Genomic DNA, 144,179 nt, shown 5'->3' on the forward strand with positions numbered 1-144,179 from the left:
GTACGTTGCTTATGTATGCTGAAAACAATTACTGAATACTCGCTTTCTCCCAATGTTTATGCGTTATACACGGCATTTAGTTGTTATCCCCCGGCATCCTCGGTAAAATGTGCGGGGCACGGTGTTTAGATTTATTCGAAGGACGAAGCATCGTTCTGAGTGATGAGAGGTAAATTTTATTCTGTGTAGGTTCATTACAGTTTTTGTAAAAAGTTACTCATTGAAGCGGTTTATAGGGTGTCATACTACCGCTAATCAAAATGTTTTCCAGACTCCTAAAGGAATAGCATGAGATACGGACTTGAAATTCCGTTAAAATAGGGAGATTGTAAAGCGCAATGCGTTGCAAAACTTTAACTTTTCTGCTTTAAATGCAAGTGTTGCAAAGAATTACTAAACCCTCGTTTTTCCATCTGTTTTGTGCATCATAAGAGATTCGTAGTTTGTTTTTCCGGTGTCCTCGGCGAACTAAACAAGGCATCTTGTTTATATCTGGGGAAAACTAGAGGCGTGGTATGGGTATTGTGTAGGTAATGTTCCACATGGTTGGGTTAAATCCACCTTTTCTTGTAGAATACGTATGCCAGTGGTCCATAGCGTTATTAGTCTGTCTTACGAGCGGTGTAAAGCTTAGACGGCAGCGCTGGCATGATACAACTACAATTGAAATCCAATTTTGCCAACATAGGGGGAACAATACGCCAAGTTTGTGTGCGATGGGAAATGCGTGTTGATCAAATACAGCTTAAAAAAAAAAAACTGTAAGCAGGTATTTGAAAGTATCACTCTGCTGTTAATAGCTAGGTTTCCGAATGTCCCAAGAGAACTCTGCGTATCAGATATTATATATTTTGAAGGAATAGGCACCATTTTGAGTGTCATGTGCCGCGTAGTTTTAACGTTTCAGGCATATTTACAAGCGGTGCAAATATTTATTGAACCCCCATCTTTTTTCATTTTTACTTTTTCATGCGTGATGTGTTAGGTTCGCCTGGTGTCCTCACTGAACTAAAGGAGAAACCTTCGTTATGCTTGGTGACTGTAAGGAAAAGATAATTGGTAATGTGTGATGCGATGGTGAAGTTCAAAATAGATGGGTAATTGGGGCTTTCGCAATAAATTACGGATGCAAGCACTCTAGAATGTTATGAGCGTGTCTAACGAGCGGGGCAGAATTGAGTTCGCCGCCCTGGCAGAACTATAAAAGCCACCGAGACCAAATTTAGCGAAAATTGGTGGTACGCTATGGAAACTCTCTGTGCGAAGTGAAATGCGTTTGGATCAAACACAGCCTTTGTAAAAAAATGGCTGCTATCAGCTATGCTTCGCAGTGTCTCGACATAGCTGCAGGTTACAACAGGTTCATATTTCGTGGAAAAGTAAGGGCTGGTCATAATAGATGTCATGTCTGGCAATATATTTACGTTCCTGGTCTAGTTAAAAGCGCTGCAAATAATTACTGAACCCTCGTTTTAAGCGAAGCTGTCTACCTGTCGTTGGTCGGAAAATTTCTTGGCGTAACCACAAAGCTCCATACCCCATACCAGCTTCGCCAAGCTGGGGAGAGAGAGAGCTGAGGGAGAGCGAAAGCAGAGTATAAAAATAGCATCGCGCAGCATAGCGGATGCGAGGTGGAGAGGAGGAGTGAAGGCATGTGGTAGAGGGACGCGTAGAGCTGCTGCCGACGCCGGTCGCGTTTCCCCGCGTTCGCGCCGAAGGCGCCTGGTGTCTGTGACTGCAGCCGGTGCCTCTGGCGGCGGCTCCGCAGGCTTCAACCAGAGAACTGGACACTAGTTGCTTCCAAAAAGACTGAAGCGAGAGCTAGGAAAGCTGAAACCAAGCGTCGCAGAAGAGAACATCCCGATTTTAGATTTAGGGAAGCCGAGAGTTTGCGTAGGCGAAGAAATCAAGATCCGGAGGCTCGTGAACGTGGCCGGTTGAATTCATCGCCATGCTAGGCAGAACATCGCGAAGAAATACTGAGCGCCAGGAAACTAAGTGTGTGGTTTGCCACTACTTTACTATGCTTTCCCCAGCTCTCTGGTGTTTGCGGTAGCAGAGCCACGCATAATATTTACAGCGAAGCTGTATACTTCTCGCTGGTCGGAAAATTTCGTGGCATGAACACAAAATGCCAGGTGAACAATTGAAGGCAAACGGCAAATAGTTCTTGCAATCAGGCATACAGCATATATATATATATATATATATATATATATATATATATATATAGGGTGTCCCAGCTATCACGCAGCACGATTTAAAGAAAAGAGGAACGGCGTTACGCGAGGCAAACCTATAGTGCGTATTGCTTCCAGTGCCGCCACTAATTTTTTCGTTGCTGAGATTTCATTAGCTAATTGTAATTAATTATCTAACTCGAGAAGTACTGCCCGAATTATCAAAGTGTCAATGAGAAAATTGTAGAGCAACATGAAAAACTCCCGATACAGCTTTCTGTTGCTCAATACGTGCCACATAAATGTGTTTTTCCGAGCGTGAAAGGAGCCCGCGAATACACGCATAATTGCCGCGCGACTGGTCACTCGAGGCACTTTGAGTGTATTCGCGGGCTTTCACGCTCGGAAAAACACTTTTATGTAGCACGCACGAAGCAACAGAAAGCTGTATCGGGAGTTTTTCGTGTCGCTCTACAATTTTCTCATTGACACTTTGATAATTAGGACAGTACTTCTCGACTTAATTAGATAATTAATTACAATTAGCTAATGAAATCTCAGCAACGAAAAAATTACTGGCGGCACTGGAAGCAATACGCACTAGGTTTGCCTCGCGTAACGCCGTTCCGCTTTTTGGACACTTCAACCGGATTTCTGCCGTTGGCGTCGCCGTTGCCGTCGCCGTGAGGTTCCGTATAGATAAAATCTTCGCCGCGCGCCGTATGCCCGAGCGGAAGCGTGCGGGGACGCGCGCTATCACGGAGAGCGAACGCACTCAATCTCCCACGCGCAAGCAAGGAAGCGGAAAGCCAGCGCCGGAGGGAGTGGGGGGGGCACTTCTCTGCCAAAAACCGCGCTCGTCGCTCGCCCGCACAGTCTCTTATCTCCACACGGCTCTGACCTTTATGCACTGTGCATTCGCCGCTCAGTTTCCGTTGAAGCGATAGACCACACGTACCTTCGCCCGCTGCAGCGTATGGGCTTGCTGCCAGCGTTTTGACAGTCATTGTCTGCAGTCATTCAGTGTGATCTATTCATGTTTGTTTGTGCGCGCTCACACCACGCTTGTTCATTCAGTTAGTAATAGTCGGGCCACATTTTCCAACGCACGCTACACATGTAATGCTGCCCGGATCGGCAGTGCAGCGCTACAGGTGTGTCCCTTCGCACGCGCTGCCCACGGGAAGCGCTTCTCATCAACACCACCGTTTCACACGCGCCTTCTCGTGGTCATCGAGTCTCTCTTCATGTCGGTCTACTTACGCCGCAGCACACCTGCTTACTTAATCAGCTCATGTTTACTACAATTCATATTGCTACCAAAGCCGCTCACCTTACTTCGTATGACATTGCTGTGTTGCTATCGCATTCATTGCTTCGCCCTTAGGGCGAAACTGTGACATTTTTAATCGTGCTGCGTGATAGCTGGGACATCATATATATATATATATATATATATATATATATATATATATATACCACGCTTGCATATCTAAAAGGGAGACTCATCTCGCAACTCATTCAGTTCATTACAAGACTGCCATGGGTAGACCACGGAAATTAAACACACCAGAAGAACAGCGTGAATCAATGCTCGACACCATGTGTGGTGGTTGATGCTGTAGCTTCGCTGGACATTCACGTTCGCAGGGCAGGATGGCGGGCCATCCCCCCCCCCCCCCCCCCCCCTTATTTTCATGCGTCATAAGACGTTCGTAGTTGGTTTTTGTGAGGTCCTCGGTGAACTAATCAAGGGTCCTTGGTTATATTTGGGGAAAATACGGGCGTTATGGGCAATGTCTAGGCTAAGTTCAAAGTGAGGGGACAAATTACAACATTTGCAGTATGTTAGGCATGCAACTGGTCCGGAGCTTTATCAATGTGTTTTACAAACAAAGGAGAATTTATTCCAAAGCTCATCTTCTTTGGTCGAGGCATGTTTGCAGCCCGAGAGCAGAAACAGCTGTGGAGAATTGCGAGCGGCGCCCGGTGTCAAATCGTTTCAATAATGAGCGCGCGCCTCCTCGCCAGGTGCGCTGCGCCTCTAGCGCGTGGAGGAATTTTGCTGCGGGTGATGTGTGGGTGTGGGGGGGGGGGGGGGGGCTTCGTGCCCCTGATGACCCAGGGCCCCAATATTATTGTATGATCACATGAATCACCTTGAATGAACCCTCACTACATAGATAATACAGATTGGCTATTTTAAAACTCACAAGTTCGCATAACACTTCCCACCGCTCAAAAAAAAAAAAAGTCTTATTTTAAACTTTTATAGTTAACTACTGCGTATATCCTCGTGATTTTGGATATTATAGACATTATTAGGTATAGTTTAAGACCGGTAGCATTATTTTGCCGGATTTGTAAGCGGAAAATAGATGTTTTAAGCTGAACCAAAAAATTGAAAATGATGATGATGATGATGATTAAATTTTATTGGCGCAAGGGCTTCTAAGGCCAAAGAGCGACCTTGCGTCTTTGGAATGCTATTCTGGACATGCATGGACCATACTATATACATGCACGGCGACTGCACGCCGCTTTTATCCCTCACCTTCTTGACTATAAATAGGTCGCTTTTATATTCATCCCGGAAGGGAATGTTTGCAAAAATCGTTTTCCTGCTTTTGTCAACATGACAAAACATGACGCATGATGTTTTTTTTTTTTGAAGAAACAATTTTCTGGTTCTTGATATATGTCACGGTTACCGGTGCACGAGACATGAATCCGGACAAAGACACACAAAACACATTTATAATGTACCACACCGATAAGTCCACGTCAAATCTGTATACAACCGCAAAAGTCGTTACACTGAGTTTGATCTCTGCCCTTCCCATAAATATCTTTCCCGAGTTCTTAAATCATTTCACAAGTTCTTAAAACGCCCTAATAAGTCACGTGCGATGTGGCACTTACATGTCTGAGTTGGTGTAGGTCTTTCGCATTGCCCGGTGGAATACTGGCATCTCTGCTGAGGGTTGTCTCCGTAGAATAGGCCTGGCTTGTCGAGCGTTGCCGTCGGTGAGGGCGAGGTTGTCCCGGTAGCATAGGACGGGGCCGTTGTCCTCGGACCAAGCCTTTGCTGGTGACCATGGTGCACTGCCACGGGGCGTGGAGGATCAAGCCCGACTGGTGCAGGGCCACTGGTGTCCTCGTCCTGCTCAACTCTTCAATCTCAACTTCATTGGTTGTTGTTGTTGTTGTTGTTGTTGTTGTTGCCTCAAAACATGGCTCCAACAACAACAACCAATGACGTTGAGATTCACCGCCTTCTTCAGCCAGTGTTCTAGCGGACTTCTTCCTTCTTCTCTTCTAGCGGTGTTCTGCCATTTCCCACCTCGCTCCTTCCAGGCCACGTCAGCCTTCCTCTTCCTCCTTTTCTTTCTTCTTTTTCTTCTTCTACTTCAGCTCGTGACAATATAGCAATGTTGGCGCTGTAAAAAGGCAGTGAAGGATCGCACGCTGGAGCCCGTATAACGGTAGACTTGCAATTGGAAAACTTTGTAACGTTCGAGCGCTTTCTGAGATAGTCACCTTGTTGTCAACTGAGATGTCAACTTGTTGATTGAGTGAGAAATGTCACGTGAGTGACGTCACAGATAAGGCGCGTTTTTCAACCTCATTTTGACGAGGGACCGTACGTTTGGGAGTGGTGAACTTGCCAAGGTATGCCAATGACCGCCGATGTGCAATGGGGGCTGTGTATCGGCGCTTTCTCGTTTTTTTTTCTTCTTCAGAACGACCGTATCGAACGACCGTAGAACAATCGTGTAGGTATTTGTATCAGTAGTACCTTTTTGGGGGGCGGCGAGAGTGCTGGTGAGCAACTTGTGTTATGAGTTAACGTACAAAATTATGTACCTTAACATCCCAAAGCTATACGAGGCGCAGATATATTCGCGCTACAAAGTAGCATATACGTTACAACAGAACTGCTATATTCTTACAATGGAAGAACGTACATTTTATCACATAACACAATTCGCCGCGAGATCGAGCCACAGGTGGCAGCACCGTCGCCGTGTTAGTGTGGATAGGCGGTCGGAGGCACGCATTGAAACATATACACGGCGGCGCGGCGCTGTGAACGAGTTGCCTTGATTTTGCGGCAATGAAACGGTGCTGGCTGCCGTGAAATGATAATACATTACCCTCCAATGCAACATGTGTGCACGAAATGCGCAGAACATCTATTTTACAGCGAATCTGTTAGCCTCTAGTTGGTCGGTATTTTTCGCCACCGCGTGCGCGGTGCTCACACAAAAAATTGGACCAATCCCGCAGACAGTGAAATAAAGTGGGAAGCGCACAGTGTGCTGCTTCACCAAGAGGAATCACGTGACGTCATCAGGTGACATCATCACTTGACGAAGACGTCATCGCCTGACGTCACGTGTTTGACGTGACGACGTTATCAGATTACGTCATCAGGTGAGATCGTCATGTGACGATGCCGTTATTCTCGTATATTCGAATTACAATCCGAAGCTATAATGTCTGCAGCTTGCGTGTAAGTCGTACCTTACGAATTTTCTGACGCAATTTACTTTGGGAAATTCAATTAGTTCAATAACGCACTTGCGCTTGGCGGAGGGCCTAGGAGAATGAGGATGTATAGGCTGCACTTCCGCACACGCGCGTGCGCGCGTGACGTTCGTGTGCACACAATGTATCTGTCCTTGATGCGTGGGTGCTCTGCCCGTTGCATCTGTCGCACTACGTGTGCTGCAACCGTAATCGACATTATGGAAAACACTGTCCAAAAACCATACCTCCACCTAGCAGCCGCGGCCATTTGGACAGACCTCAAACGGCAGCTGGAAAAGGGCGTTGTCTTTGAGTTTCCGCGTAACAAAAATATGTTTTCTCGTATATTCGAATTACAATGCGAAGATATCATGTCTGCAGATTGTGTGTGAGTCGTAATTTACGAATTCTCTGACGCAATTTACTTTGGGAAATTGAATTAGTTCAATAAGGCACTTGCGCTTGGCGGAGGGCCTGTAGGAATGAGCATGTATGCTGCACTTCCGCACACGTGCGTGCGTTCGTGACATACGTCGCTTGTAGTGGTGGTGCTTGTGTGGTGGCAACAGCTTCGCTGTACATCCCCTTTCACAGGGTGGAATGGAGGCGGATTTTTATTTGAAAGAAGCTTCGGCACACCGTCATTCAACGGGGGCCGCCACTCAGCAAAACAATCAATGTTGCGGCACTTCCTCGTGGCTTTTTGTGCATGTTTTGCTGGCCTTCCGCCTACTGTGGTAAAATTGCGCGACATAATTAATAGCGTATTCGCAACGAACCTTGCACTGGTTATAAAAAAATTCTGCATACCTGTAGGACGAAGTTAAAAGAGGAAGTTAATGCGCACTCCACATCAATTGTAAGCATATATCTCCGTTCCTTTTCTTTTACAGCGTAAGCTGTTATGGGCTCATTCCAATAGCCGTTTTGGGTCGCGATGATGCCGCCGCCGGCGGCTGCGTAACCGCTATCGCCGGAAACGCGAAAAAAGCACCCGATTCCTGCCGGGATCGAACCAGCGCCCGCTGCGTGGGAGCCGGATACTCTACCACTGAGCCACGCAAGCGCTTGCTATCGTGGCGCGGAAAATACCCATATATAACGCAAGCACGCAGGGGGAAACGCCTCGAGCCTCCCCCAGTATGGTGGCGCCATCTAGGTAAGATGCCTGCAAACGCAGCGTCCGCCGGCGCAGACGACGATATGCGATTCAGACGAGGCGCGCAATCAACGCGCTCCCGAGCTGCCGAGCCTCCGCCAACATGGTGGCGCCATCTAGTTAAAGTGCCTGCAAAGGCGGCGCGCCCGACATGTAAGTTGTAGTTCTAAGTCAGAGAGCATTACAAGCCGCAGCTCGCCGTCGACGCCGGGCGGACAGTTCAGATCATTCTCGTCAAAACGAGGCGAACAGACTGCCGCGAAGACCCTGTTGTGCGTGGTGCCCAAACTGGAGCTACTCTTGAGCCGCTCCACCAGCTTACGCTGTGACTGTGCTGCGTGTGCTGCGCAGGCCTGTGACTTTTTTTTTATTCGCTGCAAAATGCAAACTTGAGTTCAACTTAACAAGCTAGGCCTATATTAGTGACAGCGCAGTTTGATCCCCAGATTGCTTCAGACGAGATTATTTTTATCACAGTACCACTAAAAAAAGCTGTCCTTGCGTGGTTACGCGAAAGGGTACAATTATTTGAGACGCTAAAATCATTAGGTAGGTTTACTTCAGCAAAAATGACCGCTGTTTTTCGTCAAGGTAACAATTCCACACTGAAGAGCGAAAGGAAATTATAGTAACCGCCTTCGAACTCAGTGCTATCACGTCCTGTGGTATCACGTCCGCCACCCAACTTGTGCTCCTCTTTCTCATCCTTTGAATTTCGGCGAGCTCAACAACGAGGCGACTGAGCTTTACAGAAAAGACAACCTGTCGTTGATCGAAGGCGAATACTGTCGAGTACGCGGAAAACGGGCGAGGATCGGCGAGGTGTGAGAGCGCAACTCAACATAGCGATATGACAACGAAGTGGAAAGTGGGACGGCAGCGCAAGGCGGTCAGCCTAGTCCCCCTATCAAGAATATTTACCCGAGGACTTAGGTCCAGCGACCTGATTCGCTGCGCCGATGGGCGTCCGCGCGGACGTACCGGCGCAAGCTGCCACGGCGCAAGCTGCTACAGCGCGCGTCCGGCCCATCTGGGCAGTAGTGTAGTGGCCATGTTAGCATAGCATAGCGGGATGGCCGGGTGATCCGTTGCCATGGAGTGCCCACGTGGGTTCCGACGACCTCGACGTTTGTGCAGTATGGTCCCGCACAAACTGACATTGCCGCAGTGGATAGCGCCCTTTTCGAAAACCGCCGCTACGGTTTTGTTGCGCATCGAGTCGCGTTGTAATTGTAATATCTTATCATGACCCTGGTGCTCTTGGGTCATATCTGGTTCTTGTGCGCATAAAATTCACAAATCAATCAATCAGTCAATCAATTACTTGTAACAACATTTCTCTTCTCTGACGCCGAGGAAATCTCCACCGTGTTATATTTGTAGTCGCGTTAAACTATAAGAGCAAAAACAGATTAGGGCCCGTATTCACAAAAGTTTTATCTTACCCAAGTGCTGTCCGCGACTGGCCATTGCCACGCAGCGGTTGTCTCGTTATTATGACGATCGCTTTCATGAGTGGAAGACGAATGAACGCCGGCTGATGAGGAACCGTTCTACGTAAGGGAGGCTTTTGTGAATGCAGGCCCAGATTATACAAAACAGAGACCTTTCAGACGCTGCGTGGTGTCGATCGTGATAGAATACATTTATCTGTGCTACGCATTCCGCTTATAAAGTATATGTCATTTTTTCCCCTTTCATAAACCTTGCGGGCTTCCGCAGACTTTATTTGCCATATTCAGGGCCCCTGTGCTTAGAATTGCCGATTAATTCGCCCTCGCGACGCAATCTGTTAGCCTCCCAGTTAGCTCAGATGGTAGAGCGACCGCCCCGGAGAGGCACTGATCCGGGTTTAATCCCCACGGACCAGGACGAATATTTCTTCAACTGTGAAGTTTTCCTTCTGACAAACCCGTATTGGTTGCCTTTGTGCTCCTGCCAGGCAAATGACAACTTTTCTCTTTAATGAAACTGCCTCACCTTTCAGATTTCCGCAGAACTGAATTGTCAAGTTTGGAGGTAACCTTTATACGGTAAGGATTGTGTGGGGTTCTCCCAATGTGAGGCAGTGACTGCGTCAAGTAACGAGACCGTGCTTACGGTGTTGGTGCCCGTGATGACACTACCTGTGTGCTTGTGACTTCTGTATACAGTGTGCAGTGTTTGCTGTTATTTCCATCCCATTTTCGCCTTTTTTTCCCTCTGTTTGAGACTGTGTGATAACTGGCCCCAAAGAGCTAGGTGGTCGCATATTTCTTCACCTAATAAAAAAAAGTATTGATAAAATTGTTTGCATGACGTTAACGAGAAAAAAGTCTTAATTTTTGCCACGTATAACATCGATAAAGTGTTAGGAAAGACACTTGATCATAAGTACTTGGGCGTAATTGTTACTGCAGACCAAAAAAAAAAAAAAAAAAAAAGAATTGATAAACGTGTGACACGCGTCGCATCTAAAGCATTTTTCGCACTCTGTTCATAAACATTTTTCGTTGGGAGACTTTCACCTGTTACAAGATTAGTGCCACTACATGTTTAGTGCGTTCAGTTCTTGAATAATACTATGTTTAATATGTTGTTAACCAAATGAAAAAAAAAAAAAAAACTGCGTCGTTAGAGTCAGAGCTATCCCAGTAAATCGGGCTGCGACTTGTAGCGATGTCTTCCGCTCGATTCTATGCCACTCTTATCATTCACCGTTCATGGTTGGCTGATGGTAAAATTATAATCATTAACTCCTTCTACATGGTAAAATTATGACCAGAAATTAGGGTCATCAGAGTGGAGCTCGGCCGCTTGACCACAACGCGGTGCCCTGTGAGCTTTAATATTCGAAGTTCCCGCGATGAAGCAGGCAGTGACGTATAGAGCACCACGCGCAGCCAGTAACTAAGCTAGGCCGAATCAGGTAAAAAAAAAATAATAATAAAAGGCACCGCGCGCGTGGCCGAATAGAACCAACGAATGCGTTTTCATCTTAACAGCGAGTTAGTTCTCCCTACGTCGAATGCGCTTGCCAGCGGCCCAACCGAATACGCCATCACCAGCAGGCTTATATCTATCCTTTTGTGTTTGATTTTCTGACTGTGTTATGCAGATAGCAATATCGGAAGTTTATGACTGTGTTAGACAAAAGCTGTTTCTGAGTGCCCGACACCTTCGCTATCGACTCATTCATTATTATGCTTGGACCCGCAAATACTTACAATGCATTCTTATGAAACGTCTGGGCGACCGAAAGCTTCGTGAATCCGTGCAGGTGCCTGTCCTTTTAGCATGAGCTCTCGAAAACATTGAATCGTCAAAGAATAGAAACCAAATGCAGAACTGGCAGTCACTCGCGCGCTCTTGAAAATTAAAGGCAGTCTGCCGCGCGCACTTTCGCAAGTCTTGGCAGCATGAAAGGTCACCAGTGCGCATGCTCACAGTGAGATGTGGTAATCGCATGTGCTCATGTCGCCGATAGTTTGCATCTTGCAGACTCACTTTAAACCAACAAGGACTGCCTTTTATGTGTAGCAGAGCTACACGCGACATTACATCCCATCTTTGACTGTTACAAGTGTTTGATTTTTAACGGAAATTTCCGCGCTTACATGAGTACAACTCAGTACACGACTTCGAAGTAGATTTCTTTCAAGGGACGACTCATTTTGTCAGTTGTGTGCTCCGAAAGAAGTGTTTTATTAGACGTATTACCGCTCACCTTTTTTAGACATATTTAACTACTTAGACACTGGGATTGCATGTGCCGTTTAGTCGCGTGATTTTAGTATTAAGACAAAGCCCTGATTCAGCATCAGTTTGAAAGAAGAGCCCTTTAATCTAGATGGACTTTCCAACTTTCGCACTTGCTTGAGTGATTTTATCCTCCGCCGAAAACTTTTTTATTTGGTGAGATTTCCATACGGACCTTAGGCTACACAGAAGTCGGTGAGTGCAGTAACTTTTCAGATTTCGGCTTTATATGCACAATCGTTACCAAAAACTGACGGCAAAAACGAAGTGATAAAAACCAATTGTAGTAACACGCTCGGTAAGTGACGCACACTTGGGTGCTTAACAATCACGCTAATCTCCTCGTGGCGGCTATCGACGCTAATGCACAGTCTTTAGATTTTCCTTCGCCAGTTAACGCGGCCTAAGCACAGAGCAGAATCACAAGCACTGTTTTTCAGCTGAACATCTAAACCGCTCCCATGCGTAGCCGACACCGGGCTTCACTGCAGAGCAGGGTTGCCGCACAGAGTAAACAGCATTTGCACACTGGATCCCGCGTCTCGGGAAGCGGCGTTGGCGGCGCGCGCCGAGCGGCGGCGCTGGGCCCTCGGCGTCGTCGTCGTTGGCCGCACGAGGGCGTGTTCCGAGAGAGGCGCTGGCGCCTCGCGCGGCGGAGCGGGGATCGGCGCGCGTCTCGCAGGGGGGGGCGGCCGCGAAGACTGCGAAGCCGCCCGATCTGTCCTTCGAACGACCCCGAACCAGTGGGAGCACGACGGCGACCGGGGAGATGTCGCCGGTGGCGACGGCCGTGCCCTGCTAGAGCGAGGAGGATGAGCGGCGGCCGCTTCGACTTCGACGATGGCGGCACCTACTGCGGCGGCTGGGAGGACGGCAAGGCGCACGGCCACGGCGTCTGCACGGGCCCCAAGGGCCAGGGCGAGTACTGCGGCTCGTGGCACTACGGCTTCGAGGTGTCCGGCGTCTACACGTGGCCCTCAGGCAGTGGCTACGAGGGTCAGTGGCAAAACGGGAAGCGCCACGGCTTGGGCGTCGAGACGCGCGGCCGCTGGCGCTACCGCGGCGAGTGGACGCAGGGCTTCAAGGGCCGCTACGGCGTGCGCCAGTCGCTCATCTCCGGCGCCAAGTACGAGGGCACCTGGGCCAACGGCCTCCAGGACGGCTACGGCTCCGAGACGTACGCCGACGGAGGTCAGTCCGCCCCGACCTTGGGCGCCGCCGCCAACTATTTTCGCGCTAACTCCGGTGGCCGTACCTGGCGTCGCGGCCTGTAACCATGGCGACCGAGACGCCCTGCTGGCCACATCCCTGGCCTCTCGGTCTCCCTGGCTTTAGGGCCACCCAGCACACCGCGTGCCGTGTGGGCAGGGCCCGCAAGTCAGCGTCAGGCTATATATAATACAGACACACACACACCCACCCACCAAATAGCAGCCGTGCTCTTTGGCAATGTGTTCCTTCGGCCACTCCCCACGCCCCATCGAAACGGGAATCTGTTCTGCCGTGACCACGAGCAAGGTTCACAATCTACGTTAGTGCTTGGCCGACGTTCCTTGAATGGCAACGGCACAGAATGCGAGTGGCCCATTTCAGTGAACAGATACCGCCAGAGACACTTCAATGGCCATGACTAGTTTGTGTGCTTGGCTGTGCTTCCATGCATGGGTATTTCTCAGCATCAGGAAGTAAATGGTCCATCGCATGCGTGAAATCGCAAAGTGAAGGAGAGACTTGAGCGCTCCGATCCCAAATATCGAGAACGAAAACGCAACGTTCATCTGTTTCGAACCACATGCAATGTAAAGGTAACGACCTGTTTAGACATTCGTTAACTTGTGAACACCTTGAAGCAGACCAGCAAGAATGAAATTGTAAAGCACTTTTTTAACGCAATAACGGTGCGTACGCCTGTACATATTTCTCGAGCTCGGAAAGCGAACGTATAGTTGACAAAAAGTAGAAAGTTATCGCCTTTTGTATGCGAATTGCGTATAAGTGCATCACAGAGCGCGCCAATCTTGTTATACTTGCAAAGGGCCAAGTACGTGATAGCTACGAGACTTCTTTTATGCTCATTTCATTCAAAACGTTTTATGCTCACAAACATGTCTTCGACTCATGAACATATCACAGAGTGACTTCTATTGAACGACTTTCTTTCCTTGCACCCTAGGTACATTTTTTCTTTCTTTAGAAGTGCGTCACCGTATAACAAAAGAAAAGGGACGTGCGTAGCGTGACAGAACGAAATTACTGGCAGTACACGACAGAAACGCATACTGCGCCTTGTTGCGGCTGCCCTGTGACTCTGTCAGCGGAAACTCGCTCGAGTCTCGTATACTCTCGCTTCTTGCACATTACTGCTCAGAGAAGCAAGGATGAGACAAGAAATCTTCGTCGCAACATTGCGCGCGCCGAAGTGAAACACGGTATAAGCGCACTCTTGCCATTCTAACATCGCACCCCCGACGAGTGACGTCTTTCAAATGCACAGTCATTTCAAATGCATATGTTTTTTGATAAGAAAAGGCAAGCGTGCAAAACACGGACGCAACAAAAGCCAAAAGGACTATACAAACGCAGTAAGTCACGGGGTGAAAGCAACGGTCGCCTAAAGCTTTTCCTTTGTAACAGATATAAGGTCGCACAAAACTGTAACACGAGCGCTTCATGCCAGGTATCCTGAACAAGGCGAGCTTTTCTTTCTCCGTCGCTAGCGTGCGGGGAAGATCGGTTAACCTGCACTTGGGAAACCGAGCGTCGGCGACGAGTGTCGGCCGGAGAGAACGGGTCGAACCGCGCCCTCTGACACGAAGCGGCGCTCACCTGGCGCGCCCCGGGTCGGCTCGAACAATCAAGTAGAAAGCTTCGCTCCGCTTCCTTTGCCGTCGCGTGTATACCGAGCCGCGCTATTTACAGTGCCGGGCAGCCGGCACAAAGAAAGTCGGCGCGTTCGAAGCGGGGAAAGGAAACCTCTGCTTGCCCTGCAAGACGTGCGGCGCGTATACGAGCTAGTGCTCTCACTATCACTCGGAGTTCACGTAAAGTTTGTCGGGTACGCGTTCGTATTACCTGAGCGGGATGTCGGGCTTCAAACGCAGGATTCAGCTGCAGCATAGTGACGCTCCTGTGTGCTGGAGCTGCTCGGAGAACCTCTAGGGTGCGCTCGAGGGGGTTTTGTATCGTGCGAGAATGTTTCGGACGGAGGCTGTGTTTATCTAAGTGACAGCTGCGCAGTTGGTTGTGACTTTATTAGCTCGGAGAGAAGTAAAGTGTGTCGCATTCATCTTACTGGGAAGATGACATGATCGCTGTAAAAACGTATAATGAAACAGCGAATAATGAGCCACAAGGAAGAGGGAGCCAGCTTTTGCCTCTGTCTTTTCGGCTTGTTGTTCACTGTTATTTTCCCGAGTACTTGGCGAAATTATATTACGCGCCATAATGGTTCCTGATGCTGCTGTTTGTTTATTGATGATTCCTGAAAGATTTCCTGCTCTGTAGAGGCTACCCGGGTACGTGTTAGACTAATGTTGAACGACAACATTAAATCGTGAGGTTTTCACTGTCCGAGTTGAGGCTAAACGCGTAGCGAAATTCATGTGCAGTGCTTGAATCTTGAGTGTATGGATATGCAGATTTTTCTCTGTGAAGCAATATGTTGCGTTATGCTAAACTGCGGATTTCTTTAGACATGTTAGACGTGTAAGACGTGTATTTCGCGTCAGGGAGAATGTTACATGAACCTACTTACCTGGTTAGATTTCTTACTTCTGATTCGTAGCAGTAAGAGCAATAATTATGCGTACCTTGAGCTGTATTGATTTGTAATACTGGAAACCAACGCACTTCCGTTGTTGCTTGCGGATGAGATAAGGAAGTATCAATGACTCGTGTGCTTTGTATTTTTTTTATCTCGTTTCAAGTCTTTCATTCCTCACCATCTCAACTGGAGTAGTATGCAAGGCCTGTCGCTAGGCTAACCTCTCCAGGCACCATTAAACTTTCTCTCCTGAGATGTTACCTCCAGGTTGCTTTACTGCACCGAAGTTACGTGTGATGGCTAGAGAAATCGCCGTCGATTGACGAACGAAGACAAACAAGGCCATTCCTGCTTTTGATGGCACAACAATGATTTGTCACTCATGTCAGCAGTGCGTAAATGCAGAAAGGCACATGCATATCTCATAACTTTAACGTGCTACCACCGCCTCTTCGCCTCTTTATGCCAACTGACGCAACTGGCATTCATGCTGGACGCAGTTATTTTAAAGATAAATATTTCCCATCAGATGCTTACATCACGTAGCCAGACGGAAAGAAACACTACGTGGTAGTTTAGGGCACTGACATTCAAGTATTACGTTCTTCTTAAACCAAATGGCTGAACGAAGCGGTCTTAAAAACGAGCACGCACGCGGAAGACGTATGATAGTTTTGAGAGCCGAAAGACACGGAGAAAAATAATTGGTAACTGCATAGCTGAAAACAAACGAGGTCAACGTCCTATGGCTTTTTATTCGACAAACAAGCTGCCGTAGAACTACGGCAGTTTAGAAGTAAGAACGACCCTTACCACATCGCGCTTTCCGCCTATCTAGAGGTTACAAAATTTCGTTCGTCCAGGTGAGGCTACAAGAAAGTTTTATTTCGGGTCAAAGCCTTATGTAGATTATGTTTATCTTGCCACAGTTTTTATACGTAGTAATACGTTTTGGTAAACGAAAATTTAACTCAAACGTCAAATCCCACCGTTTTATGTGTCGCAGTTTAAAATTGTTCGGCATATTTTCATTTCAGAATATGAGTGCCAGCCTAAAGGATATGTAATAAATAAAAATAAATAAATAAAAGTAAGTGCGATCGTCTAAATATATTAAGATTTATTATATATATTTTGGGGTTTTACGTGCCAAAACCATGATCTGATTATGAAGCACGCGGTAGTGGGGGACTCCGGAATAATTTGGACCACCTGGGGTTCTTTAATGGGCACCTAAATCTAAGTACACGGGTGTTTTCGCATTTCACCCCCATCGAAATGCGGCCGCCGTGGCCGGGATTTGATCCCGCGACCTCGTGCTTAGCAGCGAATTAAACGCCATAGCCACTAAGCAACCACGGCAGGTTAAGATTTATTGTGAATTCGGGCTCGAGATATCTGACTATTCACCACGCAGCTCCAACTTACGTTGCTAAATCTTAAGTGAAAAAGAAGATCGAGGTTGGCAATGAAAGCGCTGTTAAAAACTAACAGTTTTTGCTCTTTTTAATCAGCGTTCGATTCTTCTTGTGGCAAGTAACGTCCTCAGACTTTATCTCAGATATAGCACAACAGCCTTTCAGTGCAGCACATCGTTAATTACCTACACAGAGATTGTCATAATCCGCACACCCGTGTGAGTATTAACTGTCGGGAAAGACTTGTCCGCGTCCCAGCCCTAATCCTAATTTAAAGAGCAACTCTATGAGCAGCCGCGTTTCGTCAAAAGGACATAATTTGAGCGAGGCTGAGAGAAGGCCTCCCTGCTCCACTGTATCGCAGGTCGTCATAAGGATGGACAGACAGCCGCGTTACCGAATATTAGCGTTCCACCTAACCTCTGCAGATTTCCGTAAATAAGAAAAAAAAAAGAAACAGACAGCACTACTTGGAAATAGTCTTTAAATAGCTTGCACTCATATTCTGCGGACATGTCATACTTGTCACGTCAGAGCGTCTCACTGGTTGCTAAGATTGACATCAATGTCTCCAGGAAAAGGTGGCTTCACAACTGTTACTTTTTTTTTTTTCGCGGTCGGCCTATAGCACACAACATAGCGGCGTAGAAATAAGAGTTTGGTACGCGTGCTCACAGCGGCTGTTGTAGCTACTTGGTTTAACGCTAGACTACTCTCTCAGGAAATTGACTTAGTGGCATGCCTCGGGGGTTTTGACCAGAAGCTAATACCTCGCCCAGTCTCCTTCACATTGCTGAACCGCAGTTTTTGCCGCAAAACTAATGCAATGTTGTTCCGATGGTGTCCCAGCTGCAACTAAGCTTGCATCGTAATCGAGTTTGTCTCGAGGCCCTTCAACTCAACCCGCCTGTGAAGAAGCTTGTCTATAATGCCGTGCTTGTGGTGTCGGGTTAGAGCGCAGGCATTCGTACCCCCTCTGGTTGAATTTTGTGTTTTCGCTTCCCTTAGGCCCATTGACTATCGGCGTGAGAAATTCGATATTTTTCAGCGAGATATGAGGGTAAATATAGAGCAATATATGACAACTCCTCTACCATCGCGCAGAATAACCAAGCGCTCGGTTTTTATTGAAATAATATAGAAAAATACATATAATAGACGGTTGTAACCATGTTTCTTTTTATATATATTAGCCATAATTTTTTTTATAGCGGCATGGTTCACCGGTCTTGACTACCATGCCAAAAAGAACAATCTCGATAAACATGAGGTTTTGTTTTCCGTTTCGATCAAGCTTTGGCTCTAAGAGAGTCCAGTGTATCCGCGCTTACTTATTGCACGTGGTATATACATACGCAAAATATTTAACAAAATTGAGCGCAATTTTAGCTTTCTTCATGTTTAGTATGTTATTAAAAAAGTAAAGCCACTTGTGCCTTTCTTCGTTTAAACGCATGCACAAAATTCCCAAGAATTTCTGCCAACCGGTCAAACTGTGAAGCAAGCAAGCAGAAAGGCGAAAACAAAGAAAAAAAAAAACAAAGCAAGTAAACAGTCTGGCAAAAGTCACCAAAAGTAGAGCACGACGATGTAAAAGATAAAATGTGAGAAAGAATAACTGAGAATGACAAGAGATGCAGCAATACAAGCACAAAAAAAAAAAAAAAAAAAAAAAAAAAACGGAAACATGCGCTAAAAACTTCTGAACAAAGGCAAAAAAAAAAAAAAAGGACGATTAGTAGTAGGTTCTTGTTGTCGGAAAGAGTAAAACGAAGGGAGGCAGAGGGAACACAAGAGTAGCGGGCAGTCTTATACGACACAGGAGCTCAATATTTTTTCTATCCGGAGATACGCATTCACTCGATACGCTCGCTAAAGTTTTCCCCAAGACCTTCGCCCGGGTGTTTTCTTTTACCTTCCTCTTGCTCGACCCGAGTCAGGAAATTGGGGCATTGACTGAAACAGGAAATCAGGGCCAGCGTGCCGATTCAGCGAGGCGGCCGTGAGAGCCCGCGCAGCGTCTTGGCATGCAGTCTCCGTGCGTTGCTGCCTCTGACAATGACAAACGAGCCGGAGCTCTCTCTGCTTCGTAACAAAAAAATAAATAAATGAAAAAGTAGTTTGCCGCACTATCCCGGAACGCGCCGTACGGCGTGGCACGTGAAGGAACAGCCCGATGATTGCGCGGGGCCGCGAGGACCTGTGTCTGTAGCCGACGGCCCTGTCGTCAGCCTTATTTAGGCGCGTCCCGGTAGCGAGGGGAAGAAGATTCCGGTTAGAGCGCGAACACGCGAAAGATGGCTTTCGCGCAACGTCGCTCTCTCTTCGGCGCTAATGCGGCACCATTGCTGTCGCTTCGAGGGAGCCGCCGGTGATTTGTCAACGTGCCGCCCCCCGAGCACCGCGGTCAGAACACGTGCTCTTGACCTTGGCAAGCAAGGGGGCCGCGCGAAAAGGGGAGAAAGCTAGGTGAGGTATACGCGCCGGAGCGCGTACCGGAGGAGAGGAGCCGATCGGCCGCGAGGCGGCTGGGATTGATGGCCGGGGTCTCGGGCCGTGCGCGCGCGGAGCATTTGTTCGCCGGCACGAACAGCGCCTGCCCGGCTCCGCCCGAGTTTTCACCTGATGCGGGGCTGTAGGGCACCCTTTTTGCATGTCGCGAAATGTGGGAGCAAATAAATCGGTGCGTACACGCGTCCGCCCCGAGTGTGTACGCATTCTTGCACAGTACATCACGGAGGCGGCTAGGGAGCCATTTTCTAGATTAGACCTTGTCTGTATCGGAAGAGTTGATGATGCGCCGAACTGGTGGCATCTTGAAACGCGAGGTCTCGGAGCACAACTAATGCCGTCTAAGTCGTTCTAGAAGTCTGCCAACGCAGAAGACGCTGTCACGGGGTCTAGTTTTTGCTACGCCTTCGTCCGAACGAACAAAGGTGTCTGGCACAGCCTGGTGGCTATGAATTCCGGTGTAAATGAGGGCTGTGAACTTTACTGTAAATCCGTATAAAACCTTCGTCATGGCTCAACTATACGCGTGTTGTCAAACTTGCCGTACGTGCAGGTCATATCGCTGAACGATAGCACTGTCCTCAGGCTTGGCGCGTTGGGCTTCCTCTCTATCTCTTATTTAGTGCGGAAAAGCACGCTTCGGAGGGGCTTCGAGAACGCCGAGTTCCCATGTCTGCTGAAGGCTCCTAATTTTCTTTTATTTAATTGTTAGAATTCTGTGTTTCCAGCACAGTCCTCGCATGTTTTTTTTGAGCTTGTGATTTTATGTCCCTGTTTATTTATCCAACTATTTATTCTCAGGTTATCCAAGTACGAAAGGGTACGATGTTTTTAGTCAAGCAGGGTTTATTGCGGCGTCCTGAGTTTCGGCGTTTTCTTTTCTTCAGGTGAGCCTGCTTTCGGGTTTCATATTCTTTATCGAGAGCACACCTCATATCGCTGAATCTCTGATATTATGTGTTGTTTTTATGCTTGACCAGCTGATAAAACTGTCTCTGTCGGTAGGCTATTAGTGATGCCAAACACTGTCAAACTGTTCATGTTGAGCCAGAGCAAACTAAAAATTGGTCATTCACTTTAGCTTGTGCCATTTCACATACGTGCGTTACTGTCATTCAGTAAGTATAAAATTTAGCACAGTTTGTGCATTAATTTCATGGCTGTCTTTATGCTTTTGAATCAGATGTCACTGAAGCTGCTACAATGTAGAATATATAAATGAGGGATGCAATGGAAGACCATCATGAACACGTTTTAAGCGGGAAAAGGGTCAAATTGCGCCGATATATCGACATTATTTAATAACTGTTGGCAAACGGAAAGGTAGGCTACACAGCAACAGGTGATGTTTGTACATGTCGCATGTGAAGTGCCCTTGAAAGGACTCAGGGTTTGGCTAACATTTCTTCAACTTTCTTCTTTGGCTTCACTGTTAAATTCACGCTAAAGAGAGAGAGAAAAAAAGAATTGACGAGCCTGTTCTACCGTAGTGTGTTTCCTTGCTGCTTGCATTATGACTACGAGAGTGCGCCATGCATTTGATGGTCATATGCATTGTGCACTTGTGGCGGTAAACATGCAATGAGTACCTGCGACGAAAAACTTTTCAAACATGCAGGCTTACAGCGCAGTGTGTGGTGCGCCGTAAGGCTGATAGGTACTGTTGTAATCCATGTCACTATCCTGTGCGTGTTGCGGTTTCTTCTTGGTTACGCTTATCTGGTCACACTCGTATAGTCTATACGTTAGTCATTCAGGTGGAGCTGGTAGCTAGACAAACTTTAGGAATAAAGTCATTTCTGTGTCTGTTCGGTTTCTCCACTCTGCTCCTCACTCAGGAGCCAAAGCTTGGATCCGGCGCAGGCCTCTGTCTCAAAAATTTGCCGGAAAGCGGCTTCTAAATTGCATTGGTATCACTTGGTTGAGCGGTCAGTGGTGGACACTCCCGTCTTGCATCACGTTCGTAGATGATTGTTGGACATATCACAAGTGAAACTCAAGAAAACCTTCAATGCTTTCTGACACTGAAGCTCTCGCTTTTCTTTGTCGTGTTCAGGAACTTGTTGCATAGTAAAGACAACTCATTATAAGAGAAAACAATTATTAGTAACGGTAACATAATCACAGGGGAAGGAAAACCAGGGGAAGAAAAACGAAGTCAAGGATGGCAGAGAATTGGCTGGCGTGAGGAGATTAGAATATTTAGGGTAGAATGAGTTGACTCTGGACAGGATTAACTGCAGACTGATTGGTGAGCGGCCTCCTAATTCTAAAGAACTAACTGCAGCCACAAAACATGTGCTTCTTTTTATAAGCTACTGAAATCAGAGCAACGCGCCTATTGCGGAAGCAATATCTGCCTCGATAATTTAAGTCTGTATCCCTGTAAATTATAAGCGAAGTGCTGCAATTGTTGAGACGAAAGGAACGCAAGAGAAAACAAGGGCAAATAAGGTAGCAGGGAGGGTACTTATCTTTTCTTGTTTCTCTCTCTCTCTTTTTTTTTACTTTGTACTCACATACTTCCTCTTAGTCAACATGAAATTATTGCTCTAAGGTACACTGTAATTATCCTTGCTATGTTTAGAACATTCTAGCGAATGGCGATTTAGTTTGCTACTCAGCACTCAAGCAAACAAACCATATGTGCTAGGATTGATCTTTCATATCTCACGCGCCACGCCACGTGAGAGACACAGCGAGAGGCGACAGCTACGTCTATCATTGATCATGCTATCTTGTGCTTGGATGTGTATACAAGGCGAGTCCCGAGTTGTTCAGGTGATGTTGGGCTTGGAAGTGTATACAAGAATCGCGACATGATTAGGTGATGCTGTACTTGACGTTTATATAAGACGATGGAAGAATAAACCGAGGGGTCTTCTTCTATCATCCGAGTTCACGGCGCTTGGACTTCATCCTAGTAGCACGCCTGGCGTGCGCTATACGGCTGCCCATCACGACACCATGCAGCTGAGTTTGCGGTCGCCTTTGTTCCTTAAATGTTCAAAGAGGGACACCCGAACCCATAAACACAAACACTCATGAAGTGAGGCTTATAAATGCCACAACGCAGGCTTATGTCACAACGCAAATGGTTGTGATATTTATGAAGATCACATAACAGAAGTCGTCGACGACGACAACAATTATGTTTTTTGTACGTGAACTTTAGAAATTATGTTCCTGTGCTTTGTTTTGCTTTTTTTCTGATCGTTTATTCTGCTATGACTATCGTTTTGAGCGCACCTATGTCAGGGATGATCATGGTGGTGGTGACGATGGAGATGATGATTATTATGGATTTTCATATTTAACGGGGTGGTGCAATGTGCCACCACGCTCCAGCATATACTATTTAAGTTTATATTTAAGTTCATATCTAAATACACTATCGTTCGACATGTTTAATTCAAATCTTTGATGTCTGCAATACATTCACGATTACAACAGTCTGTTACTATATACCAGTTTTTATTTGACATCATTCTGAGACTTCTCTACCTATGCATCACCAATATTCCAAACGACTCTTGCTTATGCTTACTGCGTTGATGTTTGCCCGTTCATTACTATCTTTTAACCCCAAGGCCTCATGAGACTGACCTTTATTCAATTTTTATTCAATTTTGGATGTATATTCTGACATTCTAATTAGATATGTGACTGCAGTATTTAAGTGGAATAGCCGGCCCACCTATAGACACCAGCCTCTCCTTGAATACAGCTCATAAAAAATAGAACGACGTGACTTTGTTAAATGCAACTGGCTTGTGGTGCTCTTTTATCCGGCTAAAGCCCAAAGAAGCACGAATCAAAGCGCATATTTAACAAATTTTGAATACGACTCAGGTGCAATATTACACAACGCAGTATTAAAAGATTTGTATTTCTTTCATCTTTTTTTTCTTTACCTACATCCACATTACCTTGAGGAGGCAGGTTAGTCATTTGAATGCCCTTTTGAGCTTTTGTTTCCTCAGCTATCTGAAGTATAAACATTCATGGTTTCGTTGCGTTGGTACTTTCATACTTGTATCTTTAACGTTTTAATTTTTTGTCTCGTGCCATTGCCATTTGTGTCGGAAAAGTAAGCATTTTTCGGTTTATGTTCGACGCAACCGCTATTACAAATTTAATAGTTATGGTCAATTCTTATGACTGAAATTCACCAAACAGTAAAGTTTGGTATACTCAAAAGCTCCATATGTGTCTGATTTTTGTAAATCTCAGGTAATATTTTAAGCGAAGCTTTATAGGCTCACAAGTGTCGGCGGTCGTGGTGCAGAAAGGATCCGAACTGAATGACACATACCAGGGACAAAAAGAGAGAACGAGAGAGAGAGAGAGAGAGAGAGAGAGAGAGAAAGAAATAAAGAGAAAAAAAAGAGAGTGAGAAAGAGAGAGCAATATACAAAATCACCACGAAGGTCAGACAAAGAAAGAGAGAAAGATAGAGAGAAAAAGAGAGAAAGAGAAAGAGAGAAAGAAAGAGAAAGAAAATCAACACTAATGTCAGAGAGAGAGAGAGAGAGAGAGAGAGAGAAAGGAAGGAAGAGATATAGAAAGAGAGAAAGAAAGAAAAAGAGAGAAAGAAAGAAAATCACCACGAAGATCAGATACACACACAAGCTTCGCTTACCCCCATTTTCTCGACAGGAGAAGGGCTGGTGATTTTTTCTGTGTGTTTTTTTTTTCTATTTCATGCTGTTTCATTAAGGCGCGTCAGGATCTTCAATACAAGAGTCCTCAACTTGGAGCTTTTCAGTTATTTTTCTTTCTATTTTCGGTGTTCATTGGATTCCCGGGTTTGAGCTCTTTCCTTCAGAAAAATTTTCTATAATTTTCTTCGTTCGTCATTGCTTGCGATCGTTGACCTCGTTTGCAGAAAAAAAATGAATGTAGAACAAATCAAAGATCTGAGCGAAAGTGCAATGTAAACCGAACAGCTTTATCCTCGATTGCCCCCGGTTGACCCGCCGTGCCGGCTCAATGGCCAAAGCACCAGAGGTCACAGTTTAAATTCTTGACGGACACGGAACTACATAAAGATTAATGCAAAAACACACACACACCATACAGTATGATATAGTGCAGTTTATTACAGATATTTTTTTTCTTTTTCAAAGCCTCAACATTTACGGCCGTCTGTGACGGGAAAATTCCATGGTATTACAGTTGGAAGCGGAGGAAACGTAGGATCGTGATGAGCTCCGCGTTTGCTTTCCGAGCACTAATAATAATATTACCATGTTTTGAGTGTGCGTTTGCGTTGATGGAGCTTCTATACTACATGCAGTCATACTGCAGGAACTGTGACTGCCTTTCGTATGGAGAGCTGTAGAAGGCAGGAAGCATCATTGCAAACATACTGAAAAAAAAGAAGAAAAACGACATCGGGAGTGTGTAACGATAATCTCTGCCAAGGACATCTGAATGAAAAAAGAAACAGCTGCGAGGCTCGTTGTCATCGCAATAAATTGCAGCCGACAGCGTTAGCTAATTGAAGATTTCACTGCGTCCCTACTGCTTCGCATTTATTCCGCTGTTACGGCTTGATGTCGTCACCTTACCGCATCGACCATGCACGCATGCCCCTACATGATGCTATAGCCACGACTTGGCGTCGATCCCTGCGAGCGTGTCACTGCGAACGCCCGTGACGTAATTCGGATCAGCAGCGAATCATATTAGTCCCACCGCAAACACTCCGAGAGTGTGAAAATGAGTAGAGACCGGAACGGTCGCCAGATGCACTTCCCGCTTCTTATCTCGCAATCTCACTTGGCCCCGACTCTAGCGAGTAAGACAGTGCGCGTTGCGCAAAACCCATGGTACACGCTAGCTGTGCACACCCGCGCTATCTTCACCTTCTTCCTCTTGCCTTTTTCGCCTCTTCCCTGCTTGGCTTTCTCCTTGTACCCTTTCTGCGCGACAGTGTCCATGCATGGACTCCACAATCCCACCGTGTAAAGTAGCGTATAGAGGCTGTGTCCATTAACGTTTTCATAGAATCGTTTCATCGTCCGCAAAGCTTCGAAGCCCAGTTGGTTTCTAGATATACAGGGCGGCGCACTAGGCACCATTGGTCTCTGCCAGAAGAACGGCTAGGTCACGATGTGTTGTATGTCAACCGTTTCGTAAGTTATTGCGCAATGAACCGCACCTTGTCCCTTTTATGGTCGTCGACTGAGATTGCTCTTTCCTCTAGCCGTTTTGTGGATTTGCCCATTAAACACGGTGCAGGTCCCTTTTCATTACGTGAACATTAAAACTACGTCACACTTAATGTGTTTCTGTTTATTATGAAAGGCAGTCCTCGCCATCACGCCAGTCACTTAGCGCTGCTTCATCGACTTGCGAAGAACTTCCACGTCGGCGTGATGTTCTTGGCGAAGCGCATTGCTGTTTTGCTTGCGCAGTGGTTTTATGACTCAAGTTATAAAGTTCTCATTTTAATGATACTTGCCAGAAATGCTCTCTTATTTGGTTTGATTGATTTATGTGGTTTAACGTCCTAAAGCAACACAGGGCAACCCACCACCACCACGTTATAGTGGAGCGATACGGATTAAAGTTCCAAGGAAAGCAACACTCTCAGGGTTAGATCTATTACGCATACAAAAATATTCAAGAAAGTGGATGGAGGGATATCTGCAGAGGGATATCTGCAATTGTAGCTCGATTGGTAGAGCACCGCAGGCTTCACGCGAAGGTTCTGTGTTTGGCTGCCACTGGCCTTCAGGGCTTCTGATGTTAACGAAACAAATTAAATACTTTGGTAATACGTCCGTTAGCATGTATTGATAGTTGTGATAAAAATTCTTGAAGATAAATAAATAAATACATCTCTTGCAAACTTTTGTAACAGAGGTATTCGTATAGCTTCAAAGCTACCAGGAATGAAGCTTGATCAAATCGAGGGGAATTCTTTGATTCGTAATGCAGGGCTATTGCACAACACCGTCGGAAAATACTCCCATGACCACTAAGACCCACTTCAGTTAAAAACTGCATGCAGGGGCATCATTGTGGGTGCAAATGCACAGAACTGAGAAGCAGGGACCGAATTCACAAATATTTTCGTTCGTACGTGTTCTTTGCCATCGGCTGCTCGCCTCCGCAAATATGTCCAGCATCAGGATTGGCAGAAATTTTATCTTACGAACAATTCTAGCGTAAGATGTTTTTGTGAATACCGGCACAAGTCTTGAAAATAAGTAGGCAAAGTGCAAGGAACAACAGCAGCAACACCAAAACAAGAAATAGTTCTAATTCGTGTAAAATAAACTTGGCAGTCGCCCATGGTATGTGCTGGCATTTCGTGCAGCCCAATCAGGCACGTGGTCTATGGCCGTCTAGCTGGCATCGGAGAGCTTGCTACAGAAAAAAAAAACAACCTTGGGACTGTAGCCACAGAAGACCTGGCCCATATTCACAAAACGCTCCTACGCTAGAATCTAGTTCGTAAGAGAAAGTTTCAGGCTATCCTGATGTTGGACATAAGTTCGTAAGAGAAAGTTTCAGCCTATCCTGATGTTGGACATAGTATTATCGAAGATGGCTGGCCAATAGCGAAGATCACTTACAAAAGAAACCCTTTGTGAATTTGGCCCCTGAACGCAGGAAAAACGAACAGAACGCTCCTGCGCTTCCTCATGTCTACCGAACTATGCGGCCGTCTATTGAACGCCAATGTGTGTACATTTACTGCGTTTTTGCCATACTCTTCCTTTCTATTCCATATTTCCTTTCCCCCAGTGCGGGGAAGCCTTTTTCTTTTTTTCTCTCACTTGGGGGCGGCTGGTCCTGCAGCCACGGCAGCGATAAAGTCGCGTCCGAACCGCTCGTCCTGACAGCGCTGCACGTGAACGCGTGTGCACTTGTAGGCGTCGGCCGGTCGCGTTATTTTTACCGGCCGAGACAGCGCGCAAGCACGTGGGAGCTAGCGCCGTCGCACGGGGCGAGGTTTCACGGGCCGCCGTTTGGAGCCGCGGCTTCTCCGCGTGCCCCACGGTGGGGGCGCCGGTGCAAGCGACGAACAACGCGCCTGGCTGGCTGGCTGCGTCACCTTGGACTGACTCAAAAGCGCGCGGCTCGGCGAAAATGACGATGCCACGCGGGTAGGAGGGGGGCTCGCAGTGTGCCGAGTGCTTTATGGCGTCTGGGCGAGGCCCCGTTTCCGCGGGCCTGGGAAATCGTGGTCCGAACCTGGCTCGTCACACCGCCGCTTCTCTCGCTCGCCTCCTGCTGAGCCAGCGGTCATGCGATGAGCGAAGGTTTACGATAGAACGTCTTCACGCCTGACTGCTGAAATGCCCTACTTCACCGGCCTTATTTTAACCTCTTAACCTGTTGGCGCTTTGGTACGGCCAAGCAAATCGGTGACCGTTAACGCTAATAGCGCTATGACAACAACGATGTTGGTTCTGGAAAACGCTGGAAATAATGAAAGCAAATGGAAAAATAGTCTCTTCGTTAACTATAACCTAGGTAAATTTCTCTTCAACTGAGCAGGACGTCAGACTCGCGACCATTCAGCAAACGCAACGCTTTAGTGGTATTCGCATGAACTTACTAGCGTGAACGCCCTCGTACATATAGCCTTGTGCTTAACACAGCATGGTGATTCCACGCGACATCCAACTTGTGCACTGGAGCACCTCTGTGATTTCCTTAAATTGCTGCCTCCCTCTGCCTTTTTTTCTTCTTCTTTTGTCCTTACCCTTTCCCTGCGTGTAGCATTACAAACCGGAGGCATGTCTAATTGACCACTACATCTCTCGCCTGTCCGTTAATTCTGTCTACTAATATATGCGGATTTTGTTCAAAATTACGTGTTATGGCAAAGTCATATCAATGTGAGCGTCATTAAAATATTATCAAAAGCTGCGAAGATTGTGGTGCAAGAAAGCACTGTCAAAGTAGAATGTGTGTCGTTATCAGCCTTATTTTGCTATCTTCGATTCCTTTCGTCAGAAAGAAAGAAGTGTGAGAAAGAGAAAAAAAATAAAAAAGATATTTTCAATAATATAAGCTGTTTCTTACACGTTCGTAAACATTCTCAAATTGTTACATTTTTGGAACAGGCAGCGTGCTCTCTTTGCCTGTAAATAAATGCCATCAACTTTATGCAGAGTGCTGGGCGTTCAAATATTTTCTAAAGCTATAGAGGCTCACTGTTACGAAAAAAAAAAACAGTAATAACGTTGTAAAGACATGGAATGGTCCAAGTTAAAGTATCATTGATAGGCGAACCTATTTATGGCCTTTCGATGTCGAAATGTTAAATTTATTTTTTTAAAGCGCGAAAGACATTACAGCAGTTGTTAACGGGTTACCTGATGCCTTATTTTACAACTCGCCTTCATTGCAAAGCACCAAGGTTGAGGATGGAAACTGGGCCTACACGAAGGGCTTCTGCACTGCAGAAATTGCCTGTTTTCGTCGGGCCTTGAAAGTTGTAGTGGCATGGAAGGGTGAGGAAGACTGAAAATATTGTGTTTATTATTATTATTTTTAACGCTTCCGTGTTCTCTCCGTACACTGGCACGTGAGAAAGGAGATAAACTTTTCTGTTTTTATCTAATTTCTATTTTCGTATGTGTCTATAAGGATTGAAGGTTTTAAATTAATCTCATCTCTTCCTTAGGCTTCTTTCTTATTAATCTTTGTGGAATTTCAATGATCGAGGATCACCTATGACACATAAAGGAAGGAAAGAAAGAAAGAGTGGAGAAGGAAAGGCAGGGAGGTTAACCAGTTTAGCACAACCGGTTTGCTGCCCTACACTTGGGAGCGGGATGGGGAAGAATGAAAGATGTGGAGGAGAGAGGGAGAGAGAGCGCACATAGCACAGCACACACATCGTCAGTTACAGTTCGTCATTCTTGCGTGGTACGTGACATCACTGTCACAGCCGCTTGTCCAAGTCCGTTTCTTTAAAAAATCTAAGCAGTCCTTTCGTCGCCTTCAGCTGCGATGTCTTCTGTAGACGACATGTGAGAATCGTTTCAACTGACATTGGTCTATTGTCAAGGTGCGCTAGAACGGACGCCAGGGACTGTCTCTAAACGTTATATTCAGGACAGTAGCATAAAATGTGTTCTAGCGTCTCCTCTCAAAGACAGGTATTGCAAAGAGCGTTGTCGGCCATTCCAATCAGAAATGAATACGATTTAGTGAATGCCACCCCTAGCCATAAGCGATAAAGCATAGTGGCCTCTCTTCGGCGGAGTCCAGTTAGCATGCAGAGATGCATCAAAGAGGGCAGCTCCGATTGCTCCGGTTGGTCTGGCTGCTTGGCGTGCACCACAGAGAGAGCGTGATCTCCTGTGCAAGCACTCGAAGTCTGCTTGCTGCGTCGGACCGTGAGAGTGGTATGGCCTCTTTCTGTGTGTCTTCAAGAGCTGCCCGAGCGGCATTATCGGCGTCTTCGTTCCCTATGACGCCGCAGTGACTTGGCAGCCACTGAAACGTCACGTGGTGTCCTTTCTCATGTGATGTATGGAGTAGGTATCTATTATCGAATACGAGCTGTTCGTATGGCCCGCGACGCAGAGCTGATAGCACAGACTGTAGGGCTGCCTTTGAGTCACTGAAGATTGACAATTGTCGAGGTGGTTCCCGATTGATTAAACAAAGTGCAGCGCGCAGAGCAGCTAGTTCCGCAGTTTTCGATGATGTTGGGTGGTCAGTCCTAAAGCTGATGGTAATAGCTCTTGCTGGGACAACCACAGCACCGGACGAACACTGGAGGTTTGTGGAACCATCAGTATAAATATGTACACTGTCCGCAGGAAATCACTCCTTCAGGAAATGGGCTACGGCCTTTGCGGCATATTACTGATAGCTCTAGAAGTGCAATGTTCGCCAATGTTGACATTACACAGGACATTCATAAGTCACACGTCTGGCTATTTAGGTGATAGCAGATATATTTAACTAGGGGATCAGGCGGAGAGGCTTCGAAGCACGTGCGTCCTGCTACTTCAGTATTTAACTTATATATGAGCCATGAGTGATGAAAATAACTAAAATAACCACCCTGATGAACATGGAAAAAATGAAAAAAAGAATAGGGGATGACGTGACGTTACACTTAAGCTCGAAGTTGAAAATATGCTTAAAAATGAATGTGAACGCATGCAGACTCAGTACAAAGTAACAAAAAGAAGTATAAGTTCAAGGTCATGCACACTCGGTATGTTGAGGCTGGATTGCATGAAACAAAAACAAAACAATTCCTAACCGCACATAAAATGCCCTCTTTGCAATGTCTGGAGCAGGCTACGGTCCAAGAATAGTCCCTAAAGAGAGCGCATGACTGTCCATTGCACTAAACTTGACGCATAGTTCTCTCCTTTACCGGCAATAGAGCAGACAAGTTAATTTCACATGTCAATTGTCTTCATCTGGTTCCCCACAAGCACATGATGATGATTCTCTACGCAGTGTGGTGAAAGACACACCTACAGCCGAAGTCGATTAAACAAACTCTCCACGCCTGTGGATAAGTTAACACAAAGTCTGAATTTTAGTTCAGGATTCACTGCGTAGAGAATAGATACTTTCGCTGCGCCGTCGAGCCACGTTGTCAAAGGCTACTTCATGGAGAGTTTCTTCGCGGTGTGTTTTAGCCGGGTTACGCAAAATGAGGTAATTCGGTATTTCTTTCGTTGCTCGTGTGATTCAAATAAAGAGGCGATGTCTGTGGCCAGCTTACTTCTAATTTTTGTCTTGGAAGTCTATTCGTCCTAAAGAGAATGAGTGAAAGAGTCAGTGCCTCCATTGTAGCCGCGTCCTGTTCTAAAGCGCATTGCCACTTTTGGCAAATTTATGTTATCGCACCTAGATTTCCTCCACCTTAAGGTAGATTTTAACCGACATCGACATTATGGGCAATATTTTTCGCGAAGAATGGTGTTTATATTACTCTCAAAATCCGCTAATTTATCGAAACAAGCAAACAAAACAAACAAAAGCAAAGGTGAGACGTGCTCTTATTCGCGTGCTCTGGTTGGGACGGACAGATTGCATCGAACGACCCGGAGGCGCTACTGCTGCATTTCTAATGAGTAAGCTTTGAGCGGCTTCCTTTGAAACCGGGGCCCCAGCAGTTTCGAAGTAATAGGCAATTGCTTCATGCACACTCTTATAACGAATGTACCCGCTACGTATGCAGAAGAAGGTGCCGGAACTTGTACATAAGCACTATGAGCGTAACAACATCGTTCGACCGTGCAACTAAGATCTCTTAACGATGCCAGTGGTGCAGCTGTTACGTTGTTGCTGCTGTAGCAGCGAGCGTTCCTTTTGTCATGCACGAATTAAGAGTTTGGTGCGGCCGTAATTTTTTATTTCGGTGTTATTGTGGCCTGTGACTTGATAAAGAAGAAAAGCTGCATCACTTACGTTTTTTTTTTTTTTTAAAGAAGCTCGACTTGTACCTGATGTCTCAGAGCGCGAAATACAACATACACTCCTGCCTATCTCTTTGTTCTATTTTCGGCCATTCTCCTCCCCTCCCGCAAGTTCTGACCCTTGGTCAAACATCAGCCGCCCGCCAGATCATTCGCGGTAAGGCCAGAAAGCACTTCCTGTAAAGCAGTCTCACACTCTTTCTCTCAGAAACAACTCTGTTCCATGAAAAGGCGACCGACTTTTGTGAATCTCTCGCTTCACCGCTGGCTTTCGCGGAACTCATTTGATTAATTGCTTATGATCTTCTTCTGTTGCTCCTCTCCCCTACCTTATCTTTGATGCCAAGTGGTTCAGGCCTTGCGCTGTGTTTTGTGCCCTTCGTGTTCTCCGACTGGTTGGGCACTGACTGTCGGCTATGACCAACAATTGGCGACTCACCTAAGCCACTGCTCTGCCTTGGGCGAGCTAGTTACACCCTTCCCACCCTTAGCAGCCACTTATTTGCGTCTTCTGCTCCTTCAGTCTAGGTATATAGCAGTGACACGGCTCGGGTCCAGAGCGTTGGTTCAGTGGGTTGTGGAGCAATAAAGTGCGAAATCTGGCAGCATCTGCTAGGTTGAAGGTACAACGCTCCCGTACGTGTGGCTTGGATGCCCAGTGTGGCTTCCTCCGTGCTCCAAAACTATCTCTAAATGTCAACAGCTACGCGAAAAAAATCCGCTTCCTTTGCTCCGCAGCCCATCGCTTCGCCCACGACGGCTTCGCTTTCTCCGCGTTCGTATAGGGTGAGTTCGATGGCGTGTCGCCGAATGCCCTAGAGGCCACTGTGCACGGACGAGACGGCGTCAGAGTTGACCGAACCACTCAGCTGTGGGCCAGATCGACTCGAGGTTCGAGTGCCGGGGGCCGCTTATCCGTCGCTGCTCGTATGGGTTGCTCTCGGCCTCGCGCCCCTTCGATCGGCCGCCCGGCGGGGCCAGGCTTCGCTGCAGCTCCAGCGGTGATAAGGTAGAAGGAATAGAGGGCGATAGAAAAAAGAAAAGGAGGGAGTGAGCTCCCTGCGCGCTCATTTCGGTAATGACTCTTTGCAATGCGCGACCAGCCGGATGCAGGAGTGGAGAAGGGTTGAGGCGAGGGAGGGGGCCGCGGCTGTGCGCCTACGTTCGGGCATAGCGACAGAGCGGCGCGACTCGTTTTGTGCGTTTAGCTTCGCTGTGTGCCTCAAAATCGCAGCAGCGGCGCGAGCGCCAGACTGCGATATTTTGCGGCTGCCGCCGGTGTTCGTCGGCGGAGGCTGGATTCATAAAGGAGCTCATTTAGGGACAATGGACGCCGAGCGAGGGAGACGAACAGGGAGTGGCGACGAGGAACCGCGGTTATGAAAGCGCTGGATAGAGTCAAGCTGCGCAAGGAGGCATTTATTACCGCGCCGCAGAGGATTCGGGCTCGCAGTGGCTGAACAGTCGCATGCCGCCGGCGAGGAATATGAACCACCTGGACTCGTATGTCACGGATAGTCATATCGAGTAAATATAGTTGCGTCATGTTGTAAGGTGGTAGAACAGCACGACACAAATGGACACGTAGAGGTGGGAGACTGGAAATGCGAGAGTCATTTTGTATATGTCCGATGCAATCAAAATCTCTTATCGACGAGGTTTTGACATTGGTTCAGCGGAGTCCTCATTGAGTCTTTTCCAAGGATGGCAATTTTTATGTTCTTTACGTTTAAAGCACTGTGCTTCGAAACACCTTCGCCAACAAATGCCATTATGTGCGTTATATTAAGTAATACTGCACGACAAAGATTCGATCAGCGGTGTGAGAACATCTGCAAAAGTTGGCCTATCCCTTCAAGGGTGTGCTCTATTCAAGAAGGTTATAATTAAGACTGAAAGGCGGGCTCGTTGGTTACCGAATCAATGCGCATATTTACCAGCTCTGTGAAACAAGACAGAGAAGACGAAATGGACATGAAGAACGCTAGACTGCAAGTAATGTTTGATTGAGAAAATACCTCACAGGTTTACGTTTTAAGGCCGCAAAGAAGAAACACAAGAATAATTTTATCTCTGGGTTCTACGAATACTGGCGCCGAGCTTTAGGAGCGCCATTTCTGCTTCAATTTCAATGCGATATAAAGCCATTTAGCTAATATATGAAACAAGAAGAAGAAATTGACGACTGGATGCCGTATATCTTACTTGCATAGCACTTTTCCTGAAAGCGAAAGTTTTTCTTCAGTGGTAAAACGACCCTCCTCCGGGATTTGTTTCCGAACTAACTGTCGTCTACACACGACTACGGTCAGTGCTGTGTGGTCAAAGTAATCAAACAGCGACCCTGTTAATTAGCGATTTTAAGTAAGAAGCGTTCTAGGTCTACGTTTTTCACAAACTTTTCGTCGAATCATGTGACAAAGTTCTCATCGCTAGCACACCAGAGACCAAGAGGAACGTTCGAAGAAAAAACAGCTTTTAAAGGCTTTTTTTTTTTCAACCGCGGATCGATTTCTGAGCCTTTTCTGCTATGCACATAAGTAAGTCTGTCGACCGGTCTGTTTCTTCCATTCCCTCTCTTTATCTCTAAATATTACGCCTTGCGTTCTCGCTGTTCTCTGTCGCCACCTTTCGCTTACGGTTTTGAAATCTGGACTCGCGCAGACGCGTTTACCCTGTTCCTTGTCCATGTGGGCCATCAACTCTTTGCAGAGGCCTTGGGAGCAGTCTTGGTGATAATTTTTGTAGTCGAAGGGCTACGCAGGCACGGCTGATCCTCAAGCCGCATTATTAGCAGTAAGTCGCGTTCCCATAAAGCTATAGCCCTCGGTCTGAGCCTTTTTAGCTAAAGCCGAGTGCTGCTCGAACTCGTGTTAACAGCCAGCAGCCACTTCGTCCCTCCAAAGCGTCGGAACGGTCTTCAGGACGTTGACGTGACACCTGGCAATCGCGTTCACTCCATCCTCCTTCCCCTTCAGTTGGCGACTGAATTACTCGGCTATTTTGAGGTTAGATCGTTTAATGTGGTGTACACTCATTTAGAACTCATATCTTCCAGGATCACAGGCTCACAAGGACTTCTAAGATACGCTGCAAACTTTTCCATCTACTTGTAGCCCAACCAACAAATATTCCACTCGAACGACTTTTCAGGTAGAAAATAATCCGATATAGTTATTATTCGTTCGTCCTCGCCTCAGAGTCCAGCAAATTGGGACGTCTTCACTAATGCGTATTTCCTTGTTGAATGCGACTTGTGCGCAAGTGAAATACGACAGATTATTAGCGCTGTATTTTGGTCTTGGAAAATACGAAACGCTTCCAGATTAACGTCGACGACCCTGTAATTATCGCTCCTCGCTAATTCAAAGCGTTGTTTAACATGGAAACGAAGGATGAGGTAAGATCGCCAACAGTTGCGCATGATGGCTGTCTTCTACTTGTTTTCGTCTAGGCCCCCTTGCATGTTTACCGTATAGTTTGTTAGTGTCCCTGGCGGCCTGACCTGAGGAACCAAATGCGCTGGACGTCGTAGCAGGCTAGACACCCGGCGTGGATGATGTGACCCCTTTTTACCAATCAGAGAGAAAGAGTGAATAGGTAAAGAAAGGCAGGGAGATTAACCACATATAATTTTGGCTGGCTGCCCAGCACGGGGGGGAGGGGGTTATGGGATAGCAGGAGAAAGGAGATGAGCAGGGAGAACACGCGCACACAATCCAGGGGTAACACGTAGTGTTGCTGCTGGCTATCGCATGGGCCCGTAGAACTGATGCAGCGCATTTAGAGAGTTCTGCGCGGACGACGTTTGGCATCATTAAGTGGCTCGGAACATACATACTGACCTGGGAGTGGACGTCTGTCCAGTCTGTATAGAACGTCACGGCACTTGCCCTTCCGCGCTAAAGCGTGGACAAACGCACAGCCGTTGTGCGAAGGTCTCGTGAAAGCTGCGCCGACGCCGATGCTACGTAAGATACATATATGTTTGAATTTGCAGATTCATGCGCATTAATTGCTATCAACATAACAAATAACTTACCTGATTTACCCTGAGTAACTGAGTTGGTCACTTTCTTTGCGGTTGATTTTTTTTTCAAGCTTTAGAAGATGTACGTACAGAATAGCTGACGCAGTTTAACAGAAATTTTACGCAGAAATTGTAGGCACAGATTAGCTGATGCAGCTTTGTTATGGTACAAGGATAGAACGACAGCTATGCGTAACGCTTTTCCTAAACTAAATATTGCTTACCACCAAATCATCACGTGGTACTATGATCGACGTCCAACGAATGAGGCGTTTCTATCTCATTATAAATATAACTCGCGCATTTCGGCGCGCTTTAGCAGAATAAATGCTGAGGCTGTCACACAACGCTTGATTACGCAACAGCACAGCAGTCTTGCCGAAGATTATGCATCAAAAAGCGAAATAGCGGCTTCGATTGGCTATAGAAACGTCCGCATTTTTCTCCAAAAGTAATTGGTTTTGTCGTGCCTGACATGTTTTCCCGCTCTCGTTGTGCATATACCGCTACCGTAATATAAAAACTAAGCTATAGTGAAGCTATCCCGTGTCGGAGCTCTAACGAACGCCAGGCCCGTTATTTCCATGTTAACCGACACATGAAATTTCATATTTGTAGAAGGTCATTTATGTAAAGAAGTCGCGATTGCAAAAAGAAAAAAAGAAAGCGTGAGAGCAGGAAATCTAAATGCATCATTGCATAATGTATTTGCTGGCTGAAACCATGCCATGTCATTACCTTGAAGTAGAGGTTTCGTAACAAAGGCAAGTCCCATCCTCAGACAGACGCAGATGACTCTGGGAGGTGATCATCCGCACATTTATTATGAAAGACACGGGCTTGCTTGCCTTCAGCTGCGTATCAAAACCTCGGGGCACAACAGGCTCTCATGTAATGCCCAAATGAAAGGAGTGCAGCAGGGCAATGTTGAGAGCGCCAGTTTCGAGGTACTGGGAGGTACTGATTTGGTGTGAAAAAACAACTGGCTAACATTAAAAAAAGCATCGCAACGAGTAACATAAAACAATATAAGATGAAAGCCCTTCTGCCAGGGATGGTTCAACTGCCTGTTCAACGATGACGTGGAATTCGCACACAAAAACACGAATGTGTTTTCAGTTGGACGTCACCGTGGGTTCACTTGATTTTATGTATCTTACTTTGGTTCGGTTTGCTTGGTGCTGTGTTGGCACTTCGCTTTTGCCACCACTAAAATCATATGAGTTGTCATTTAAGATAAAGCTGGGTGGAAAAAGATAAAGAATAAAGCAAAGGGGGCGAGATTTTGTGCCTTAGAGAATCGCCGCACGCGTACGTAAGATCTAGCCACACTTGCCTGGAATTGTCGAGCAACCAGCTCCGCACAACTTGTGCGACGTCTGGCGGTAGCTGTTGGATTGTATAGTGATTGACAGGTCAGTAATACAGCGGCAAGTGATTCTTGAAGGGAGCGCCTGCAGATGCAACCGCAAATCACCTCGTCTATAGACAATATCTTCCTTATCCATTGTATCTATGTCCCCGTCCTTTGCCCTGCTCAGGCGCTTTCTTATAGTGAAACTTCTCTGCCTAACGTGATTTTTGTTTTCCAAACTTGAGTAAAACCCTATGCGAAGGAATTGACCTGGCCATTCAGCCTTTCGTGGTGCATCTTCTCGGTCGTAGTATTCACTCACGCACTGAGAAGAGATGTTGGCGGGGAAGTACTTTGTACAATCTTGGTTTCTACATGGGTGAACACGGGAGCGTGTGGCTTTCAGTACCGTCAGAGTATTCTCTCTACTTGCGCATTATTAATTCGGCGGGACCAGGTGGCTAGTGCGCACCCAACTGCCAGCCAGTGTCCCAGTATCACGTTAGCTTTGTCCCAATGGTCCCACGCCAAGTTAGCTGTTCCAAGCTAGAGGGGGTCCCAGTGATGATGTCGCTTAGGTCCAGAAGACCACTAGCTTGAACCAGATAACTTTCAACTGGTCGAGCTGAAACCGGTTTTGTTTCTAACTGCCACCAGTAAAAAAATGCTCGCTTGAAGAGAAAGGCGGGAATTTCAAGAACGACCTCGAGAGGGACAAGCGGTCTTTGATGCGGTACTATAGTGTGTCCACCACGTGTGGACGATTATTATACATGTATTACCACAACATTATCTAAAAAATGGGAAGCTATGTCTATACCACTAGTGCTGCACAGCAACTAATTTCGATTACTAGGGTCGCTTAACGTGCGCTGACATCCATTTGCCTTCGTCGGAACGCGGTCGACGTGACCAGAGAGTGCAACAGGCGACCTCGCGCTGGGCAGCCTTTATAGCCGCTGAGCTACCGCTGAGTACGTCCACGATGGCAGATGGCCTTGAACGTCAGACGCGCACAACGCAACAAATTGATGCAGCTAACTTCGTAACCTTTAGAGGATACGACAGTGGCACTTGCGATAGTGAATACAACTGAAAAATAAAAATAAAAAAAAATACATCGGCACACGCTCGGTACCCTGCGGGCCGGACTTGGGAGCAAGGTGTGCCCCAGCAGTGGTAAAATCTGGCACGTAGCGAATGCCCTTCTCTAGGATCCACGGCGGCACGGCTACTTCCGATTACCACCCTTAGCGGTGCCTCGTAAAACATCGGAAGAGCGAGCGCCCCCGTCCGTGCGGCCGCCGCAACCGAGTGTCCGCGCGGCGCGTGATATGTTCTGCGTGTGGGCGTGCGCGGCACGCACGAGCGGAGCCCGAGCCTCACGAGACGCCCGTGCGTGCTCGCTGCTCGTGACGAGGCGCGCCGCGGCGTATAAATATTGATGCAGGCTGGAAGGCCCGCGATTATGGCCACGCCGGCCATATACTCCAACCATGGCGCGCGGCGCCACGCATGCGCTCGTATCTCTGCCGTTACAACGGCGCGGGACGTGGCACCTCCCGACGATACGCCCAGTGAACTGCGGCCTTTCCGTTATGTCTTTTTAGCCGCTCACAAGGGGGCCACCTGTTATTCCCACTTGCCGCTCTGCTTGCGCGCACGGCCTAACAGACAAACGGAAGCACGATTTGTTCGCGCTGCAGCGTCTTCGCGTTAACCATTATTGAAAGAAACTGCTGTTTTCTGTCCTGGCAAGCAGACAGCACGGAGAGGCACGTTCAGGGCTCTAGAAAAACAGCAAATTCTTGCGCCACGCAGTTGTGGCCGTTGCTTTCGTGTAACTATACGTCTTCATGACAACGATTTCTCTCTCTCTCTCTTTCCGTACACCACTCGTGAGAATGTGAACCGCATTTCCCGCTATTCTAAAACTGATACAGCGCAGCGATTGGACATAAGGCAAAATCTTTCGGACGACCTAAGCGTGCGGATCGACTCTTTGCGCTTCGGTTTAATACTATAGATACTTTTAAACTGCATCCTTCATATAAATACAAAGTACTACATAAATGTATTTTAGATACCGATACAACAAGATATAGTTTAAGCAAATTGCCGCCGTTTGCATATTTTATTATTATCTGACATGTCACACAAAGAATAACTTCTATCAATTACGAAGCAGGAAAACTTGCCGCTTGAGCTCACTCAATCACGAATTGATGGACGGTTTGTTCACGGAAGAAACGCTAAAAGTTGATGCCTTAACTCTTCTTTAATAGTGCTGTGAATTGGTCGATTCCACGCTACACTGGGTGAAACACACCAATTCGATTGCTCGAACGGCGCACCGGCAAAACTGACGCACCATTAGTATGCCTAAATCAAGTTTGATTCTTATACAAATGAACACCTTGCAACGTTAAGCTGTGGACATACGAAAAATGAAAGCAGTTACTTGATAATGCTAAATACTCGATTACGCAGATTGACCTACACTTTTGAGAACAACAAGTCGAAATTAAACGAGGCTACCCCACTAGGTCCTCCCCGACGTGTTTTCGAACGTTAAACTCGATCGACTAAACATAAGGGGCTCTCAGTGCTTTTCCTCATCAGCGTTGGTCATCTCTCTCTCTCTCTCTCTCTCTTTGTTTTAGTGCTGCAATAGAATAGCGTGAATAGCGTGTGCGGGAAACTTAGAGAGAGAGAGAGAGAGAGAGAGAGAGAGAGAGAATAACGAAGAGGCAAAGGTTGGGGGGGGGGGGGGGCGTAATCAAGGACGTGCCTGTTTGTGTGTGTGCGTGCGTGCGTTCATAAATACTTATCAAGATATTGAAGCGGAATGTCCACCCTTTACTCTGAAGCTTTTTTACTCCGTGATGCCGAAGACGCCTGGAATAGTTCCGTCACTGAGGTCCTCCATACAAAGAGACGAACTAGCGGTGAGTTGCTCCAACGTGACTGCATTACAGGGTCTGAATTCACGAAAAACTCTTACACTAGAATTGTTCGTATACGAGCAATGCGATCCAATCATCATGCTGAACATATTATTAGCTTAGGCGACCGGCCAATAGCAAGGATCAATTATGAGCGAAACGCTTAGTGAAACCGACCTCAGATGACTTGAAGGGACGTATCGCTTCAGATGAGTTGAAGGGCATATCACTTTCTTCTGCAGTTTTTCTTTTTTCTTTTACATTCATACGCGCCCGACAATCGGCATTTTGTCCACGATCAGGCTTCTCAGTGGCGCAAGTGAGACCTGACGAATAGGCAAGCTTAATAATTGAGTTCGACGACGAGTATCATACAGGCTTCGCCCGCCAAGCGTTCGCGGCCCTCGGGCTGAACCTCCATGCAGTTGCGTGTCGTAACTGCTTTCCGTGGACGCCCGCAGCTCTGTTCACGTGCGACAGGACCCCCAGGGTTCCATGGCCACTTTCCTTTGCGGCGCGATCTATAGCCTCCTCCGTGTCCAGCCAGTTTCTCGAGCGTATGCGTATTCAGGCCCCACGAGCCGCACATCGCGGGGCGCCAAGTTCTTAGAAATAAGTAAATCCTTCGAGGCGGCGCTATTATTGCGTCTCGCCGGTTGCTCCGTGGCAACACTCGCTGCTGCGAAACTCGAAGCGTTAAGAAAGAAATGTCATTATTTTCAGAATGCACACTTCGCATCCGAGACGGCGCTCGTCTGCAAGTGTGGCACAAATTTAGTGTATTAAAAGGCTCGGACAAATACTGTACCGCAGGTAAGATGTTAAAGCGAATCTCTCTTTACGAACCTCTCCCGGACTTTCCTGAGCGTGGCTGTTGCTGCTGTTTTGCCAAATAGCTCACACATGCACAAAAAAAAGTAATTAGGTGCCCGATGGTGGTACCTCTGTTCACCAGCACAGCTAGCAGCCTGATGTTCTAGCCATTAGGCCATTAACCACACGGGTGCGCGCGAGAGCACATGTGCGCGTGCCCATTTCCTTTATGCCAAAGAAGCAGGAATAAAATGGGCTAATTTATGGCATTCGATTAACCGCTTCACGAAAGCCTCTCTTCACATAGATTCCGAGATGTGCGTTGGATCTGCACATTTTTTAAATTTTTAATCATTTTTTTTCGGCGAAGCTTTCGTTTGCTTTGCTCCAACTTCTGGTAAAAAAAAAAAAAAATCTGCTATATATAAGCTGCGCTGTTTTTCTGCACCTCGCAGGGGGTGTGGTCGCACTGCTAAATTACCGCATCTGGACATACATTGACAGTCTCGCTTGCCACGCCCTTTTAAAGCCGGCTGGATTTTTTTTTTTTTGTAGACAAATTTCCCTTGCCTAGAGGTGAAGTACTGCAAGCGATGGCCACCAACGTTCATGTCCATCGTACAACGAAGTGACTTTGTTAGAACGCACAGCTCATGCCGGTAGCCTCCATTAGCTTTGCAACTAGGACAAATAAGTATTTTCGACGTCCTCCGCTTTCTTTGTGTGGACTTCTCGAGCGACCGGCGCCGAATTCACTAAGTTTTTATTTTTCAGGCGCTACCTGCCGATGGCCTACCGCCTTCGCTAATATGTCCAGCATCAGGATTGGATGGAATTTTATCTTACGAACAATTACAGCGTAACAGCTTTTTGTGAATACAGGCCCTGTGTTTTCATGGCAACACCGTCATTCTTCGCGTCCTTGTCTTGTTCTAGCTGAGCCCTTCGTCCATGATGAACCAACTAGCCTGTTTCAATGGTTATTTCGACAAACTTCGTCCATGTAAGCCGTTCAAGAAAGCGCCATACTTATTAAACTGTGCCCGTATTCACAAAAAGCTATTACGCTAGAATTGTTCGTAATAGCACATCTCAGCCAATCCCGACGCTGGACATATTAGCGAATGCGGCAAGCCAATACCAAAGAGCACTTGCGAATGAAAAGCTTTGTGAATTCGGCTCATGGGAGTATATTCACAAGAAGCTTTTAGTTTAGAATTGTTCGTAAGTGAACATTGAAGCCAATTCTGTTGTTATACATATTATTAGCTAAGGCGGCTGGCCAATGGCGAAGCGCACTTACGAAAGAAAGTCTTTGTGGATTCCGCCACTGTTTTTTTTTTTTTTTCAGCTTTACTGAAACTTCATTTGTGACATTAGGAGCCATATGCAAAGCGTTGCGGACAGTGTTTCCTACGTGAATCTACATGGTAGGATATCTGGCTGAGAGAGAGAAACAACTTTTATTGAAAACGGCAAGTGTAAGAGGAGTTCATCTCCCCTCTCTTAGATGGCAGCCAGGAGCCCTTGGGTCCTAGCGGCATCTTCGGCTTGCCTGATGACTTGTAGTTGGTGCTCGCTGTCTGAACTGAGCAGCGCGGTCTCCCACTGCTCCGCGTTTTTTTTCTTTTTTTTCTTTTTTTTGCCTTTGAAACTGTCAGAGGATGGAAAGCATGGTTGGGATATTTGTATTTAATCTATTGTTACGGATTTACTGGGCCTTGGTACATTTCTATGGTATGTGTGCGAAGGTTGGGAAATACCCAGAGATACAGAGGGGTCGGTGGCTTGCTGAGATGTTTAGCTGCGGAGCTTTCGTGCTTGCGCATATTGCGGCATATGCCGACAGCCCTGGCAGCTCGTAGGTAATTGCAAATTACTATTCAGCAATATTCTTCGTTTGTGTGCGAGGCTGTTAGGCGTTGGCACCACATAATTAGGAAACGAAGGATACTATTCGTCCACAAAGCTCTCACTGCAGTGTGGTGCCGCTTTCTTAGGTTGCGCACTGCATGGGAAGACAGGTCCGCACGGCGCTTCGTCCACTGCAATCATACAAGCTGCTCCGCTGGGAAATGCTCATCCCCCTCACTGGTTGAAAAATCTGAGACAGTATTTTAGTTACCTGGGGTCTCTATTCAGAAAAGAAGTTCTTATGCCAGAAATGTACGTAAGAGCAAGCGCCAGTCAATCATGATGTTGGACATATAGGGTGTCCCAGTTAATGTTAGCCAAGCTATTCAACGAAGAAAAAAAGAGGCTTAAAAATTTGACACGGTGAAAGACGCGATTTTAAACCCCGCGGTATTCGGTCGTCAGACCTCTGACGACCAAACACCGTGCGTCTTATCAGTGTATTTTGCACCGTGTTTTTGTAATATGTATATTTTTTTTTCGTAGAACAGCTTGGCTAACGTTAGCTGAGACACACGGCATATTAGCGCAGGTGGGCGGCCATCGGCGGGGAGCACTTACGAAAGAAAAGCTTTGTGATTTCGGCCCCCGACTTTAACGCTTCTCACATTCGATACTACAAACACCTGGAATAACTTTCTCACGCGAATAGCTGTTAAAATAAACGGAGTAAATACGGCATTCTCGGAAAGCGTGTCATGCCGTGTGAAAGTTCTAAAGATTTACTTTAGCTGAATTTCTCGTTGACGACGGAAGACAAACCGCAGGGAAGCAATGACGTCGCTTCTTTCTTTCTTTTTTTTTTTTTTTTTTTCGTATTCCGTTTCTTCATTTCGTTTCGCTGCCTGCCGTGAGAAAAGCAAACGGGCAAACGCATTTCATCTCGGCAAAGGCAAAGAGTAGGAGGATTATTATATCCGTGCCAGAACACGCGCGCCTGCACGCTGCCAAGCGTAAACGCACGCCCACACCACGAATCGGGCGCCGCGCACTGCGGCGCGTTGCAGTACGTCGTTGTTCTTGCTGCTCTAGCTTGTTCGCGTTCTGCGAAACGATCCGGGCGCCGTGGCGCTCTTCTCATTTTCTTGTCCACTGGCCTCTTCCGCGGAATTTCCAGGAAGGGGAGAATATTTCCGCGGAGCCAAGTCATTCGGCCTGCGCGTGAATCCGCCGCGCACAAAAAAGGCCGCCGCCGCTGCTGGTGTCCGGTGGACGGACACCCGCGCGATGTCTTCGCTGCAGGACTGATGGCGTTCCTCGACCCACGCGGGCGAAGAGCAGGTCCGTCTGCGGCGTGCGCATCGTGATTAGGGCGAAGGGGGAAAAAAAATGGCGATGAATGAAGGATAAATTGGCGAGCCCGGCGTCTACACCGGCGTCATACATTGTAGCGAGACCGGTTCCATATTACTTCCGGCCCCGAGTGTGCGTGTGTGTGTGTGCTTCCTCTGCGGAGCGCGCTGTCCGCCCTGGGCTCGGTTTTTTTGGCCAGCGGTGCTCACTCGCTCCGCGGGTCCGAGCGCCGGCGAATGCCGCATCCCCCGGCGCGTCGGATACCCAGCGCTTCTCTCTCCCGCATCCGCTCTGCTGCTCATTTATTTTCCCGGACCCCGACGACTCTCTGCGGCTCGCCTCTCCTCACAAGGCCGCGCCGGCTGGCTCTGCACTCGATGTGCGCTTTCCTCTCTCCGCCCGCCAATCTTCTCTCGTCTCTACTCTCCTCTACTGCGCCGATTTTTTTTCTTTTCTTTTTTTTTTCGTTTTTTAGCGATGCGCTTCTGTTCGCAGATTATCTCTATGCGCAGAACGGAGAGGCACTGGCGCGTTACGCGCCAAGCTGCCACCGTTGTGGTCGCAGCACGTGCCCTAAAGGTACGCCGCGACGCTTAGAACTCCTTTTGTCTTTAGCGAGTTTTTGTTCGGCCGTTTGTTCGTCGACGAGCAACCTTTGTGCTACGTACGCTTGTTGAGCGGCGACGGCTATATCCATTTATCTCTCTCACGTCGGCTGTAACGAAATGAAAAGTTACTGCGCACAAGCGATAGCGCGCGCACTCTGTTAATCACCTTGGAGGTAAGCAGATTTTCTTCGAATGGGCTGCACTGCGCACTCGTGCGCATGTGCGTAAACTCGTGCGCATGTGCGAAGAGATTTATAATATATATAGACGGCCAACAGCAACGACCGATCCTATTTCCCCTTTTCCCCCTTTCTGTTCCTCTAGAGTCCATGTTTCTTCCGTAGCTACGCAATTTTCGTTCCAGAATAGCATTAAACTGAACAAGCGCACGCAGAGTTGGTTAAAAATAAAAATAATCAGCGGCAGTTAGCGAAGTGAACATTGACAATAGGTACACACTAAAGTCCTGAGACAGAAAAATAAACTATATTAAAAAATGGCGCGTAATGACTAAGGCACCATAATAATGCCGTTGGTGATTAGTTTTTTCCGGTATCATTGTGACTTTATGATACTGAATGAGGCTTTACATGCCAGAGTTAGATGCTATATACACTGTGATAAAGATGCCATGAAGCTATAGACACTATAGTAGAAGGTATAGATATGGGCGTACGTGATATTAATTTTTGACCATCTGGAATTTTTTAATGTGTACCGAGTCCTCGGTACTCTGCCATCGTTGCAATGCGGTTGCCACGGTCTCTAATCGAACCTGCGACCTCGTGTCTAGCAGTTGGCCGCTCATTTCCGCTGGTGCACCGCGGTCGAGAAGCTTCATTTAGCAACACTTGCTCATGAAACTGGAAGTCTTATTCACTTGAGACCGAGAGAAAGTGTGAGAATCACACACTTTCGCCATGCTGAGAAGGATAGAAGCGGTGAGCTGCACCTTGGCATCAGAGCCAAGGAGCAGTTCTACGATTCTGGTTCCCCCGTGGCCTATAGCACGATGATGCACTGCCTGTCCCGATATATCGTTTGTAATGTGTGTGGAATTGCAGGCCATTAAAGCATTTTGCGTTGTAGAGAATGCAGCAAACATTCACGTTCGTACTGGAACACCAAGACGTTGCCGAACGGCAACGAGACGCGTCGCCACGGTTTATTCATATCACGGCCGGAGGCGTACTCTCTTCCATTTATCAGTTGGTGTGTAGCGTACCTGCGGGCGCGCAGCTCGTTGACCTTGGCGCGGCATCTGCGGTTGGCTGGTTCACGTATTGGCAGAAAGGTGTACCGCGTCGCACGGAGGTGTTTACGCGCCGAGCCTCACGAACGCGTGAATATTTGAAAAGCCGGGATTTCGAGGCGGCGCTCCCCCGCTCTCTATAATAAACGAGGCCTATATACGAGCATTTTCGGCTGCACGCGCCAGTCCAATACGCGCACCGCACACGCCACCTGCAAGGCAGCGATGTCGCACCGGCGCTCCCATTTCGAGTTCACGGTCGCCGAAACTGCGACACGTGTGGCGTTATGTGTGCGTGCAGCTTGTTTACCGCTACCGTTGCTGGTTGTCGCTGTCGCGTATCTGTGATTTTCAGCTCCACGTAAACATCGTATCTGACAGCTGCTGTCTTCGCGGAGAAAATGCTCGCCGGTTGGAAACCCGCTCCGCGAACGATGAGCACGCAGAAGTGTGCGGCTGTCAGCTTGCTTTTGTTGCATCTTTGCTTGTTTTCCAGAATGACCGCGAATATATTTCGCCGAGAAGAAATTCAAGGCCACGGTATATTCGACATAATTATTCTATTGTGGCTGCCAGCGTGCGACGGAATGCGAACAACCTCCTTTAAGAATGGTTTTCTTTTTTTTTGTTCCTTTATTTACTTTGTTTTAAACGCAATATGGCGGTTCGTCTGAAAGCTTGCTCAAAACTCTCGTGAAGAAAGAACTATGCCTATGGCGTCAAAGACACGTGCGCCTGTATTCACGAAAAGCTCTTGCGCTAGAATTGTTCGTAAGAGAAAACTGAAGCCAATCTTGATACTGGACAAATTAGTGAAGGCGCGACCGGCAAATGGTAATGAAGAATAACGAATTAAAAGGTCTGTGAAGTGTGTGTGTGTGTGTGTGTGTGTGTGTGTGTGTGTGTGTGTGTGTGTGTGTGTGCGTGTGTGTGTGTGTGCGTGCATGTTGTGCGTGCATGTGATGTGCGTGTGCGCGCGCGCACGCAAGCACACACACACGTCCTCGTCTGTTTTAGCGCTATTTTCTCAAGTATGAACGTTCACCAACTATAGCCTAAGTTTCCCTGCTACTTCTTATGCTATAAATGTTCATATAAAATCTAGCTGTGTGCGAATAATTTTTGAGACCGAATCGAATAAAAATTGAAAAATGTCAGATGAGAATCGAATCGAATAGTTTTGAAATAATAGAAAAAAAAAGGGAATTCTGGAGTATATGTGACAAAAAATAGTTTTTTCAATAGTTTTTGGATAACAAGCAGTTGTGTTCACAATTAACATAAAACGATGTTCACAATCCAGTATTCATAATGTTGGAAAGTTTCTGTCAATACATTGCACGTTATGACACGTTATTTCATAGAGAGAGAGAGAGAGAGAGAGAGAGATAGAAACGGGGTGGGAAAGACAGGGAGGTTGACCCGAAAATATTGTGGTTTGCTACCCTGCACTGGGGGAAGGGGAAATGAAAGGCGGAAAGAATGAAGCACTGGGAACAAATAAGCCGTTTGTTCGCGTACACGGGACACTTTGGAGAATGCGAGTGATCGCTGTATGACTGGTAATGTCTGGCTTTCTGAGCGACGTGTACCCTGCTCCACTACGTAATTAAGTTCCAATGTTTTATGGCTAAAATATGCCAGCGGTGATGATATTTAACGTAGCTTTGTTCCAATTATATGCTTGACTGCGAACAGTCGAAATCTAGAAAACTATTAGAAAAATATCGGTATTTACGAACTGTGGCCATTCGATTTGAAGACCGAATCGGAAAGAACGATATTTGATTTCTTATCCGAAACTTCCGAATATTCGCACACCCTATAGTTAGGCGCTGGTACTAGCCGATCGTAAAGTCAAACATATTAGCGAAGGCGGCCGACAGCACTTACGAACGCAAAGCTTTGTGAATGCGGCCCCGGTAGTAACAAAAAATCTTCTATACTAGAACTGGTCTAAGGGCATATGTGCCAGCCAATGGTCGTGTTGGACATATTAAATAGCCAAGGTGGCTGGCCAATGGCGAACTGCTCTTGCGAACGAAAAGTGGCCGAATTCTCAAAGCTTCTCGTTCGTAAGTGCTGTTTGTCACTGGCCGGTCGCATTAGCTAATATGTCAGTGTTCTGTTCTATCAGTGTTCGATTCTCACCATTTCTTTAGGATTACTGTGATATTGACTCAGACAAATTCATTCTGCATGCTTGCATTGCAGTTGTTTCGTGGATCTGTGTTAACGCGAGCCATCCGCTTGTGGCTTTTCCGGCGCTTGCTCTTGCTGAAGCATCACTGCTATATTTTTATTTCTTAATAGTTGCCTGCGAGGTCCTGCTGAAGTAGCTGGATATGATTGCAAAATTACGTTTCAAAAAGAAGAGAAGACAAGACATAAGGACTCGTCGGGGTCTCCGCAGATGCCTGAAGAGGAGGATGACAGGCGATAACTTTCGGTATATAGAAATGCACAGGGACGGGTAGAGCCTTCGTGGCCATGGTCACACTCGTAGGCAAAGTCGCACACAAGTGAAAGTGTCCGCAAAGTGATCGAGCGCTAATACGGGCCCAGGCTTTGCCGCACACGTGGTGCACGCCCCCAGCTGGATGGCGGCGCGCGCGTAGCCATGCCGGAAGGCAGAGGTGCGACATTCGCGGGTCATCCGCGCTGGTCGGGCGGCGGCCCGCTTCCCAATTTTCCACTCGGCGGATCGCGGGCTGCCAAGTGGGCTGCTCGGATTCTTTGTTGGCTCCTGGGAAGGAGGCACATTTCGGCGGCCGAAGGTGAGCGCGCCTAAGCAGGCCGCCCTCGGCGGCGCGGCCCACGCGCCGAAGCCGCCGCCGGCTTGCGGGGCCCCAACCCGCGGCCGCTATTTCGGGCTCCGGCCGGGAGCCAAAGCAGGCCGCATAGCGAGGACGGCGCTCTCCTTTTCGACGACCCTCCTCTCGTGCGCTTGTTCCCGGGTCCTTCGAGCGTCCGGGCGCGAAGGAGGCTCGATCTCTGCGCGCTTATTTTCAAAGCTTCTCTTGGCCGCTCGCTTGGTAACCGAGCGATACATCACGCGTGCCCCCGCGGCATAACACGAGCCCGCGCCTGTCCGAGCCATCAGGTGCCTGCATGGGCCACAGGGCAAACGCCGACGGATTAGCGCGGTGGTCTCCCCACTTGTGTGTCCCCGTTCAACACTTAGCTCGGAATGAGCCAGACTGATGTTGGTCATGCAGTGCGACATCGATGTAACCCGCTGTGGTTTGCGCCACCCCTCCTTTTTTTTTTTTTTTTTTTGTCAGGTTCCCCATATGGACACTTGTCCGCGAAAGGCTTGGCCTAGAACGAAGCGTGTGAAAGCGCGTAGTAAAGTCGTCTGGCTCGAGACGTGAGAGACTCGACATTCAGAGCGCTTCGAAGAGTGTTCAAATATAGCCACCTGTCTGTACAGAAATCCCGAGTGTGCTTTACGAGCCCAGCGTGCGCTTACTGTAAGAGCGGCTTTGGTTAAACTCCCTGCCTTTCCTTCCTCCCCTCTCTCTCTTTACACCGTCGCAGCGCGAGCGCATGAAGCATCGCGGAACTGCTGGTCGGGAGATAGCGGCGTGCACGGCGCCGTCTGGTATCGATCTTCTGAGTTGACTAGTCTCTACAAGTATAAACATTCCCGACTCGCGGATTTTGTTCCTCTGAGAGGCATATTTCCTCACCACGTGTAAGCTCGCCTGTTAGCGAGGTTCGCAAGAAAAGCACAGACCTGTTAATATTCTTTGTTTTTCTTCAATGCCTTGCAGTTCTGCTTGCCAGAGCCAAGATAAATATGCGCTTGATAAACAGCGCATCGCCGTCTGGCTACTGACTGCGGGGGTGTTTTACTTAGGAATCTTGTGCGCCACTGTACAGTCAGCACCTTTGTTTCTCGGTTGCCTCGCGAAAGGGGCTGATGTGAGGCATCTATATTTTGTGTTCATTTTGGTGCCTTTCGAGTTTCTTTGTTAAGGCACGTGACTGTGCAGAAATAATGACTGAAAATTGCCAAGGGCAGTTCTGCACCTACTCCAACGGCGACGGCTGCTTCGAATATGCGAACTGTGCGAGTGATGTATGTGTATGTATTGGCGCTCCACTTATTATTTTCCCAGAAAGTCTTCGTTACGCGCTGCGAGAGCAAACAGCGTAAAAAAAAAAAAAAAAAAAAAAAAACCCGTGCGTTCCATGGCATGTTTTGGGGACGAAGATCTTGGAACTTGGGGTGCAGTCTTTGGATTCGTGCTAAGCGTAACACGCCTTGAGCACTGACAGGCTTCAATACCACGCTTATAACACTTTGCCGTAACAAATCAGTAAACTTAATTCGCGAACTTTAGTAAAGAAAATGTGTCAGGCGATCACAGCGCTATCGTCCTTAGGCACCATTAATGTATCGAAAAAAAAAAGGCCTTTTCGTCTTTACTTTTCGTCTTTACTTTACTTTCGTCTTTATTCTTTGCCAATAAATTATTTTTTAGCTCTTTCGCTGCTGTTCTAATACATTCGATTCCATTTTCGTGCTATTTTTTATTCCTTAGAACAAATATTACCCAGTGTGCTGTGCGGAAGTGCTTCTTTTCTGCAGTAGTAACCGCGCAACATCCACAGGTCTGCTCTCGATTATCACAAGTTATGATTTTCCACCTCTATAGGACAAACCACCTACAGTAACACAAGCAATGCACTCTTCCAGAAAAGCGATATTTTCTGCGTTAATTTTCTTTCTTTCATAACGCGCGATAAGGTTCTCACTATGAATGCAAGCTGTGGAATTTTACGTCAAACACAGCAACTGTTGAACGGTACAACCTCTCCAATTTTTAAAGATAGAAGCACAGCTCATTACAACAGTTGAGAAGCGTACTACCGGAATATTTTGCTCGAAGCATCTTTTGACCGCGTTAGTATTTTACTTCTATAGTTCACAGGAAAACAAGGTGCCACTGAGAATGCGTGCGAAAAATAGGGGCTCATATTCACAAGAATTTCTTGCACTTGAGCTGTTCCTAAGAGCATGTACCAGACAATCGTCATATTGGACATACTAGACATTTATAGAAAGTATTGTTCGATTGACGCTTACACTATTGCTGCTGGAGGTAAGCGAATGGATATAAAGCGCAGCTTTTCACCTTGGTGACCGTACAACAATATGGTGACCTCGATGAGGCCAGTGCATATCCGCTAAAGCGAAAGAAGCTGGCCAATGAAAAAAAACAAGAAAAAGTTCTTACGAGCGAAAAGCTGTGTAATTTCCACTCCTGACACTCATACAATTTCGCCGTTAACGCTACTCGGTCAAAGCAGCGTACGCATTGCTTAGTACGAATTGCGTACTAAGTGTTCAGCGCAAGAACCCAGGAGATGGTGAATTTGCTTGATAGCATAATGAAGCGATATTTTTGTCTAAAAGTGTAATTACAGACATTTGTTTGTACTGAAAGCTGCTATGTGATACAAAACCATGTGTCGCAGGGCGTCAGGTGTAACATGTTAACAAAGGTGATCCCTGTATTTTCCACTCCTGCTTACAGACTTATATAAAATTAACAGTATTGTACAAAAACACTAGTTGATGTATTAAACAAAATTGTGAACTTAGAAATGCTTTTAAAATTGATATAACGTTACTAGTATAAAAACACTGGAAGTGGTGCACTTGACACTTTGACAGAATAAGTTCCGGAACAAAATTAATTCATAGCTTTTCGATCGGAAGAGTTGTTTGGCGTTGGCCGGCAACCTTTGCTAGTAATATTTTGAATGTGACGATTGACTGGCACCTGTTCTACGAATAGTTCTAGCGTAAGAACTTTGTGAATTCCCGAACATTGCTTTGTTCTGCATCTTCACTGCATTGCATAAAGTAATGCAGCGAAGCTGAAGTGTTGAGCAGTATTGGGGTAGGAGAGATGAGCTGGCTTCAAAGTTCATTTGATCTCTTGAAACAAGAAATACTGTGGTCAGCTTTTCCTTAAACGAACTTCAATATATGCAGCTATGAAACGAATTATCTGCCATTCTTAATGCGAATAATATTATGAAATTTAGTTCCGAGATCTCAATATTACACATGTGAAGAAATTCAAGAATGTTTTCTGCATTACAACAAAAGTTACTCCCATTAAAACTTTCATAATAAATATTGCTCCAACGTGTTGTCAGATACATATTATCCTGTATCTTCACATTGGATTTCTCAAGAGCGTTTTTATTAACAAATGCAATTTTGTTTGAACTTCAGAACTATTTCTAGAGTTCACTGCGAGCTTTTTCAGCGTGCTGAAACATTATTCACCATATATTCATACTTAAGACAGCCACAAGGTGTTGTTAAGCAACATATACGCAAATATTAAAAATTAACTCTCAAATCTATTACATAATTAACTTTTTGATCCGACAAAAAACTGTAGAGATATAAAATAAAGGTCCACTACAGAGGATGAATATCAAAGGTAGTGCTCGCCAATTCGGGCACTGTGAAATTAAAATGTCACTCCTATGGCGAACACTTTTTTTTTCACGCAAAATATTTTCGAATTAAACTCCTCGTACCGACCATGGTAATGAGCCATGATGTTTCCAAAAGAAGTCAGACGACTCATTTTAAGGCTTGGTGTGTTTCGTGTGGAATTTCCCATCTACAAATGGCTATCCCGCTGTCATACAAAACTGCGGACAGCCACAGCCAATTAATGCTCAATCGCCATGACCCAACGTTGTCGCTTGGGTTATTCAGCTGAATACCGTAGTCACACGCCTAAATGCTAGGCTGGGGAACTTTTCCCTTTTCTTGTATACCGCTGCAGTAATACTAAACAGTATCCTTGCGTCGGCCGCGTAATGAGTCAAGGTCGAGTGATATGATTAGCGGGAGGGTTTTTGTTTCTTTGAAAACGGGACGAAATCTGAATATTTTAATGTGATTAGCATTATTAGAATACATCACGCACTTTCCGGTCTCTGTCCACCCATCTACCTATGTCTCTACGCGTTTTCCCGCCAACTTGGGTCATTTGGGTAGTCCAGGGGTCTCCAAACTACGGCCCGCGTTCCGGTTCCGGCCCGTGGAGGCTTCATGACCGGCCCGCGTCCGGTGGCGGTCGTGAAACGGTCGAGGGGCGGTCGTAGGCTGGCCGTTTATCTCCGCAATGCCTTCGCCCTGAGAACCTTGCGCTGTCGCGCTTCTTTTTTGGCAGCTGGGACCCGGCGTCACCATGGCGTGAGGATCACGCGATGCCTCAATTGGCCAGTCCCAGCCACCACGTCAGGCGACACGCCGAAGCTTTCTTGGGTCTGCACAAGCGCGTTGGGCGCCGAGAATTTTCGCAAGCTTTTCGCATGCGAAACTATATATATATATATATATATATATAGCACGGAAATAGCTGTATATGTATATGATCAGAGCGCAAACGGGCATAGCGGACATTCTTGTTGACATTAAGAGGAAAAAATGGAGCTGGGCAGGCCATGTAATGCGTAGGATGGATAACCGGTGGACCATTAGAGTTACAGAATGGGTACCAAGAGAAGGGAAGCGCAGTCGAGGACGGCAGAAAACTAGGTGGGGTGATGAAGTTAGGAAATTTGCAGGCGCAAGTTGGAAACAGCTAGCGCAAGACAGGGGTAATTGGAGATCGCAGGGAGAGGCCTTCGTCCCGCAGTGGACATAAATATGGGCTGATGATGATGTATACAGCTCCGTGCACAGCATGCAGCAAGCTTTAGTACACAGCTTGCTTGGTACGGTAACAGGGAAGGAGCTCTCTAAAGAATTCCAAAAGTCTGTGTCTGCGCACAGATTGTATTGGGACGAACTAAAATCTGGCACTAGTGATGGGGAAAAACATGTCAGTAGTTAAAAAAAAAGAAAAAAAAAAGAAAGAAAGAGAAAAGGAAAGGTTCATGTGGCAATAATAAAATCGGCTAAAGCTGGCGGATTTTCAAAGCCAATGTTATTGCACTACATATTTCAAGAGCAGTCTTTCTGTGGAAAATACGGGGACACGTCCTGTGTTCTGAAAACTGTTGTTTCAGCTGCTAAAGGTATCATTTCGCATGGAATCAATCACCGCTAGTTTCATGAACTTCTGAAGGCGATGGAAGCTGAGTTCGTCTCGCCCGGCAGTGCGACGTCTGAGCTGCGGAAAACTTTGGTCTCGTTTCTTTAACCTTAGGGAAGAAAAAAAAAATATTTGTACACAAGGATCATCCCTAGCCATTACCGTAGACCAGTACGAGTGGCTCTAGAAATTGTCTTTTTGCGTCCGCTTTAAGGAGCGCATGAATAAGCTCAATGTGAAGCTGCAATTAAGGAGAGGTCTTGTTACATGGACATACATTTATGTCTATGTACGTGACCTGTACATGAAGATAAAAGGCTTCTGGGCAAAACTACAGTTTCCGAGAAGTGGTCGCAAAATCGAAAGTGGGAGCATTGCTGCTGTTGCTCGAGGAATTGCACGGAGATTAATACAGCATTTCCTTCCCTGCTTGCGACAAGAATCCTCGGTGATCTGCAAACGCAATTTTGTGAGTGATTGACTCGTCTTGATACCAGAGAGGAGGAACTACAAATGTTCAAAATCCATTTAGCTGTGATCTAGATGCACTGCCATGGTCCGTTTAATTAGAAGTATCAAAGGGAAAAATTGTCATCCACCCGCATGTAGCACGAAGCTATACAAAGTAAACCCATACGGGTTTCTCAGAAAGAACGCTTCGCAGTTGAGGGAAAATTCGTCTTGGTCCGGGATTTGAACCCACGATCAGTGCCTTTCTGGAGCGACAAAAGACGGGGGCGGCTTTTCAAACGCGTAGTCGTATACCATTTCTGTCTCATTTTATTAAAATGAGCCAAACTTGAACTTACTCGAGTCATCTTTTCTGCTTTCTCTGTACTTTGTGTTGTGCTATTTTATTAATGACAGGTGCTACACCAAATAGCTAACCCTTCTACACTGCAGAAATGTAAACACTGTGCACAAAAGTCAACACGAGTTCATGGAAATAACGGAGCTGCGGTAACAACGCATCAGCGAAACAAAAGGCTCTTTGTATAATGAAGGGTAACGTTTCTCATACCACTTCAACGTGTCGTACATATCTGCTTGGTACAGATCGAATGACTGTGAACAAGCCAAAAACAGCACGCTACCGGAAATGTGAACAAGCAGCGTTCGCTACCACGAATGCTTGATATTATTTCAAATCAATACACCCACGGAGACTTGGAGGTGAAAGTGAAATTCTGATTCCAAAATAGTTGTTTTGCTCTCCCTCTGGACGTTATGCCAGCAGGTGGAGGAAACAAATTGAAATAAAAAAAATATGTATAGAAATGCACGTCGATTAATTGTTACAAAAGTTTTACGTATGTTTACGAATTTATTTTCACAAATATTTCATTATTTGTCATTCGGCCCTCGATACCAGCCCTGGTTGTCAATCCGGCCCTGTGGCCAAAAACGTTTGGAGACCCCTGGTCTAATGGATAGAGCATCAGACTAGTGGGCTAATGGAACCGGGTTTAAAACTAACCGTTGGTCCAACTTGGGTCTCTAGGTGCGACGCTGGGTACGTGCCGCTCTTCAGTGACAAAAAAAAAAAAAAATGATCCGGTGCTGGGCAGAATCGAATCCGCGTTATAGCATATATATTCAGACAATCTTGTCTGAATACTAGGAGAATGCCAGCAAACTTGAAAAAGGAAAAAAAAAGGAAAAAAAAATACTCACGCTCTGAATACATACTATACATACTCACACACTCGCCACACGCGGACTTACATGCCTCGTACAAGACTCGGTCCGGTGGTGGTAGTACAGTGTATTGCTACATTGCTTCAAACCTAATCGCGTTAACGTTGACACTCATCCGTGAACTGGCTTCTGCCGGAATTTTTTTTTTTAGATATTTTAGGATCGCTATAGTGTTATTTTCGATGCCGTGTTTTGGTGCTAGTACTGCTCCGAGTAACGCGCGAGAACCATAACGCAGTAACTGGATTTAATTTAGCGCCACGACTTTCCAGCTAGTTCGGTACTTGCGACCTTTATTGTAATATTGTAGACTTGTGTCGGTTTAGTCCCCTTGAACTTTCGTGTTTACCATGGGGAAATTACGTCCTTAACTTTAAGAGGGATAACCGGGGGCCGGCTCGATCGCGCGAACGAATTCGCTGAACCAACCGGGCGACTGCAATAAACCACTACGATCCAATATGCCTTCAGCGTTCATGACGTTGCGTTCCACCCGCTGTGCCTATTTGGACTTCAGAATTTGCTAAACGTATATGTCAACGTTTTCCGCTGAAAGAAGCGCTAAAGAAAACATTCCGACAGAACCCATCTCACGATTAATGTCGACGTCAATGCGATTAGCATCGGAGCAATGTCGCCACGCGCCGTACTGCCGAATCGCGTCATGTATGAGCAGAGGAGGCACTGGTATGAGTCGTGTGTGCAGCGGACTCCTCTCTCGCGCTGCCTTCTTGACACGTGGCGCCCTGTGGCGGCGCCGCTGCGAAGCTCGCGCGTGGCGCCTGTATGAATTGCGCGATAGTTACGGCTAACATATTATGCTACCCACTCTTAGAGAGGGTAGGTTATAATGATCGACAGCTGAGCATGACATCTCAGCAGAAAGCTTCGCTTGGACTTTGGAACACTGACCACGAGTTCGTTAAAACGATTTGTACGAGTTAAAATAAACAAGAAAAAAGAGCGCTGATTTTATTTTTTCTGCTGGTTGGTGAACTTGCGTGCGAACAGTTGAACATTGCAGGATCATTCCATTGTGATATCACATTGTAATATTACAATGTAATTTAAACGTAAATGTAAATATATTACATCTGAAAAGAGCGAGCATTTTTGGGGGGAACGCAATACTACGTCGAATAATTTATTTCTTCCGACGACGACGAGAGAGAGAGAGAGAGAGACAGAATAAATGAATGTTGTTTTGGTCATACCATTCGAAAAGACTCGACTCCATTGCTTACAGACGAAGTTCAGAAGAAGACGAAAGCTGCTGGAAGCGTCGACTTATTCTCGGACAATTCGGCCCTCTTCTGCATCACTTCTCAATAAACAACGAAGAATACGCATTCTACAAGCCCAGACCATGGCGCTTAAACACGATTCTGGGCAGTGCATAAAGACAGATGTGAACGTGCTCCGATGCCCTTTTCGCTGCCCAGGAAAGTGCTTGAAAAAGCTCCGCTTCCTCGCGCACTTCTCTGGTTTCAGGCTAAGCTGCCGAGGGATAAGGCCACTCTGAGGCTTCCCTGTTGACGCTCCTATGGCGTCCTGAAACGGTCGCCACTCTTCTGTCTTCTCGCGCTGTATTTCGAATGTTTTCGGATCCACTTGAGCTGCTTTCTCTGTGCCAGCTCTCGCCGACCCTTGGCAATCTTCGCTGGACTGCGCACTGCAGAGTTGGCGACGCCAACAAATTCCACGTCTCTGCAGTGCTTCGGCGAAGGTGGCGCGTCCGTCGTGACGGTCGTCTAACATGGACTGTATATGTACGCTGTGGCGACAAGTGTCCGTGACAAATGCTCGTAAACAGGGAACGACCGGAAGAAAACTTTTCCTACATGCCAGGCTCCATTAACGATACGCGGCGCTGAGCGAAAAACAATATCGAACGTTTTCGATTTCTCCACATTTTCCCCGATGTGATGGCCGACGCTCTTTTCTTGTATGCCTTTTCTGTTCGCGAGCCAACTTTCCTGCAACATTGATTGCTGCTGCATTTCGGCGCACACTGTTTCGTTGACCTCCTTGATGCGCTTGATGGTTAGCTGTAGCCTTGTAGCTCTTGGTTAATTCGGTCAAGGCGCCTAACGCCCCAGAAGTAACAGCAAGCTAGCAATTATGTGCACAGATTTGTGTGATACAAGCAGTGACACCCTACTTTGGAGGGAGGCAACTGTTGTCTTCTCAGAAACTGTCTGTATATCATTATGAGGCCTGCATATTTTCAAATGATTCTAAGGTGCCTCTCTTAAGCCAAATCCGACACTTTTATTTGCCCCAATTATCTAAGGCCATGGTCCTAATGCGGATAGTAAGAGAGAAACGAAAGAAATGAGAAAGGCAGGGAGGTTAAACAGAACAGACAATTTGGTTTGCTACCCTAGAATGAGGGATGGAGGATGATAACATGGAAATACAGACACCGAACACATGCACACGGAACAGGCCTGCAAGCATTTAATGCCGCGTGGTAACCCATGAGAAAAGAAAAAAAAAAAAAGGGAGGAAGACAGGCGTGTCAACTAAAGTCGACGCGAAAGAAGACAAGGCCGACGTACATGGTATATGTATTTATATGGGCTGAAATTTGAGGGGGGGGGGTCATTAAATATGATGCAATGCTGCATAATTGAATTATCTCTTCGCATTATTTGCAATATTTTCTTCGATCCATTATCAGACCTGATATCTTATTGCGGACACTCTATTTCTTTTATTCATGTTGACTTTTTCAATTCGCTCTTTTTTTTCTTCTTTTTTTTTTTACTCGCATGTACGTCCACGTTGATCTTCTTTCGCGTGGAGCTTTGTTGACATACCTTGCTTTCTCTCTCTGTCTTTTTGACCAGGACGCTAGGTGGGCCCATCCCGGAGATGGTGCAGTCTAAGGTGCAATGTAATTAATGTTCGACTGTATTAGGCGCTAATTACTCCCCTACCGTTAATTTTACCTATTCTGCGACTATTTCTAGAGTCTTGTCTCGTTGAAACCTACATTTTGATACCTTTTGCGACTCGCTATATACGATGCTCTGGAGGCGCGAAAGGTTCGGCCTCTAGGTATTTTGACCAAAAGGCCAGATAGCTAGATCCTGATCCCACGTACAGGCTCCCAACCCATGTGAAGTCGCCAAAGAAGACCTTGTCTTCGAAAACAAAAGTTGGGTAGCCTTAATAATTGTAACAGTGATTTCGTCACCCTGTTCTGTGACGGCTGGCGAGGTCGGAATTCAAGAATGATTCGTTCAATTAGGGACCTGCCTAACGCAAGCTATAGCGCAGTCACCTGCACTATATCGAGGGCAGTAAAGAATGCGCTCAGGTGTCTCCTCGCGAATAAACTCACGACAGGTTCGTAATACTGCGTGCACGGTGCCTACCTATTGTAAAGAAATTTTTCGATAGCCAAATGCGGGGCAACAAACCTGTTATACCTATCAGCCCGAATTTGTGCTCTACAGAGCAAGATAAACTGATGCTGGACTAGCTGAGTGCGTTTATTTGATTAGGCGCACTGCGAAGCTACTGTTGTTACTCTACGGCACGCTGACAGTTGCTCTGAAACTATCGCATTACCGCAACTGTGTTTACCTATAGGCAGCTGAAAGTTTAGTGGTCGCGTTTTCTTCTTTTTTTTTTCATTTTCGTTTCTTTGTGCCAAAAGGTGATACGGAGTTAAAATAGTATTCCACATTTGTTGTTAATACTTGTCGTGTGAGACGATTACAAATGACATCATACTGGCACACGTGTAGTGTGGTATTATTAATTGTAATTTCTTGAGACGGGCACCATTACGTTACAAGCGCTCGACTTGTCCAGCTCACACCTGTCAGGCTGGCGTTCCATGATTAGCATTACAGAGGCATTTCATGAAGAATATTCGTTACACTGAAATCTAACGATAGAAAATAACTAAATGCTGCTTAAACTCGCAATGTGCAAAACTGTTTGGAGGCTAACCTCAAAAGTTTCGCTTTGTCTCGGTTTTACTCAGTTGGGATAGCAGTCGCTTGGCGTCTGCTAATATTAATCATTTGTCTCACTTGGCTTTGCGCTGATCCTGATGGCTGGGGTAGCTTCTCGCGGCTCCTCACTTCCCAACTTCCCTCCCAACCTGACAAACTGCAATAAATTTTTCTCACTAGCTCAAGAAAACGCAATGTTAAGAGTCAAAATAGCCCAGATTGAAGCTCAAATCCAATAGCTTAACTCCCCAATCCCTAGTACGTCCAATGCATCAGAGGACATGGAAGTTACTAACAATATGCAGGCGAGCCTGTTGGTGGCGCCTCCCCCTCGAAATACGGCAGGACCTCCGCCCGCCAAGCGCAGGAGCTCCGACGAGGCTGAAATCCTCTGAGACGCAGACGCCTACTTGGCTCTGAACGACAGAATCATAGCTCTTGAAACCAAAACTGATCAGATATTTCTTACCCTAGAGACGCGCATTACAAACCTCGAGACTCGCATGACCAATATTGAGAGCAAAATTGACGAACTCAAAGACATGATTGCTACGATCATCCCCTTCATTCCAACACTGGCTAATGTCCAAAACAAAGAAAAGCAAATATTTAATTATCCGGCAACGGAACTGCCCAGGGAACAAAAAAAAAAAAAAGAAAGCTAATTTCCAACACTATGTAGCCAATAGCCCAACCCCACCGGCGGTAATAGCAGTACAAGAAGTGCAATGGGCAGTGAAACTACCGGGATATAATATTCACCAGTCGCATCGCTCCGCTGCAGGGTCGTACACGGCATTCCTTACGCAACGACACCTCACAGTAACACACACCAAATTTGACGGGGTCGACATAGAACACGACTTTATTAAAATTCTTCCACGATCTCACAAAATTCCTACCATATCAATTCTCAATGTTTACAGCAAACCCAAAGACAAAAAACACAAATTTGACACTTGTTTCTGCCCGCAACGAAGCTGGTCGTCACCCGTTAGTGATTGTGGGTGACTTCAATGCACCGCATCAGGCCTGGGGGAACACGACCAGCACTCCCAAGGGTAGGGAATTATGGGAACTCATTCAAGACTCGCACCTTACCGTACATAATAACATAGATACACCGACGAGACTCGGTAATCAAGTCGCCATGGATACGACACCTGACATTACGCTCTCCCTTCGCGCCAAAAATGTAGATTGGCTCCGCTTAGACGACAACATAGGCAGCGATCATAATATTGTTCAAACCTCCCTTAGCTTTCAACACAAGCCATTTAGTTGCTCACTCAACTCAGTATCACAGACTGGGCTACATTCCGTGAATACAGGCGACATTCTTGACACAGAACAGTGGGTTGAGCAGTTAAAGGACGATGCGCTCAGATATACCCCTGCCTGAGGAGGCACAGATGCAAGAAATCGACGCGAAACTGCTTCACATGTGGACGGCCAAGAGCTCGCTCTTGCGAAGGTGGAGAGGACAACGATCTAATAGGAAGCTCCGACGCCGGATAGCGAAGCTGGACCTGGAAATCCAGGACTATGCTGAGCAACTGGCTCAACAGCAATGGGGACAAAAGGGTGAAAGTCTTAGTGGGCGACTGAGCAATAAGTGGACGTGGCAACTAGTGAGGCATCTTCTTGATCCGACTGAATCCAAAATTGTACATGGTCATCAGATCAATAAAATACTGCACGAGCGAAAAGATGATCTTGCAAGCTTTTCCCAAGAGTTACGCGATAAACACCTCGCCTCGCAGACAAAAGCTCCCCACGTAAATTACACAGGATCCCGCAACCCAGAACTGGACGCCCCGATTACGGAGGCTGAAGTTGCACACGCTATGGCCAACCTCAACACAACGTCGGCATCGGGGCCGTATCAGGTCTTTAATAAAATGCTTCGTAACCTCGACAGCCCCCCCTCAAGTGGTTGCCTCGCAAAATACTTTAACGAATGCTTGGAGATGGGAACCCTCCCCAAGCAATGGCGAGACGCCAGGGTAGGGTAATCTTTATTCCAAAACCATTCAAACCCATTAACCCCGATAACTTACGCCCCATCTCCATTACTTTATGCCTAGGCAAATTGCTAGAACACGTTATTCGCTACCGACTAACGGAATACGTGGATGAGGCAGGGATCTTTCCAACCGAAATGATTGGCTTTCGTAAGCACTTATCTACCCAGGATGTCATGCTCCAACTTCAGAAGGATATAATTACGCACAGTCCAGGTCTCGACACGAAAGCTGTGCTCGCACTTGACCTTCGTGGGGCCTTCAATAACGTTAGCCATGCAACCATATTGAGGGAACTTAATGGACTAGACATTGGAGAGCGTACTTCTCCAACTTTCTCACAGATAGAACAGCCACCATTCACATGTGTACAGAGCACTCTTCGGAATTCAACCTGGGCAGCTTTGGAACGCCCCAAGGTTCAGTGCTATACCCCTTCCTCTTTAACGTCACGATGCTAAACATCGCGCGCGAACGTCAGGCAATCCCAGAGATCTCCTTTGCCCTCTATGCGGACGACATCACCATATGGACCAGGGGCGGTGGTTCGGACGCGGAGCTGCAGGAACTCTTGCAGAAAGCCACGGACCGGGTCAACGAATGCGCGCGGCAGCTCAACCTTACGTGCGCTCCAACCAAATCAGAGCTCCTGCTTCTCCCCTCACACAAACGAGCCGAAAAACATGACTCCAATTCATATCACCCTAAATAGCACTCCCATTCCTATCGTTGATAACACTCGGATCTTAGGTCTCACCATACAGAAAATAGGCAAAACACAACTATAATTCAGAGAAAATAGTTTGAAGCGCAAATACACAAACACAAAAGAGCACACGAGACACAGACGAGCGCAATGTCTGTGTCTCGTGTGCTCTTTTGTGTCTGTGTATTTGCGCTTCAAACTATTTTCGATGTACAACCAACAGGCCCAAATCGCTACAATTCTATAATTCAGAGGCTTAGGCAATCTGTTGATCAGACAATTAGACTAATTGGCAGAGTATCACACAAGAGAGGGGGCCTGCGAGAATTTCTCCAACTCGTACAAGCATTCGTAATGCCTCACATTACATATACTGTGCCCTACCTCACTCTGACTAAACGGGAAGGAGATCAATACACTTGTCCGCAAGGTTCACGAATTTGCTCTAGGGTTACCCATGAGAACATCTACGGAACGATTTCTTGCCACTGGGACACATAACACAGTGCAACACCTACAGACTACAGACTCGCAAAATCCACTACCGGAGGATGCATACTTGACAGCCTTGATATTAGCACTTCCTTCCAACCTACACGCAAAATTCCTCTGCGGAGTGAGCTCCGAGCCAAACTGTATGTACCGCCGCTTCCCCGGAACATGCACCCATACTATAACCACATGCGGAGAGTGGCTCGTGTGCGAGTGCTGCACCGCCACTACGATAAACTACCCGGCACACTATACGTAGACGCTGCAGAATACCCCTCAAACCCCCATAAATTCACTATCACGGCACTAACTCCACAAGGCCAGCTGGTGACTGCGGCCTCTATATGCACCCACTTTTTAGAGGAGGCAGAAGAGGCAGCCATAGTGCTGGCTCTCACTATCCCCTCAGTCACCACTGTCACCAGCGATTCTAAATCAGCCGTGTACGGCTATGGAGCCGGGTGTATCGGCAGACTGGCTGGAATCATCGCACGCAAATCACTAGTTCAATCAGAAGTTACACTCGTTTGGGCTCCTGCGCACGAGGGCCTGCCAGGCAACGAAGCCACCCATGCCTGTGCCAGAGGTTTCACGAACCCAACACAGACAACACAAGGGGAGGCTGAGGCCGGCGTCTCGCGTGATAGACTCATTACATATCACGACATTTGCCAACACAAGTAATTTCGACGCACTTTACCCCCTCTCACTCGTCCCTACTCGAGGGAACTGGAAATCCAATGGAGACAACTGCAGACGTACACCATCACTACTCCGTCACTCCTGAATAAACTATGCCCCGATAAATTTCTCGATCCCGGCTGCTATCGCTGCGCAGTCTCTCATGCTAACTATAACCACATACTTCTAGAATGCCCCCCCCCCCTCCCCGAGCCTTAAGAGCGTGGGGCTGTGGGGGGCTGCCCTAGGCAGCTCCGAGCCTGGTCTGCAGGACGACGTCCTGCGCTGGGCCGTGGAGGTGATGGGGCTCTACCACGAGTAGATATCTCTGTCGCCTCCCACCCTCGCAGATCCTGCAGGGTTTTAATCCTGACAGATAAAGTTGTTCATTCATTCATCATTTGTCAGGAAGCCGTCTTAATCGCTATGGCACAGGCCAAATAGGAAATCGCATTTTGCGTCGCATTGTAGGGCATGCTTTTCCGGAGCTGTAATTTTACAATTGACAGTTCAGCCAATGATTTGTAATCGGATTCACACAGCTTCGTTAATCGAGGCTGGATCAAGCAACTGGGCTCAGTGCTGCTATTCAAAAATGATGCCCCGGCCGAAGTGGTTCGGAAGGCCGTGCTATACAGAGGCACGTACTGCTTTTGCCGGTTGAGAAGACGCGGCTGATGAGTGCCTCCAAGACAATGATAGAAGCAAGGCGAACGGAAGGAGGCTTTCTGAAGGCAGATACCACGGCATGGGTCTGCTACTCGGCGCAGGTTCACTTGCGACGAGCTTCCGTGTTGGATGTAATGTCTTTGAGCGATTGTTGTTCAGACCTGGTGGGCGGCCTCTGTGACTACAGGGCGGCTCGCATTCTTCGGATGAGTTCGCGTTGTGCAATGCATCCAAGAAATCGCTGGCAGTAGGCATCTTTCGCAGTAATGATACCGCATTACGACCGAATTGCCAAGGTAATTTGTCAAATTCCTTGGAAGTTGTTTTATGTCATACGTTTCGCCTGTTTCTGACATCTTATCTGAATAAATTCTTACTATACCCAAAGCACTGCTGTACAAAAAGAAATCGACGCTGAATTATCAGTATAGAAAAAAAGAAAGGTTTGGTGTGCTTTTATTGCGCTGGAGGTTAAAAACTGCGCTGGCAAGTCCTCTTTTTTACCGACTGCTCGCGCGAAAAGTGAGCACGTACACACTGCGCTATTCAAGGCGGAAGGTGTACAACTTACAAAGGACACTAAGCCGATTTGACAGAAGGTTGGCTTCACAAATATGTATCTTCTCAATTTTTTAATGGCATTATGGAAGGAGATCTTGCCGCCAAAATACGGTGCCGGATACTCCTTGGCTCTTGAACTGGTGGTGCATTTACATATATAGTTTTTGTACTTTTGCCCATAATTTTGTAGGAGAAAGAGCAGAAGGAACGGTTTATACAGACACAACGACATTTTCACATAGCAGTCAAAACAACACAACGACATTACAAAGCAACTCTCAAAGCAACAATGCGAACAACGATAATATCACATATCATACACAGCGACAGTACTGATAAAAAGCGCTCTTGTAAACAAAACGTTTTCTTTTTTACATGCGTTAATGACGCCCAACAATGCCGCTGTTTTTCCAGAAATTTAAATCGTCTTTGTGACATTAGACGGTAGACCACTCAGTTTCAAGAAATTATTGGGTCCATGAACAAAAAGAAATGTTTATTATAGGGGCCTTTCTTAACGTCAATTTCACTACCACGACTGGCTGCCGCCAGTTCTTACAAAGCATTGCAGCCAACTCGCTGATTATTAGCAGTATGGTATTTATTGTAGAGGAAATGGGAAGTAAAAGCCCCTGGCATCGTAACTTTCTCCACGTTCAAGCAGGCACGTGTGATCGAATTCACAAAGCTTATTGTTGGTAAGTGCTATTTGCCAGGCCGGCCGCCTTCTCTAATAATGTCCAGCATCAGGATTGGATGAAATTTTCCCTTACGAATAATTCTAGCGTAAGACGTTTTTATGAATACGGGCCCAGAACTGTCGCGTGGTCGGGGATGGGAAAGAAAGGCTTAAAGAGGAGAGAGAGTGGGATAAAAAAACATGAACTTACAACTTATTGTATTGTAAGTTGCAGAAACTTACAACTTACGACTGTGAATATTATTCAACAAATTGTAGAAGTAGCGAGGGTTCTCGTTGCCCAACTGTCTTGGTCGCCTCTTTTTGCCTATCGAGATTCTCGGCCCGTATTCATAAAAAAAAAAAAGAAAACAACGTCTTACGCTTGATTTCTTCGTAAGAGAAAAGTTCAGCCAATCCTGATGCTGGGGACACATTTGCGAAGACGACCGGACAATGGCAAAGAGCGCTTACTAACGAAGAGCTTTGTTAGAGTGTACTAGAGTGGGGAAGTGGGTCCAGCGGACGCCTTTGCAAGCGCCGAGGGTGAAGCAAAAAACGTTGAAATTGTGGCCTTATTTTGAATCTCCGGCCAATAAACGTTGACTCCGGCTGTTTCGGTAGCGCTCATTGGCTGAGGCGAGCTCACGGGCTGAGTAGCTGTCGTCTGCTCGACGCACCGTCGTTGTTGCGTCGTTTGCATTCTTTCCGCCGCTTTTTTTGTCCCATTTTATTTACGATAGATCGGTGGGGAATAATATCACTGTTGCCGCCACCGAGTATCCGCCTGTCAAAGCTCCATGCAGCTGCATTCGGGAGAAAGCGACGGTGGCGCCACCAACTTTTCAATAAAAAAAGCCTCAGCGGGGAGCCTGCGTTGGACCCACTCCCCCAATCTAGTACACTCTAGCTTTGTGAATATGGCCCCTCATCGTTTTGGCAACTTCAAGTGCTGTGTCACTTTTCACTGACCGACGGGGCGCTCCATTTGAAGCCATCTCTGTGATTCTTACACAACGCGCCAGCCGGAGCCGCGGTAACGCACACTACTGAGATGCGTCTCTTCTGCCGCAACCGAGCGCAGCTGTCGCATCCGCCACGGCGGGGATGACGTAATAACTGACGCAGCCAATCAACCGGCGCCGTGCCCTTCACAACCCTGCCTCCTCTACATCTTACGCCTCTCCCATCATTCTCTCTCCGCCAAATCCTCTCCCCGCGTTTCCAATTGCTATAACCACAGTGATATAGCATAAAAACAGGTCTAGCACTCTGCACAAAGAAGGCTTCGCTTCAATAACATTAGCGAGATAAGTCCACAGTGGCGACAATTTGGGCTTGTTAGTAATGTAATTTCTAAAAGGATCATTACAGTGCATGCACACGGGGAAGATGAAAGAACTGTCTAGACAGCGCTCTGTCTCGACTATTCTTTCTTCTTCTCCATGTATAGCACCTGCGCTGCTAACATCCTCTCAGAAACGATCACAGTGAGGTTCTTTAACACGCATCTAAATATAAGTGCAGAAGTGATTTTCGCATTGCGCCCTTCCCCAACATGACCATAGTGGCCGGCATACGATCTCGAAACATCTTGAACGCAATGAATCCGGAGCCCTCCACTATATGACGACCCACTTAGCCGTTTTGGGCGTCAAACCGAGATAATTGGTGCGAACTGTTATTCATTGTGGACGTCTTTGTGATTTCAAAGCCGTTTTTTACAGCGAAAGCTGTATATGGCTAGGCGAAACGAAAAACCGTTCGTCCCATGTTTCGATAAACGTCTCCATTGGTTGCACCATCGTTACATCGTTCTCTACGTTGCACCCAAGCGCGCGCGCCATTGGCAGCGCCGTTAATGACGTCGTTCTTTGCGTCGTACCTGCTCTGCCCGCAACGCCGGCTCCTCGGCTCGCCGTTGTCGCATGCGTTCAATATCTCGAGTTAGCTCGGCGTCGTAGTTAGCAGCATCCGACCGCCATTGGCGCTTGCGTTCCACTAGAAACACAAACATGTAACCAATAATTGAGAAACGCTTCAGTACAGCGTCGGGATTAACCCACTGCTAAACACCGGGGCTGCAGGTTTCAGCTTCGCTGGTTAACCATCTGTACGGAGTGCTTGGGCGGTGTTTTTTTTGCTAAGCTCACTAATAAGAACGCAGAGAAAAGGTCACTCCCTTATTTTCGTAATAGGAGAAATGTGTCACATATTTCAACAAACAAGTGTAACCAGAACGTCCTCGACGATTTGTTGTTTGTTACAGACCTATTTTTGAGCAGATGATGAAGCCACAGATAAAGCAGTAACATCATTCGAACTGATAAAATGAAGCGTCTTCATCAATAGAGGCACTGGTATCGTCCCATTTTTTTTTTTCCTGAGGACGCAGTAGCTTACCATCTTGTGCGCCGGATGTTATTGCCGCTTATGTCGTAGCCTTGACGTACTGCCGTAAAGCACCCTCTGGTGCCGACAGGAAGGCTTTTGTTCGTGAAAAAAAAAAAAAAAAAAGTCGAAATAAATTGTCAGTGGTTTGCGTCACGTCGCTTCGTCACCTGCACCGAATAGCGAGCGACGCTTACGTGAAGTGACACCCAAGACAACAAGTCCTGTCTCCCGCGTCTCACGGATAACGGCGCGAGTTTGTCACGGACACTAGGCGGCAAGGTAACAACGTCTAATTTGTGATATGTTATTCTACTCACAGGGTTTCGTGGCGATGAAGCCCGTCTAGCTCGCGGTCTTTTGAACCTTTCCCCGAACAAAGCAGCTGAGGCGTCCGCTTTTCTCATGAGAAGAATAAACCGACGGCTAAATTTAGGCCCCACCACGACGACAGGGGCTGGGCCAGCCTTCATCCTGTGCGCACTACGCAGCCGGTACCCGCCGTCGAGACTCTTGTCGGCGCTCAGGCCTCGAGCCCTCATTGCTGTACCGCGTACGCTGATGCCTGCCCGACCGGCGAATGTATACCATGCTATAGCTGCCCCCCCCCCCCCCCCCCCCTCCCTCTCGGCGCGATAGATGTGCCGCCGTGCCCAATGCAATCGCCATGGTGTTTTCGGTAGGCTTACACCTAACGAACTGAGATGCGCTTTTTCTCCGTCTCCGTTTTAACAGAATATAAGCGCTTCCGAGCAGCGTCTCCGTTACAAAAGACGAAGAAAATAAAGGGGGCAAAAATGTCGAAGAGGAGGGTGTTCATTAATTGACACAAAAGCGTCATGTGTGACGTCATGTGCCTCTTTTCACAAAAACCTCTTCAGCTAGAATATTTCGTAAGAGAAAATATTAGCCAATCCTGATACTGGGTATGCTATTAGCGACCGGGCAATGGAAAAGAGAACACTTAGTAAGGAAAGCTTTGTGAATTCAGCCTAAGGGTCCAACTTACAAACTTTATATATATAGTTCGGAAAGAAGCACACTCACAAAAAAATACGTATTTACTTGTGAACATTTCAACCGTGGTATGGCCTTCGTCAGAGTAAAAGACGTCAGAGTGCCTCGGTTTTACTCAGACGAAGGCCGTGCCACGGCCGAAACAATAGTGAGTAAATATGCTTTGTTTGTAAGTGTGCTCCTTCTTTCCGGTACGCTAAGCTAAGCAATGCACGCTAAGCAATGCGTTCACGCTATCTGACGCTTGCCTCTATAGGGCCGAATTCGCAAAAGCTTTTGTTCGTAAGAGCCATTTGGTATTGATTGGCTAGTTGCGCCTCTTATGTTCGCTATTATGTTCACTATCATGATTGGCTGGAGCAAGGCTGGTTTTTGAACCAGCGTAGTCAACTGTTTCGTGATATGGAATGTATGTAACTGTTAATGTTGCTGAAATCAGGGCGAGTTGGTTGCTAGTATTAGGAAATGTGGTTACAGCGCGAAGCGAGACGAAACACAAAAGCGATCCCCTAAACCAGCGAACCGTTCTGTGCATTTCGCGGATGTGTTTCGTCTTCATTACTGCGCTGTAACCATTTTTCATAACGCAAGTATATATGTTATCGCATGGGTCGCCACATGGGTTGGCCGTCGCTTCTCGTGTGATTGGCTTTCGCGGCTCCCTTGTAGCAGCAACTCCAAATTGTGCCAGGCGAGCCTCAAAATTCTTCAAGCTGAAAAGCGATGGCGGGCCTTATCGCGTCTCATGGCCTGGCGTTCATTGAATGAGCCATCTTCGCTTCACATTGAGCAGTGCGGCTAACGGTTGCCTGCCACTCGAGTCGCACTCGCTCTGACACAAATTGTCCTGACCCAGCGACCTCCAGCAGATGGCGCCAGCACGCTGCCCCAACCATTTCCACGATCTAACAAGTGCTAAGGGGTCGTGGTGTTAAGTGCTGCACTTTCCTTCACGTTCATTCCAGTTTTGACGAAAAGCACGAAATCGATTTTCCCTTGCATCACACGCTTTTAATTCCCCGTGTCGTTTCCTTAGCCTCGGTAGCTCTATGGGCTCGTTTAGTAGCCGATATTCATTGAGCAAAGAACGATTTGCCGGTAAAACGTTCAACGTGGTGCACGTAATTATGCACACTAACGGCACTTGTCCTTGCCGAGATGACCAAGTGCCGAGGAATCGTCGTAAAATTCTCGAGCCGCCGCCTTCCTCTTTTCTTTTGCTCTGTTTCTCTCTCTCTCTCTTTTTTTCTCGACCGCGATCGCAGCGGCAAACGACATGACCAGGACGCATTTGGCGACCCGCGGCGCGCGAACGCGGCGTTCTCGTGTCGAGCGAGCCCCGGCGCGTAGACGCGGAAATGGGGCAGCGCTTTCTGGCGGCGTGGTTCCGCTCACACCATTCAACCGGCCGGCGTCTCTCCCTGGGAGGCGAATCGATAGCTCACTCGGCTGGGCGTCACGCGGGAGCCGCTGGCCCTTGCCTCGACTGCTCCACATCGGCGACACTCCCCCGCACCTCCTTCTGCGTGCACACCACTTCTCTCGGCTTCCCAGTCGCGACAGCCTTGTGGTCTGCGGTCGTCGTGCTCCCTCGGGCGTTCGCTCGACCCCCCGCCAAAGTACGCCCTTAGGAAGCGCGCAGCAGAATAAAAGCGAAAAAAAAAAAAAAAAGTTACGTGACCCATCCGAGGCAGCATTATGGAAAGTGGCCAAAGAAGAATGGACTTGGGGCAAGTCGCGTGCAGGGCAGGGTAAACCTCGTGTTGTCATCGTCTCCCCGGCGACGATGTACAGAGTTGTTGCGGTTGGCGCCACGCTTAGTGAGCGCAGATTCCTGAAAAAGAGCTCGTGCTCGTTTCTCTTTCCACCGCTTTTTGCCTCCCTCTTCTCGTTTGCTCACGTTCGTCAGTAAACACGCCAACGCCACATGTCTCTGTCCCTCTCACCACAATGTGCAGCGCGGTCGAATTGAGCTCAGCACGCAGCACATTGCATTCTCGTCGCTGATAAACGCGCAGTGAACATGGCGTGACTAGCTGTCAGCAATGAGCGACGCCGCAGACGTACACAAAAACGGAAGCGAAAGCGGAGGATGGGGAGGGGTCTATACATGGTAACATCTCTCCTCTCTCTTTGCTATGCGGCGGCCTGTGCGTGCAAGGGGGCCCCGCCGTCCGCGGTCTGGAGTCCGCAACCCGCCGGCGGATCTCTGCTCCTCCTTTCCCCGTTTCCTTCAGATCACAGACCGCCACCCACCCCGCAGGTGATGTTGATCAAGCAGTTGAGAGCGAGGTTGGCGCTGCGTATACCGAGTGTACATAGGGGCCTGAGCCGGGGTCTCTATTCTGGTGCCCTGCCCAGCGGCACTCGGGGACGTGTCCGACTGAAGGCGAAGACGATGTTTACTTTCTGACCGACCGATACGGTTCGGGCTTCGCAATGAAATCGAGACTCGCTTCCTGCGGCACAGTTTTTTTTCGCCGCGCCGTTTTAGTCGTCGTTGTGTTTCCATTCTTCGTCTTCTTATTTTTCTCCCTTCTTCTCCTCCTCATGGTGACGGAAACAAAATAGCTTGCCTCCAGAAGCTCCTGATTTTATAGGTTCCTGGGCATTACTATGCATCTGTCCTTTTACGCTGTTTTACATCCGCCGCCATGACTCGCTGGCGTTTGCGCTGCTGAGAACAACGTCGCGGGTTTCATTACCAGCCGTGGCGGCCCCATTCCGCGAGGGATGAAATGCAAAAAAAAAAAAAAAAAAAAAAAATGTTCCTGTATACCGCACTTTGTGAGCACGCGTTAAAGGATCCCCATTTATCAAAATAACCCGGAGTCTGGGGGGCTCCAGTACGTCCCTCCTGAGTCATAACCCACTGTGCTGTTTCGGGAAGTGAAACCCCGTAATTTCTTTAGCGCTGTTTTATAAAAATTTAACAACATTGTAGAAGTATTACGAAAAAATCGCCGAGTAAAAGAATTTATTGCACGAATTAATAAATGTCGTTTTTCTTTTTTTCGGTAACGCTGCGTTTTATGTAAACAAAGACGATAGGTGGTCTCGCCTTTCACTTGACTGTAGATGTCAGTAGGATATTCTTGCAATAAGATTCAACCTTTAAGGGCCCCCAAGTCACTCAGAACTAGAAGGCAAGAGAGCGGTTTCTCTCTCGTCCTGGCCACTTACTTCTCTTGAGGACACGTGGACACTAGGCCAGTACCGAAGGTGTCACGTTGTTGCTCTTTTCTTGTTTGAACACACCATCCATTAACGCTTATCCTGGGACTCCGCGCTTTTCGTCTACACGCAGTTTCCGCCGCACGTACAGTGCAAAACCAACTACGCGACCTGAAATCAGTTGATTGCGCGCTGACAATCATGCAAGACAACGAGGAAGAGCGGGCGTAGGACTGCACGGCAAAGCGTGCTAGCACACGGATACTCCCTCGTATATGGGCCAATCGACAGCTTTCACCCTGGTGACGTCACGAACATTGACCCTGTTGGTATCATCTATTTATTCAATTATGGGGTTTTACGTACCAAAACCACAATCTGATTATGAGGCACGCCGTAGTGGGGGACTCCGGGAAATTTGGGCCACCTGGGGTTCTTTAACGTGCACCTAAGTCTAAGTACACGGGTGTTCTCGCATTTCGCTCCATCGAAATGCGGCCATGGCATGAGAAGAAAAGACTGAAAAAGCCTGGAGAGGAGAAAGCGATTTTTCTTTGAATTATCAGTGGTGATACCACTGGCTCGTTAACCAAATATTCTTTTCACACTGCAGTAAGCAATTACAGTTATGGTAACTTGGTGCCCTGTAGCGATAATATCAACGCTAACTCGCTTGTAAGGATACGCAGCCTCGAGAGTCAAACTCGGCTTCCTTCAGCTATATCGCTGACCAGATATCTCGGGCCTTCTTGGATATAAAAATTGTTTACAGTCATGCACTCGAGATGGACGATGCATTTCACGACAAACTCAGTTATGTCCGTGTCTTTGTTTACATTGCTGTGTTATCCACGACAAAGTTTTTCGGACAACTGCAACAATTTTCTTCGCTGCCTACAGCGGAAAGTTTTTTAAATGAAAGGCGTCGATCATTGCCGCAGTCGTCTCACATTCGTGGGGAACGAAATGATGAAATGACCGATATTATCGGGTTCATCACCGGCTCCTAGTGCCTATTGTACTTGTCCCGCTATTTGCTCATCTTCAGTAGGCCATCAAACCGTTATATTATTTTTTCCTTACACCTATAAATGAGACGAACAAAACTTTGTGCCTTAAAAATATGTTATATTTCAGCAACGATGTGGTCATTTCTCCCTCATAGAAAACAACTTATTTGCCTTCATCGCTTTCTGCATAAGTGGTTTATCTTCGAAACCGCATGGTGGAAATAGTTCCCATGGATCAGTGCGCGCACGTCTCTCCGAGGCAGACTTAGCTGTTGAATTATTCCGGCTCATTTTGGCACAAGTCAGGGTCAATTTTCGCCACCAAACGTAAGTCGGCGTTTTCAATCTTTGAAAAATTATCTGCTTAGTATTGTTGCGATACAACTTAAGGCAGAGTAGCTAAGTTCTCCCCTTCTTTTTTTCGCAGAAGAAAGTAATTTTTTGCGTTATCTCACAAGAAAGCTAAACAAAACGCGCAAGACAGCTGAGCATATTGAAACGATGCTTGCATTTCACAAACGTACTGCATTATAATAGCCTGCTCAACGCAGCCCTGCTGCACGAGGAAAATATACTAAGTTCGTGAGCTGCAATTCTGGTATAATTGGTGTATGCGTGTGCGTGTGTTTTACTTTCGCTTTAATCAGCAAGTAAGAAACGAACATGTTAGTAGGAATTTTATTCATCACACAGTGCTTGTCATTTCTTTTTTCAATAAATGTTTGATTCTCAAGGTGTCTTCATATAGTGTTGACTCAGTGTAGGAAATGCCCAAAAGGCAGCGGAGAGAGCACGTACGTAAGGGGCAGAAATGCGTGGCGACGTGGCCGAACCGCCGACGCCGGCTAAGTGTTGCTATTTTTTACACGCAGGCACCTACCAGGGCCAGTGGCTGCGCGGCACGCGGCATGGCTACGGCGTCCGGTCGAGCGCCCCCTTCGGACTGGCGGCGCACAACCGGAATCCGAGCTCCGGCGGCAAAGTCGAGGTTCGCACCTCGCAGACGTCGCTGGACAGCAGCAGCCACCCCGTGGACCCGGCCTCCGAGAGGGACCGCAAGATCGACGACTGCCGCGGCGGCTTCGTGCTCAAGGCGCGAAGCGACGAGCCTCCGCAGCGTCGTCGGTCGCTGGTCGAGAAGTCGTCCAACTTTAAAAAGTCCATCCTCCAGGTGCGTGCCTTCCACGGCGTCGGCAGAGATTCGGCGACGGGACTCCCTTGCGCCCGTCCTCGGGCTCTTTCTCACTGTGCGAAATGGGGCAGGCGCGCCAGCAATGTCGCCAGCGAAACAGACAACTCATTCATTTATACTTTGTAATTCTACGTCATGGATGTCTGTGCATATTGCTATAACAGAGATGAAAGCGTTGAATTCCCTTACTCCCTCGATCACTGATCAGTTGTCACAAAATTCAAGCACTAAAGGACAGTAAACCAAAAACAGGAAGAAAAAAAAAAACACTTCATATCTATAAGAAGAACTCTGATATCGTCCCAAGTCTAGGCCATGGTCTAGATATGCTATTCCAAGGTTGGCTACGGCGATCGGTCAGCGCATGGGCACTGGCCAGCCGCTAGCCTGCAATGCGTGAGACACTACCTCAGAGTTTCAGACCTTCGTAAGCTGTCCCTAGCTCCAGTTCTTACAATTCCAGATGCTTTTAGTGACGCAGAGTGTAGGTAACCTTCAGTTTCGCGTTTCGCGATCGCACGTGCCTTGGCGGCATTGCCCAAGGTGCAAAGATGCCATAGTGCCAGAATCATCGTCACGGCGTCACGGCGTTGTGAAGTTGGTCCTAAAAATGCAGGCATGCGAGCACTGTCTTCATAACGCATACTCGTGTTTACAAAAATGAATAACTGCGGCACAGTTTAAGAGAAGTTTCTGGTTCTGTGGATCGGCGACACATTTATGCGCATTGAAATCGGAGCGAAGAAAACGCTGCAGGAGCGCTTAGTTGAAGCAGTTCTTCCACTGGCTAATGTCATATACTATGTCATATCTGGGATGTTCTTTCTGAAGTACGGCAGCCATTGGTTTGCTACATAAAATCCGAATAACCGTTTTTATGTTTTTTTTTGTTGCTTCGAAGCCGTTATGTGTCCCTTTGAATTTGCCGTCAATGCACACAGCCGCATAGATCTGCTTGCCTGCGCTGCATGTTGGCAACAACTGCAGCGGAGTAATTGGTCACACGGCTTTCAGTAAATTCTGCTCTGTAGTGAAACTTACATCATTTACGCGATTGAACAAAAGTGTGACAGTAGCACACGCACACATCTTCCTTTCGCCATCACGCATACGGCGGAGACACGATCCTTAGCACGCCATCATATACAATATACGGCGAAGAATATGGCGAAGGCTGCGCACTCACATTCGCATTACTCATTTGCTGCTGATAGCACGTGAATAGAGAGATAGCCCGTACGTATGTTCACACATTAACAACAGGTTACAACGCTAAAATACGCATTCGCTCGTTATCGTTATGTGAATATATAAGAGAAAAATGGAGCTGTTGTAGGCATTATGAACATAATAATACTCGACAGACTGCATTCACTTTATTATGCAAATAGAAAGCTCTTACTGGCGTGCCTCATAATCAAATCGTGGGTTTGGCACACAAAACCCCAGAATTCAATTGAATTCAAAGCTCTTACTAAATAAATTCTCGAGAATAACACGAAAATGTCACTGCTATTATTATTTTTACATAAGCTGGACGAAGAAAACCGAGTTTTCTAATTTATTTGAAAGGCATAAAATCTACTCAAGGATGTACCGTAGGTGCCGAAAGTGAGTGAATGCTCTCTTGCGCGTTAGGTTTTAAGTACTGAGAACTTCACGCCTTTAAAAACACGTGTAACCACATGTTCATTATCTGTAAGCGTTTGAAAAACGCAGCTGTTTTACCTATCTAATATTTATATGGTTACCTCGTGAATTTATCTGATTTTTTTACAATTTGAAAGTTTCAGCCACGCCGCACGAAGATAGTTGCTCAGCAGATTACATTGTCGCTCAAATCCTTGCGTCTGTAGATTTTATTCATCAATAAATGTCGCTCGCGCCACCTATAGAAGTTGTGCAAAAGGATAATTGCTTTGTGACGATAAGTGCAGTGACTTCGGCAGATATCTATTTTTCTAACAAAGACTTTCTAGTTACACGATTCAGCAGCGTACGCGTCTATTTGAGTCGTATATACTCTGCTCGTGCACAGCTTTCTTGCGTTCAATGCGTTCAACACTTGTTTTGAAGCAAACGGCATCTGATATCAAATAATATATTAGATCAAGTCTCATTGAACTTCAGCTGCTTGAATCAAACTAAGTAGAAACATATAAATCACTGAAAAACATCCACATAGAGTTATCTCAACAAAACGATCGAACGTTCAACAAAACGATGATTTCCAACAGCCTACAGTGGCCTCCACCTTGAAGTGAGAAAATAATAGGTTTGGAACATAGCGAAGAGATAGACACAGGACAGCAAAAACACGCGAAGATCATTAACACCACAACATAGTAGCAGCGCAGTGCTAGGATTCGCGAAACCGTTCGTAGGCAAGCACACCTTGTAAGAGCGGGTGCTGGACAATTGTGATAGCGAAAGGCGCTGGCCTTGGGCATACACTTCTTACTAAGGCGCTGGCCTTAGGCATACACTTCTTACTTCTTACTTATTCAGTGATTTAGCGAAAGGCGCTCGCCTTGGGCATACACTTCTTACTAAAGTAAATATCTGTGAATGCTACCTTAGGAGTCCGGTGCCAGCACGGTGTGCGATACGAGCACATGCATAACAGCTCAAATACTGTTCTCCGCATCACGACCACATTACTGGTCCGCTACAACTTTTCACTTATGGCGATAGACAGGATGCGTGTCCACTGCCGGTACAAAAAACGAAAGTGCTGAGTTGGTCTCGACCCGACGTGACGCCCTGGAGCAAGAGGTTATCGAGCCAAGCCAGTGGCGAACTGAAGTAAGTTTATCCAACATCAAGCTCTGCTGAAATGTTGTCTTCGGCAGTGTCTCACCGTCACAACTGTTTTAAGTGAAGCAAAAAGCAAGAACGGACCTGACACTCACCGTTTTTACCGGAGGGCCATTTCCTCAGTTCATGCTGACAGAATGAACAACTTGCTTTACTACCGAAAGCCGGCTACACCTCAACCCTTCCCTTCATTAGGTGAAACACCCACAGTTTCACGTAGGCGATTGAGGACAATTCAGATGGCGGTAGCCTTTGGCAGAGGTCATTTCCATAGTTCAGCATACATTATGATACGAAAATAACGATCTCTTTTTAGATCGCACAGGAGTTTGCTAATATTCATATCGTCCTCGAATAGTTTTTTTCTTTTTTTCGCACGTGCCGAGTTTCGTATAAACGAATGCAAATTAAGGATGACGACCTCAGCATAGTACAGACTAGGATAACAGAGTAAGTAAGAATAAACACAGTATAGCGAAAGCCTTTTAGGTTTGAGAGCTAAACATATTAGCAGAAAAATAAAAATTAAGGCATGAAAGTATACATTTAAAGCCAACTGCTACGAAACGTCACTCTCGCGTATTTGTACGAGTAAAAAAAAAAAAAAGAAAAAAAAGAAAAGAGACCTGCCGTGCAATGCCAAAGACAAAAGAAGAGGTGTGACAAAACAGTGCTGATTACTTTCGCCTTATGAGGGTTTTTCGCAACTTTCAACGTAGACTTTATTATAAAGCCGGCGTAGGTACAGAAACGGACGGAAGCTTCTGTGTCAACTTTTCACTACCAGCTGCCTGACATATCGCACATAAAATGTCACTCACTAAAGCGTTCCAGGCGGTAAATTTATATTTGCGACTCAGGGGAGCTCGTATAGTAGCGTGAGACAAGCTGCAAAGTACCAGCCACAGGCCCATTTCGCACTCGCAGTATTTGTTCCTTTTGCGACGACATGGGAGTCACTCTTTGTCGTAAACCTAGCGAATCGCTTTCGACGTAACTTGGTTGCACTAGCAGCCGCGACAAAGCTTCAGGTGTTATTTTTCATTTGTCACTGTTTTTATGCTTAATTGCAGCATAAACAACATTGCCAGGATATTGGCAGGGGATGTGCAGCCACACAATCAAGTCTGTTCGCAAATACAGGAACGAATTCCATTGAAGAGAAGTCCATATATATCCCTTCTAAGAGCAGAGATATACATTTGTATATATTGTTACTGTCATTAGCCATGCGACACACACACACACACACACACAAATGCAACTTCTCGACGTTTTCTTTTAAAGTTTTTTTTTCGAAAATTTCTAGCACTGTAGCTGATGTTCTGCACTGACGTCTGGCTTCTGCTGAAGATAATGTTTTCTCTCTCTCGGGTTTATTGGTCGCAAGCTACTCAATGCACATTACTCCACACGCAGAGAATTTACGTGAATTTTGTAGAAAAAGTTCTAGTTAGATTAAGGTCTTGTAACATGCCCTTGCCCTGTAAAAACTCTCGATGCCGTTAGAGTAAAATAATTATTAACTCCTGCAATTTTCCCTAATGTAAGCCGTGTATGTGGCCATGTATGCCGACGTTTGTACTACGTTCAGTTCAAACTGGGGAGGAGAAAAGAGGAGGCATCCTCCAGTAGACCGTTGCACAGAGCTTAAAGCCGATGACGTTTCACAGCGGCGCGGTATTAGGCATGGCGTGGACCCGGCGTTTGTTTGGGACACTGGGAACTCACTGTTTGAGCACTTTGCTTCCAGGGCCTCCGAATCAAGAAGCAGCACAGCACAGGCGACATCGATAAGCGGGGTGTGAGCTCGGGCTCGTCGCTGCGTTCGTCGGGCTCAAATATGAGCTCGGCCAGCTCTGAGTCTGCCCAGTCTGGGCTCACAGAAGCGCACACCGATTCAAACGCCTCCTTCGTGTCACAAGTTTGTGCCTTTTCATTGTTTTTTCATTACTCTGCATGCTTTTTTTTTCTTTTTTTTTTCTCGCGCGCGCAGCTACACGCACAACAGTCGAAACCCGGTATAACGAGCACTGCCTGTGGGCTCAACGCCGTCGCAACGGCTGCTAGGAAAAAGGAAAAGAAATATTAGAAAGGGCTAATTGCAGTGGCTGCTTATTGCTTGCCAGAGACAAGCTTGCGTGCTACAGCCTGCAAAAGCTGCGAGCATGTTCCATGTTCTTACCGCTTTTCGAATGATTTTTTACCTTCTTTGAAGCGCTTCCTTTTTGATTTCTGCTTTCGGTCAACGCCGTCATTTGTTCCTTTCGTTCTGCGTTTTCCACGCTTGCGATAACCAGCGTCAGATGGCGCCAAAAAAACGGCGGCCGGCGGGCGTTTCTGGCACGCTCGCGCCATCTAGTGAATGTGTGGCGAAACACGCCGCTGAAAAGCTGCTTGCAGGTTGGCTTTGCTGCGGGGCTCAAAGGTATAGCGGAGAGAGCTGCATGCCGGCGTGTGGCGGCGGAATGTGCAATGCATTTGCGACCGTGAAACGGGGGGGAAGGGGGGAAGACAGAGATTTATCGGAATTGCGAAGCGCTACCCGTTTTTATGCACCCTCACGGAATCACTGAAAAGAAAGGCGTTATGGTTAATTATGCAAGAAAACTTCCTTCTGTTCAAAACTTTTTTTTTTCTAACCTGACAAATTTCATGTAATACACCTCTTCTCGATCGTGCTACTTAGTCGTGATCGTCACTGGAAATTGTGTGGATCGACACGTTTCGGGTACATTTTGTGTGGAGCAACATCGTTCCTGTATTTCGCAAGCAACTTTCATGCTTCTCAAGTCCTTCATAAGCGTTATGGGTTCTGAAAAAGAAATGTCATTGGCAACGGCTGCGGTGTTGATCATGCATTTGGTTTTCGGCGACATGGCCTACATACAACTTAAACAACTTTAAACAATGCATAACACTGCATGCACGTTTGTTCGTTTGGTTGTTTGGTGGAATGTTCTGTAGGTTATTTGTTTGCTATGAGCATGTTTGTTTTGTCTGCTGGGCAGGATTTAATCTTTTTTTATATTGTAAACCGCATTAATATTCCCGTTTTGGTATATTTGTAATTGGCTGTCATGATAACAAGCGCGGCTACATTCCGGACAGAAAAACTAGAACATTATTTTCTGTTTCGTTACACCGGGTCTTGACTGCGCTGTTGGTGTCCTGCGGTTTAACTGTTACGTCAAGGCATGTTACTCAAATACCAAAGAAAAGAAGAAAGTTTTACTGGCTTTCAGCTTTGGTTACAGTTACATTATTTTATTAGTGTCAGTGTGGCATGCGGGACTAACGAATTTTTGCATGTGTTTCTTCGAACAAGCGTTGGTTAATAAGAATAATTTCGCTACCATATTTGAAAGGATACCTAAATGAAACAACTTCTGATTCGCATTTCAGTAGCTATCATTTTTTCAACCTTAACATATCAAATGCATTATAGTTGCTATGCTACCTCTTTTTTGATGAGTAGTGCCAACTTCTCTTTAAGCGATAACTCTGGATTAATGTTGCTTTTCTAATGTTTTCGAGGCCACGTGAGAAACCCAGACCGCCGAGAAACGAGGCAAGGTCACTCCTTCTTCGCCACAGCTAGTCGCTTATAAGTGAAAAATACAGCAACTTTTATTTTTTTAATCCTACGTGTTAAAACTTCCCGAAACATAGAATAGCTGAGACTTTTCCTCTCCTTCACAGAACTAAAATCTCACAGAAAAAAATAAAAAAGCAGCGCAATCTTGGCTCCTGTTCCTCTCAATTTCTAAAATGGATGCAAATACAAAGGGTAACTAGTTTACTCCGCGAGAGCACCGCTTATCAAGTGCGGCAGAGTCTGAGCGCTCAACGAACACAGAATCTAGGTTTGCACGGCGTCACTGAAGAAACCAGTCACGGGACTGGCAACACTTCGGGAGAATACGGGGCTGAAGAGGGCGCACTGGAGTGAACATCATCCATATCCTGCCTCGCCCCGCTAGCCTGCTCACGTGGCTCAGCATTTACCCTCGCGGGGGAATTTGAAGAGGGCCCAAACACGTTCAGCAATTTTAGTCCGTCTATTAGTCTGTGTTCGCTTAATTCAGCAGAGCTTTGGGTAGGCTGTAATACGAAGGTCACTATAGGTAACGTGTTGACCAGCTGATAACGTATGCTCACAACGCGATAGTAAAGCCTCGCCATCGCTGGCCGCGTATATCGTCATCATCATCAGCCTATATTTTATGTCCACTGCAGAACGAAGGCCTCTCCCTGCGATCTCCAATTACCCCTGTCCTGTGCTAGCGTATTCCAACTTGCGCCTGCAAATTTCCTAATTTTATCATCCCACCTGGTTTTCTGCCGACCTCGACTGCGCTTCCCTTCTCTTGGTATCCATTGTGTAACCCTAATGGTCCACCGGTTATCCATCCTACGCATTACATCGCCTGCCCAGCTCAATTGTTTCCTCTTAATGCCATCTAGAATATCGTCTACCCCCGTTTGTTCTCTGATCCACACCGCTCTCTTCCTGTCTCTTAACGTTAGTCCTAAGATTTTTCGTTCCATCGCTCTTTGTGCGGTCCTTAACTTGTTCTCAAGCTTCTTTGTTAACCTCCAAGTTTCTGCCCCATATGTTAGCACCGGTAGAATGCAATGATTGTACACTTTTCTTTTCAACGACAGTGGTAAGCTCCCAGTCAGGATTTGGCAATGCCTGCCATATGCACTCCAACCCAATTTTATTCTTCTGTAAATTTATCGTGATCAGGGTCTCCTGTGAGTAATTGACCTACATAAACGTACTCCTTTACAGAATCTAGAGGCTGACTGGCGATCCTGAATTCTTGTTACCTTGCCAGGCTATTGAACATTATCTTTGTCTTCTGCATATTCATCTTCAACCCAATTCTTACACTTTCTCGATTAAGGTCCTCAATCATTTGCTGTAATTCGTCTCCAATGTTGCTGAATAGGACAACGTCATCTGCAAACCGAAGGTTGCTGAGATAATCGCCGTTGATCCTCACTCCTAAGCTTTCCCAGTCTAAGAGTTTGAATACTTCTTCTAAGCATGCAGTGAATAGCATTGGAGAGATTGTTTCTTTGCCTGACCCCTTTCTTGATAGGTAACTTTCTACTTTTCTTGTGGAGAACCAAGGTAGCTGTGCACTCCTTGTAGATCTTTGCTAAGATATTCACGCATGCCTCCTGTACTCCTTGATTACGCAATGTCTCTATGACTGCTGGTATCTCTACTGAATCAAATGCCTTTTCATAATCTATGAAAGCCATATAGAGAGGTTGATTGTACTCCGCAGATTTCTCGATTACCTGATTGATGACATGGATATCATCCATCGTGATTATCCCTTCCTGAAGCCAGTCTGTTCTCTTGGTTGGCTGAAGTCAAGTGTTGCCCTGATTCTATTGGAAATTATCTTGGTGAATATTTTATACAATACTAAAAGCAAGCTAATGGGTCTATAATTCTTCAATTCTTTAACGTCTCCCTTCTTATGAATTAGTACAATATTGGCGTTCTTCCAGCTCTCTGGTACACTTGAAGTTGTGAGGCATTGCGTATAAAGGGCCGCAAGCTTTTCAAGCATGATATCTCGTTCATCTTTGATTAAATATATTGCTATTCCATCTTCTCCAACAGCTTTTCTCCTGGTCATGCCCTTCTAACTTCATCGCTAGTTATAGAAGGAGTCTCTGTAAACGGTTCATCACTATATATGATGGCCGCGTATATGAGCTGGGATAAAAAAGATATCGCGAGCAGCGAACGACCGTTCACACTTCACGAAGCAGAAATTAGTATTTCGTCACTACATGTGGTTCTTACAGCTGCGCCTCGTCTAAACCACGCAGCCAGTCTGCATCATCAGCACTCTCGCCTGCAGTTACACCGCAGCGCACTTTTTGCGTGTAGGGTCGATCACATTAACTACAATATTATCAAATGTCAAGCGACGAAGCCGCAACAACCTTGCCTTTTAATTAACACGCAGCACTGATGCTCCTTCAAGACAAACCTCGTCGCTTTGCACATCGACTAACAATTCGAAAAATTTGATGGTATATTGTTTTAACTGACGTATGTTAACATGAACACCCCCGTCCGCTTTCCTTGAAGTTCGCCTGTTTTCTGGACGTGGCCTCGAAAATAAATCTATTTATCCTTGATGAAATTTGACAGAATGTCAATCTGTTAGAAACAACTCGTATACGTATAGCATCTCGCTAAAACATTAAGGGGCTCGTTTAAGGCACAAACACGGTTGCACGGACAAATCAGAATGGTATATATATATATATATATATATACAGTGCAACCATCGCGTATCGAATTGTTTTTGCTATGGTGTCATTTGTTTGCCCAGCTTTGCTTTTTTTACCAGTTATGAGCAAGCGTTTTTTGGTTACTGATTGCATTTATGCCATCTTTTCTGCTTATTTTTTTATTGTGTTGTACATGTTGATCACGTTTACAAAGCACAGTGGGCAGATTGTTCCAAGTACTCATCATACATTCCACAATCCGCCTTAGCTATGAAGCTCAAATTTCTCTACAGGAGACTCTCTGTAGTACACTACAACACATAAATATTCTTCTATGACCGCACAATTGAGTTGCACTATGAACTAAACTGCGGCGTGGTATGCTTCATTCACTCTGCCTACCGCATGGATCAAAGCGTCGCAAAAAACACAACAAAAATTGCTTCGAGATACGCATATCTTAGTGTTTTTCTTCTCTTTTTCTCTCGCTTCGAATTATCGTATTGTGTAATTTGCTGAGATATCTTCAAGCGTATGCCTCTGTTATTTACATGTGAGTGGAACAGTTTCAACAAAAATGTAATTAAAAAATGTTGAAATATAGCAGCCTAATTACGTTTTGTGGATGCTTTAGCTTTTGCGGCTACTTTTGTATTACCTAGCAATGACTGCGCAGTATCTGCAACATAGAAGGCGTAGGTTAAACCTATTTAGTTCGGTGCATCGTTTCTGAGCTAACTGAAAACACGTATTCATCTTGAGATAATTTCTCGATGTTTAAAATTAGCAAGTGCTAGTTGAATCGTCTTTGCTTTATGTGTTAGCCTAATAAGAGGGCTAAGTCTCCAACTTCCATCATGCCGTAACAGCCACTACATTCATTTCAAAGGTGTTCTAACGTTGGCACAACCTGTACCGAGGATTCCGATGCATGCATGCCGCGCACGTCGAACAATACTGCTGAAAGCGTGAATTCGCGAGACGTTGCTGCAGCCCCACGTGGCTGTCAGCGCGTCGTCAGGGTTCCGGGTGGGGTGTGCTTCGCAGGAGGACATGACAGACCAGAACGTCATGGAGACGTACATGGGCGAGTGGAAGAACGACCGACGCTCGGGCTACGGCATCGCCGAGCGCTCGGATGGCCTCAAGTATGAGGGCGAGTGGTACAACAACAAGAAGTACGGCTACGGCGTCACCACCTTCAAGGACGGCGCCCGGGAAGAGGGCAAGTACAAGAACAACCTGCTGGTCACGTCTGGCAAGAAGAAGCACCTATTCTTGCTGCGCTCGGCCAAGTTCCGCGAGCGAGTGGAGGCCGCCGTCGCCGCCGCGCTGCGGGCCTCACAGATCGCGCTGCAGAAAGCCGACATCGCCATCTCCAGGTGAGTCGATGACCACCTGGAGTGTGTCGCGTGTGCGACAGTAAGCGGTATAAGCATCGAAAATGCGGCAGTATGAGGAGCGGAGGGCGCTAGTCACTGACATATTGAGATGAATTCCACTGCAGATACACGGGTGGGGTGCTCAGTGGAGGGCTAGTACGCGATAGCGCATCTATTGCGTTCTCAACCTTCGTTCCAGTCACCAACAGTTCAGGTGTCTCTGCCGGCAAGCTGTGGAACGCTTGCAAATAGGCTAATGACGTAAACACCAAAAGACTAGGCTTATTAATGGGAGACCAACGTCAGAACCCAATAGAACCCGATGCTCATTGGAATCCTACAGGATCTTGAAAGGTCACGTTCCGCGAAAACCACAGCCAGGTTCCCAAGCCAAATCCATAAAGAGTGTCAGCGTCTTCACGAAGTCACCCCTGATGAATGAGTCGGAACGGCTCTGAAATGATAAGTTCTGTTAAAAAAAAGACTTATTTGGTGGATGTTCATGTCACTAGTTATTTCAAGTATTTCCCAGAGAGTCTGATTTCACTCGAATATAATTACCTTCGGTGGAACATGCATGACACAGGCGGGGCGGCGTGTATATATAGAGACAAACGGAAAGGTAGTAATTTGTTAACGTAGACACACTGCTTGCATACCGGCGCACTGCAGTAGGTCGGGTTGCAGACTTTCAGTGAAGGAACGCTGGAGAAACAGCATACAATCATGTGGTGGAGCAGGCGACCGGGTACTTTCTCGTGTCTATCCCTCACGATGGCAGCTGGAAACTAAAGCCCCTCCATACACGTTCTCGTGCGCGGTGGAGCGTAGATGGAGGCGCTTCACTGGAAACCAGCGTCGCTTGACTGCCGCACAGGGTTGTGGGCTTTATGCAAATGCAGGATAAAACACAGGAGAGAGATATCGGATATGGGGACTTAGGAGAAGTGCACGTGAACAAGCGGTGAGCCTCACTCCTGCTCCAACATCTGGAAAAAGGAGTTATTTTTTTTCTTCTGTGTCTTGACTAACGCAAGTGCTGGTTGAAACTCGCGCTTGGTCTGAAGCTGCACTCCTGCTCATTCCTATAGTCTAACTATGCGAGACATGGTAAAGAGCGGCAGATATACCCATGACAAAAAATTAGAGGGAACTAATTCGGCTGTTTAACTGCCATTACGTTCGTCCTAGTTCAAAAATGTCTGCTTAGTCATGCACAGTCATGCTTAAGCGCGTGACTGTGCAACTATGTCATCGCTCGCGAAAAAAAAAATTGTGCAGGTCCAAAGCACATGTTGGAATCGCTCTGAATCGAAGCTTTCGTGAAGCGGTTACTCATATGCTATAAAACTAAATGCGGTGAGTACAATTGTATTCATTGTCATCTCTGCAACGTGTAATCTCATGCAATGTTTATTTTTATGCCCCGTAGTGGTCACAACTTTAATGTGATGCCACGTTTATGTTTATGCGCTATACAGTTCGCAATCTAAGTCGATGTGCAAACAGCAGGCCATGCGAACGCACACTGCGAGACGTCGATGCCTTGATGTCCCGAGGACGAAGGTGATGTTTGTCGACGGAAGAAGGGTGAGGAGAGAAGTATGCTGAAAGAAGTATACGACGCGAAATGCGAGTGCCACTAAGTCAGAGATTAGGGTCGCCTACCGTTCTTTTTTTCTTTTTCTTTTTTTGTTCCCCGTTTCACTCCTGCGTCCATGGACCAATGGAAACTGGTGCGCGCGCACGTGTTCTCGCGCGGACGTGATACACGACGCGAGGCGCTCGCCTATTCGGCAAGACAGCAGCAGCCACGGTCAGGAAAGTCCGGGAGGGTTCGCTAAGAAAGCTTCGCTTTAATACCAAACCTACCAGCTTTCACTTAGCTCCGCACCAGCGGAGCTGCAACGCTAACAAGAGCTCTCGCTACGCTTGTCATCACGTGTTCTTCATATTGAAGCCATACCATATAGCATGGTTTCTGGAGAAAATGCGACCGAGTGACGTTGGTCCCAAGAAAGGAAGAGACTGACGAACCCACTTGCAGCCGCTTAGTTTTTGCTTGGTCTCGATCTATAGACAATCCGCGACGAGGCATTGCCTTGGCACGTACGAATTCCTTTGCTCCTGATTATTTGCGCGTAACGCCCCACTTTTCTCTGTGCATTCACGCCTGTCGACTTCTCTGCAGGACGGCAACGGCAAGGGGCAAGGCTGAGCAGGCAGATGTTGCAGCCCTGCATGCCAAGGACGATGCAGAGGTGGCACGCAGCGTTTCCAAGCAGTTCGCTCCGGAGCTTTACACACCAGGTAAGGGGTGTCGATAGTGCCTTACGATGCTAGTCGGTTAAATGCTGACTGTTTTCCTGTCAGCATCTCAACGTTCGTGAGGTCGTTGATAGATTCGTGCGTCCAGATGAGCAATCGTAAGTACGAAGTACAGTAGAAAAAAAACACACAATTTGACTTTTAATTGAAATGCCACTGTAGACTGCTATATGCTTTAAATACTGCTTACCCTCATTAGCCTTATCTGTGCACACTAGTACGCCACGTCCAGATGAGCGTGCACTCGCGTGCACCAAGAACGAGCACCAGTCTGGAGTCTTGGCCGAAACTCGCAAAGCTTTTTGCTCATAAGAACTGTTTGTCGCTGGCCGGTCGTCTTCGTTTATATGTCGGCTGTCACATTAACCAGCGCGTGTTCATACGAACCTCTCCAGCGTACGAACTGTGATGTGGTATGAGCGAATGGCTCCCTTATGAGTAAATGTTTGCGTAACACAAGTTGAACCACGTAAGTGTATTCGCAAAGCCAAAGAACGCCGTGAGAGCTCCCTTAATTAAGTTTACCACCGCAAACACGTGCACTTTAGTTGTCGCGCGATGCGAGGACAATGGTGACGAAGCTACAATATTTTGCGCACAGTCCACGAGATAGTGTAAGTCAGGCCTCAACGCTAAAATGGCTGCAGAAACGACATTTCAACGAGAAAATTTCAAGCTATATGTCGAGACCTCTCTTACACGCCGTAACCAAGTCGTCGGCAGTGCATTGGTAAACATTTTATACAATGCTTTTTATAGCTTATACTTATACAAGTTTTTTTTTTAACTCGACAGAATACTTTTTAAGCCACTGTGAGCTGTTTTGTGATATCTCATGGGTTCTATTCAAGGCATATTTGTGCTTTTCAGCGTACAGGCAGAGTCGAAGAGATTTATTTACTTTTCTAGCATGCGGCCTGTGCCGCTTCGCAAGAAGTTTTGAATATTTGTGCTTGTGATTTTTTAAAAAAGTATTGTGGGATTCACTTTTGTTCAACAAGGTAATTTTGAGCTGTGCTTGTGGTGTTGGAAAACAGGTTTGAACAAGAGGAAACAGCTGCACAGCCTTTCACCGTTACAGTTATATACGTGGACAACAGCAATTTCCCGGGTGGTTCCGCGCATTTCTAACTGACCGCAAAAGCATGCGTGCTGTAAGAGGCAATTAGCTTACACTGCTGATACTGAATCTGCCCCTTCGCAGGGCAGATTTCTCAGTGCAGTTTCACATTAAGCCTTCAGCTTGAAACAAATCGTTCTCTGTAAATATAAGATATATCTGGGTGATGCCTTTTATAATAAAAATGGTAAATCTGCATATAAAGGCACGTTTTTCTTGAATGTTCACGGTATATTTACTATTTGGGTTAGTAGCAACCGAAAATGTGTAGTGCATGGTATATTCCTAATTAATCCGAGGAAGGGGCGTAAAGTTGCTGTAATATGAATTATCTCGCCTGACAACTTCAGTAGAAACAACTGCTTTCCTGGTTGACGTACAATATTTGCATGCTCTTTTGGTTTATACTTAGCCTAGAAGTGAAAAGACTGGATTGCTCTCTTCGCATAAAGACGTTAAAGTATCGTGGCCTCAAGCAGCGGCTGATGAAACGCGTAAGAATTTAAATTGTGGCATCATTTTGTAGCAGACGATTAGGGTAGTAGGCAAGGAGACGAGCAGACGACAGACGTGGCGCCAGGTATTGATAGCATCGGATTGGCCGACAGTTTGTCGGCATCAAACATGATGATAGTGACGTCGCTCACTTCTTTTTTTTTTTACCTTGTCTTTTTAGTTACGTACGCGACATCTTTTCCTACTATCACATAAAAGAACGTTGCTTGCTCTTTGAAAGTGCACAAGTTTTGAAAATACGTAGGGCTTTCTCTTACGCACCAAGCCAGTCAAGCGTGCCTGCTAGGCAGACTGTTGTGACGCCATTTACTCGAGATGGCTTTTAAAAATATCGCAGCAGCCGCCTACGACGGCTAGCAGTATCATTATGGAGTTTAGTGAGTGCGACTGTGTTGTTATTTTAATCTAGAGCATTCAGCGTCCTTAAATGGCGCCAAGTCTGGGATCGTTCAATCGCTGTTCTGTTAACAATGCCCCCCCCCCCCCCTTCTTCGTACTGAGGACAGTCACACAGCAGATATCCTGTAGTCTAATGCACATTGCACAGCTCGCAGTCTGGAGACGCAGTGCGTTGCATCACAGAGCTGTGGACAGATAGCCCCACTTCGCGGTGCCGCGTGCATAATCAGGTAAATTGAACGAATAATTTGACCCCAGTTATTTTGGCCTATATGGCCGCTTTAAAATGTAAAAACTAGGTGTGGGCGAACATTCGAAGTTTCGAATATGAATAGAATACTATACACACTAACATTTGGTAGTCGAAGAGGAACTATTCGGTATTTTTGAATATTCTAAAACTACCGAAATATTTCATAACAACCGAATGCGTCTGCAAAACAAAGTATCGCAAGTTATCAGTAGTGAATAGCAAAAGCTTTCAAAGCAATGCAGAAACAAAAGGATAATGCAAGATTTGTTTTAGGTTACGCGGCGAAAGCGTACATGACAACTTGTGATTTTTCTTGTCTGTGATTTAGTCTTTTTGGATGTCTAGTCATGTAGCAGTTTTATCTTTTACGCTACAATATTTGACATTTTCTTTGCAACGGCGCCTATTACATCCGTGTATGGTGCACAAGTCGTTCAGGAACATTTATATTTCTTTTTCTACAACTTGTGGCGTTTTTTCCGGCAACCCTTTATTTGGCGTTTTTGGAAAGCTAGTCATACAGCAGCCATTCTGTTTTGGAAAGCTTGTTTGCAACCAGGCTGTAAAGTTGTTGTAAGGCTATTCGTGTGGTATTTTTTTTATGACAGTATCTTGCGTTTAAAACATCCTTTGTCTTTGATCGTTAGCTGTTTTTTTTTTTTTTTTTTTTTTTTGGGGGGGGGGGGTTGTTCAGTAAGCGTGTTACCTAATCACACAGAAATATATGTTCCTGCTGTAAATGGATACGTCTGCGTATGACCATTCGATATTCGATTCAATATTGGATACTTACTATTCGTATTCGAAAGCGTTTACATTCGCCCACCTCTGGTAGAAACACGTCACTAGATTTTTATGACGATTGCCTCCAACTTCTCAATATAAACACGTGCCGCAAATTTTGTAACTAGGAAGTTGATTATTGTAATCAGTTTAATTAGTCAATAAATTGCTTTGTTTTTCTTGCAAATTATATCCGCCTGGGCAGATAATTCATTCTTAGTGACGTAATTCGCGTAAATTTTGTAGACTTCTTAAAAGTGTTCGAAGTAAAAGAAGAAAATAGGCACACTGTACATTGATGCTGCACATAAGGCTACGCAAGCTAGCTGTTTCAGGTTCATAATTTCAATAAATTTTGACAGTTTGCTCAAGCAGCTTATGTTCGTTCGCATTTGAAGCACTTGCTGCTTTCACGCACGCGGTACATGCTCGACGACAAGACTTACATGGCTGACACTGATTTTGTTAATTTCACTTGGCATGTTGGAAGCTTGATATAAGTTGCCATGTATAATGAGGTATTTGTATAACTGTCGAAGAAGATGTGTAACACGTGTAGAATAGAGTTCAAGTGAAAATGACGAGCTGGATATACGATGCTCGCAAAGAGAACGATTGTAATGGCTCTATCCGGACGCCTTTTTTTTACGATATCTGGAAGGAAGTGACTTTGGTGTTGTTTCGCGAAAACGCGGATGCAAATCTAACTCTGTGCTGTTGCTCAGCGGCGTTTCGCTGCTAAGCACGATGCCGCAGGCTTGTTCTCCCGGCTGCCACATTTCCGTTGTGGGCGGGATCGACGAAAACGCAATGCGGTGAGCGCCAAAACCGAATCAGCGCACGCCGGCAGCGAACTCACCACGTTCACCTCATCGTAGAACTTGGCCGCCACTCGTCGCAACCGCTCGGACATGGCCCATGCGCGCGCCTGGGTTCCAGCAGGCTTACACGGGGTGTCCCACGTAGCTTGAGCCAAACATTAAAATATGCAAATGTCACGTAGCTGGGCAGAACCAAGGTTGTTTGCCGTCGCTTGGAGATACTTAGATAATTTATTGCATTCCGCCTAATTACATGTCTTAATTATTTATTCAAGTTCTCAAATGTTATAAGTAGATGAGAAGTGTGAACGAGAAAATTGTAGAGCAACATGAAATCCCGATGCAGCTTTCTGTTGCTTAATACGTGCTACATAAGAGAGTTTTTCCGAGCGTGAAAGAAGCCCGCGAATACACGAAAGATTGCCGCGTGACTGGCCGCTCGAGGCACTTCGCGTGTATTCGCGGACTTCTCTCATGCTTGAAAAAACACTTTTATGTAGCACGTATTGAGCAACAGAATGCTGTATCGGAAGTTTTTCATGTTGCTCTACAATTTTATCATTGACACTTTTCATCTAATTATAATATTTTAGAAGTTGATTAAATATTTAGACTAATTATGTAATTAGGTGGAATGCAAAAAATAATCTCTGTCTCCAAGCGACGGCAAACATTACCTTGGTTCTGTCCAGCTACGTGGCAACTGCATATTTTTGAAGTTTGGTTCAAGTTTCGTGAGACACCCGCGGTATAGCCTCCTGCGACCTCTTACACATTACATTGCGCATTGCCTTCAATCCTTCTCAGAGGTAAATTAGGAAGAGATTACGTAACATACTCACCCTTGATACGATATCAGATGCATGCGGAACTGTATGAAGGGGGTTTAATCATACTCTTGCCCCCAGCTTTCGAGAAAATCGGCGCTAATATGATGCAGGCAGTTGTGTCGTCACAGACTGTGAAAAACAACCGCGTAAGTACGTTTGGAATACCGCGAAGTGACCTAAAAATCTAGGATGCAGTGCCAGTATGGCAACCCACCACGCGATGTTGCATCTTAATATCTGCGTTTATCCAAAGAAAAGCAGTTTTTACCATGTGAAACATCAGGAGATGGGGAGGAGAGGGGGGGAGGAGCGGGGGGGGGGGGGGAGTTCACGTTCGTGACGTAGCAGGGTCATTCCATGCCAAACGCACCAGCCGAAAACTCGCCCCTCACCGATTTCTTTTTAAAAGTTAAAGGAAATGCATTCGCAATATATTTTGAGCAAAAAAGATTTTTGTTTGCCTGAGCTTCATTTCAACTGTACCGTTTCAGCAAAACATATTGTAAAAGAAAAAAAATTACAAAAATGAATCTTCGTTCCCTGCAAGCGGAAATTTCGTCTCAATCCCTTTAAGAAAATGGTGCTTACTATGCACTTTTCTTCGTAGGCCTCAACTTTATTTTTATATATTTATAATGTAGGCAAAAAGCCAATGTGGGGGCATTTTTTAGATTCTTTATAAAACTTTTAATTTAACCATAGTTGTTTTGTTAACTTTTCCTGGCAGCCTTGGGCCAAAACAATCGGCTAAAATATTTTGGCATGCAACAACCACGAAATAGTGGAGAGAAATGATCCCAAAATTGCAAGAATTTCGTTTGTGTCACGTTTTCAGCTGTAAATTCCTCATCGAGGTGGTCCACTTAAAAATAGAAAAGGTCGCGTGTTTCATATAGACACCTAAGAATTTGTTTCCGAAAGTTTAATCGGAGTAATTTTTGTTTTAGGTCAAGAAGAGGAGGAATGCACGTTTATTGTGCGAAACAGCGAGAAAATGTTCTTTCTTCGCCCTGGTTTGCGGCTCTCTCAGTCCAGAAAGCCGTTGACTAATGACCAAAGAAAAAGAAATTTAAGTTTTGTCCCTACTCGATACGGGGGCCATTGACCAACAGCGCATCTTTACTGCAATACACACCTCAAGGTGGCGGGAAACTTCATGTACTGACCGCGTTTTTCTCAGGACGGCGTTACAGAATTGGTTGAGGCTGCCTTACCTCCGTCTATTAAGCCACCTCCAACTCCTGTGCTAGATGAACAGGAATTGAGTCAGTGAGGATATGGAAGTTCGTTCTCTTATATAGCGAACAACAAGCAAGCTAATTGAGGGAGCAAACAGTTATTAAGAAAGCAGAGGCCACCGTCGGATCGAGAGAAAATCGTCGCTATGAATTATGCAGAAAATTGACACTTCATTGTTCATGATGCTCCACAGTCTTTTCATTGGATCAACGAATATGTCGCCGTCAATATAGTCGTATACTTCAGGTAGGATGAAAGCAGCGATGACATCTCTGTTAAATCATCTGTTATCGTTACAGAGTGCCTAGAACACGTCACAAAATCTGTCTTTCCGTTCCAAGCGGAATTCCTCAGGATATTCAAACAGCAGTTTCCCGGAATTCTAAAACTACACTATATTTTTCGTCGAGTTTTCTCCAAATCCAAACGGCGCAGGACTTTTTTGGGAGTTTTGCCCACTTTCCGGTTTTGTGCGTTTGTATCTAACCTCTTTCACCCAGTGACCCAAGCTGTCTACTAGCTTGGTTCACTAGCTATAGGTGTGTGCTGGCTGCTGTCTTGCCGAGCAGACGTGGACCTTTGGGCATATACTGTGTGGTCATATACTGGCTGCTGTATGGCCTACTAGACAACTTGAGTCACTGGGTGTGTGCCCAAAGAGACGACTTCAGTTCTGCGTACGTGATATTGGTATGTGCCCTTTCTTGGCCGATCCCCCAGAATGCATGGGCGAAAGTGACCCAAGGTATATTTAGCTTTGAACATATTAAAGCGATAGAGCTCCATAAGCAACAGCCACCGCATCGAACGGAGTTGCTTGGTGGATAGCCATTTTAACGAAGTTTCAGCCAGGATACTAGGGATAATGGGGGTTGCTATGGAGTCTCAACTGGGATGCAGCGATTACAAGATATACTGTGTTGTGGTATCATTCAGCATTGTGGTTGCCACCAAGATAGCCACTTCGTGTGTCTGTTGATGTGTCCATAAGGCTTTGTGATTCACAGATGGCATGGGGATACAATAATCATAATATATATATATATATATATATATATATATATATATATTGCCACGGGAAACGGTATAAATGAAAATATATTTACAAACTATTTACAGCGAGCTGTAGCACTGCCAAGATGGCGGAAAGACGATTATGATGATAATCATCTTATCATCTTTGGCGCATACCCACTCACGGGGTTGTTGTCCCATTGTGCGCAGTCTCGTGACATTAACCTCCGGCCGGAGAAGCGCCGACCCGGCGCCTAAGACAGGCTATACAGGGTAGTGGGCGAAAGGTATGGCTTGAGGCGGGCCACGTGCACGACGTCTGAGTAAGGAGAAGACGTGGTATGATCAAGCGAAGCTATTTCGTAAGTAACGTCTGTCAATTGTCGCAGCACGCGATAAGGGCCAGAGTATCTCCAAAGTAGTTTTTCAGAAAGGCCAACGCGCCGAGACAGGGACCAGACAAGATCACCCGCACTGAAGCGGGCGTCCCGGTGGTGGGCGTCGTACAACTTCAGCCGTGACTGCGACGCAGAGAGGCGAAGACGAGCAATGTGACGTGCCTTTCCTGCTGTAGCAATGGCGTCGCTCGCGTATTCAGTAGGCAGGGCAGGGTTGGTAATAAGTGTGTCAAAAGGGAGCGTTGGTTCTCGTCCATATAGAAGATAGAAGGGAGAGTAGTCGGCGGTGTCATGGCGTGAGGAGTTATACGCAAAGGTGACAAAAGTTAGCGCAGTGTTCCAGTCATGGTGATCAAACGAAACATACATAGAGAGCATATCAGTGATAGTGCGATTCAGAGGACCGTTCATTTGAGGGTGGTACGCAGTCTTAAGTTTGTGTTTGGTGGCACAAAAACGAAGTAAGTCTTCGATCACTTGAGATAAGAAGTAGCGACCGCGGTCGGTGAGAAGCTGACGAGGAGCGCCGTCATGTAAAATTACGTCTTGCATCAAGAAGTAGGTAACGTCTGTAGCGCAACTGGTCGGGAGAGGTCTTGTGATAGCGTAACGGGTTGCATAATCTGTAGCAACGGCAATTTATTTATTGCCAGTGGTGGAGAGAAGGAAGGGGCCGAGAAGGTCGAGGCCAACACGAAAGTATGGCTCGGCTGGTATGTCAATAGGTTGGAGGAACCCAGCTGGAGGAAGAGCTGGCCTTTTCAGGCGTTGGCACGACTCGCAGGCAACGGCATAACTTTGAACAGAACGGTAGAGACCGGGCCAGAAAAAGCTCCGCCGTACACGGTCATACGTCCTGGAAACACCAAGGTGGCCGGCTGTAGGGACATCATGCAGTTGCTCGAGTGCGGTCGCCCAAAGATGTGCGGGAACGACGAGTAGTAGTTCCTCTCCCTCGGGGTGAATGTTCCGGCGATATAATGTGTCATTGACAATGACGAACAGGCGAAGTGATCGGTCCGACTAGCCAGACTGCAAACGGTTGATGAGATCATTTATAGACGTGTCCCGCCGTTGCTCGTCACCAATGTGGCTGAAAGCGGAGAGCGAGAAAAGGCCGGACGGTGTATCATGCGTGGTAGCTTCGGGGGCGTCAACGGGGTGCCGAGACAAGCAGTCGGCGTCCTGGTGTAGTCGGCCGGACTTGTACTCTACAATGTACGTCAATTTCAGGAGACGTAGAGCCCAGCGACCTGGACGCCCAGTGGGGTCCTTGAGGCTCGAAAGCCAGCACAGAGCGTGGTGGTCAGTGGTACCAGTAAGAGGCGGCCCGTATAAGGGCGGCCTTTTACTATTACAAACTATTGACAGCGAGCTGTAGCACTACCAAGATGGCGGAAAGACAATATTTCCAATCATCTTCTTCACCCCAGTGGTCAACGTCGTCTTTGTACCATTGCGCGCAGTCTCGTGACACACACACACACATTGTATATATATATATATATATATATATATATATATATATTACACATACTGTGTGTTCCAACTACCATGCACCAAGATAAAACATATAAAATATGCAAATGCCATGTAGCTGCACAGAACTAAGGTAATGTTGTTTGCCGTCTCTTGGAGATGCTCAGGTTATTCCTGCATTCCGCCTAATTACATAATTAGACTTAATTAGTTATTAAACTTCTCAACTATTATAGTTAGATGGAAAGTTTCAATGAGAAAATTGTAGACCAACATGAAAAACTCCCGATACAGCTTTCTGTTTCTGAATACGTGCTACATAAAAGTGTTTTTCCGAGCCTGAAAGAAGCCCGCGAATACATGCAAAGTGCCTCGAGTGACCAGTCGCGCGGAAATTTTGCGTGTATTGATAGGTTCCACAAAGAGGAACCCTGTGTTGCTAGCGTACACCTGTGTGTACGTTCATTTTCTTGAATAAATGAGGTTCATTGAAGGAAGTTCATTTTTTTGAGCGCAGCTCTCAGGCGCCCGTTCCTGCGTCGGCCTCGGCGTAATCGGCAGGACGAACGGGCGGAGGAGGAAAGACGGTGATAGCGGAAATCGCGAGAAGGAAAGTAGAGGAGAGTATGGGGAAAGGGGAAGGAGGAAAGCGGAATGTCGCACGAGACGTGCTGTACGGCAGTGGCTTGCTACAAGATGGCGCCATAGTAGCGTATGCAGTAGTGCCTCGATGCGAGCGAGTGCATCGAGGCACCCTGGTATGCAGTCACCCGGTCGCCGATGACGTCATTACTAAGGCATGCGGCGAGCGTGTCCACCGATACCAATATATTGAAACTAGAATGTACTAATGGAAATAAAGCGATGGCGGGGGCTTCGGACCCACTGCGCATGCGCTACTTCGCCTGCGCTGCCACCGCTAGAGAATGCGCTCCGAACGAGCTACGCTTTCTCATGTTGACGCTTTCTTTTTGAACAATGAGCGACGCAACTGCTGGAATTCAACCCTAACCCCCTAATGCTCAAATTTCGCATTAGGGAGTATCGTAATCGTCGGTGAATTTTTTTGTATCACTTGGTACCTTGTAATGGAAAATCAGCCATTAAATATCTGCTTCTTCGACTACGAGCAGCATGAGATACAAGGGATTAACGTCGCCAATTCTACCCTAGTTGGCGGTAAACAGGTTAAATACAAGCCGCAAAACCGGAAAGTGGATAAAGTTCCCAAAGAACGCTAATCGCATTAAAAATCAAACCAGTGCCATGCTACCAAAGAGCTGTGTAAGTCACGGGTACACGACTATTCCACCCCTTACATCAATAGTCATTCTCCGTGAATTGTGTGGGGCTGACTTCGTATTCATCGACAAAGGAGTTGGTGGTTAGTAAATAAACAGTGGCACAGCAGTCTCAAGCACTTTTGCAACGCTCTTCTGCAAAAAACGCAGTCAGTGCGTAAACTTTCCCACCTTCTCCAGGGGCGTAATTTAGTGAAGATGCACGGCTGGTCAACGGCGCCGTATATGGAGTGACGACTAAACTTCAAAAATTTTTTGCAAAAAAAAATCACTCGGATTAAACTTTTGAAAACAAAATTTTAAGGGCCGTTCTATGAAACACGGAACGTTTCATATATTTAGGTTGACCACCTGAAGGAGAAATTCACAGCGGAAAACGTGGCACAAGTTGCTAGCCAAAATATTTTAACTGATTATTCGCTATCACAAGACTGCGTGGAATATTTCCCAAAACAACTTCGGATAAATCTAAATGTTTATAGAAAACCTAAAACAATTGCGCCGAATTGATCTTTTTTGCCTGCATTATTAATATACTAAAAATAAGGTCGGCTCCAACAAAGCAGAGTGCATAGTATAAAGCACAATTTTTCTAAGATACTGAGACGAAAGATCCGCTTTCATTGAATTAGGATTCAATATTTTTATTGTGCGTCAAGTTTTGTTTTTAGGGTAGAATTCAAATGGCGCTCAAGCTGAGAAATTTTTTCACCCAAAATATTTTGGGAATGCATTTCTTTAGACCCATTAAGTGCCCGTAATTTTTTTTTAAAGAGAAGTCGGAGAGGGTCAAGCTTTCGGCTGGCGCGTTTGGCGTGGAATTACCCACCAGTCAGTAATAAAAACCAACTTGAAAACTGATTATATCCCTGAGATGTCTTCAAGTCTCTGGAACATATCTCTTATTTTGGGTTTGTACTGTGACTGGTACTTGATGCTATAGGAGGACAGCAATTTCGAAACATCTTTTTGGTAGCTTCGATACATGTTTTTGCAACAAGCAGTCTTTCAACTTTCTAAAACCCTGAAATTTATATAGTGTGGCTTGTCGTCGCGGCACTACACACAGTGGGTTGTGAAGGATGCCGTAGTGAAGGGCTCTGGAATAATTTTGACCATCTGGGGATCTCAGACGGCCGAGTCTCTCTCTCGCCCTCGCTCTTTCTTCCACACAGTCTTTTTTATTAGTGACCTCTGTGATAAGTTATGTGCGAGAAACATACCCGCCGTGGTTGCTCAGTGGCTATGGTGTTGGGCTGCTGAGCACGAGGTCGCGGGATCGAATCCCGGCCACGGCGGCCGCATTTCGATGGGGGCGAAATGCGAAAACACCCGGTTAAAGAACCCCAGGTGGTCCAAATTTCCGGAGTCCCCCACTGCGGCGTACCTCATAATCAGATCGTGGTTTTGGCACGTAAAACCCCATAATTTAATTTTGTTTAATGTGCAAGAAACAGGGCTTTCCGTTAGAAAGCGTGCCTGGGGCGACATCACGGCCGCGAGGCGCGTTGGTTGTTCATGCCCCTTATTCCTAAGCTTGATTACTAAGTGAACCGGACTCCTTTTCGCCAGGACTATGGGAACTTCCTAAAGCTAGAACTTGGTAGAAACTTCAAGGGTTTTGTACGCGTCGTGTATTAATATTTTGCCAATCTCGGTCAATGTTTTATATTAAATCTAGTCTTCTTAAGTATAACAACCACACAGCTGATACTCGCCGTTGTTACAAAGCGCAAATAAGCCAGTTATGAAACAACGCCTACGAGGAAAGGACAAGTTGATAACAAAAAAAAAAAAAAAAAAAAAAAAGACTCGGCCGGCTCATTGGAAGGGTGATGTCACGACGTTTCTAAGACGCACCCACTTGTTTCCGATCGCTTCATAAAGGTAGTGTTCCACGCAAATTGTGACGTCACGTGCCCCGCATTGTCTGGAAGAGCGGGGCCGGCTTCTTCGCGCGACGCCAAGGACTCGTTGTGCCCGGTCGTCTCGGTGTGACGCAAGGTGTTTGCTCGCCGCGGCTGGGCGCCCCTGGTTCTGTCGATGTTGCCAGCGGCCGTCCCAGCGGCGGTGCTCTGGGGATCACCTTCGCCTACAGCGCGTAGAGGGGGAGCGCGCGGAGGCGCGCTTCTTCTGCAAAGTTTGCCCCGTCAAGGTGGAGGTGAAATATCGAATGTTTGTCGCGCCGGCGCCAGGGTGACTCCGCGAAACGCGTCTTTCGGCTTGAATCTTTATGATCGTGATCGTAAATCCGAACGAGAGTCCTCCTCGTGCGTTTCGTGCCTCCAACGCTGCCTCCTCCCCCCACTGCGCGCGGAAAAGGTCACTGCCGAATACCTCGGCTATCGAGGCTGTACATGACAAGCAACGACTTTTGTTCGTCTCCGTTTGGGCATAAATTGCGCGGTGACATCTTGCGGCACGCTTCACTACGCGGCTAGCTGTTAGCCCGTCCGTCCACTCCCGTCGAGCGCGACAGTGTACGCCGTGTGCTGCAGTTGTCACATTCGTGCGCTTACTTGATTCGGTTGCGGGGTTGTTGACTGTACCTTGCGGTGGCTCACCCGGCTGCCATGTTTCCTTTGAACAATGCTTACCGACTTAAACCTGAAACCTGCTGTTATGAATCCACGGGTTACAACGACGGTTCCGCTGCCTCTTATCTCAAGTTTGCATTTCCTCTTCCTTTTTTATTTTCTGTTCCGTTTTACTACTTAGGGAACAGAGCTTGCGCGCAACGCTGTAGTGTAACGTTCAATGCGCGCGCTCTAAATCGTTCTCGTCGTCAAGCCAAGAGAGATACGGAGACTAGAATTCATTGCTGCGAACTGTGCGATGGACTGGACACAGAGAAATAAACCGAACAGCACTAATTTGTTTCCTTTCGGCCAAATCCCCGAATAACTCGCCGTACTTTCAATAAAGTTATTGTTCTTCTTTGTGTCCCGTCTGTCGCGCAGTTCAATGTTGTCCTAGGGGCCGCGCTCGTTGTGCCTTCAACGTTATCATCGTCATCGTGCCGCTTTCGTTATGACGTCGTCGTCACTTTCGTGTATAGTCATTGTTATGCCGCCATTAATTGTTATGCCGACGCATTGTCAGCATCGTTGTGAAATGTGGATGCATGAGCCCGTGAAATGGGGATGTTTTCGTTAGCTTGCGCTTGCATGAAACAAATGCCTTGGGATGCACAAGAGACGTTTCATTATCTGTACACCGCGGACATATTTCATCAAAGCCTCCTAGTATGTGCAGCTGATATATGCCAGACATAACAAAAATAACTTCTGTGGCAGCATACACATTGTCACTCGCTCGCAGCAGAAAGGTATAATTCCTGATTAACAGTATTCGAACGCCGAAAATTACGAGCCTAGCGCAGCTGTCTCAAACGCGAGATGGAGCAATCTTGGGTACCACGACCGGGTGTGACTTGGCTCTAGGCGCATTCGAGGTTTAGTTCACTGGACGTCAATCGACGATAATCGTCGCATACCCCGCAAAATTATTTGTTTGCGGGCGGATAGTCGTAATTCAAACGGCATAATCTCACTTTGGAGTGCAATCTGACGTGTTAGAACATATTTACGTTCCATGAATGCTTGACCCCTGTGGATATCATTATTCTGAGCTCTGCGGTGAAGTACGGGGACTTGACGTGGTCTGGATCGCAACGCATACACGTCACTGATGCAAAGCGCTTGGCCACACGCACATGCACATGCGCACAAACACGCACACGCAGACGCGCTCGCACACGCGCACACGCGCACACGAACATGCGCACGCACACACATGCACGCACGCACGCACGCACACACCACACACCACACACACACCACACACACACCACACACACACCACACACACACCACACACACACCACACACACACCACACACACACCACACACGCACACACACACGCACACGCACACGCACACGCACACGCACACGCACACGCACACACACACGCACACGCACACGCACGCACACACACACATGCACGCACGCGCACACACACACACACACGCACGCACACACACATGCACGCACGCACGCGCGCATGCACGCGCACACGCACACACACCACTCACGCGCGAGCACGTGCGGCCGATGCTTATTGGAACATGCAATGAAAACCCCTCCGGAGTGGAGCCGCAACGAGACCTGCGCTGCTGCTGCACGCGAGCATTTTTGCACGCGACAAGCACCCGCCGCGTCGCCTGAAGTGGCCGCTGCGCTGTCGGGGGAATGTTGGCACGCGTTCTCTCGGGGCGGAATGGCTCCCCTTTCTTCGGGACGGGCGCCTTTGGCCGCGCCACCTTGCTCCACAGCTAAATCGAGAGTGGCCCAAAGCGGTCGGCCCCGCGCGCGCGACACTCGGAATTGAGGTGACTCTTCACCGGCGTTGGGTGAGTTTTCTCTGCACTTGACCGCATTTTGCGCTAACGCGCCTTCGCGAGTGTAGGCCTGCCCTGCGGCAAACGATCAGCGATCGACCTCTGCTCAGCTTCTCGGAGTGGGCTCGGAATATGCCGCGTAACGGCGCCCAGCCGCAATCGCTCGGTGAGCACGCTGTATCTCGCCTGCTCGCCGCGGCCACACCGCTGACTTCTCGGCGATCTCGCGGCAAGCCGGATTAGCTTTGAGGGTGCCCAGCTCTGCGCAAGGCATCCAAGCCGTCACTGCACGCGCATTTTCCTACTTTTGGGTGTTTGGAGTATTAGCCGTCGTTTTCAAACTTATGTCGCTGTCGGTGCGTGAATTACTTTCGGCCGCGGAAGATTGCATTCTGCGCAGGCGTTCTTTTGACTTGAATATTTTGCAAGTAATTAAGTTTCCATCGTGCTGTGGTTCAAGGTCGTTGGTAGGAAGCAATCGATCGTGAGGCATAAATGTTAAACTCAATGAAATCTTTACACGGCAAGGTAGTTTAGAAGAAGAAATGAGTTTAAAATTTCTGCTGGCATTCTTGGTTTGAAAGTGACGGTTCAGGTGAACCATTTCACGAAGCCGAGAAATGGCAACCTAGTGTTTGAGTGATCTGTCTGTCTGTAGTACGCTATAAAATTTTACTTCTAGCCCTTACGTTTCTCTCGCCTGCTGTCAAGCAGGTCTCGGTATTGCTGACCTAGCGTCATTCAAAAAATTTGTGCTTTGAGCACTCTGACGCAAGTGTTCTGTTCCATACATACTACCTTGGTTACTGATGAACCTCCCAGCTTGTGCGTTCCAACTTGTGCTTGTACTTCGCACTGTGCACAGCTTTGTCGTTCGCCATATTCACACTGCCTTCCCCAGCCCTTCCATAAAAAACAAAGAAACAAGCAAAACAGAACAAAACTTGGTTAAGAAACTGAACTCCACTGTTGTACGTTAGTACCATAAGAAAGAATTGCGAAAATTATGGAGCTTAAGGTCGACAATATTCAACGTCACGGTCCCTCTACTTAACTTATTTGGGGACTATATTTCGTACGTTCCCACGTTATTTGTCAACGTGCTGTCACATTTTGTTTTTGTGCTTAAAGCTAGTCATTTCTATAGAGTTGAGGAAAATTCGTGGATAAGTATCATGAAGAAACAATGCTTTCCCTCAGCAGTCGTGTATTCGTTGTCAGCTTCTCCAGTCTCTGGAAGGCCGCGCAGCTGTTTGCGGCGAAGAGCACGGCTTCTTGGCAAAGTGCCTATACCTATTCGGAAGGATCGCCGCATTACGTTTTTTTTTTCTTCCCTCATACATAAAAAAAAGAGAGACAGAAGAGAGAGAAATGAAAGACATCTTGAAGTTAGATCGTTCGACTTTTCAGCGCCTGCGTCTTAGAAACAGCCGTTGCTGGGGTGTCGTTTAGTCTATGGAAAAGTTAGCAGAAAGTCGCTGGCAATAATAAAAACAACTGCATGAAGACGCAATGGCGCCGTTGCGTCGTATAAAAAGGACCTGGATAACTTGTCCCGAGTATGAAACAACTCGAGGGGGTAAATGTTTATTATTGGGTCGACGCCTAGAGTTCAGTGAGCGACCATTGTCGCCTTGACGAGTACAGCCAACAGCTTAATGGCAGTCACCTGCCGAATGCTCAGCATCGGTTTACGATGTCCGCTGAAATGAGACACATGTGTATGTAATAGAACTTTCCTTATTACGTATCTGAAATTCCTAACTCCTCATCTGGTTATGAATCCTTATATAAATGAACAGTTTAAATTTAAGGCGTTCATTAACGAATGAAAGATCAAAATATTTTAGATGCACAGTACGTGAAGAGAGCAAAAAAAAAAAAAATCAGCTATGAAGCTTCTTATGAACGAAGAAAATGACGGAGCACCTATCGAGTCTGTTCAGACGTCTACACTGACACTAAAGAAATAAGAGAGAGAGAGAGAGAGAGCTCAAAGCAGCAGTTTCTGCTGCAAGCCAGTACAATAAAGAACGAGGAACAAAGGAAGCCTTCAGCTTAGACTGGCTTTCCATATCTGACACTGCGATGCGACCAATTGTAACGACATTAAAAACTTAGAAACGACGTACTCGTAAGCGGTGAACATACGATTCCAGTAAGCGAGAGTGTCGGAATCTACCATAAATAGTTGTAGAATGCATTCATAAACATAACTTAAGGTACAAAGTTTTCTTCCAATTTGATGTCATAACACTGCTACCACCAAAGCAACATGTTGGTTGCAAGCGAAGCCAATGAGTACAACGGAACATCGGACTTTATTTTACGAGTAGACGCGTTAGCAGTTCTCTCTGTTAACCATACTGTACAGCGTTTCTCACGAATTCGACAGACGAGTGTACTGTAATCCCCTTACGCGTCTTCGTTCAAGCTGTTCATTAATGAAAATAAACGCCGTATTACAAACAGCTCAATATGACTCGGAATTTAATGTCTGCATCCTTAACCAAATGTTACATATAGAAAGCATAGCATTGAGCTTTAAAGCCCGTGTACAGTGTCACCTACAAATAAAAAGTATAATTAAACTGGAGAGATCACGAACTTGATAAATGAATATAATCGAGTGGGGAGAAGCAAATTTTTTAGGTGTTATTTATTCAAAGATGTGGTGTTCTTAGTTGTGCTGTTTGCGATCAATTAATGAACTCCTTGCAACACAGACGTCGAGCTAAACACTTCCACCGTAAACAAATCTGCAACAATGCAATTTGCTTTATTCACTCACGGATATCATTGCCTTCTTGTCATATATATATATATATATATATATATATATATGCCGTAAGTCTGGATCTTTATGATCATAGAGATGCAGGCAGCCTGCCAATAAACGAACCTGCATCGGTCTCCACGCATGAGTGCTGCATCGAATGCCCCCACAAAAATTTGGTTGCTCCGCGGCTGCACATGAATTCTGGCTAAGCAACGAAGCCAACTGAACTTTTGTGCAAATTGTTTTTGAAACCTTAGCCAGAAGATCACCGGCGGCATGGTTCGATAAAGATCCATGGACTGAAATATGTGTACATGGGAAGTGTAGAAACCCTGTTTCACCGCTTTCGCCTTCGTGTTGCATGCACTAAGCACCTTCTTTTTAAAAGTCAATCTTGCAAACTACGCGTTGCGTGCTTGTGGAGTGGCGGCCAGGGACATAGTCCGCGATTTGCTGGACTGCTCCCTATATTCGCAGCAAAGGCAACAGCTACGCTACAACCTTAGGGCGCGGGGCAATCATCCATTGTCACTATAGGGAACGTTACCTAGACCGTTGCCAGTTAGTGGACTTGAAAGGAACAGCTGTTACTGTAATGAACGACGTCTTTATTAGTACGAAGATGTGCTCAAAATATCCGGGCCGATTTTATGCAATATGACTCGCGTTCGTTGTTGTTGTTGTTCCGGTCGCCCCCCCCCCCCCCCCCTTTTTTTTTCTTCTTTAGTATGTGTTAGTGTTTGCGCGTGCTGAAGTGTCATTTTTAAAATTATTGTTAATGTATTTTATTCATGATCATTTATTCATTTCTTCAAAGCAAATGTATACTTTTCATATAATTGAAATGAGGTAGCCGGAGGCATACGTTCAACTTGTCCAGTTGATCCCCATTTAACCCTACCTACCTACGTAGTACGATACTTGAACTCTTTGTAAGAGCAGGGGTCAGCTAATCCTCGTGATATTTAACGTGTTATTAGCAAGACGGCCGTCCATTGGCCGGCGCAGGTCTTACAGACTGCGAATTCGGTGCCAGAAGCGCAAGCTATGTGACGCCTCTTTCCAATGAGGTGTCACCTATATAGCTAAAAATTATTTTTTTTCTTTCCTTGCACGATTTTTTTTCGCGACTCTCGGCGCGTTGTGCAATGGCGGCTGCTTGTACTCGCAGTGGACCTGCTGAAGAAATTAGCAGAGGTTCCGGACTTGGCCAAGCTCCGCGTGAGTGCCGGCGGCGCGACGCCGCAGCGCAGGCGCTCGCTGTTCCAACCGACACGCGCCCAGGAACTGACGGCACCGCAGCTGGACGCAGCTCAGCAGCAACTCCTCAACGCGCTCACCAAGGCTCACCAGCAGCAAAGCAGCAAGCCCGCCGGGTCGCGCCAGGGCACGCCGCCCGTGGCCAACGCCAAGCCGGCGCCGCCGCTGCAGGCGCCGCCGCAGGCACCCGTGCAGCACGCGCAGCCCGTGTCGCTGCCGCAGCAGTTGCCGCAGCGCGTCGAAGACACCATGCCACAGGTGCCCGGCGCGCCGGAGCCACCGCCGCGCACGCCACACGGCTCGCTTCACGGCCGGCAGACCCAACGCGACGGCTACTCCTTCCAGCAGGCGATGAATGACCACTTCGAGCAGTACCGGCGCGAGCGGCCACCGTCCCGCACGCCACCGCACCACAAAGCTGACCAGCAGCTGCCGCCGCTAACGGCCATATACGGCGGCGCCGACTGTACGCCGGACTCCGGCGTCTCCGAGTCCATGGACGGCGACTCGTCGCCGACGCGAGTGCCAGGCGGTGGAGGCGGCGGCGGCGGCGGCGGCCGGCGCTCGACGCTGCCCAACATGCCACCGGACGAGGGCAGCCACCACCGGGCGGCCAGCTTGTACGTGGCTGCGCCCCGGCGCCGGCTGGCCGCGCCGGCGCCCGCCGAGGCGCTGACGCGCAAGAAGAGTCTTCCCAACATCGCCGACGCCGCGGCTGCCGCGCCACCCTTCATGTCGCGCGAGGAGGTGTCCGTCCTCAGCTCCCAGCGCAGGGACGAGCTGCGCAGGATGCAGGAGCAGGCGCACAGGCTGCGCACCAACCCGCTGCTCTACCTGTTCAATTCCGACGTCAAGGTGCGTCCGCCCGTATTGAAATGCGACCATATGAAGCGCCACGAATTTTCTTCGCCTGAGTTTGCTCAAACGCCTCCAGCTATATTTTCGTTTGCTGCCTTTCAGACTTTCGGATGCTCTTCAAAGTACTCAACGCCAATTTACACGTACCCGCCACGGTGGCTCAGTCACCTAAGGCGTTGCGCTGCTGAGCACGAGGTCGCGGGATCGAATCTCGGCAACGGCGGCCGCATTTCAATGGAGGCGAAATGCAAAAATGCCCGTATGCTTGCGCTGTAGTGCACGTTATAGAACACCAGGTGGTCAAAATTAATCCGGAGCCCTCCACTACGGCGTGCCTCATAATCGGAAGTGGTTTTGGCACGCAAAACCTCAGAAAGAAGAATTTACACGTGATATACACATATGATACTCATTCTAAAGGGCACAAACATGACGTGTCTGTTCGTATTGCGTCAGGCGTTTTGCGTTCCCTGCCATTTTCTCCAGAAATCTGCCCTCGTGCAGATAGTTACTGGGAGATCTTACTGCATGCGCCAAGTTTGATCCGGCATCCATGGCCGGATCTCGCGGTGCGTACACTGGGACGTGGCTGTCTGTGCTTCAGCAGTGTACGCCGCCTGAGAGTGCGCGTACAGCGTCTGACACCTGGTAAACAGGCCGCCATGTCCTGCTACCTCGTTACGCCCTGCGCCGTATGACGTACACGAGTTATTTATCGCGTCGCCTACTCTCGCTGTCGTCAAGGTGCCTCCCCAGCCTCGTGTCCGCACCCCCACTTACCCTGTATTTTTTTCTCTCCCTCCATCTCTTGGTGCGAGTGGTATTGGTCCGCTCGGCTGCGGCTTTGGAGTTTTAGGCTCAGTCCTGTTCAGCTTAGGCTTGCAAAATATCGCGAAACAGGTTCTCAGTGACCGGCCGCGTCAGTGTCAATGAAACAGCTTATGTAGCATCACTTTGGCGATATCGCCACTTCGCTAAACTAGCGATTGACAGTTTACGTTCACCATTGAGCTTTCTCTGAGTAACTTCTTTTCAAATGAACATTTTTAAGTCCTGCAAAAACTTGCGGACAAATGAAAAAAACAAAACAAAAAGATAACACGAACCAACGTGGCTCGACCATAAACATTGCTGCATCGTCTGACTGCATGCCCTCTGCATAACTTTCATTATTTTACCGTGACTTCACCTTCTCATGCAATATTGTTTGTCATTTGGCTTTTTTGCAAAAAAGCCTGAGTGCACAGAAACGGACAAATTACGGACAAATTATTGTGGCTCACAGACGCCCTGCAGTCTGTGAGCCGCAATAATTAAGAAAGCCTTAAAAAGAAATGAGACTTTCATGCCCGCGAGCTCGCATGCCAAGCATTTTCAAAGAGAGCAATTTTTTTTTTTTTTGCAGAAGAGATACGATATGGCAAGAATAGCTTATTAGGAATTTTTAACTAAGAAATGTGCTCTTGAGTTCCGCTTTCTTCGTTGACTCGAAAACTGGCAAGCAAACGTGCGCAGCCTTTTTCTTTTTTTCTTAACGCGTCCAAAATGATGCGACGCGAGACGACTTGTGTAAATGATATCAACCAGGGGCCGTATTCACAAAACTTATCTCACGTAAGTGCCACCCATGATCGACCAGCTCATTATCACGCCGATCGCTATACTATAATTGGCGGGCACCTGAACGCCTATCAATGAGGTAACGCTCACAGAAGTTTTGTGAATATGGGCGCTAGTCTCTAATCTTGCCTTGACACACCCATATACGTATATCATGCCTTCCGTTATGAAGTGCCTGTGATGTATTTCTTGGAGCGTCTCACCAACCGCCTTGCGGGTTTCCCTTGTTTGCCACCGCTTTTACAGGATTGGTTCTCGAGGCAGCAGCTGGTGATGCTCGTGCTGTTTATAAACATCAGCCTGGCCATCATGTTTTTCAAGCTGCTGACGTAGCCGTTCCCTTTGGGAGCAGCTGGACTCGGACCCCGTGTGTGTCTCCGGCGCGCCGGTCGCGTGGCCCGTGTGCCGGCGGCGCCCGTCAGTCCCCCTGCCCCGGACTCCTGCTCCGTGACCTGCACCGGGTGCATGGACTTCGCCTTGTTAGCCGCGGCACGGGCCTGAGGCGGCCGGCGGTGGTTGTTCATGTTGCTGGCTGGTTGACGACGACAACACATAATCTCCCCCTCTCTGCAACGTACCTCACTGTCATGCACTTGTCAGCTTTCTGCTCAATTCTCTCGCGTTCCACCAGCGGCGTGCACGGCAGCGAGAGCGCCGGTTCGTACACGTGCAGCCTCGAACGTCGCGTGTCCACCACCGGTTGTGCCGCACCAATTACCTGCGGAATCAGAGCGGGCTCGCCCGTACAGCCGGCGCCGCAGAATTCAAATCGTCGAGGGGGGGTGCTTTTGAGGGCGAGGATATGCGAGACGCCCGAAAAAGAGAGATAAATGTTCCCCGCCTCCTTCGGCCGAGCCGTCAGGTTGTATAGAAGCGCATCAAGCAGCTTGTTGCCACGTTCTTTCCAGAATCGCCTCGTAGCACCATGCGCGGTGCTTGCCCTCGTTCGCTTTGTCTCAGGTGGCCGATCTGCAGCACACATGCCGGAGCCGTTTACAATTCCCACCAGGCGCTGCCGCGTCCTGTTCTCGTCTAAGCACTGTCACCTATCAATTTCTCGCTTAGGCGGTGTGTTTGGCGAAGGAAAGTGCAGCAGGCGGGTCACAGATGTAAATTCAAAGGACAACTTCAGGTCTCGGAAGGCGCGAAACCCCCCTGCCAGCTCTCGCCGTTCCTTTCTTCCCATAACGTGCATTTTTCGCTCTTCTTTCTTGTAACGCATGGTGTACGAATACAACGTCTTAATGCACGATCGCACTATCACCTGTAACCCGCAGCAGGCACCGGTCTCATATTTTTTACAGCAGATCTAATAGCGAGCGGACGCCATGTCGTGTTCTTTTTTTTTTTTTTTTTCAGTTCCTCGCTTGCACTCGGTCAAGCCCTCCACTAAGCGTATTGTCGGTGAATATTGCATTTGGTGTTTCATACTACTAGCCCGCACCGCGCCAGCGGCCAGGCACACGTTTCATCGTCATGTCTCAGAGCCCTACTACAAAACTTGACGTGAATCATGCATTTTTTTTCTTCGTACATTACACACACCTGCCTGCGCGGAGAAACCGGCTAGTGGCTTCTGTTCGTGCTGTGCACTATATTTATCTTAGAGTACATCTTTCAGGTGATCACGTGTCAAGCGAGTGAATGAGAAGCGTACCTTTAGAAGGTCACGAGCATACGAACACGAGGTGATGTTTTGCCCCGGGTGATACGCATTTTTAAAACGTGCAAACACAAGTGCACGCAAAATGTAGACCTAGCATTGATATACATACATAAATATATATACATACATATATATATAAAACAACAATCTGTGGTTGTTCTTAGTTGTGCTGTGTGCCCTTTCTACGGGCCTCTCTTTATCCGTTTCTGTTACCTGTTTCTTTCAGGTTAGACTTTTGCATGTTATAGCTCAAGCAAAGCGCATCCACAAACTTTGTGATGGTGTCAGACGGGCACACCAGTGCCCTACTCCAGTGTTAGCTATAGCGCATCGCTAGGATGCACAGCATGGTGGGCCGTGTTTCGCACAACCGAACAGGTTTGGTTCGGAAGCACACCTGTTTACGCGCTTCCAATTAGGTGCTCGTTTTCTCTATAGAAGCACGCACATGAGACGCTTTCTTGCGGTGCGGCGTTGTACGGTGAAAGGCTGCCGTTTGTTCTTGTCTGTCACCACGTTTCACTCGGAAGAATTGCGCTGTTTGTTGGGAACGCATTGTTGTCGTTTCATGTCGGCTGGATTTCGGCTCAGGTTAGGCCGCTGGGATCGGCGGAGTTGAAAGGACAGAAGCAGCTTGATGGTTGTACCTTTCCGGCATGTTCATGATCGCTAGAGACGAAGTTCTTGTTATGTGTATCGGTACGCATGGCATTGCTGTTAAGAGAGGCAGCTACGCTTGAAGAGCAATGCATACAATCTCGATGCGTAGCCTGAGGGCTGTGTGTGTCGCGCCGCCGTAAGGGGCCACGATCTTCTAGAACGCCGTGCTCTTCTCCTTGGGACGTGCCACTGCCGTGTGGCAACATATCCGCTAGTGCGGCCGACATGTTCGAGTCGCTTGTTGAAAAGCAATCAGAAAGGCGGGACGTAGTGGGGCACTTCGCTCGCTTGAAGAGCCTGTCACGAGTCATCGTTCGCACGCAGCGCCCAGCCAGAAGTGGATCTGTTCAAAAGGAGTATTTTGGTGCCCTCTGGTTGCTGTAATTTTTTTAAATCCTATTTTTTCTTCGGCCTGCGCAGTTGCTGGCCTTTCATACGCGCACACAGATAAAGCACGATGTTCGCATTCTTCTTTCCGGGAACCTCGACAACGCTACAGTGGTACGTGGTGGCGCTGTGCAAAGCAGCTTTCATGACAGCATGTACTGCAGCACCATTAGTGCCTCGATTTCTAGTGGTAGCGATGCTGTAGCGTTAGTTCGACTTGGGATATATCTATTTTTGCGCCCGTCTTTCAGTTGTGCTTAATTCTGCGTTCTGGCATAAGCCCGATTATACCCGAATCCGGATTAGTTTTTTTTTTAACTGTTCTTCTTCTTTCGGTGCTTGGGAACGATGATCAATGCTTATATTGTTCACGTCCTCTATTTTTTGCCACTTACTTTGGGAATCAATATTGTCCACTGCCGTGGATTGACAGGACACATGTCACGGTTTGTTTGTAAATCTTTCTTCCTCTTCAGGTTGTCGAAATTTTACTTATTAAACCATTTTGTTCTCACCGCGTACGCGCGGTGCATTTTATCCTGCCGGAAGTTGTGTGTTGTGAAAAGGTAGGGAGTATACGATAGAGATTTCTTGTGTAGTGAAGAAAAAATGCGGTTTCATCTTGCCGCGTAGGTTCTCAGTAGGCACAGAGGGAACTTCGTCTAGTCTTGTTAAGATCACTCGAAAAAAAAAATGAGCATAAGAACTTGTGCTTGTCATCTAGTCATTCGGCTTCTCGGCCACACCTTAGTTGCTGGAGATGGTGAACGCTGCTTGGGCACGCAAGAAGTGACTGGAAAGCAGATTAAGTCACACGAGATTCCCGATATATACAAATATAACCTAGAAGTTCTTCAAGGCATGTGAGCGGCTGAGTCTTCGGAGACCGTTACAGTATAGGTGAGCATTCGTGATCGCAATCAGCCTTAAGAACTTGCTTATAAAATAATTCGGTTCATTGGGGTAGAATTACGATTATCCCGATTACCTAACAATTAGTAGGAGAGCGACTTTGGCATTATTTTTATCAGTACCAATGACGAATACTTTGTCAATAATCATTTATTGTGTACTCGGCCAAGTAATTACTGATGAACCACTCACGGATGCACGAAGAAGCCTTTGCTTCAACTCCAAATGCTATGTTTCCAAGGCAATACTCGTTGGTATTGGATGTTAACCTATAAAATGGACGGTACAATTATTTCCAACAACCAATGACTGGCGAATTTACACGGCAGACGAAGTTGTAAGCCTTGGCAATGAGACTTTTTATGTTACAAGCCAATTAACATTTCAAATTATTATCTCGGAAGCTTTTGATTTAACTATTATTATATACCAAACGCTGATATCAGCTGTTGGGAGAAATATGTTCGAAGCTTCGAAGATTTTATAGGCGTGTGGCTCTGAGCGTTAACCTTTCGTGTGCCCACCGTAAAACAAAGCAGCCATTCTAGTTACCCAAACTATATTTGATTCTCATTCTTCAAGATATTGTTATGTTATTTTAGGACGACATTTAAACATATTTTTGGTGTTTTAACCTTGTCGTTTGTTATTTAAGCAGAACTGCCTTATTTATTTGCTTTAATCCAAAGAATTTACGTGGTTACCGACGGGCGTTCAACATCAGAACGTGTACGCGACAATTTATTAAACCAGAAAGAAATGTGAACTGGCACTTTTTGCAGTGTTGCCACTGGCTGGCCCAACGTCTCCTATAGGGGCCCGTGTGCCGTTCGTTTTGCCGGCGTCGTCGCAAATACTATACGCGCATGTATTTTTGTGCAGGCGGTTGCCTCCTCGCCACTTGCTCTATTGATGCAAAGTGGATGGAGCGACGCGATTAAAACACATGTTTTTGCCTGGCACCATTGCGTGCAGCTATTCCCGTACGCACGTTCTTCCTGCCCGATTCCCTTGCACTGTAAATGACGCGGATGCCGCCGACCATCCACGCGGAAGTTTTTTTTAGCTACCCACCAGACTCTCTTGTAACCCGGAGAGGTTTCACTGGTCGCCAGTGTCGCCTAATTAACTTCGTATACCAGCTGCATCTGGCTACGACGGCTAAGAGCTCGGATAACTGCTACTGGCTGGACGGCCTATTCCGTGTGCGCGCACAAGCATTTCCTCTTTTCTCTTTCTTGAGCTCCTTTTGGGCGGTGCCGTGAGGTTTCCTAAAATGTGGCTCCACCGCGCCGTGGTATAACAACACGATGCGTCTCGTTTCTTCTACGTGTGCAGCGGCCACTTTTGCGTGAGCGATTGTAACCTCGTTACTCCAGGCTGTTCGGACCCAAGCCCTGTGACGTATAGACTTCGGTGACCGCAGAGTGTGGTAATCGAATGCGAAGGAACTTCCGTTCGATCGCCCCACCTTCGCGAGAACGTGAGTTCGTGTCTGGTATATAACGGGATTATGGCAGTTGTTTGATATCTGTGTTCCTCAAATTGTACTATGCTCTTTATGAAGGCCGAGCCCGACGAGAAAATGAATAATAAAAAAGAGCTCTCGTTTTGCACTGCACAAACTATTTGAATTTACTAGTCTTTCGTTTTTCTTCCGTTTTTTTTTCTTCTTTTTTTTTAAAGCCAGCTATTTATCAAAGTTGAACGAACTTTTTCCCTTTACTTATAATGTTGTGTTCCGATATTTTGTGAGAAGCGGTTGTGCCTATGCCTCTTGCAGTTATTCTTTGTTGCCGTTCGTGACCACCCGTTCTTTGCCTTCAAGACACAGCGATGTGACGTGAACACATTCTGAAATAAAATCTTTTATAGTGACATCATATCCACGTGTTTGAATCTGCATGCGTAAAATGGCATGTACAGGATTTGGGAGTGAGCGCCATGGACTACACAACGTCAACCAAGTTTCAGTGCACTTTCTTGTAGGTGTGCTCAAGAGTCAATTTCAAAATTCAAGCTTTCAACGGGCAACTTCAAAACAGCAGGCAAGCAAAACTTTCTAATGGCTTTAAACGAAGTGCAGCCTGGACGTACAGTCTTCGTCAAACGTTTTGAAGCCACTGCGCGAGTTACGAGCACTGCCGCCGGGCCGTGTGGCGGTGCTTCTATGGCCTTCCAGACACTTCGAAATTTAACGTAGATAACGAAGTATCGTCCCACCCTACCTATGGAACATAGTATCAGCGACAGTTCTACAGGGTCATCAGTCCAACACCCGACGTCAGCACCGGTAACGTACGCACGCAAGGACTTGGAAAATTTGGATAAACGCTTTACATTAGAAATCAATGAAGGGGTATGGCTCTGATGTCGCATAATGCAAGAAATTTCATAAGCGTTTATGGCATATCAACGCAAGCAGCAAACTAGCATGGATTTCTTAGACTGTGGCATGGTTTGTGTAGCAACCCACGACATCTTCATGTGTGCAGCTCAATTTTCATGCGTCCAACGTGTACTGGAATGAACCGTTCAATTTTGATAGGGCTGTCTGGATGTGCTCAATACGTAAACGTGCGGTAAGTCGACGTTAGGGTGTGCTCTGTTTGACCCCCGTTTCACGTTGGTTATGACAGAGCTGTACAGGCGAACCAGTCTTGATTTAAAGAGTGCATAGTGCTGACGCCGTGAGAGACGTATTTAGTGACCTAGCTTGCCCAGTACGGGCCACGTGGAGAATAACATCTCCGTCATGTGTGATCGTGAAACATTGCTCTTCGCGTGAGTACAATTGTAGCACACTGTGTAGCTAAAATTTACAGCCCACGTCAGCGCGGGGACACGATACGTGAAGCTCGCAGTACTCATGCGAGCATTCGTTTGCGCGTGATTATTTACACACAAGTAAGATTTGTCTTGCCCATATCCATTCATGGGCACTGTGCTCTGGAGCTCCCAGTATATGGTCAAAGAGGGCTGCGTCGAGGAGAAATCCTTTCAGATTACCAAGACCAAAGCGAAATGAGTCGCAGCCTTCCAACTATGTTCGTGGGGGTGTTGCTACAGGGTTAGTTCCGGCAACAGCTCCTCCTGTGCGCCGCTGTCTGGAGTACATATCATGCTATACCATCTGTCGATATTTTAACAGTCACATAAATGCGGGAGAGGACGCTACACCCTCTTTCGCACTACTGCCATACGCATAGGTCAATAGCATAGTGGATCACAATTTGTGATGTTTCAAAAAAGTCGCAGTTTCGTCCGAAAGTGAAGCATCGATTGCGATAGCAAATTAGAAGACAGCTGTACGATGTAAGGATAGTGGTATTATCGGCCGTATAAACTCGTAAACATTCGTTTAGTAACTAAATTAACAAGCATGGTGCCACGCGCGCACAAGCAAACATGAACACATCTCACTTGATGACCGCTTACACTCGCTGTCGAAACATGGGAGTGAGAAAGCGCGGCAGCAGCAGTGAGCAAATTGACCTTCGTGCTAGCTCTCGCTTCAACGCGAACTAAGCGCGGAGAACACAGCGCACACGAAGCTATCAGCGCTCGGCGCACTCTCTCCCCATCGCAGATCGCTTTCAAGATAGAGTCAATGCAGCCTCCCCATGCGCAGCCGCCACCGGAATAGAACGCCGTCCTTCTCCCCCTCTCCCATCCCTCCAGTGGCTTGCGCGCGACGGAAGACGGCGCGCTTCCTCCCCCCTTTCCCTTCATTCACGTGCGAGATTGAGCCAACATCGTCGGCTCACCCTCGCACGCTTTGACTCGCACATACAACATACCGTGTGGCGACGACGTTATCGCCCTTGGACTTTATACGGAACATCACGGCGACGACGACGGCAGAAATGCACCTGAAGTGTCCATATAACTGCTATCGCAATGAAACGGTGGCTAACATCTAAATCGCCCGGGGCACCAAGAATAGTGTTGTGGACGGCATTTCGCCTCGGACACATGACTTTACAAATGAGCAATGCAGTTTGTCTTGTTATTTGTCGATAGACTGATCAGATATGCAGTTTGTATTGTTATTGGTCGATAGACTGATCAGATTCTCATAAGAAACCGTCCACATTTATAACAATATAATTAATTCATTTTACGCAATGGTTGATATATAGTATAGGAAAAAGAAATGCTGGAAGTTGCTTCACGGGCGTCCGTTTCGGATAATGTTAGACTTGGCGACCAGCAACACTGGAGAAAAGGCTGAACAGGATAAATAAATATCGCACGCAATCACACCATACTACGTATCAAAGCTGCAGACATGCTTTTACACTGCAAATAATGTAGGGGAGTTGTATATATATAGACAGAAGAACGGAAACACGAATGAACTTAAGAGCACACACAACAAAGGCAAGCCAACTAATTTCTGCAAGGACCTCTATGTACTAGAAATTTAGAAATCAATGGTGCCCAGAAGTAGACAGAGAAGAAAAAAGAGAGAAAAGTTAGATATAATTGAGATTGATTAAGATTAAGATTTCTTGCACATTTGTTTCACAAACAATACACTACAGAAGTTTTACAGAAAAAGGACCCATGAAAAAATCCGTCAGGAGGTCCTGCTGAGAATACATGCACGAAAGACGTACTGCAGAAACAAAAGGCATTAATCACGCAAATGTGTAATAGCTATAAATAGCATAAAGAACGTAAGCAGCGATAACACCGAGAATGAAGTGACTAAAACGGGAAACAGCAAAGCTATATAAAATGTTTACAACGTATTATCGCGCACGATTAAGTGACACACGCAAAATAATAATAAAAAAAACTTCGACATGCAGGAAACCGGATATAAGTCAACTAATATGCAACACACTCTATCAGAAAAGACAATAGTAGGCAAAAACTATAAGAGCAGGTACAATATGGATAACGCAACCGTAATATTGAAACTTGCGCTCGTATACCGGTATATACTATTGTTTATTGCTGTGTTCAAATTTGTTTAACATGGTTGGCCATCTATACATTTGGTGATTGACGAGGTCTTATGACGCAAAGGCACTGAAGACCAAAGAGCGCCATTGTCTTTTGTATAGCTTTGATCTTATCTTTCGTAGTTTTAGTGACATCATTTGATCTTCCTCTAGTCTGCTGAGTCGTATATACAGGCGAAGTTCGTCTCAAACCGTATAAATTCTTTATAACATTAACGTTCTTTCCTAGATCAGGGCCCACGTTTACAAAGTATTTGTAAACGACCGCTTTAGGCCAGTATTCGCACAGCTATTCCTCCACAGCGCAACAAACCCTTTGTTATACAGTCTTTTAATGCGACCGCTTCGAAATACTCCAGGCGCTCCGTGTGTTTGGGTGGGAACTGGGACACAGGTTAAACTACAAAAATCGGAGTTGCTCATCACATTGCACTTCATGCCGCCGACGAACGCACCTGTCACGCCTGTATGCTGCATGTTGCTCAACCGGCCACCGAAAACGAGTCCTCATCTTGTTTACATGTTTTTCTTTGAAATCACTCTCATTGGTCTTCATCAGCACAGTATGAGAAAGCTAGCTCAACAATCAGTCTTGGTTTAAACAATACCCATATAAAAGCAAAATATACGGTACCAAATTCAATGAAATAGGATAAACGCTCAGGCCATGGCAGAGGAGTCACTGCGGATGTACGGCGGATTGCGCAAGACGAGTTGAGTTTTTCTCCAGAGGTATCTTTGAAGAAGCTTCTACACGGAATGAAATTTCTAACTGGTTGTGTGGAATCTCAGGACTTGGCGTTCATCTCTTTCAAACAGCACGTCTTCAAAGTTCGAGTATGTATATTTTGACCTTGCCCTTTCTCTCCTTTTCAGTATACTGCCGCGGGCAAGAGCACACTGGCTGTGGCCAACCACTCGGCTTTCAGCAGATATATGACCTTTGTGTCCAGCAGAGATGTATACTATATAAAGCTGCCCGCGGCAGGAACGGCTTACGCAAGCAGTGGTGCGCAAGTATCGACATGCAGCAAATAAAGTCTAGGGATAAGGCCAATGCGAGTTCACTCATCATCAGTGCTGACAGGAGTCTATCCGCCGGCAGTCTGTGGGTATACGAGTAGGTATCCTTCCCGTCAGTCAAACTGAAACGAGCCTCGGCACGAGCTTCGCTCTTTCAGAACGCGCCAATAGGAAATTTGAATCGCAGTTTTAACCGCTGATATCTTGATTCACGACCGTACTACAAGATATATGAGAAAGTAGAATAGCTTTCGAAAATATTAAGCTGCAAACTTCAACCCATGCATGTGCTAGAATTGCAACGAAAAATGATAATTAAATATATCTAATTTGATGAATTGATATGATCCATTGTTCAAAAGTTATGTATATGCGTCTCTTCACATAGTATATAAAACTCGGGTACAAAGACAAGACTTGCGCCATCTGCCGCAAACTTGTGTTTTATAATAACATACTCGACTGATCGTTTCATAGTGCTCCGACAGCGCAACTAAGCGTTAAGCCTACCATAAGTGGGCGCTCTATCGATGATAATAAAGGCTGAGTACTTGTGAGGCGGTAAAGCTATCCTTCGCGACCTTAGCAGCTCTCCCGGAGTCCTCTGAAAGGACCAGAGAACTATAACATAAGGTTCTGTTCGAAATAGTAAAAAAGAAAGGAAAGAAAAAAAGCAGCACCCAATTACTCCGTACAGATGGTTAACCAGCGAAGCTGAAACGAGTGGCTCCATTGTTTATCACTGGGTTAATCCCGACCGTTCAATAACGTCTTTCTCAATTATTGGTTACGTCTTTGTGTTCCTTAATGCGGTTACATACACGTTCGGCTGCGATGGAGAGGACAACGTCACTGATGGTATGCCCGCAGTCCGCCGTTGTCGCATTGCCGCTTGCGATTCTTAAGAATTAAATTACTTCAAAATTAAATCTGTCCGTCACGTAAGATAATGAATGGGTCATACCCCCTTAAGCAATGGCTCATACCCCCGTAAACGCGGCCTCCCCATTACGACGACAAAAGAGAAGTGAAAGCCTACGCTGGAATGATGAGTGGCAACGGAGCTATCTGTGGAAGACGACGACGAACGCGGGAGTAGAGGCACGAGCGCATTCGCGTGGTTGCGCCGAGGGGCGCCAGCGAGCCAGAAGACAACGACGCTCGAGCCATTGCTGATGATGGTAGTTTCTGCGCACGTTGGACGGACGGATTTTAGTTTCGCCTTGCCATATACAGCTTCACTGTAAAAATACCATAATGAGGCCTTAGCTGGCCAACCCCAATAGCAGTTATACATTGAGCAGACAGCTGCAGCGGAGAGCAAGCACATAACGTGAGAAAGTGGCTGACTTCCTCTTCGTCAAACAATGCCTTTATAAGTGCAATCCTATCACAAGTGAGCTCGTAAACAGCAGTGAGCACTCGGTGTACCGCTCAAGGGGCTATTTCTCAACTGCCATGAAGCGTTTCGCGACATAAGCATACTTTATGACGGCATTGAACGTTGCTAAGATCGCGCTATATGCTCTAGATTTCGACGGCGGCCCGGAACGCCCGGCAAACAGTCACCCCTGACCAACCTCTAGATGCGTTAGAGCCACTCTTGGCGGCTCTTCAGTGAGACAATATGGCGATAGCTTTTGAAAACCAAACACAAGCACCTTAAGTAATGCAGTGGACATCGGATACAGGGGCGGGGCTCACTTTACCCTCGCATTTTTTTACAGCGTAAGCTGTTATGGGCTCATTCCAATATCCGTTTTGGGTCGCGATGATGCTGCCGCCGGCGGCCGCGTAACCGCTATCGCCGGAAACGTGAAAAAGGCACCAGATTCTCGCCGGGATCGAATCCGCGCCCTGCTGCGTGGGAGCCGGATACTCTACCCCTGAGCCACGCAAGCGCTTGCTATCGGGCCGCGGAAAAGACCCTAAGGCAGGGTGAGACGACTCGAGCCTCCGCCAGTATGGTGGCGCCGTCTAGGTAAGATGCCTGCAAACGCAGCGTTCACAGGCGCAGACGACGGACGATATGCGATTCAGACGAGGCGCGCAATCATCGCGCTCCCGAGCTGCCGAGCCTCCGCCAGTATGGTGCCGCCATCTAGTTAAGGTACCTGCAAATGCGGCGCGCCCGACATGTAAGTTGTGGTTGTAAGGATTGATCAGGCTCAACAGACTGCTGTGGAGACAGCATTACAAGCCGCAGCTCGCCGTCGACGCCGGGCGGACAGTTCAGATCGTTCTCGTCAAAACGAGGAGAACAGACTGCCGCGAAGACCCTGTTGTGCGTGGTGCCCAAATTGGAGCTACTCTTGAGCCGCTCCACCAGCTTACGCTGTGACTGTGCTGCGTGTGCCGCGCAGGCCTGTGACTTTTTTTTTTCGGCACCCGGGCTTGGTTGACATTATTAAAAAGACTGGGGGAGATGGACCGGGGGAAGAGGAGGGAGTCTAGAACCCACATTACGATACCTGTGGGGACGCGTGCACCAATGCTATAGAGCCGAGAACAGCGGCCGCGCGCCTCGTGAAGGAGCACGTGTGAAACATAGCAAAAACGTGTCCTCGGGAAGGGACTTGTTTCCACCCACATCCCCGGTTCCGGAGCCCCTGGCTATGCTGTGCCTCAAAAACAGGCATCAAAAGCCGTTGCATGCCATGTGAGTGTTATTCCCGCAAAATTCCAGGCTACTGACATCCCTGAAGTACACCGAGACTACTAGCGAAGCTTCGAATACCGGGAATTACGAATAAGTGCGACGTTTCTTCCATTGCCCTGAAACAGCTCAGCCTGTCCTAGATACCTATACCAATAGCACTATACCTATAGCGGGTCTCTTCAAGTATGTACCTGTATACCACAACGGCTCCATCTGTTGTTGCACACCTAGGCATTTCCCGGTGATTTAGACAGGACAACAAATCGACATCTACGGCTGCAGAAATGGCGCCTATACGGGAGGCTGGCCTTTTTATCACTGCTCAAGCACCTCATAAATGTACGGTATTCTTCTGTGATGCCAAGCCAGCTTTATAGGCGGTAGAATGCACTCGGAAGAAAGAGCCCTATTCCATCGTGAAGTCAGAGATCGCAGACGTTCATGATGGTGCCAAGCGAAGTGGCCATATCTTCACGTTTCGATGATTGTCTGGCCACTGTGGCAATGCCTGCAATGAACTCGCTGACAGCGAGGCAAGATCGGCCTTCCATGTCTTCGTGCAGATCGGATTGCCTTCTCGCGATCAGGTGCCAACTCGCAAGTCAGGTTTAGTTGTTTACTCACGCATGACGTTACGATAATGTACAGGGCTCACGCTAACATTCAGACAGACGTATGCGTGTATTTGACCCAGATGAGAAATTCTGTACAGACCTCAAGTTTACGCGAACCCTAGCATCTTATCTACGCGGGATTTGAGTAGGCGTTGCTTTCGCCAGCCGCTGCGCACGTATCTTAGGCCAGTTGAATACGAACGCTGCCTGACGCCTGAAACACTTAATGATGCGAAAGCATCAAATGGCCCATTGAGCGGGAAAGTCGGTGGCGTCCTGTAGCAGCGAAACGGCACTACAATTCCCATTGGCTGCGACGTCACGTCACGAGCACGCCTCGACGGAGCAGAGCGGGTGAGGTGGTGTTGCGTGAAGGGAGGGGCATCGCCGCGACGCCACGTCACCAGCGCGTCTCGACGGAGCAGATACGGCGACGCGACGCCGCGGGGCGAGACAGCGCAAAACTCGAAGGACCGCTCAGCGGCGTTAAATTGGACATCAATGCTTTCGCATTCACAACTCATAAGTGCTTAGGTGTCCTCGGATTTCTTTGTGTGATTGGCCAGCTTACGTGCCGGAGCGACGGACGCTCTGGATGGTTTCCTACACTGTAAAATAATTTACACCCCTAAAAGTAAAAAAAGGGTGTAAATGTGTCTATAACTCCCACCCTTAGGGTGTGATTTATATAAGCAACACCCTAAGGGTGTGAGTTATAAACACATTTACACCCTTTTTCACTTTTAAGGGCGTAAATTATTTTACAGTGTAGGCAGCGTTGGGAGGGTAGTCATTGTCGGAGGGATTTGGTCTCGGCCCGTGGCCTAAAACTAAAACTGCGATTGTAGGCAACGCAAGTGTTGTTGGACTTACTTGTTAGTAGGGCCGTAGTGTAATGTACATACGCATTCACTCCTTCCATTCTCCTCATCATCATTCATATCCATACTTTTGCTCCTTTCTGTATTTCCGAGAGCAGCGTAGCAGGCTAGAACGCACCAGCTCAAGTCCACCTGTCTGTCTTTTCTGAAAATAAAATCCCTATTAATCGTCATCAAAATCGCATCAAGCGACGTGACCCGCTTCAATTAACTTCAATCGTTGCGCGTGCTTCAATTTCATTGCTTGATATTTCTTCCTTGTTTTGCCCATTCTGTTCGCGCAAAGGACCATGATGTACGGGCCCGTAGCGATTCACAAGCTATTCTGTCACTATCGACGGCGCCCTTCGGCGCTGTCGTCGAAAAGAAGACGAAGCTTAAAAGATGTCACGCGCAATGCTATGGCGCCGAGAACAGCGGCCGCGCGCCTCGCGGAGGAGCACGTGAGCCACATAGCAGAAACGTGTCCTCCGGAAGCGACTTGTTTCCACGACCATGGTCCGCAAGAAGCAGCTCGACCGCGCCAAGAAGCGATCGCGCTGGAAGGCCGACGAGGAGGAACCCAAGTGGGACTCGACCGTCTGTCACGCCTTGGAGGCCCTGCAAGGTCTCGTGTTTCAGGGCGTCAATGATCGTTGCAAGTCGGCTCTGCTCAAAGAACTGGTGCGTGGTTTTCCCTACTGGGTTGTTGTTCTCGGTCGTTTTTTTTTCTTTTGTTTTGGTTTTTGGTTTACCTCGTCGGCGCGATTGTCGGAAAGGAGACGCTGGCTTGGCATCTTCTTGGAGCTCATGCCAACGGCTCGAACGCATTATGTAGGGTCATTTTGGCATGTTCGCTAAAGACCTGTGCATCTTGGGTTGTTCAAAAACTAACATGCATAGTCGTCAGAAGGAATTGGCAGTGCCGATATACCATATTCTCCGGGCAAGTCAAGTCAAGCATGTCGGATTCGACGAACGCATCGTCAATGTATTCAGAACGATGCTGTGAATTGCTCTACGTCTTTTCGGTACCATGGGAACTGTTCGTGTGTTTTGCGCCTCTATGAAGTTGCGTATTGCAAACGTGCGTGGCACATTTTGCAAAGAGGTTTCGCGCATCTGCTCACAAGTCGAAACACTAAAAAGCGGACACTTGACGTATCGCGAGCCGCATTATCTTGCATATCATGAGCTGCCAATATAGGCCGGAAAATATTGCCCGTGCGCATCGGCGATAATTATGATTTTGCCGTGTTTTAACGCGGGACAAATTTGTAAGCGCAGTGTGAATTTGTTTTCCTCAAGCGTGCTTCCCACCTTAAAAAATATCATTTATAGTCCGCATCCCGCAAAACTTGAGCTCTTAAACTTGTATAGTCCGCGGACTATAGTGCGGAAAATCTTCCGAATTATTACGTGCCTTGATTCAGTTCACCCAGTTACAATATCATATTTAACAGAGAAACTTAAAACTTAATTACTTTTATTACTTAATTTTATTACTACTTTAGAGCTTCAGCTCTAAAGCCGTTTGAATGAAGTTTCTTTTTTCACTTATCGCAGATGTTATCAACATAACGCATCCTGTTTGTACTATTTGTGACGTATATATATATATATATATATATATATATATATATATATATATATATATATATATATATATACAGGGTGTCCCAGCTATCACGCAGCACGATTTAAAAAAAAAAGAGTAACGGCGTTACGCGAAGCAAACCTAGTGCGTATTGTTTCCAGTGCAGTGGAGTAGCCGTCAGTAATTTTTTCGTTACTGAGATTTAATTAGGTAATTATAATTAATTATCTAACTCGAGAAGTACTGTCCTAATTATCAAAGTCTCAATGAGAAAGTTGTAGAGCAACATGAAAAACTCCCGATACAGCTTTCTGTTCTCAATACGTGTCACATAAATGTGTTTTTCTGACAGTGAAAAGAGCCCGCGAATACACGCAGAATTGCCGCGCGACTGGCCGCTCGAGGCACTTTGCGTGTGTTCGCGGGCTTCTTTCACGCTCGGAAAACCACTTTTATGTAGCACGTATTGAGCAACAGAAAGCTGTATCAGTAGTTTTTCATGTTGCTCTACAATTTTCTCATTGACACTTTGATAATTAGAACATTACTTTTCGATTTAGATAATTAATTATTATTACCTAATTAAATCTCAGTAACGAAAACGTTACTGGCGACTACTCCACTGTACTGGAAACAATACGCATTAGGTTTGCTTCGCGTAACGCCGTTCCTCGTTTTTTAAATCGTGCTGCGTGATAGCTGGGACACCCTGTATACATATAGCTTATATCTATATTTCAATGCTCAATGAGTGGCGTATGACAAATGTAGACTAGATTACAGTCGAGTATCTTATTTCACTACAAAAGTACATATGTGTACGTACATAAGTGGTACAATGTCGTAATCAAATGTAAGCGGTGCCTTTTTCCCATCGTTTGCCTAAAACCTTTTTTTTTTTTTTTTTTGCTAGTGTTCAAATTCGTTTTCTGCTGTTCAGTGTGCGTTTAGTATCCTTCTGGTCATCAAGGGACTCGTATTTTGAGTATACAACAGTGTCATCAGCATATTGCTCAATCACATCACAACTTGCGACGAAAAATCATCATTCATGTCGCTAATATAAACACAGAACAGTAGGGGTCCAAATACAGACTCTTGGGGAACACCTGGACCTACGCCCTTCTTCAGCTTGTCGCGTCATTTGAATAAAAAAGTAAAAAAAAGTAAAAAGTAAAAAAAAAATAGAGAATGCTTTTTTTGCGACAAATAAGTTTTAATCCACAGCTTACGAGCAGATCTCTCTGCAATGTAAGGCTGTTTAATAATTTCGGGTGGAAAATTTTGTTTGAAACTTTTCTAAAATCGAAAAAAATAATATCAGCCTGTCTCATTGCGTGTACACATACGCTAATGTAATTTATTAATTCAGCATGAATTGCTGCACTTCAGGGGTCGAATTCACGAATGAATTCTGGGATTTTACGTGCCAAAACCCCGATTTGAATATGAGGCACGCTGTAGTGGGGAAACTCCGGATTAATTTCGACCACCAAGGGGATCTTTAACGTGCCCCCAATGTACGGGACATGGGCGTTTTTGCATTTCGCTCCATCGAAATGCGGCCGCCGCGGCCGGGATTTGATCCCGCGACCTCGGGCTTAGCAGCCACCGCGGCGGGCCGTAGCGGCTATGGCTACAAGCCCAGAATATTCGTCAAAACCATATTGATCTGAGTGGCCAGTTTTTGATTATTTTCAACAAATTATATTAAAAGTTTAGTCAATACATGCTGCACGTTTTTCAACGCGTGCTCATCAAGGATAACGGTCTTTAATTGTTCACATCGTCTTTAGTGCTCACTTTGCGTACTGATCACGCCGATTGTTATCATGAGTGGCGGGTGCGCGAACGCAGGCTCAGAAAAAAAGACAAAAACAATGAAATAATAAGCATAAATAATGAGAAAATGGAAGTTTTGTGAATGTGGACCCCGTCCCCTCCCCCTTTTTTCGGGAGTGTGTGTATTGTAACAAACTACAGGATTATAATAATAACTTGTTATATATGATTCTAGTGATGGCCACTTTTTTCTCAATAAACTTGAACCTCTGAGCGGACATCTCACTTAGTTCAATGGTGCTGAAAATTACGATTCAGTTCTAAAAGCGTACCCACTTATTATTGCTCCAACTTCGTTATTGAGGTTGATTTGAAAGAAATTGAAAGCCATGCTCTGCGACTCGTTTATTGTGGGCGTAAGGCACGCGCAGTAACGGCGGCAAATTTGGGATGAAGGGAGCGGGATGCGGGCCGCCGCCTTGCATATGCTAGTCCGAGTACAGACCAGTTAAAACAGCTCAATCGAAATTGGAACTGTATCCATAAGCTCCCTCCCAGCGACCTAGGAAAGCTAACCTGGCACACGCCTACATTTGCGAAAAACTTTCACTTCTTGAATGCAACGCATAGGTCTCGCCCATAATGGTCTCTTTAGTAAGTGTCATGCTTTTGCACATTACCGGCGTAGCCTCATTAATAAGCAATTCTTGAAGCCTTTTGTGTGCAACAAGGCATTTGTTTGAATCGTCCTCTTTTTTTTTTATTTTGGGCCAAATACGATGTTTCTACTTTTCAGTACAAGAGATCGCCGTTACTTGCGGCAGCCTACTGTGGGCACAATCCATCAGTAGAAGCGCTGCTCAATGCTGGAAACGACGTAAACGTCACTGCCAGGGTGAGTCTCATTTTTCTCAGACCAAAGTACAGCCGCCAATGAAAGGCGATGTTACATGGAGAGACGCGCTTTGTGCCAGGTCAAGCGGAGGGGTAACCTCTTTTCAGGTGTCACACCTGCTTCGCACAACAGCGAAATGCGAAAGTGCTGTCAGCGCAAGAGGCTACTGATTGGCTGTTTTCTCAAGTGCTTATCGACGTTGCCTTTATGCTCTTCTCTTGACCGGTTGCTTGATATATACGTCACCGGCGCAGACAATCGTGCCTACTCGCTGGTGGAACATTAAACGCAAAATTCGTGCAATTACGAAATGTTTTTTTTTTCTTTAATTTACGGGTCAAAACGATGAGCGGTAGGCATTGGAATCATTCATTTTTATGCATACTAACGGAAAATAATGAAACGCTGAACATTCCGTTCACTGTGTACCACTGCGAAGGGTACCCATCTTATGGGCAATGCCAAAAAAGAACACAGGCATGCTAACGCATTTCAACCTCCGTTATACTGATGTCCAAAATTTCTAAGCCTGCCATGACATAGCGCACAATGTGCTGGAGGCCGCCATGTATGCTCAGATTATCCCTTTTTATTCATTTTCTGCTTTGGAAATCTATTCGGTGACTAATAGTTTAGTTTCATGAGACGGGTGTGACTCCGTTTATTAAAAAATCATATGTAATCTCGCGCCACCATGACCTGTTTTCCTTTGCCTTAATCAACGTCTGTAATTGAGTTACGCCGTCCAAATTAATGATCTGTCATGCCTCTTCGCATAACAATTTCTTCAAGTACTGTATGTGGCTCACAGTATGTTCATTAGATTTAGCGCGACATCTCAGCTTGTATCATGACGTAACGGCGTTCTCTTTCTTGTTTAATTAAAGGACGGAAGCACGCCTGTAATTCTAGCCATAAGTCAAGGCCACACGGATATTGCGCTGAAGCTGCTGCAGGGAAACGCTGACGCAACCATCGTCAACCAGGCAAGCATCGCCAACCAGGCATTTAGGCTGATCGCCTGCATAAACAAAGTTCAGCGCGTATATTTTCACCAAATGTTGGCACCTGCACTAATGGTCAGGGAAGCTAAGTTTTGTGGTAAAAGCATCGTCTGCCGGCACGTTCTGAGATGCTCTAGTCAGTTGGGCTACGATGACGCAAAGCTAAGTTTGATCAAATTTTGCCGAAACTTGAACATATGTAACTCAGATTAAAACACACGAGAACGAAAAAAAAAATCGCCAGTATTAGAACGTCGTGACGTAGTGCTCTATCATGGTACTGTAACGGCCCCATCGATGCACGAATATCGAGCTCACGTGCACGTGGTGTTGTGCATAAAACAATCTATTGAAAATGATAGACATTCACAATTTATCGAACATTTACCGCCCTTCTGTCCTTGAAAGTCTGCTGTTTCGAAAATCGCAATGCCATGCAGGGTTGATGGATGACTACAATACTGTTTTTTTCAATCTTTTATTCGAATGAGCAATAAACTGTCATGCGACCTCTTCGATTTTTGAAGGCTCATGGCAAAAAAAAAAAAAAAAAAGGGGGGGGGGGGATAGCGCCTGCGTTTCTGGAAATTCAAGAGAACTGAGCAGACAGAAAATAAAATGTTGTCGGCAAATAAATAACGCATCAGTTCACAGTCGTTGATCTCAAAGAAATGCTGATGCCAACTTTATTATTTCTTCTTTAGTCCTGCGTACACATGTCGAGCATTTGACCTACTGCATTGATTAACAGAGGCAAGAAAAAAAAATACAGGCGCAGAACAGGACTATTTATGTACATTTGCATTACGTGGAGCAAACTTGGCACACTAGTCGATTCAGATATATATTGGAAAGGCGCACCATTGCGTCGGTGACTTTCTTGTCTTAAGACGGTTATACTTCCTAGTGATTATCCCTCTACAAGAGTACGTCAGAAAATCTTCCTTCAAATGTTACTTTGTTTGCTGATATAAAGAAGTCCCTGATATTTAAGAAGACGCAAAAGTGTTTCCTCTTTCACCGCCTTTCTTCTTCCAGTGCGTGTTTTTGATTCTTCACGTGCGCTAGTGATCACTACGCCGCATTTCTGATTGCGCTTTGTCATTGCGGCGTGTTCTCGCTGGACGGAAGGTTTTGTAGACCAGCTAAGCGGCCATAAAGACTGTCTAGAGCGCTGGAGCACTGCGCTGAGGGGCGTCTGTGCGCTGTCAACGAAGGCATTGGTTACCGACAGAGTGCGCTTGTTTCTTACATCTGCTACCAAGCGGGCAGATTGGCATCGCTCATTTACATCGCTTTTGATTGTTTTGGTTAACATTACCACATCCGTGCCGCACGCTTTACAAGGGAGCCCTCACTATCACGCGGCATTCAAATCGAGGCGATATCGCAGGTGGTCAATCCCTAACAGCTCCGATCGTTATCGCTGCGTGACCAGAAGATCGAGCCTGCGCAAGCACAGGTGACTTCACCATTGAAGAAAAGCCACTCTCGAACCTACCGTGCTTCCAGTAGAATACCACGAATAAATAAATAAATGAATAAATAAATAAATAAATAAATAAATAAATAAATAAATAAATAAATAAATAAATAAATAAATAAATAAATAAATAAATAAATAAATAAAAAGAATGCCACGCACAGGCTGCAGCAGCGCACCTCTCACGTGCTAGACACAGCAGTGACAGATGGTATACAGCCGCGAGCAAAAGTTTGCAAGCCACAGCATAAACAAAAATTAAAATTTCTACTAGCACAGCTTTGTAACGTGTAATTTCTTCACTATATTCCATTGGTCGAACACGCGCACGTATAGACTGCACCACTTGATTTCAGTTTGCATGTCCAGGCTATGAAGGAAAAAAAAGATGTGGCACTATTGCTCTTGAAACTTCTGTTCATGACTGTATATTGCTTTCACTATAAACAATTTTCTTATCGATAATTGAAACACTATCTGCAGCAAGATAAATAACAGTTTCTCGCTTTTATTTGTGCAATTCCGTTGCCCTAGGAAGGATACAACGCAATTCATTTAGCGATACAGAAGATGAATTCTGTCTTATTCAACGAACTCTGGATGAAACTTGAAAAACTAGGCCGCACAGAGAACTCACTGATGGACAAGGTGAGCTTGTAACTATCACAATAACTTCCGACAGCTATCGTATGCTTAAATATAATTCTGGTTGTTTTTTTTTTTTCAGAACAATAAGACTCTACTTCATGCCGCCGCTGAAATCGGATGGGACTACTGTGTAGCATTCCTGCTAGGCCGTTCCTCGATCGACATGGAACAAAAAAGCAGGGTAATGTTTTGTGAAGCCTCCGCCGTAGTTCGAGATGGCGAGAACGTGTATTCGTGATAGTATTTACTCAGCGCGAACGCTACGATCAAGAAAGAGAGCTGTTCAAAAGCATGGTAATGCCATGGTAATGCCATGGGATCAGATTTCCGACATTTTTTTTTTTAAACATCAACTGTTTAGAGCCTATTCATGCTCTACCGCGTCCGTCCTCTGTCTTCATTCTGGTTTTCGGCGTGTTCGGGGTCAATTTTCAAAGAATACACAAACGAACATAAAGGTAGCGGGCTTATATAGTCCGCAGTATATAGGGAGTAGGAGACGCGTATGTACTGGTGAGTCGCTAAAATAACTCTCCTACAAATCTAACGTCCGGATTGGGACGTTTAATAGAAACGGAATCGATTGGGAGGTTCATCAGAAGCGGTGATTCCGCAGAGCCCCTGAAATGTTTCGGCCGCGGAGAACTGGCATGGTCGAGTTCAGAAGTGCAAAGGTCTTTGCTGAAGCGGTCGTATAGATTAGTTACCGGCGCATCGACATCGTCTATGCACCATTCTCACATACGGCGCACTTCGTGAGTCGAAACAATAATCTGCCAGTGGGGTGCGCCAACCGAATAAGTACTTATTTCAAACAATCGCCAATCTGTTCAACACACATCTCGTCCTATGTGCTTGGATCGTTTCGTGCCCGAACTGGTAACCATTATTATTTTGTTTTTCGGTTCAGGTTTGTTTCGGGTTCAGGTGCGTTCCAAGAATATTGGTTCGCGTTCTGGTTCAGCTCCGGCCAAAATTCCGGTTCAGATGAAGTTTTATTGCGATAGCAAATATATGGACACTTCAACCGGATTTCTGCCGTCGGCGTCGCCGTCGCCGTGAGGTTCCCTATAGATAAAATCTTCGCCGCGCGCCGTATGCCCGAGCGGAAGCGTGCGGGGACGCGCGCTATCACGGAGAGCGAACGCACTCAATCTCCCACGCGCAAGCAAGGAAGCGGGAAGCCAGCGCACTTCTACTCTGCCAACAACCGCGCTCGTCTCGCCCGCACGGTCTCTTATCTCCCCACGGCTCTGACCTTTATGCGCCGTGCATTCGCCGCTCAGTTTCCGTTGAAGCGATAGACCGCACGTACCTTCGCCCGCTGCGGCGTATATATGCGCTTGCTGCCAGCGGTTTGACAGTCGTTGTCTGCAGTCATTCAGTGTGATCTATTCACGTTTGTTTGTGCGCGCTCACACCACGCTTGTTCATTCAGTTAGTAATAGTCGGGCCACATTTTCCAACGCACGCTACACATGCAATGCTGCCCGGATCGGCAGTGCAGAGCTACAGGTGTGTCCCTTCGCACGCGCTGCCCACGGGAAGCGCTTCTCATCAACACCACCATTTCAAACGCGCCTTCTCGTGGTCATCGAGTCTCTCTTCATGTCGGTCTACTTACGCCGCAGCACACCTGCTTACTTAATCAGCTCATGTTGACTACAATTCATATTGCTACCAAAGCCGCTCACCTTACTTCGTATGACATTGCTGTGTTGCTATCGCATTCATTGCTTCGCCCTTAGGGCGAAACTGTGACATTTTTTTTTGGTTCGGCTTCGGTTCGACACCGTGGAAGGAATCACGGCTTTTGCGAGGAGACAGCTAGTACTTGGCCAGATATGGGAATATACATGTAGGAAGAAAAACATGTGCTTCCAGATGCATACATCATGACACGATCGCCGCTACAGACAAGCGCCGTACACTATATAACACTATCCCGCAAGTACATAGCCGAAAATGACACTACTCAGGGACCAGTTCTTGTTGGATTGAACATTTAAGCGTGCATCACACTGAAACAAGGGATTTTCAACCAGCCCTCGCATGAAAAGCTGTAAATGCAGTATTATAAAAATATGGTATTTTTCACTTTTAAGTGAGCTCTTTATTGTGCTAAGCAAGTTTCAGCATGAAATATCCATGACACTCTTTGGCCTATATGCCCTTATGCCATAAAACGGTATCAGTCATCAAGCTTCAGTGTGAAGGGTAGTTTTAGGCAGGTGGAGAAATAGCGATGGGCGGCGAGATTTCCAAGTACCTGTATCTTTGCGGTGTGGATACTGGGTGTAGAACAACATAGCGGTGCCTTGCAAGTAAATAGCGAAGTGATGGCGCAGCACGAAAAACCCGTGAAAGTAAGATATTCCAAGATGACTTACTGAAGAAATAGAATGTGTGATAAGACTGCAATACTGAGCTGTACACTATGCGAACTATGACATTGAAAAAGAAATATTTATTGATAACTCCAAGAGGAGCGCTTTACTTTTTGAGGCTTCTACCGGGTGCTTGAGGACAATATGCTATACAGGCAAAAGTTTGGAAATAAAGATGGTACTTACCCCTGCTGTATACAAGCCAGGGAAGCCACTGAGGGTATTTTAATGCACGTGTAATACCTTTCAGCTTCAAATAGATGACGGGGGTAAAATGATCCAGGAGGCATTGGGATTTAATGTAACCCGCAGGGAGATTAATATGCAAAATATGGAAATAGGTAAGATTGGGTTAGGCTAAAATATTCGTGAAAAAAAAAGCTGGGAGAACAGATGTCAGGACGTGAAGGGAAGGCACGCCGACATGTACTATCTGAATAAATATAAATTCAAACAAACTGAAAAAGAAAATAGTGTTTTGTTGCGTTTTTAGCTTCGCCCGCACTTTTAGCCCTGGCTCATTTCAGGTTGTAAAACGTACATTTGAGACTGCAACATGCTTCGGAATAGGCTACGCAGTGACTGCACATCGCACTCCATGTAATTATTATACATGCTATATTGTATTTTGATCACCCGCCGTGGTTGCTCAGTGGCTATGGTGTTGGGCTGCTGAGCACGAGGTCGCGGGATCGAATCCCGGCCACGGCGGCCGCATTTAGATGGGGGCGAAACGAAAACACCCGTGTACTTAGATTTAGGTGCACGTTAAAAAACCCCAGTTGATCCAAATTTCCGGAGTCCCCCACTACGGCGTGCCTCATAATCAGATCGTGGTTTTGGCACCTAAAACCCCATAATTAAAAAAATATTGTATTTTGATCACTTTACTTCTGTTTGTGCTTCAATTTATGCTGATAGTACCTTCCTTTACGGTAAGCTGACATGTGTCATGACCCCAACACAAAGGGTAATCTATCTATCTGGCCCGCCAGCCAGTCAGCGGTAGACCAACGGTAGACCGCCGCTGAAAACGTAAATAAATGGCGGCTGGTCCTATCAATTGAACAACCTGAAGATGAGCAATGGCTTATGGGCAATTCATTTCATAAGTCGCTGTTGTAGTATGTGCATGAAACGGGCCTCCGTGCTTACATGTAAATTCAGTCCCACATTATGCATAGGGGAAACATAGGCGAATGAAAAAAAAAGAAAAGAAAACAGCGCAAAGGGAAATGACGCAAAGAAAGTTAAGCGCCTTCTTCGCATATTTAGCGTCTTCTTCGCATACTGGCTTTGAGGCTGTTTTTCTGCTCAGGTCATTAACCAACAAGCTCAAATCAGCTGTCATCATGGGCCCTATGAGTTGGTAGATAAAGAATAACGCTGAAATGAGGCTCTTATCGTGCGTTGCCGTATATGACGCGTGTTGCCTTGTCCGTGAGCCACAAAAATAATTTATTTTTGTGGCTCAAAAAAACTTAATTTTAAAGGTCTGGGGGTTGTTCTTGCCGCAGAGCTTCACTGCTAGGCTTACAGTCGCTTAATGGCGTCAGGACCCATAGCAGCTATCATCGCCGAAATTGACGAATGAGATTGTGGCTGTAAAGCTGTGGTTGAAGACAGCAGTTTTATCAAAAAAAGTATGTATCTGTGCTTGTGTGCAAATAAAAAAAAAACAGTTGGAAGACAGCGCATTGTCTACATTCTAGTCGTTTTTATATTGTGTGATTTTCTGTGCTGATAGGTACTATGAATTCGTACTTCGAGCTTGCGCAGATCAGCACTTTATTAAGGCATCAGGATGTTTTAGTACTATGAATTATTACCTGGACTTGGAATTCGTATGAAAATAGAGGCTAATGTGGCCACTCAGTCATGCAATTACATGAGTTAAAATTGAGCTGTCGTGTTAGTTCATCTATTATATTGCTGATAATATTGTTTAAATAATATGCTAGGCACTATGAGTCGACAGATGGCGCCGCTGCTCGATGTATAAAGTCTCTGAAGTCTAAATCCCAATTTCCGCGGTCTTTGGTTCACCTGCAGATTATGTTTATATGCAGGATGGGAAGACTCCTATGATGTGCGCCGCCGCTGAAGGCCAAACTGACATCGTCGGTCGCTTGCTTCAAGCTGGGGCGCATGTCTTTACCGAGGACCCGGTAAACAATAGTTGCAGAAATACTTGCTGTTTTCTTTGTCCACTTATAAGTTTAAATGCAAGTCCGTGGGTAATAACTAATATAACCATTCAAATATGACAGATGTGTATGAAAAGCAAAATGAAAAAAGAAATCTGAAAGAAATTCAAATATTTTGCACGTATGAAAGTATTTTTTAAGAGGCTTAGTTACTATCCTTTCGGCTCCAACCTGTGGCAAGTTGTATTTTCGCCCACTTTCATTTTCATTTGCCCTCTTATTACTACATTTCATTAAAAACTAGAGTTGATTTCCGCAATACTTTCATTGGTTTTATTGTATATTAGATTTACCTGATTGTGACTAGCAAAAATGGAGCCCCTCGGTTCCCCCTTCTTCTAGTTTATTGCTATTAGGTCATTTTTTAAACTGCTCACTGAGAGTCAGTCGCAATGTTATTTCGCAATATATTAGTCACAAGCAGCCCCTCGTCGTAGTATGCACCGGTCGGAGCATTTTTCAAGCCCAGTAAGTTCTTCAATCGAGGGATGCCGTTGCCCTCCATTCGACGAAGTCGAAGAGCTTCGAGTCGAGGTTTCAAAATACAGGGGTTAGGCCAGCGAGTCATATACTTTCAGGTAAATTATTTTACTTAATCACGGATAAACGTTAGTAACTTCATTATCGGCCGACTTCACTTCCGAAGTTGCAACGTGTGTCCTAAAATGCTTGATTAAGAGGATAAACCGCATAACTTTATTATTTAGTGAATTGAACGTTGATATTTGTTGTGCAAGAGATGTCACCATCACCACTATCATCCCTATCAATTGCACTATCAGCTTAGGTGATTTTTAAGAAGTTCTTCGGAATAAGAAATAAGAGGCCGTATAACTAGATATAACCGTACATAAAATTCACATGAATACCAAAGTTCTTTTTCAAAATAGATGCACCCGTGTTCCGTGCATTCTGTGCACGTTAAAGAACACCAGGGCTTCAAAATTAATCCGGAGTACCCTACGACCGGTGTGCCTCACAATCATATTGTAGTTTTGGCATCTAAAACTCCAGAATTCAATGACAGCCTCCGCTACTCTGTCATTACTAAAACGCATGGGCCATCTGGTGCTAAGAATGTTTCTCTATATTGTCAGGTGTCGGTGTTTTTTATTTTCTGGCAGGTGTTCATTTTCAGTGTAATATCACTGTTATTAAGTTGTCGCTCCGCACAAGACGCGCCCTACATCACCCAAAATTCTTGATTGTTGTGAGTTTTATAACGAACGAGGCGTGTCTGGTCAGACTGCGCGCGCGTCGTGAATAGTGCTGTACTACATCCGCGAATATATACGCGAGCACCAACAATTGATCTGGAATTTATGGTTATGGGACCCGATTCGATTACCAGTAACCATGCTCGCCGCTATCGTTGTGATTTGAATGCTGCTTGTCTTTCTGGGCACAAGGTCGTCCAATAAAGAGTTAGATTCCTGACTCATACTTTTGGCTGAATTTCCCGTTCCTCACCGTCATCACTACGTCACAATGTTTTGAAGGGTGTCGCACATGACAAATGCCGATTAATTTTTGAAAACAGTAGGAATGACTCTCAATAACAAGAACGAATCATTACGTTTCGCGCACATAAGGAGTAAGCATATCCTTTTGCAAACGGCAACTGTCTTAACAATTGGTGTTGCTAACATTTGGAGTCATCCCTTTCCTATTTTACGTTCGCGTTGTTCGGCCTTGAATGACACCAAGAAACTATGCGTGGTTGGTTCCTTATAGTCTTTAAATGATTTCGACACTGGCGCATAAGTATAGGGAGTTAAAGGTTAGTTCCCAGTTCAGAGATACTGGTTTGTTTCATCTTTTCTTGATTACTTCTTCATGGCAGCCGAGAATGTTGCTCAGAACACTGCTGGGTAGAGTCAGATATTTTTCTGGGCTGCAATACTGGCACGTGTTATAAACGCAGGTCACGCCGAAAGTATCCAAATAATCACTTCACACTCACTTCCTGTTAACTCTTCACAGTGTGGTGCGACGGCGGCATGTTTAGCAATTTGCCGGCGGCATGATGCAACCGCAAATGTGCTCTTCAACAAGATGAATGCAGCTGAAAAGGCACAGTATGTATCGGTAAGACAAAAACATGTATTCATGATGATAGTCTTTATTTGTGTTGCATGAAACTACTGTTCTAGCTAGCTAAACTAACTAATTAGTAAGGTTAGCTAGTGAAGTCAGGAGAAGATCTAGCAGAAAAGTTATGTTTTTTTAGGCTTGTAATTTATCGTTTATTTCTTTTTTTATCTTTTTTTTTTTTTGCTAATGCGAATCGGTGGTTATTTGGCGGTGTTTGATTGTTTGCTTTCAAATACTTAGTGTATATTTGTGCTTTGCCGTGCAAATGTCAAACCGTACTACTTAGTGGAGACAAAAGACGGGAAAGATATTGTTACGGGGATAAAGTGCCACGAGACAGTGAAGGGGCTGCTACTGTCGGCAATTCACTGGTCATCGCGGAGCAACCAAAACGGCGACCGCTTCGAAGTTCCGTGCTTGGTTGACGGAGCCGGCATGCTGACAGGTTTACCCAGCACTTTGACCAAAAGATGTTACGGGGATAACGTTTATTTGGGGAGTATTGCTATATACAAGGTTTGGACAAGCAGCGGCGACGGATGTAAGGCTTCCGCGCGCCTCTGGCCACTTCGTCGCCGTCGTCTTCGTCCGACCGACAGTAGCAGCCCCTTCGCTGTCTCGTGGCAATATGTAAAAAAAAAAAAAAAAAATGTTCACGTCTGAAGGTTCAAGCTTTTGCAGTCTAAGTACTAAACGCCTCACTTACATCTCATGTATACAGATATGTATGCTTAAAAGCAAGGTAAGTGCTTCTGAAGATGCCTTGGCGCCAGCAAGAACCATACCGTGTCCAAAAGATCCAATTCCCCTCAGAGATGGCTCATCTTTTCTTGCGCACATAGTTACGCACGCAGCTCTCAGTTCGTCATAGCACAGTTTTCCGCATTACAATGGAATAATTAGCCGAAAGCGGTAAAGCGATGACATTCGTTTGGTTGAGTAAATCTAGGCACCTCACCGGAAGAACCGCTGGGATTGCCTTTTCATACATGTACAATTTTCTATTCCTTTATGATTTAATAAACGTCTTTCTCTCTCTCTCTCTCTCAATGTAAATTAATAGGAAGGTGTCGTGTTATTTTTGTGTTGACATGCAAAGATGCCGCAATGATAGCGTTACCTTGCATATATGAGGGGGCACTATTCACAGGCAGAAAACATTCGAAAAATAATTTGTTTTTGTAAACCAGCCGAATGGATTCTGTATCTCTGAGGTAATATAGAACAGACACAGGCGTGTGGTTATATACGTTGCACTTTATCCCGAGGAAATGAAGACTCTTTTTTAATTTTGCATATTTTTGAATTGCTGTTGCGTCTATACATAAGATCACGGCAGATGAATTTCGCAGCAGTGCATTTAGATCAGACGAAAGCAACAAAAAAGTATATTGCGTATAACAAAAATCAGAAAAATTATTTTGTTTTACAATAATCTAATTTCACAACACATGACATGCATCTAAGCGGTTCCACTGTTCAGCGAAATACTGTCATTCTTTTTTTTTTTTCGCTCACATGACAGTATAAGAAATCATAGGTACTATCAACCAAAAAAGCTTACGGACCAAGGGATCTGACAAAAAGCTGAATATCTGCGCAGCCTGAAAACTCAGACTGGTATTCCCATTTCCAGCGTCGACTGGTATATGCGAACAACATTGAGATGCACGGTTTTATTGGCTACTTTTAAAGGCTGCTCGGATATTTTGCGTTTTCTGAGATCCCGTGATCCGTAATCATTTTTGGTCGATAGTACATTAGTCAGTGCGATGTCACGGACTTCAAGACATTTTTTTTTGTCGTATTTGAGTCGTTTCGCATAGTAGGATTTCTCGAAACTTACCAAGTTCAGTATTTTGCTCATTTAGAATGCAATGTAGTCCTTCCTTGCTGATGTAAAATTTAACCAGGCCTGATAAGACGCCCTCAAAATATATGACGTCATGGCGAGCCACTCACCTTTCGTTTTTGCGTTTCTTCTCTCGGCAAGAGTGACCTTTCTGGTTTTGTCAAGGGGTAGTTCGCTAATACAGGTCAACTGACATATATGTTTAGTGTCCCTTTAAAGCCATGCAATGGGCTAGTAATAAATTAAACCAAATGAAGAGCAATATCTTTTCATCTAAAATCTAAAATTGTTTGGCCATTATGGTAATTGAAACTGTGAAGAACTTTAAATATTTGGGAGAGTTCTTTTTAATATTCTTCTTTGTCATATAGGCTACTTGTACAAGAAATAGCGTTAATTTTTGACAGGCCCAAATTGATATCATATGTGAACTGCTGCGTGCCCAACTGTGGCACATCATCACAACGTAATTGTCGAGGACTTAGCCAGCTGCAAAATAGGGCCATTCGACTTCTTACATATTCCCAACTCGACTAGATGTCTGAATCTTCGTTAGCGAGTCTCAAGTTGCCGAAATTGAAATACATGAAGAGATCTTGCCACCGAGCACCGTCTCCAGACTGCGCCCGGCGCCTGCGATTCCTCGTAGTGCACGACTGCTGGATTCGAGATCTGTCGGCCAGTCGCGGCCAAGGGCATGCATGCGGATACGTCGGTGACCTTGTCGAGACACAGGCCTGTGTGTTATGTTGCTCGCAAGCAGCCGGTGTGGCTGAGCTGGCTGAGCACCTTTGCTTACTCCCGCATGTGCTTGAGTCGAGTGTTAATTGTGACGAAGCGTATTCGTCGCGCTACGCTGTGCGCACTCGCGAGCGACAGGGAACGGGATATGAAATGTGCTGTGCAGATACGTTCGGCATTAAGTGTCTAACGAAACGTGGCAGCTGCGCTTGACAACAGCGTCGCTGAGTGTGACTGGGGATACCGAGATCATACTTCGGCCAAGTGGAAAGTGACATTTGTAAAAAAAAAAAAAAAAAAAAAAAAAAGATACTGCTATTAATGTGTTTAGGCATCGTCGAACTCCTTGCTGACTGACAGAGGCCACGTAAAGAAAATAGTCAAATTTGAACGTGAAATATTTATTGTATTATTTAAAAATACTGCGAGCCAATGATTTGGCCCAAGAGGAGGGGCTACAACAGCAAATAATGAAGCAAATGACAGAAGAAAAAATGTACATAAAGACAACAAATAAAACAGTGATGCAAAATTTTCAAGCAACAAAACGCTTTTAAAAGAAGACAAATATTAAATTTCTGCATCAAAATAACTCGATGCGACAACAGCGGCAAAAAGCGAGTTCCAATCTTCAATGGTCCTCGGGGGGGAAAAACGAAAAAAAAATTTAATTTATAGCTGTTTCTCATTGCAAATATTGGAGTAATGGCGAGTCTTTACGGCTTTGACAATGAAATAAATAATGAATGAAAGGATAAAAGTCAAGGCAAACCGCTAGGAAAGTCGCATGCATCGAAAAGCTTTATTTGCGGCGGTAAACTTGTGGCAATGTTAATTCACATTGGTGCCCAGTTACAAATGCTAAAGCTAAGTAAACAAATCGAACAGTGTCGCCGCTCCTTTACGACGGCAGTACTTTCAGAAATAAGAGTTTTGGAAAGAATCTGCGTAATTAGAAAGCTGTCGCAGGCACTCCCATTCCTTAGTAATCTGCACAGCGCATTTTCTCTGACGCTCATGAAATGCAACACGCGCGCCTGACGCACGTACTCCAAGTGCTCGAAGGACACATGCGCACGGTGTAGCTACGGCTGACAGATCTCGTACCCAGGAGCTACCGCTAGGCGTCGCAGGCGCAGTTCAAGAGCCGGCGCTCGGCTACAGCAGACAAGTGTGTCTATATTTGTACGATTATCACTCGAGCGAGCGCTTTAATTGTTCAATATACTCATCATAAAGGCAATCCTTACAGCTATAGAACATGCCAAATACAGATTATTATTGGAAATTGGACTCGTATCCAACAATTTACCCTACAAATATCAAAATATCGCATTCTTAATCGTCTGAACGGCGGAAAATACCGGCAACACACTTGGAATCGCATCCTTTTGGTTGGCTATAGTAGGAGAAAGTTAGGAGAGAGTTGCTGGTGGCACGCCCTGTCTCTTTACTTCGTCCATTGTCCTTGCGCCAGACCTCTCGGTATTGACCCTTTTCGCGGCGATCCCGTGGGCGCTGCCATGTTTGATCACGTGGTGACGCGTCCATTGCTTGCCTCAACTGCCTCCGTTGCCTCCTTGTTTACAATGGAAGTGTATAACGCCGGCGCGGCTTAGAAAACTTCTGTTTTGGGAGATATCGTAAACGGTGACTGGGTGAACGACACGAAGCTTTGATCACAGCTTCAGAGGATATGCAAAAACGCTTTCGGAGCTGATTAACCTATGTTCAAACGGCGCAAGCAGCGTATATTGTGCTTGTTCTAAAAGCGGGGCTAAATATGTATTTCAAGCTATCCAAACATTCCGCTCATCAATTGAATCAGGATTAGTGTGTCTTGCTCTTTGTACTTTATTTGGCAAATATTTTGAAGCAGCGGCTTGTCAGTGTCTGACACAGTGAAGTGTCACTCGCTCGCGGGTGTGCTCAGTTCCGTTAGATTGGTTCTTGCTGCGCACAAGGCTTGAAACGCAGCTGTTCTGCACATTGCAATACCTTGTAGCAAATGCGTATTATCGCGAGTTACTCGCTTACTCTTGTGGACCTTCACCAAACATTCAGCTTCGGCCATTCAGTGCGCTATCGATGTAGTATCGTCACTTATTGTGCGTATATAGTGTGCATATATTCAAGTGTGCGCCCATTCACTAATTCTTGACACGTTGGCGAAAGAGTGGATGTAAGTTTCCGAGCTGACTGGGGTATATGTGCGTAAATACTTTGCGCGAAACCTACTATGACAGGAGGCGGCGCTACTCCCGTTATCATTGTTTAAAGAGCAGTACTCACTCTTGCCGACGTACCGGGGCTGAAACCCTTTCTTCGAAGGTTAGCAATACAACGCAGGCGGATGAGCAAATTTCTGTATCCTCGAGGAAAGTGGTGCATCTTGAAGTGCCGGAAAAACGTACGGACAATTGCAGCAGCGGTCCGCGAACTTGGCCCCACATATTCATTACATTCCTTAATATGCCAGTCACTATTTTTGCAGCCAACTACTGCATACGTCTTCAATCCACAGGATTCAAACCAGAGTGAATAGAGCACAGTGCGTTAGCGAAAACTCAGTAGCATTTCCGACAGGTGATCGCACAGAAGCAACTTAGAAGCGGTGATGGTTTCGTATTCGTGCGCGGTCGCTGAGGAGAGGTATGGCGCGCCGCCGTAAGCGCCATCTTGTTTCTTTCAAACAAACTGCTTCGCGAAAAGGGTCAATACATTAGGCGTAGCGCGAACGCTAAAGCTTCAAATAGACCCTTTGCCGGTGGTATACACGTCAGCAGCACGATACAGTCGACTCTGGCGAATCGTACACCTTTCAGAGGAGGATCTCCCTGCTCCAGTCCCCGAGCGCATCGTCGCGCGACCACCGCTGTTTCTATCGGGACACGCTGTTCAAGGTGCTGCTGTTTGTTCGGCGCCAACTGGAAGGCGGCACGGAGCTGCTGCTCAGCAACGACGTGTTCACTTCCCTGGTCTCGTGCGGGCGGCGCAGCCGCAGCGACCCGTCCGTCTTGGGACCCCTGTTCCACCTGTGCGCGTGTATGATGCACGACAAGGCCGACTACAGCAAGTACGTGCACGCCGACATGGTGGAGGCCTTCATGCGCTCTGGCGGTCTCGAGCTCGCGCGCGACGTTCTCGGCCACGACACGGAGTCATGCGACTTCCAGTGCCGCTGCTCGGCGCTGCTGCCGGTGCTGCCCGTGGCGGAACTCGACGAGGGGCTCCGCTGGGTGCGCGAACACCTGGACGAGCTGGTGAGGCCCTTCCACGAGTTCGGCGCCAAGAAGGACGTCCTGGCGTACTGGGTCGAAGGCGAACGCGTCAAGACCGACGTCATGTGGGAGCGCTTCAGCGAGTCGTTCGGTCGCCTCCACCTGGAGGTTCGCGGCACGCCACTGAAGTGCGACGGTGGCGGCGCCGTGGGGACTGATCCAGCGAACGACTCGAGCGCGCCGTTCGCGTTGCTGCAAGGCACCGCCGTCAAGCGCAAGAGTCCGCCGCCGTCCTTGAGGAAGCAAAACCACAAGGCGGCGAACAAGAAGGCACCACGAGCACGTGCCGTCCAGGCTCTACTGCAGGTGACCTTCACCGAGGAATCTCGCGTGCCCAAGAAAGTACGCAGAGTTCCGCCTAGCCTGCCAAAGGACGAGGAGAAACCCCCCGCCATGAAACCGGTCAACGTCTTGGAAGTGATGTCTATGGCTCCTACAGTGATCCCGGCAGCACTCCCGCTGCAAGGCTACGCCAACGCCCTGAAAACCAATCTTCCTAAGGAGGAACCTCCACTGCATCTGGTAGGTCATCTTTCTCTGCGTATAACATTAAAGACCATTCACATACCTCAGCTGTTCCAATGGGAACGTTAGGCGAGGGTATTGTGCAGGGGAACTGAAAAAGCCGGAGCATGTAATGGTGAATTTTCAATGCCGAATAAAGACACTCCACAATATAACTAACAAAACACACCATATATTAGTTATTCAGAATTGTTTTTGATGTAAATAAGAAAGGTGAGCAGCAGGTAATGGCTAATTTACAATAATAAAGTAAGCTAACGAAACAATATGCAATACAATGTCAACAAAAAAACAACCCGCCGTGGTTGCCTGGTGGCTATGGTGTTGCCCTGCTAAGCACGAGGTCGCGGGATCGAATCTCGGTCACGGCGGCCGCACTTCGATGGGTGCGAAAGGGAGAGAAAGATAGAAAGAGGGAAAGAAAGAGAGAGACAGAGAGCCCCTCCCCTGTCGAGAAAATGGGGGTAAGCGAAGGTTGTCGTGTGTGTACTTGACCTACCACTTTTCGTTCCCTTTCCTTCTACTTTTGTTTTCCTTTCGTGCAACTTTTCCTTCCGTTGCGTTGTACGTTTCCTTCCCTCGACGTATACATTTAAAAAAACGTTTATGTTTTATTACCGTGACACGTCGTGAACTTTACGTTACCCTGACGAAGGTCAGATACACACACGACAAGCTTCGCTTACCCCCCTTTTCTCGACAGGGGAAGGGCTGATGAATTTTTTCGATAAAAATTTAAGTGGTACTATACAATCGTAATGCAGTAATATTTCTTTATGTAAACGAAGCATTATAAATATTGAAATACATAAAAATGAGGCGTAATTTCTGCTTGAAAGCATCAGGATCGCGCATCTCAACAACGTTTTCTTGGAGACCATTCCAATGTCTAATGTCTCGAGGCAATGCCGAGCCATGAGAGCCGCATATGCTTGGCCGAATAGACGCAGAAAACTTAAGTGGTTGTGAAGAAGATGAGAACTATGCGAACGAACAAGCGGGAGTGTATATTTTTCTTTTTTTACCACATGTCCTTGAATTTTGTTTCGTACTATGTTCTTTTGTATCTTGTTGTACGCCCAACTGCTTGATCCTAGGGCTGCAGTATATTGTAAATACATAAAAAATAGTAATGCGATAGTCGGGTAATACATTTTGTGAACGAGGCAAAGAAGGCGTAATAATCTTGCGTTACCCTTGCGCTGGATTGAATCGATAACGCTGAGTACATATCAAACGAGATCCGCTTGTAGTCACGGACGATGAAGCGTACCGCATGGTTTTGAATAAGTTCGGGGGACTGGATTGGCCTTGTAAAGGGACCATATATACAAGCTGCAAATTCAAGTTTAAAGCAGGCAAATGTTAAGCACGCAACCTTTCGTGTAGCGGGTCGATATCAAGATTTCGTTGCAGACAGCCCAAAATAATGCGCGATTCTCTGGCCAATATTGTTTTCAAATAATAAGTCCACAATATATCCAGTGCCAAATAAATGCCTATATAAAACATGTCTCTATTACAGGGTCAATTTTTGAGAGAGTATACGTAAACAAAGAATAGGGTTGTTTCCGGTTAAATATAATGAGCATTTAGATGCGATAAGAGTCATTTGCCAGGATGAGCAGCGAAAGAGCACGGGTTTAGGAAAGGTTCTTAAGCGAAAGAGATAAATCAATTCACCCACAAATTGCTTCAGTATGTGCATGGACAGCGGCATTACAACTGATCGCTTATTATCAATTTCATCTGACTGTTTATGTTGCCCGCTACCCCCTAATA

The 144,179-nt window shown here is 46.4% G+C and overlaps 3 protein-coding genes across 3 annotated transcripts in view; all 3 read left to right on the forward strand.

Moving 5' to 3' along the window:
• The first annotated feature begins 12,253 nt into the window (after window positions 1-12,253).
• LOC119463893 (junctophilin-1) lies at window positions 12,254-113,655 on the forward strand. The gene is made up of 7 exons (XM_037724715.2): window positions 12,254-12,801; window positions 73,960-74,258; window positions 78,850-79,020; window positions 84,414-84,748; window positions 86,940-87,058; window positions 105,581-106,524; window positions 108,394-113,655. The coding sequence occupies exons 1-7, from the start codon at window positions 12,423-12,425 to the stop codon at window positions 108,478-108,480; spliced, it is 2,334 nt and encodes a 777-aa protein (XP_037580643.1). The 5' UTR covers window positions 12,254-12,422; the 3' UTR covers window positions 108,481-113,655.
• An 8,751-nt stretch (window positions 113,656-122,406) lies between these two features.
• LOC119449777 (fibronectin type 3 and ankyrin repeat domains protein 1-like) lies at window positions 122,407-128,247 on the forward strand. The gene is made up of 4 exons (XM_037713040.2): window positions 122,407-122,585; window positions 126,077-126,175; window positions 127,063-127,161; window positions 128,218-128,247. Exons 1-4 carry the CDS (start codon window positions 122,418-122,420, stop codon window positions 128,245-128,247), a joined length of 396 nt encoding a protein of 131 aa, XP_037568968.2. The 5' UTR covers window positions 122,407-122,417.
• Window positions 128,248-129,200: 953 nt separating this feature from the next.
• LOC119463908 (uncharacterized) overlaps window positions 129,201-144,179 on the forward strand; it is a 65,719-nt gene continuing 50,740 nt past the window's right edge. The window contains exons 1-5 of the mRNA XM_037724733.2: window positions 129,201-129,310; window positions 129,390-129,491; window positions 133,767-133,865; window positions 135,888-135,992; window positions 141,417-142,394. Coding sequence (XP_037580661.1) covers window positions 129,233-129,310; window positions 129,390-129,491; window positions 133,767-133,865; window positions 135,888-135,992; window positions 141,417-142,394 — 1,362 coding nt within the window. The 5' untranslated portion in view covers window positions 129,201-129,232. The remainder of the gene's footprint in view (window positions 129,311-129,389; window positions 129,492-133,766; window positions 133,866-135,887; window positions 135,993-141,416; window positions 142,395-144,179) is intronic.

The sequence above is a fragment of the Dermacentor silvarum genome, chromosome 1 (genome assembly GCF_013339745.2).
Source record: "Dermacentor silvarum isolate Dsil-2018 chromosome 1, BIME_Dsil_1.4, whole genome shotgun sequence".
Taxonomy (NCBI): domain Eukaryota; kingdom Metazoa; phylum Arthropoda; class Arachnida; order Ixodida; family Ixodidae; genus Dermacentor; species Dermacentor silvarum.

What these genes read in the sequence shown, in the direction of transcription:
- LOC119463893 (XM_037724715.2), top strand. Translation starts at nt 12,423, where the DNA reads ATGAGCGGCGGCCGCTTCGACTTCGACGATGGCGGCACCTACTGCGGC. An exon ending in GCCGACATCGCCATCTCCAG is followed by an intron (nt 84,749 to 86,939) that starts GTGAGTCGATGA and finishes ACTTCTCTGCAG; the next exon opens with GACGGCAACGGCAAGGGGCA. An exon ending in TGTTCAATTCCGACGTCAAG is followed by an intron (nt 106,525 to 108,393) that starts GTGCGTCCGCCC and finishes CCGCTTTTACAG; the next exon opens with GATTGGTTCTCGAGGCAGCA.
- LOC119449777 (XM_037713040.2), top strand. Translation starts at nt 122,418, where the DNA reads ATGGTCCGCAAGAAGCAGCTCGACCGCGCCAAGAAGCGATCGCGCTGG. An exon ending in ACGTAAACGTCACTGCCAGG is followed by an intron (nt 126,176 to 127,062) that starts GTGAGTCTCATT and finishes GTTTAATTAAAG; the next exon opens with GACGGAAGCACGCCTGTAAT. An exon ending in ACGCAACCATCGTCAACCAG is followed by an intron (nt 127,162 to 128,217) that starts GCAAGCATCGCC and finishes TTCTTCTTCCAG; the next exon opens with TGCGTGTTTTTGATTCTTCA.